This window comes from Salvia hispanica, chromosome 1 (assembly GCF_029641045.1).
Source record: "Salvia hispanica isolate PSC_SH4W2 chromosome 1, Shi_PSC_v1, whole genome shotgun sequence".
Taxonomy (NCBI): Eukaryota; Viridiplantae; Streptophyta; class Magnoliopsida; order Lamiales; family Lamiaceae; genus Salvia; species Salvia hispanica.
The window spans coordinates 28,923,783-29,040,481 of NC_142692.1; the positions used below are offsets into that span (position 1 = coordinate 28,923,783).

Consider the following 116,699-nt stretch of genomic DNA (forward strand, 5'->3'; position numbering starts at 1 on the left):
CAATGCATTTCCACCAAAAAACTTGTTTTAACCAATCCTTCAACGATAATGGGATGTAGGCGTTGAAAATGAATTCCAAATTTAAGATTTCTTACTTTATTCGAATAAGAGGATTTGCGTACAAGAAAAATCGTTTGCACGAATAAATAAGTAGAAAAAGGAGTAAATAAACAAATAAAATAGTTATTCCACTTTAGAGCATCCGCAATAGTGCTTAGGCCAGCCATAGGCCAGCCATTCTCTCCCCTGCCACGTCAGCAACACTAAAAAAACCACCTGCCACGTCAGATTTAGGCCAGTCATAGGCCAGCCGCAATAAAAACAATTCAAAATATACTACATTTACGGAATTAAAATTACGATTAAAATACGGAATTAAATTTACGACACATATACGGGAGAATTCATTAATTGCATTTAAAAAAGTTACATAGATAAAAAAAAATTACATGCATAATAAAGAAAAAAAACTATCGCCGTGCATTCCTCCGTGCCCACAACTCTTCAATTATATCCTTTTGGAGTTGAATATGAGCATCCACTTGGCGCATGTTGGCAAATTCCTTGAGGCGGCCGGCTTCATCGAGAGGTACCCCCTGTCGTACACTAGGGGTGGCCGTTCCGTGGCTTGGACCGGCTTCATCGTCACTGACCCAACTATTCAGTTGTACGCCTTCATCTTCGACGATCATGTTGTGCAGGATAATGCAGGCGTACATGATCTCGGAAACGCATCCGACATCCCACAAACGCGTTGGGCCCTTAATTGCCGCCCATCGAGACTGGAGCACACCAAATGCGCGCTCCACGTCCTTGCGCGCCGACTCCTGTCGTTGCGCAAAGTAGACCTTCTTTTCATCACTTGTTTGTCGGATCGTCTTCACAAAGACCGGCCACCGAGAGTATATCCCATCCGCCAAGTAGTAGCCCATATCATGCCGGTTGCCGTTGGCCACAAAAGAGACGGCTGGACCGACGCCCTGGCACTTCTCGTTGAAGAGGGGAGACGAGTTCAGGACGTTGAGGTCGTTGTTCGATCCGGCTACCCCAAAATACGCATGCCAGATCCACAGCCGGTAATCAGCTACGGCCTCGAGGATTATCGTGGGGTTCTTTGACTTGTAGCCAGTCGTGTAGGCCCCCTTCCAGGCAGTCGGACAGTTCTTCCACTCCCAATGCATACAGTCTATGTTGCCTAACATCCCGGGGAACCCATGCTTCTCCCCGTGCATCTGCATCAAATTCTGACAATCTTCGGGAGTAGGGCTTCGAAGGTACTGCTCACCGAAAATGCTGATCACGCCCCCACAGAACTCCTTCAGACATTTCAGGGCTGACGACTCACCGATGTGGAGGTACTCATCCCACATGTCTGCTGCGCCTTCGTAGGCCAACTGCCTGACTGCCGCCGTGCACTTTTGGATAGGGGTGTGGCGGGGTCTGCCAGCCGCATCGTGCCTGAAGCGGAAACACAGATATTGACGCTCCAATGCCCCAACGATGCGCATAAACAACTCCCTGCGCATTCTAAAACGCCGCCGGAACATGTTGGCGGGAAACCGTGGGTACTCTGCAAAGTAGTCCTCGTACAGTCGCTGATGTGCAGCTACGTGATTCCGGTCAATCACTGCTCGGTGGTGGACAACTCGTGGAGGGCGAGGTATCGCCTGCTGTTCCACCATACGCATGTACCGCTCCATCCCGCGGTTCATGTAGGCCTCCATAGCCTCGTTCATCCTCCGTTCGTACTCCTCAGGATCCACACCACTACCACTACCGCTACCACCCGCGTTACTCATCGCTCGATGATGCTCTTGTATAGAAAGTTAGAGAGAGAGAAAACTCGTTAAAATAAGTGGTGCAAATGAAAATGAAACGAAAATCGCGTTTATATATGATTTTTAAAAAAAATAAAAAATAAAAAATCGGCGCTGGCCGATCGGGCCGCCACAATGGCGGCTAGCCGATCGGCCAGCGACGAGCGATCGGCCAGCCCACGCCGATCCGCTCGCCGATTTCGTGTTTGCCGGTTGCAATGGTTCGGCTAGCGCGATGAATCGGCTAGCCGGTCGCTAGCCGACCATTGCGGATGCTCTTAAAAGCTACTTTTCCCTCTTTGAAAATTTGTCACTTATTTCCATTTTCGACCGTTCCTAAAAGTTTTCACTTTTCACTTTTCACTTTTATCATTTTTGGTAGTGACATCACATTCCATTAACTCATTCTTACTCACATTTTATTGTAAAACATATAAAAATAGGACCCATGTGTCATCAACTTTTTCAACACACTTTTTATTATATTTTTTTAAAACCCGTGTCAGGTCAAATGTTAACGAATTATTAGGGACGGATGGAGTACTTTCCAAATTCCAATGATCCTTCATCTTTTATTCTTGCTAGTGGATCCATATTTATTATTTTGACTAGGGTGTGAATAGAATTTTGGTCGCTCTGTTATAATAAGTCATCACAAATTAATAATCCCTATTTGTAATATTCCAAAAATAAACAACTTTGCTTAATGACAAAATAATTAAGAAAAAAATGTCTGTGCATCCGGCTTCACCTTTCATCCTAATTAAATTATAGTTTATTAATTAATCAATTAATTACGGTATTCAATATTCATAATATATGCTCTTTTTTCCAACAAAGGTCAATATTCATAATTTGACTGTTTAACCTCGTTCATCAATATACAAGATTCAACCATGAAATTTGAGGTTGCTCTCTCTGTCGCAATTAATTAGTGGGATTGCAACGTCTGTCACACCCATTTTCCCTAATCGACCTCTCGCTCTAATGCAAGATATTTTCAAAACCATTAACAAAACCATTTTATAGCCATCATAACATCAAACCATACCATATGAGTCCGTGATATCAAAATCATAATCCATTAAGTTATATACACAATTGCAAATTATTAGTATTTGGATCTATACATGTCACATTACTAATGACTTTATACGCTTATATGCCAAAAAAAGTAAAAAAGTGTGCTAGTGACTGGTAAAGTCATGTTTGGTTTGGGAGCAAAGCCAACCCAAGTTAACATAGTGATCATGTCATTGATTTTATTATCTATGGAAACGTTTTATTGCATTAATGATATTTGGTTTGCTCTTGTCGTATTAGTTCGCTTTGGGATGTTTGGTAACAACTAACAATCTGTATATGGATGAAATTATCCTTTCAATTATTTAAAGTTTTTCAAAAGTATTCTTTCATCCCTAATACAAGTAGTTATCTTTACGTCGATAAAAATTAGTCTCATTTGTAAACGATACGAGTTTTAATGAAAAATTAGTAAAGTAAGTAATGTAGTAAGAGAGAATGGGAAAAAGTAGGTAGGGATGTCAATCGGGCCGGCCCATCGGGTTTCGGGCCAACCCTACTCGGGTTGCGGGTCAATCGGGTGCGGGCTTGTCGGGTTGTGATTTCTTTCGGGTTGTAAAAGTTCGGCCCTAACCCTAAAAGCTCGGGTTTCGGGCTAGTCCGACGGGTTAATCGGGTTGCTACCGATAAGGTTAAGGCTCGAACAATCAAATAAATCATGATGAAAATTAGTTATATTTATAAAATATAAAATATTTAATTATGATAAATTTGATATATATGCTTAAACTCAATCATAAAATACTAATATTTGTGATATTTCGTGAAATTTTACCCCATGTTAAAAATTTAAATATTCTTTTAGTGAGATTAATTTATTTAACAATTATTATATTAATAAAAATTCAATATATAATTTATATATTTACCATAAAATTGAAATTTATCTTTTTTTAGTTATCTATGTCATAAAATTAGTCAATGAAGTGTCGAGTTAGGAATAAAAAATTGAAAAATATAAATTTTACCGGGTTATCGGGCCAGCCCATCGGGTTTTCGGGTCTGGCCCTATCAGATTGCGGGTTAATCGGGTGCGAGCTTATCGGGTTTTATTTTTATCGGGCTAGAAATTTCCGACCCTAACCCTATAAATTTAGCGGGTTATTCGGGCCAGCCCACAGGTTACGGGCTACATTGACATCCCTAAAAGTAGGTAAAATAGGAAAGAGAAGAAGAAAAAATGGAATATGCGAGAAAGATTTTCCATTTTTTTTTAATTGAGACTATTTTTCTTGGACATCACAAAATAGCAAAATAAGAATCTTTTTATGGACGGAGAGAATAACATAAAAATAGTGCATTCATTTTTGTTCCCGCTCATCACCACTTCTGCCTTTTACCACACCCACGAGAAGAGAAATCAGACCTCGACTAGGTATGTGTTCATAGGTGGCTAATAATATTATACTCCCTCCGTCCCCACAGAGTATGAACATTTGGTTCGACACGAGTTTTAATTCATAATTGGAAAAATAAGGGGGATAAAGTTTTTAGGTCATGTTTGGTTGCCAAGATTCTAGCTGAGAAAATAATTTGAATCTTTAATTTTTAAATTAATATGTTTATTTTGGTTTTTAATCAAATTGGGAAAGTAATCATAATCCCTAAATAAGGAAAATAATACAACTTTCTAGGATTCTAAATCCTAACTTTTTTTAGGATTTTGTTCCCAAGTTTTAGGATTTTTACGTATTTATTTAATAGAGTGGAGTATATTATTTTATTCAACTATCATTATTGTTGTATTATTATTAATAATTAATATTTTAAATTATGAATCAAACTCTTAATTTCAATATATTAAATAATTATATTCACAATTATAATTTTAATAGTTACAATTATAGTATTAGTGTATTGTTTACTATTAATAATAAATAACTACAATATAATTATTATATTTATATTTTTATTATTTTAGAAATTAATAATTAATTAATGAAGTGTTAATGAAATTTATTAAACTATAATATTAGTAAATATGATTATAATTTAATTATATAGTAATAATTATATTTATTATTTTATCATTTAAGATTCTATTGTTATGAACTTATAAATTAAGAAAATATAAATACAATTATTAAATTATCCATCACAATAATAATATAATTATTTTATTATTATTATTATTAGTTTATTAATGAAAAAATTAGTTATTGTATTCTTAGTTTAGTGTTTAAATAAAATAAAAAATTTAAATCTTGATATATTCCAAACACATGAAAGTAATGTTGTTAGGAATCATATTCCAATGATTCATTTTCCTTGCTAACTTTACTTTCTTGTTAACTAAACATGACAGTATTGTTGTGGGGAATGGATCTCACCTCATTAAAGAGAAATGAGTTTCCAAAATTAGAAAGTTCTCTCCCCTTTTGATAATAGATGACATAGTTGGAGAACGGCATGAGATTTTAGGAGATGTTGTTTTGTGCCTTTGGTGGAGAGAGAAAATAGTATATTTATATTAATGTGAGATAATTTTTTTCAAACAAGAAAATGTGACATTTTTTATGGGACAAACTGAAAAGGAAAGCGTGACATCTATTATGGTAGGAGGAAGTACTTTTCAAAAACAAAATAAAAAGAAAATAGTTGATACTTTTCAGGAATAAAGAGAATACTACTTCCAACATTGAGCATGATACTTCATCATGGATTCTAGCTAGTGGATCTAATTCATACTTCCTTCGTCCACAAAAAATAGGGCACATTTACCATTTTTATCGTCCACAAAAAATAGAGCACATTCATTTATGAAAAGTTTTTAACAAATAATAACCCTACATATCATTCCACTAACACTGCTTTTCGCTTACTTTTTTTCATCTCTCTTACTTTACCAATTTTATATTAAAATCCGTGTCACACACTAATTGTCCTATTTTTGTGGACGGAGGGAGTAGATTGATTGAGAGGAATTAAGAAAAACGTTTTGGACGAGTGGATTTGCGAAATTAATAAAAAAAGAAAAGTAGAAATAAAGATATTAATAAATTACTACGTACTGTACTACTTTAAGTTCCATATTCCAATGATGAGCATCTTATTTATAGTCCAATTTTCAATGATGAACATCTTATTTAAACTTCTAACATTGACCATGATACCTCGTCCTGAATTGTAGCCGGTGGATCTAATTCATAGTATCTTGATTGAGAGGATTTAAGAAAAATGTTTTGCGCGAGTGGAGATTTGCAAAATTAATAAAGACAAAATATTGAAGTTCCAAATTCCAAAGATGAGCATCTTATAATTCTAAGTTCTAACATTAAGCATGATACTTCATCCTGAATTCTAGCTGGTTGATCGAATTCTTTTTTATTCGGTGTGGGTCGATTTTCGGTCATTCTCCTTTTAGTAATAGTAACAAATTAAACGTCATCACAAATTTAAAAGTCCTCATATTATATTCCAACAACAAACATTTTTGCTTACCGACAAAATCACTGAGAAAAGATCTGTGTAGTGTACATCTTGATAAGCCTCCATCCCAATTATACAGTATTTAGTTAATTATATTGCGTCATCAATTTTCAGCTTTAATTTTTCCATACTTAATTTACTTAATTAGGTGGTTCAATAATATTATTACTACTATTCAACCAGAGCATGTGCTATGTGGATTTTCGTGCCTGATAATCTTTCATGTTACAATTAATGCAAAAAATAAATTTAGTTTCGGTGGTCAAATAGTATGAAATCTGAAACTGATCATAATTCTGAAATTGTTTATTGTCAACAAGCTGAGGAAGAAAAAATGATTAGATAAGTAGAAAAGTAGTAGGATAGTTATCAATTTTGACTTGCATGATTGAGGGTTTTACTTGCCATACCTCCTCCACTAGAGTCAAGATTAGTATAAAATTGTTCACACGGTATGTGATGCACACACCTCTCGAAATTTACATGTATATATAATCCCCTCTTAAACTCCACAAACTCAACTCATAATAGTATTTTATTTCTCCCTCTGCCAAACCCACGGCTTAGTTCGGTATTTTACCCTTCCTTAAGCATTAATTTTTGAAAGCTACTTTTCCCAGCTAAGCCAAGATATTTGCCTATTTAACATCGTGAGTAGCTTCGATCGTTTACAACAATTCAGTTTGTGGTTTCTATTTCTCTCAATTGGTGGTTTGTAACTTTCTATAACTCTCTCTGTCTCTCTCTCTAACTCAATCATTCTTCTTCACTAGGTAGCTAGCTTTTTGCATCTAAGTTTTTTAGAGTTAGTCTCATGCATATACTCGTGTTAATTGTAATTCATGCTAGCTTCCTAAACGAGTACTACTAGTAATATGGAGTATTTAAAAATTTGGATAGGTGTGAGAAAATGTGGAGGCTTCAGACAGCGGAAGGAGTGGATGGGCCGTACCTCTACAGCACAAACAACTACGTGGGCCGACAAACTTGGGAATTCGACCCGGATTATGGCACGCCGGAGCTCCGACAAGCCGTCGATAAAGCCCGCAGTGATTTCTGGGACAACCGTCGCCACGTCAAGCCCAGCAGCGATCTCCTCTGGCGTCTTCAGGTTCTTTTTTCACCCCTTTTTTTTAAATTACACCAACAAATTCCGTCCCAAGGAAGATGACCCCTTCCTTGGGCGGCACGAGATTTTATGCAGTTATATTTTGTGTGGTAAGAGGAGAGAGATGGAATAAAGTAGAGATAAAAGTGTTTCCATTTTAAGTAATGAGTCATCTTAATTGGAACAAACCAAAAAGGAAAGTGAGTCATCTTCAATGGGACTGAGGGAGTAATCCAAAAAACTCAACCTAAAAAATATTTATTCCTTCTAAGTGAAAGTTGATTTGTGAAAAGTGGTTATTCTTATTGTTGAAAGTGATTATTTTTGCATAGGAATAATTATTCTTATTAATATATTCCCTCTGTTGTCCCACTTCAATATAGTTGAGGAATATTTTTGGATTTCGCATTTAAAAAAATATTAAATATGTTACACATTTTATCAAAAAAAAAACTGGATAACTCAAGTACAATAATATTTACTGCTAAACTATGTGAACTACAAATAGAAACTTTGACCCGAGTTGTGAACTGATATAGTACTAATAATAATATGCTAAACAGCCGAATCAAAGTGTATGATTTAATTATTTAATTGACCTGAGTAGTTACGTACCTAACTCCAATAATATTTATTTAAGTACCAAAACGTGAGCAAATTAGTCCATATTAGTACGGTGTTGACCACTAATTCAACGACTTCAATATTTTATTAATATTAAAAAATGGTTACATTTGCAGTTCTTGCATGAGAAGAATTTCAAACAGACTATACCCCCAGTGAAGGTGGGTGAAGATGAAGAAATCACCTATGAAGCGGCCACCACCACACTCCGGCGAGCCGTCACCTTCTTCTCCGCCTTGCAAGCTAGCGACGGCCACTGGCCAGCCGAGAATGCCGGCCCCCTCTTCTTTCTTCCACCTTTGGTAAATACTACTAGTACTCCTACAAATGCTTATAAACATTTCATCTCAAAACTTACATGATTGTTTTGTAGGTGATGATCACGTATATCACCGGCCATCTCAACTCTGTTTTCCCGGCAGAGCATCGCCGGGAAATCCTCCGCTACATATACTGTCATCAGAATGAAGACGGCGGGTGGGGATTCCACATAGAAGGCCACAGCACCATGTTCTGCACTGCTCTCAACTACATCTGTATGCGTATATTAGGCGAAGGCCCCGAAGGAGGCCTCAACAATGCTTGCAGCAGAGCAAGGAAATGGATTCTTGACCATGGCACTGTCAAAGCTATCCCTTCTTGGGGAAAGACTTGGCTCTCTGTATGCATCCTTCATACTTTACCATTTTTCAAAAATAAATCTACCAAATTACCTAAATATATCTTGATTTTGATGTTTATAGATATTGGGAGTGTTTGAGTGGATAGGAAGCAACCCAATGCCCCCTGAGTTCTGGCTACTTCCATCTTTTCTTCCTATGCATCCAGGTAATCAATCATTCATTCATTCAATTCTAACCATACTAGTTTAAGAATACTTGTCTCTTAATGTATTTTTTCTTGACCAAAATGCAGCAAAGATGTGGTGCTACTGTCGCATGGTTTACATGCCGATGTCATATCTATACGGTAAAAGATTCGTTGGCCCGATAACTCCCTTAATCATGGAGCTAAGGGAAGAGCTCTATGATCAGCCTTATGAGCAAATCAATTGGAGGAGCATCAGGCATCTCTGTGCCAAGGAGGATCTATACTACCCTCATCCATTAGTCCAAGATTTGCTTTGGGATAGTTGCTACGTGTTGACCGAGCCTCTTCTGACTCGTTGGCCTCTGAATAAGCTGAGGGAGAAGGCGCTTGAGGTCACAATGAAGCACATCCACTACGAAGATGAGAACAGCAGGTACATCACAATCGGATGCGTGGAGAAGGTGTTGTGCATGCTGGCATGTTGGGTGGAGGATCCCAATGGAGACTACTTCAAGAAGCATCTTGCAAGAATCCCGGATTACCTGTGGCTCGCAGAGGACGGGATGAAGATGCAGAGCTTTGGCAGCCAGGAGTGGGACACGGGCTTCGCTTTACAAGCGCTTCTAGCTAGTGATATGGCTGATGAGATAGGCGAGACTCTCAAGCTTGGGCATGATTTCGTAAAGAAGTCTCAGGTAGTATAGATAAAATATACCAGAATCATTGATGCCTCAGTTTTTGAATTGATATTTGACATTATGTTTTTTTTTTCTGAAGGTCAAGGATGATCCTTCTGGTGACTTCAAAAGCATGTACCGCCATACTTCTAAAGGGTCGTGGACGTTTTCAGACCAAGATCACGGGTGGCAAGTGTCTGATTGCACTGCAGAAGGATTGAAGGTATGCAGCCATTTTATCATCAAAGGTTTACTGTGGCACGAATGGAGTATTAACGACAATCCGATCATCCCTTTTTTGTACTGTTTTTTCAGTGTTGTCTTATGTTCTCCGTGATGCCTCCTGAGATCGTGGGCGAGAAAATGGAACCTGAAGGATTATACAATGCTGTCAACATACTTATTTCCTTGCAGGTATATTAGTATATCTATATCCTAAATACAATAAAATTTTATCAATTGTGATTAATGTTTTAGATGATAAAACACACTTGAATTACTCACTGCAGAGCAAAAATGGTGGTTTGGCTGCTTGGGAGCCGGCAGGAGCCTCAGAGTGGCTAGAGGTGACTTATTTTCTTGTTTCTCTCAAGCTGTTCACATTTACGAAGACTACATCATTCTTATAGATATTTTGAAACTGTATTGCAGTTGCTGAATCCTACAGAGTTCTTTGCTGACATTGTGATTGAGCATGAGTAAGATCAATCAACTACAACTCTCTTGACTCCCCTTTTCAAACCATGCACTAGTAAAATAACGCTGACTGATTTAGGTATGTGGAGTGCACTTCATCGGCTATCCAAGCGCTTGTTTTGTTCAAGAAGTTGCACCCTCATCACCGCAAGAAGGAGATCGAGACCACTATCATCAAGGCTGCTGGCTACCTTGAAGATGTCCAGAGGCCTGATGGCTCATGGTACATTCAATGCTTGCTTCCTCTGCTTTTGCAATGGTACATGATCTGTGTTGTGCTAACTAACGATGAATGGTGGCGTTGTAGGTATGGGAACTGGGGCGTTTGCTTCACGTATGGTACTTGGTTCGCCCTCGGAGGACTGGCTGCAGCCGGCAAGACATACAATAACTGTGAAGCAGTAAGAAGAGGTGTTGGTTTCTTGCTGAAGTCACAAAGAGGTGATGGTGGATGGGGAGAAAGCTACCTTTCCTGCCCAAAGAAGGTGACATTTTCTTCATGTCTGAGTTAATTACATCTACTACTTAGTAGTATTTTCAAATGCTAATTCTGTTTTATTCGAAAATAGGAGTACGTCCCACTAGAACATGACCGGTCCAACTTGGTTCATACGTCGTGGGCTCTGATGGGCCTAATCCATTCAGGCCAGGTTAGCCTTTTCGTCTCGTATTTTATTTTATTTTATTTTATATCGTCTAGTATGTTTGTTGAAGATTATGAAACAAGAAATTGATAAGATGGCATTTGTAATATGTAACAGAGTGAGAGGGATCCTACTCCTCTCCACCGTGCAGCTAAGCTTCTGATCAACTCTCAAATGGAAGATGGTGATTTTCCCCAACAGGTAAAGACTATAAAACAAAAATTGATTAAAAATAAATTTCATAATGGTATATATTTATTTATTTGTGAAATGATTGTGCAGGAAATTACTGGGGTTTTCATGAAGAATTGCATGTTGCATTATGCGGCATACAGAAATATATATCCACTATGGGCTCTGGCAGAGTACCGCAAGCATGTATCATTGCCATCAACAATTTCCTAATCCTAAATGATACTACTATGGATAATCCACTTTATATATATTTGAATAATTTTTTTCAACTGTAGCTTTATACTCTTCAATTCAATGTGTAATAGTTGTTAATTTCTTTTCTTTATGCCATTAAAAATGTTGTATTACAGAAAATAAGTACCCCATATAAGAAATACAAATAAATGCTATTCAGTTCGAGTTTTTGTAACACTTTATGGTACTCCTATTAAAGAATCTATTAATACGATAACAAACACATAAAAGTTTAAAAAAACTGAATAAATTAGATGGCTTACCGAAAGATTAGTACGCTAGATAATACTCCCTCCGTCCCAAGTAATTTAATCCATTATTTCATTTTGAGTCGTCCCACATAATTTAACATACTTCACTGTTACCATTTTTGGTAGTTGACCCCATATTCCACTAACTCATTTCTACTCACATTTTATTCCTTTTGGCAAGCTCCTTCTAGAAGGAAATTCTAAAGCTCTATAATTATAGCTAAAACATGTGAAGTTATATTTCCAGGTAAATGTGATGAATCCAAGGGAAACTCAGTCTTTTGTTGCAAGTTATTAGTTAAAGTTGTGGGGAAATGGACATAGAAGACTGGCAATCAATGGAAAGGATCACAAGCGTAAAGCCGGAAAAAGTCGTACGCCGAAGCATGTCACACGGATTTGACTTTTAACATAAGAGACAAAGGAATATCTAGAACTGGTCTTATTTGTTAGCTAAAACCTCGATTTATTGAACAATACAAGATCCTTGAGGAAGTGTCCAGTGGCATGTTAATTAACACTACCACTAAGTTTTGCGAACGTACACAACGTATTCCACGTCTCCCAACTTTGAAGAAACATGTTCGTTCCAAATACGCGATTCGTCGCGAAGAAATCACACTGGCACCTGACCTAAGTTACGAAGAAAGGCCGGTGGCAATCCTAGATCGAAAGTTGCAACAAATTTAGAGTAAGTCAATTGCTACAGTAAAAGTGTTGTGGAAACACTACGGGCAGGAGGAAGCAACATGGGAATTAGAAGAGGAAATGAAGGAAAAATATACCGACCTTTTGCCTAGATACCTCCTAAATTTCGGGACGAAATTTCTTTTAAGAGGGGTAGAATGTAACAGCCCGAACTTTCGTACGTTAATATTATTACTATTATTATTATTAGCTTAAAGACAAATAATAAGTGATCGTTGTAGTATTCAAAACCTGCCCTTTTTGTTTATAATAATCGATCTTGGAATTATAAATACTCGTTGCTTCGTTCGCAAATGAACATTTCAAGTACAACTAAAAGAGTAACACCAAATAAAAGTAAGAGTCCATGCAGCCATTCAACGTTCGCGATCGCCCTTCAAGAAAGTCCGGTATATCACCGGGAATAGCCGTGGATGTTATTTTTTCCTACACCAAAGCCACGAAATTAACCCGGTCTTACCTACACCAAATAAATACAATAATAATGATATTAATAAATAAATAACTAATAGTTTAATAAATAAATTACTAGTAAAGATAATAATAATTGATGGAGATAATTACTATATGGACGGCTAAGTGCATTTTTACACCTCAAGTATGATGGAAGGACAACTTTGTCAGAGAGCATTTAATGAGTCTGCAAATAATCAACGTTTCATAATCCTTCTAAACTTCCTCTAACCTCTCCAGCCATAGGATTAAACCTTTTCACCTGACAAAGAGATAGGAATGATATTTAACAGGAATGTTGTCAGTAATAATAATCAAAAGTATATAAAAACCGTAACTTTATGATTCCATACCCATCCCTTTTAACAAAAACATACCAACTTATACACACAAGGCATAGAAAGGAGATACAGAGTGAGATAAAGAGTGAGACGGTAGCAACAAGAAGTGCAGACTCTTGCAACTAATTATGCACTGTTTTTTTTTAAAAAAGAAAGGTTATCTTTGCAAGTTAAAGTTGGAGCGAGAATTTCAAGTTAAGGAAATTAAACGAACGAGGTGAGCTTTCTTATACTAAAAATACAAATTATATTTTGTGAAAACTCGAACTCATGTTCGTGATTTTAATAATGTTGTCTTGCCATAAATGTTTTGTGTATGATTTCTATCTGTTGGCTAAGGCCAAGTGAATTATGAATGATGATATATAAGTCGAATTCGGGTCCCAGTGTGGGTGGTGTCCCCGCTCGGACTAGTGTACACGGGATACCTCTGACCGTGAACGGACGACAGAGAAGGTGATCGTGGAAGGTGGCCACCTTCCCGACACAAGGATACCTCTAACCTGTTGGGCAGAGAAGGTGATCGTATGAGAACACCATCTCAGGGCACAAGGATACCTCTGACCTGTTGGGCAGGGAAGGTGACCGTATGAGAATACCATCTCCGCGGCACAAGATGACCAGATATGGCTAAGTACAGAAAAAAAGGGGCTGCAACCCAATGTGAATATTTTTAGTAAGTTCAGGTCTTTTCAATAAAACCCCTGAGTGTTACTGTGATGATGGCTTGACAATATTTTGAAATGTATATGTGTATCTTTCGGCAATGTGTTCACTGAGTGTACCTATGTACTCAGCCCTCCATATATTTCTAAATATGCAGGTTAAGCGGTGGCAAAGAGGGGCGATGTTGAGCAGAAATGGCGAATGTGTTTTAGTTGATCAATGCTCGGATGCATCGTGTCTCCATACACGGTGTCACTCTCTCTTGACTCTTCCGCTGCAATGTAATTAACGAGCTTATATTCTTTTGTATTATGCACTCTGATATATTTTCCAAGCTATCTCAAGTTGATGTCATTCCAAATTTCAGTTTTGTCGAGATTCCCCTTTCTTCCCCGCTTCTTTAATCCTCCCCTAGTCGCGATAAACCGTGTTTGCTATCCTTAGCAAAGTGCGGTCGTGACAATATGTCTCCATGTGTCGCATAGCAAACATACCACAGTTAGAGGTGATGCCTTTTATCATCCACTTCACGGGAAGCAGCTCCGTTTTAGCTCGTCCAAGCATACGTCCGTAGGTTACACAATGACACTTCTCCAATACATGTATAAAACACAAAATCTGCCGACCAGAAACAAAACATTACCCTCTATACGAATTGAATTATTGCTTGCATCATAATATGATATTTCACTTTAAACCTATAGCAAATTGCGTCATAAACATACCAGCTTTTCCACCACGATGCCATATCTCGTTCTAATATCCCCTCCAGAAACTATGTTGTCTAAAATCTGCACAGATTTTTTCAAAAAATCAAAACATACAACGTAATAGAGGTAGCCTGCACGAATTGGGAAAAAAACCTGGCAGAAAAGTCAAGTATTTGTTACTGCATTACTTCGACTCATAAATTGCATTGTTAACATGTAACAAATTGCATTTTAAATATGTAAACATTGCATTTTATACAACTATTACCAGATTGTAGTTGTCCCATTTGAAGTTGTCTATGTATTTTACCTTGTCCAACACCCTCTCCTCAAATACACTCATTGCTTCATCCTCATTCCATTCTGAATGCTGAGCAAGAACGATATAACTCTGCCACTAAGAACAATATATAAAGGTCCAGAAATGCAAAAACCAAGTATGTATAAATAACCTATACTTACACTTAGGAATGTACTCAGGAACAACCGAGAAGGAGATTCGGGTGACTTGTACTTTTCATTGTAATTTAAGCACGCACTCCACCCATTCTCAACACCTTCATCAACTCTGGAGTATGGAAGCATCGATAGGAGTTGAGTGTGCGTTACTGACATACCGTTATAGTTGTAAACAACCAACAGACAAACATGCAATTTAATTATCATTAGTATGCAATATAGCAACCTCCTATACAAATGGCAACCAAATTTCAGAATATATAGTGCTAGAAAAGAAGTGCACTACATATCGAGAAAACATGCAGCTTCATTACACATAAGTTCCAAATATTATTTTGACATACTACATATGCAACATCAATCTGTCAGACATGCAATTTTATTATGCATACTATGCAATATAGCTCCTTCTCGTATAAATGATAAACAAATTACACAATATGAAGCAACAGCAAAGAAATGCAATACATATAGGAAAAACATGCACTTTCGTAATGCACATCTTGCAAATTTAAAAAGAGAAAACAGAAATCGTCTATTATGCAGATACCTTCTTCACCATTCCCCTCGGGTGTTTCTTCGCTATCAGATCCAGTACGATCTTTATTAACCTCCTCCAGATCTCTAGTTGTCTTCCTTTTGCTTCCAATTACAACTACACATCATTAAAGGAAAAACACTAGTCCACTCATTAGAGACAAATCAATAACTACATAAATTGCACAGGCAAGATTGAATCAAGCAAATCGTCATGCATTATTTCAATCACAAAATTTCATCTACTGCATTTCTATCTATTTATTACAGAGTAATTCAATCACAAAATTCAATTTACTGCACAAACTTGTGAACATTATATCTAGTTACAGATTATCATCAACCAATTTCAGATTTCAGACAACAATTATTATAGCACATAGATGAAACCCCTTACACATTAATAATGATACATTGCAGAAACCACATAGATTTCATATTTCGGAACCTCATACGCGACAATAATGATACACTACAGAAACTAATTCAAACACAAGCAATTAAGCGAAACGAAAAATGCAATATTTAGCACTATTAATAATTTAATAGTGTTGAGGAAGAATCAAAACTAGAAACTCATACCATATCTGATTCTAATTAAAACATTATACTACAAAAACCATTTACTTAACAAGCAATACTATCATTACTTAAAATGCAAGTAGAAGAATCATAAAATCACAAACCATATTGGAATCTACTAAAATATCATCAATTCCATGAATCTAATTCCATTTAGTGCAAAAATCATATGAGAATCTAATTAAAACATACACTACCTAACCTCATGAATCAAAAACAGACTCTAATAAATTAAAGTCGATCAGAAATTCCTTACCAAAACACGACTCAACAAGTACAACAAGTTGATTAAAATGAGCGTGAATGCTTCTCAAGACAAACTTCAACAATCGAGTAGAAAATTAGGCTAGAAACTCTCCAGAATAAGAAAAAAAATCAAACACAAAACAAGCAAGTATCTTCATTAAAAAATGCAATTATCTCTATGAGAAATTGAGAAATTTCTTCAAAACGACTACAAAACCGGGATGCCTAAAAAAACTACTCCAGTCGCAGAAAACTGACCTTCAACACGAGTCACCTATAGTCATGAAAGTGCCAAAATACTAGGATGAATTCACCGTATGTCTAGGGTTTTCCACTGATGCAATCGCCGCCTAGGGTTTCCATCGATGAAATCTGCTATGGATTCGGATGTGATTTGCGTTGGTGGGGAGAGTAATGGTGGGAGTGGGGAGAGAGAGAGTCACAAACCGTTTCCGCGTTTAATTAAAGGATATTCAAATCTTCTTTAAATTTAATTGACGAGCAGTGACAAAACTACCCCTGATAAGCAATATTTACAACACGAAAATGCAATTCGTGCTCTGTTTCTGAAAATCAGTTAGAGCCGTCTATAATATGATCCAAGGGTTGAAATAAGATGTATATTAGCAATCTAAATAAGGGGGCACCCTAGTGCTCCCCTATATATATATATATAGAGTCCCATTATCCACAAATCCACTCTTAAAGACCGAACCACCGAACATTATCAAATTAGGGCTTTTAGATCTAGTTTTTTATGGATAAGATACAGAAATTTATAAATTATTTTCGCCTTCATCACGAGTCTATTTTAATTCATCTGAAGGTAAATAAGTCATACTAACATGTTACAAAGATTTAACTTCGTTCCAGAATATATTACTTCATTCTAGTAGGTTTTTACTTCATTCCAGTAGGTTTTTACTTCATTCCAGTAAGTAAATGTGGTTTCGCCGTCGCGTGCCGTTCTTTCTCTCTACAATATCTATCACCAACGCCATGGCGCTAATATGGTTTAATAAACACATGAAATAATGTAATAAATTATTGGAATGAAGTATGTGTAGAAGCATTTGAAGTCATACGGGAATGAAGTAAAAATCTTATCCAATGAAGTAATAACGTTTCTGAATGAAGTAATAAACTCACTTGAATAAATTGCATTTTTAAATGTTAATCAAGCAAAAACCCACGTCAATGAATTTGAATGAACCATATGTTGAATCATTTCAAAACCTATTGGAAGCAAGTAAAAACATGTCGTAGTTTCAAGGTATTACGTACAGAATGAAGTAATAAACCTATATAATGAAGTAAAATGGGCTTGTAATGAAACCGAAAAAATTTTCACAGCAGCACATCTCATCAAAAAAACTAGATCTAATGGCCCAGATTTGGTCTCTAGTTCGGTCTTTAAAATTGGTTCGACATTGATCACAACTCTCTCTCTATATATATAGGGGAGCATTAGGGTCCTATTGACCCCTTAGTGTCTATTTCCTTCTTAATATCATCCATTAGATTAGAGATGTGGACGGTCAAGATCAAAATTGTGGAACTTATCCCGTGCTACATTATTGGTCCTATTTCGTGCATTACAAGGGTATAAGAGTAAAACAATGATGAATTAAAAATGGCAGCTCCTACAATTAAGCGTGATTTTCATTGAAACCGCTTCACATTCCACCCAATCACTCTTTCTCTCTTTCACCAAACGTCTCTCTTCCCTCAACCCACGATCAAAACCATTTCTCTCCAATTTCAAAACCCTAGCCGCTGCTAAATCGGAGCAACTACAAGTAGAAAACGATTTATGCTGGATTTTGCTCACTCGCTCGACGCAACAATGTTTTAGTCGGTGGAAGACTTGCAATCAACAACAAGGTAGGGTTCCTGATTTTGGATTTTTCAATTGTATTTTTCTTCATTACTGATTGATTGGTTTGCGTTTAATTTTCGCCGTCAAACCACCACATAGTCGACGATTCACAGTGTTCTACTAAACAACGTCACGATTTTCACAAACATTTGGTCGATCTTTATGTAAAACCTGAAATCGTGTTCATTTTGTTAGGATGCTGTCAATTATTGAAGTTTTTAGTTAATTACTGCTTTTCATTAGTTTTTGGGTTGATTTTGTATGTTTTGAACTTACTGTCTATGGTTGTGTTGATGTAATTGTTGGTTGGATTGTTTTTTTTTATTACATTATTTGCATGATTTTGTACATTATACATAGAATGATTGTAATTGAGTGGATGTTATATTCAACTTTGCATTATTTGATTGCTTCTGTACATTATTTATCAAGTAATATACACTACATTAGATTAATGCAATACATTATTGATACCATTGGTTATAACCCTGTATTGATATCTTATTTTGGACAACAGCGAAAAAGCCTAGGCTGGACTTTGAGGAAGCTGTAGATGACGTTATTCCTATTGCAGAAATTGACTTTATCATTTGTTTGGTTGTGTTATACAATTTCATGAGAAATTTAAGATTGTTAGTGTTTGATTGTATGGAGTAAGTTTAATTTACTCCCCAAGGGTTTAGCAATCCTGTGAGCTAGGGTGTACTATGGAGTTACTAAGTAACACAACCGTCGGCAAAGTCTACGAGTTCCAGTCATACCTCTAGGGTTTAGATATCATCCACGTTAGGAAGTAGTTTTAACTGATAGATAAACATAATGTACAAATATTTTCGTGTAATGGATTTTATTTACTCAGTAATGGACGATTTGTATCTTGTAATGTATATGTTTCTGAGACGTTTTTGTTCTGATTTTATGAGTAGTTTTAACTTATAAACATAATGTGAAAATATTTCAGTGTAATGGATTTTATTTACTCAGTAATGGACGATTTGTGTCATGTAATGTATATGTTTATGAGACGTTTTTGTTGTGATTTTATGAGTAGTTTTAACTGATGAACATAATGTACAAATATTTCAGTGTAATGGATTTTATTTACTCAATAATGGACGATTTGTGTCCTGTAGTAATAGATGATCTGTACATTATTCACGGATCACATGAACATTATTAGATACTATTGGTACATTATTTACTGTACCAGATGTTAAACGCAATAAAAAAATGAAATTTAATTCATGTTGTGGTGCTATAACCTAGCCTCATGGGTTGCTAAACCCAAGGGGAATCATTCAAACTCTCTGCCCTTTGTGATGGTTCCGTTTGTGAGTGGTTACTACAACCTAGCCCCATGGGTTGCTAAACCCAAGGGAAATGATTCAAACTCTCTGCCCTTTGTGATGGTTCCGTTTGTGAGTGGGTACTACAACCTAGCCCCATGGATTGCTAAACCCAAAGGGCATGAATTCAATTTCCTTTCAACATTATTCTATTCAATCTATACATTATTCACTGATCCGTGCACATTATTAGATACTATTGGTACATTATTTACTGTACCAAATCTTAAACGCATTAAAAATTGAAATTTAATTCATGTAGTGGTACTATAGCCTAGCCCATTAGTTCCTAAACCAAAGGGGAATGATTCAAACTCTATGCCCTTTGTGATGGTTCCGTTTGTGAGTGGGTACTACAACCTAGCCCCATGGATTGCTAAACCCAAAGGGCATGAATTCAATTTCCTTTCAACATTATTTTATCCAATATGTACATTATTCATTGAACCTTGCACATTATTAGATACTATCGGTACATCATTTACTGTACACAATCTTAAACACATTAAAAAATAAAATTTAATTCATGTGGTGGTGCTATAGCCTAGCCCCATGGGTTGCTAAACCCAAGGGGAATGATTCAAACTCTCTACCCTTGGTGACGTTTTCGTTATTCGGTCGGTACTATACCCTAGTCCCATGGATTGCTAAACCCAAAGGGGAATGAACATTATTCACTGATCCATGAACATTATTAGATACTATTGGTACATTATTTACTGTACCAGATGTTAACCGCAATAAAAAAATGAAATTTAATTCATGTTGTGGTGTTATAACCTAGCCTCATGGGTTGCTAAATCCAAGGGGAATCATTCAAACTCTCTGCCATTTGTGATGGTTCCGTTTGTGAGTGGTTACTACAACCTAGCCCAATGGGTTGCTAAACCCAAGGGGATGATTCAAACTCTCTGCCCTTGGTGACGTGTTCGTATTTCAGTCAGTACTATACCCTAGCCACATGGATTGCTAAATCCAAAGGGGAATGGATTTAACTTCTGTCACACATTAAACCCATTGTAATGTACATTATTCAAAGCCGGCATATACACTATACAACTATAATCGCACATTAATATAATCTACATTATACACTTAATATAGTGCATTACTTGTCGAAAATTTACAAGCTGTAACTGACGAAAAGAAAACAAAAAAAAATCTGTAATCCATGGATGATTTCATGAAAATAAAACGACAATTGATGCAAAATAAAACTAAATACAACAACGAACTAATCACAAACAAATAAAGAAAACCATAGAGGTCAATTACACACTTAATAAATACTCCCTCCGTCCCACTTAAGATGACACGTTTTCCTTTTTAGTTTGTCCCAACTAAGATGACACATTTCCTTTTTTGGAAACTTTCTCTCTCCAATTAATACACTCAACCACTTTTTCTCACTCTTATTAAAATATCCGTCTTTCTTCATCTCTCTACTTTGATACTTACACCTACCTTTTCTCTCTCCAATTAAACACTTTAACCAATAACTCCTAAAACCCCGTGCAAGCTAAGCAATGTGTCATCTTAGCCGGGATGGAGGGAGTAACTTTCTACCAAAATTTATCAATAATCAAAATAAAAATAGACGTCTACAATTGAAAAAAGACGACAACAATTTCTTGAGAAGGTCTTCAGTGGAGAAAAAACGATGAGGGAGAGCATTAGGCCCCTATTCCCCCCTTCTTCCATCGTTTAAAGAAAAACGAAATCAATCGTTATTTTTCATGAACAACTTTAAACCGTTGATTCTTCAATTTAGAAAACCAAACAACAATTTAGGAATGACAAATTCTTCAATGGAGAAGTCACGCTGAAAATTTCGATGGAGAAGAAGGAGAGAAGAACGCTGAAAATTTTGATAGAGAAGAAAGAGAGAAGAAAGATTGAAGCGTGAATCAACAAGCAAAATATATTAGATTATTTATTTACCAAATTTTAAAACGAGTGAATCAAGGAATGTAATTAACCGCCTAAAACTATCACTCCCAAAACTGCCCTTTTTCTTATTAAAATAATGATTTTATTAATAATAGGAGCATGAATCTAGGCTATTAGATCTTAAAAATGGATGGCTAAGATTGAAAAGGAAAAAGAACAAAAGATGGAAAAAGAATATGAATACATCCCTATATATATATATATAGGGATGTACTAGTATAACAACTAATTTTAAAGTTACAACGTACATCCAACCACGTGCTGCCATGTGGCACGAAAAATGCAATACTGTATACAGAAAAATGCAATACACATTTGTAGAAGCTATAAATGATTTTCGGCGGATTGCATTTTTGTTATATGCAGATTGCATTTTTTCTCATTGAGTTTTGCATTTTTGATATTGACTGTTTAATTTGCATTTTATATATAGACGAATTGCATTTTTATATGTGAAAATGCAAAACTTAACAATAAAAAATGCAATTTATGTGAAAATGCAAAACTCAACACTATAAAATGCAATTTACATACAACTAAAATGCAATCTGCGAAAATGCATATACAACTAGATTGCATTTTTGTGTTTAAAATATTGCATGTTTTGTGCCACATGGCAGCACCAGATTGGATGTACGTTGTGACTCTAAATAATGGGGCACCCTAGTGCTCCCCTATATATATATATGTGTGTGTGTGTGTGAGTGTTATATTGCTAACTCAATGCTTAATTGCTAACTACAATTCAATAATAGTCATTAGATATTCAAATTAAAGGCCTAGATCATCTACCACAAAATATCAATACGATCAACAAAAAACGTTAATAAGGCTATAGGATTAATTCCAATAAAAATCAATAGGGGTATTAATGTCAAGTTAGTTATAACTAACTTTTAAAAGAAATTCCAAAACTTTAAATTCATATAACATTATCAAATTAAAGATAATTTTATAAGGATTCCAACGATATACTACATGCATATGTTCCGACGTCAAAATTTGAAAAAAAAATCTAGAATTTTCGTATTTTTGGTACACAGGTTAATGTCAATGCAGCTAAGATAATATGTCAATATAAAGCATATACAATGTCAATCCTAAATTTGTGTTAACATTCTCAAAGCATTGTGTTGATATTTTCGAAACACTATATTGACATTTTCATCCAAAACCCTAATTTGGCGTTTTTTTTTATCTTTTTCGATTTAATTAATAAAAATGAAAATTACACGTGGTAAATTGTAGACCACACGTTTTTTAAAATCATGTGGCCTTAAATTAGTTGTAGTTAGCAATTAAATGATGAGTTAGCAATTGATCATTCCCCCATATATATATATATATATATATATATATATATATATATATATATATATAGGGTACCACCATAGTTAGGGTAACAACATAACACCAATATACACCGTTAGATCTGGAAATCCAACGCCTATGATTAAATTTCACTAACATAATACAAATTGCAGTCTAGTGTATTAGAAATTGCAGTCGTGGGCATTTTAGTCAATTCATAATATTTTCAAATCAAAATTGTGGATATCCCCGAAAATAGCGGTATTCTTCACATTCACTCTCTCTCTCCATTCTCTCCCCCCCTCTCTCTACCGTGATTCACTACGAGAAACCCTAAATTCACAAGTTCACGCCGCCTACGCCTCTACACCGTGAGTCGACGATTAACCCTCAATTCAACGGCGGACTGGAAGCAACTTCGGTTGCTGATTTGCACCAACTCCGCTATTGATTCCATCGAAAACGCAATCACATCAGCTTCTCAATAATTCTATGAATTTTATTTCGTTTGATTGGAGAAAATTTGCATACTTAATGAAATTACCGTTTCATTCTTATTCATGTTATTTATTATTCTGCTCAGGTGATGATCCATTCAATGAATTTTTGAATCTATGTGATTAATTGGAGAAGAAATCTGCATATTTCTTATAATCGGTTGTGTTTATTTATTTTTTAAAAATATTGGGGGAATGTTCTGTTCGTGTGATTTGTTTTTGTGTTTAGTATTCATAATGTTCTAATCTGATACAATTGATTTTGTTTATTTTCTTCATCGTAATCATATCAATTGAATCTGGAATCAAAACTCATATGTTGTTGTATTTGGTATTGTGATACATCTTGCAGTTTTGTATGTGTTATATTGTAGTGCATCGTATAACATATTATTGTATTGTTTTATAACAATATTGGAGGGTTTGTGTTTCTCAATTCTAATTTTGATTGGTTTATGATTATGTTTGCTTTCTCAAATCTGCTTCGTGACTCAATTGCTTGTTTTTCAAACTATTTTTGAATCTGAGTGATGTCATCCGTTTAGTATAACTAAACATTGATGAATCCGAATTATCTTGCTTGCTCTATGCTTTTTGTTTGCTATCTGATTTGTGCATTTTGTGCTTAATTCTTCTTCTTTTCTGTTCCAGTTTCCTGACTGATTTGTGGATTTTGTAGTGCATTGTACCCTATCTTGCATTCATGTGTATTGTGATGTGATTTTTTTTCTATTGGATTAAGTGTTGTTGTACTCGAAGTGAATTGTTGATTTGATGATTTGTTCAATTGCTGATTTGCTTGTATTAATGTATCTGACCAAAAACATCCAATGCTTCTAGTATATGGAATTTGGGCCAATTTTATGCTTATGTGGTTGCTAGTTTCTGATCGGTTGTATTAATGTGTGATTGGTTGCTAGTTTATGCATCGGTCTAATCGGCGACCGCTAGCTGATTATCAACGAATTCAGTTCGCCTCTACACCGCACATAGGGTTTTTGGTGACAAGGTATGTTGATCGGACTCCATCTGTTATTGATATGACCCTCTTCTCATCTGTAGTTTGGTGTTGATTGGAATTCGTTTCGAGAATGAAATTGTATTTTTTGTTAATCGAATTTTGTCAATTTTTGCTGGATTGTGCAACTACTATAGCCTTTAATGTTGTTCGTATTTAAGTATCATTCGTCCAATTTCGGTTCTGTTATGTTGATCATATTTTTGGTGATTTCTGCTATGAATTTGACGGTTGTCAAACATGATTTGCATTTGTGCCTGAGAGTGATATAAAACGTGAATGCATTTGATAGTATTGGAGATTGCAGATTACTGTATATTTGAATGCAGTGTAATGAATGCAATTGCATATTGCAGTGGATATGAGTCTATATATTTGTTAAATAGATTGCATATTGTAGTTTAATTTGTTGACATTGTTTTACCCATTGTAGTTCATCTGAGTATATTGCAGTATTTGGTTATATGGTTTGCATATTTGAAACATAGTAATTTGTTGGCAGTACATTGCCCATTGCAGTGCATCTGAGTCTATATTGCAGTATTTTATTTTATGGTTGCATATTTGATACATTTTATTTGCATATATTTGGATTGCAATACTTAGTTATTTGGCATTTTAGCATACATGTGTATGATGTTGTGCAACAGGATATTTCATTTTTGTAAACATTTATTCTTAAGTATTTACATTAGTTGGTTGCATATTAATGTAGATAAAAATGCAATGTTAAAATAGTCTAAGATTGAAATACTCTTTTATGTAACAGTGATGGTGAAAGTAAACAAGGGAGTGAAGGCCCTGCTCTTCCGGATGCCACCAACACTATTTACATTGTCATGAATATTGCGACAAAACACTTTGAGGAGGTGAAAGAGAAGAGACTGATAGATGTTGAGAAGATGGTTGCGGACTACAAGAAATCGTGACCGATGAATGATCTTTTTTTAGCTTAAAACATTAGGTTTGGTTTCAGTGTTGGTTTTTGGTGTAAATGAATTGACTAATATTATGATTTGGTGAATACTCATACTTAAAAATTTGATGACTTTATTGTGGTGTAGACATTTTTGGTCACATAATTTGAATGCTCATTGTTGCATAGTTGTTAGCTTTCCGATAATTGTAATATGTTTGTATGCCTAAGATGGAAGGTGGTATGCAATACATTAAGTTCTGTACTGCAATATGTGTAACATTGCAATGCAATCATTAGGGAGCAATATTCATTTACAGTGAATGCAAATCTCAACACAATAGTATAAAATTACAAACAATTTGTATTGTGGTGTGCAAGCCGATAAGTAAATCAAGGAAGATTGCACACCACAAAGCTATAATAATCAATATTGTGAGAAAGAATCTGCAATCGTTTGAATAAACTACATTAGGAAGAAGTACAATAAAGTAATGTAAACTGCAAAAACTACTTTGTGACCCTGCAATATTTGCAGAATAAAACTGCAATCTGTTAAGATCGAATAAAATGTTCAAGGACTTTGACACGAACTCGGTGTTCAATTATTTCCAAGTAACGACCACTTTTTTTCGATTTGGTTCCACGCTTACGTACATCAAAATATAAACTGCAACCGGATAAAATGAAAAGACATAACATTAGGCAGATCATATATAAACTGCAATTAAATGCAATTAATCATATGGTGGACTGCAATATATACCACATAATGCAGCAATCTGGTAAAAACATAGTAAAATATGAAGTAAATTGCTACAAATCGGAGAAGATTACATTCATAAGTTCAATTACAGATCAAAATTCATGGAGTTCAATTACATATCTCGATTTGCATATTGAAAATCACGAAATCCATGGTTTCAATTAACAATACACTCCAAAACTATGCACACAATTACATATGAAATTCGTGAAGTAAATTTTTCCCCCACGGATGGTGACCCAATTCTCCACATTGTTTACACTGATGTAATGATTCGCTGTTCAACTTTATAGCTTTCTCTCGCATGGACACGAAATGGCTTGCAGAATCACTTACTGAACTTTTGGTTGAATATCGTCGAGGCACGCTGGATTACACATGATAAAACAGAATTTGAATTAGTTCAAATACAATTCAATGCAAATAACAATTAAGTGATCTGCAATATTTACTACATAAACCCGCATCATAGATTGTGGTTGGGTTGGGTAGGTGGCACCAATTGGGATAGTCTAAATATATCTATAAGTTACAGATAGTGTACTAGCTAGTTATAGACTTGCAGTAGATTATGCTCTAATTTAGTGCTTGTTTTGATTTAATTTGGTTTTGCCCTTCTCCAAACACGGCAGCGCTGCCGCCGCCGCCGTCGTTTTGCGCCGCCCCTCCGCTCATGTAAATGGTTGAAGAAGTTGTTTAACTTGAGATATCTCCCACAAGATGTTGAGTGGGCTTTTGGAGTCCTCCAATCGCGATGGGCCATTTTACGATGTCAGGTTCGACAATGACACGAAAATGTTGTCGCAGACATCATGACTGTATCAGAATACATCATAAATTCGATGAAAACTCAATCTCTAAAAACTATCAGAGTCAACATGACTAAGTTTCAAAATCAAAACTACATCAGGAAAAAAAAATTAACATAATAGATTGAAGCAAATAGTATAAAATTAATAATTAATCTTGTTGTGGTGTGAAATTAGTAACGTAATAGATTGAAGCAAATAGTGTGGTCTGCAATTGTTTCATTAAACTACATCAAGAATAAAAATTATTAAAATAATATGTAAACTGCAATATCGTCATGGTAACACTGCAATATTCAATGAATAACACTGCAAAAAATTTGTGAACTAAAACTGAAACCAGCTGCGAAAGTAACAATGAAAATTTTGAAATCAGCAGCAAAAAAGGAAGAAGCAAGAAGAAATTCACATAAATCAAAAGGGGAAATACGAAGTAAACTGCTACAAATCGGAGAGTTCAATTACTTAGTAAATTCACGGAGTCAATTACAGATCACGACTTGCAGAATGAAATTCATGGATTTCAATTAACATTACACTCCAAAACTATGCAAAAAAATACAGATAAAATTGAGAATGGACTCGTCGGCCATATCAGATGAACGAGATTCTGTAAATCAAAAATTGAGTGAAATTGGAATGGATTGAGCATATTCGTAGGGAATGGATTAAGCTTCATATGGAATGGGTTGAGTGAAATTGGAGATGATATGCGCAATTGAATCGCGTAAAATTCACTAGAATTGGATGAAATCTGGAATCCAATTGGGTGAATCTGGAATGAGAAATAATGTGATTGTTGCTGCCGTGTAATTGAATTGGGAATGAGAGTTACAAATTTACCCCTGGGCAATTTTTCATGATTAAAATTAAATAAAATCTGCTGCCACATGGCAGTTTAATGATCGCCCGATTTCCAGATCTAAGGGCTGAGAATGGTGGTATGGTGTCATTATCATAAGTGTTGTCATCTTAACACATCCATATATATATATATATATATATATATATATATATATATATATAGGGTTTTGATCTATGAAAACCATATTTAAATACATAAACACAGAACCATATCATATATAGGGCATTTTTAGGTCATAGTTAGTTTATTTTTAGGTCATGTTAACAAAGCATGACCTAAAATGATCTTAACATGACATTAAACCCAAATCTTATAATATGACCTAAAACAACTTAATTATGACCGTCCGTGTTTTTGGTTAATTATTGACATTAGATCATCTAATCCTAGGGCCAAGATTTGGGCTGCATTTCTGGACTTAAACACATACTTATTTTGATCATCTCCCTATATATATATATATAGGGGCGCACTATGGTCCATAAGGTAAATTCTGTCAAAAATCAAAGCAAATCTCAGCCCTTGGATCCTCAGATTAGATGGTTGTGATTAGGGATGGGGAATTATACCGAAATACCGGAATACCGGACTTACCGTATCGAAAAAATACCGAAAATACCATTTTTTCGGTATACCGTAGTTTTTGGTACGGTAACAGTATTAGATTTCCCATACCGCGGTATGCCGAAGATTCGGTATGCCGGTATACCGATTGATATATATAATATATACATATATATTTATATATGTTATATTTAAACTAAATTTTAAAAAATAAGAATTTTTATTATACAAAAATAAAAGAATCAAAATTGGGAAACCTATTTTTTGAAGTAGTCTAAAACTAGATTTTTTTTTAATATTTTGGATATAATAGATTTTTTCACGGTATAATGGTATTACGGTATGTCGTACCACAAAACACGGTATAACGGTATATCGGAATGCCATATCGTAGTTCGGTATACCGCAAAAGTACGGTATACCGAAATGCGGTACGGTATACCGATAACACGGTATGGTAACGGTATGGAAAACTGCCATACCGAATTTCCGGTATACCGAACTCTGGTATACCGAAACTTACGGTACGGTATCGGTATGGTTTTTGTCATACCGTAACTTTCGATACGGTATACGGTATGACACTCTTGGTACGGTATACCGTACCGAACCACCCCTAGTTGTGATCATAATACCCGAGATACATTATTACACTAAAAGCGTTACATTATTAACTAGGCTACATTATTAGACTGCACAATCTACATTATTAGACTACAGCTGTTACATTATTAGCCAAGCTACATTATTAGACTACACAATCTACATTATTAGGTGACACGTGGCATTAATCTAACGGTTACATTACATGATCCAATGGCTGAGATTTGCTTTGATTTTTGAAAGAATTTCATTTATGGACCTGATCACATCCCTATATATATATATATATATATATATATATATATATATATATATATATAGGGGTGTATTCAGATGATGACCATAATGTATATTAAAACATCAAACCATGTAAATAATGTACATTATACACACTAATAATGTACATTTTATTCATTTACAATGTATTGTTCTAAATATTGTACACACTAATAATGTACATTTACATTATATGAATTCTGTACATTATGCTCACAGTACAATATACATGAATAAAATGTACATTATTAGGGTGTATAATGTACATTATTTTACATGGTTTGATGTTTTAATATACATTATGGTTTTCATCTGAATACACCCCTATATATATATATAGGGGTGCATTATAATGATAACCCCAATTTGTGTGATAACCCTATAACTAAATCTCCACCACACATTTTTAAAATATGTTGTCTAGATTTAATCTAATAAAACTATCATTTTATCAAATAAAACTATCATTTTCGGATATATTAAGGGCAAAATTGTCATTTCGTTTTAAAATTTGGTGGGAAAGAAGGAAACTTGACTCAAACGTTCCATTCGATTTCTCACACACTCAAACCCTGCATTCAATTTCTCTCACAATCAAACCCTCTGAATCGTGTTTCAAAGCCTTCGAATCGAAGGAAAAATCATCCGATTCTGGAAAATGTCGAAGGAAAACGCTCAAGCATCATCGAAGAAAGGTTGGATGAAGTTTATTACTTATTTCACTTTTGATTTTGCTCGATTTATCATTTTGCTGGAGATTTTCTCGATTTTGTTAGATTCTGTAGTTTTTTAGTGTAGATATTTCTTATATTTATACAATATCATTCATGCGTAACAATATTGAGAACAATCTATATATTTAGATTTACATTTTGCTGTGTGTGCTGCTGGTGTGTGTTTTTCTGTGTTTGTGTGTGTGTTTTGCTTTGTTTATGTGTGTTTTGTTGTGTGTGTGTGTTGCTATGTGTTTGGATGATCTGTTTAAATGTAGAAATTGTGCTTTTGCTTGATAAATGATACTTTGGGTGCATAAAATGATAGTTTCTGAAAATGATAAAATGATACTTTGTGAATAGTGTTTTGTTCTACTTAAGTGACAAGTTATGCCCTCTCTGCTTTTTTGAACTCATTGAAATTTAGAAAATGATAGTTTCAGAAGATAAAATGATAATTGCCCTTGATAAAATGATAGTTTCAGAAGATAAAATGATAATTTCATGCGATAAAATGATAGTTTCAGATTATAAAATGATAGTTGATAAAATGATAATTGCCCTTGATAAAATGATAGTTTCATGGGATAAAATGATAGTTTCATGGGATAAAATGATAGTTTCAGATTATAAAATGATAGTTGATAAAATGATAATTGCCCTTGATAAAATGATAGTTTCAGAAGATAAAATGATAGTTTCATGGGATAAAATGATAGTTTCAGATTATAAAATGATAGTTTCATGGGATAAAATGATACTTTATGTTTGTGTGTGTGTGTGTCTTGAGGCTACTGCTGCTGTGTTTGTGTGTGTTGTTGTGTGTGTTTCTGTGTTTTTGTGTGTGTGTGTGTTGCTATGTGTTTGGATGATCTGTTTAAATGTAGAAATTGTGCTTTTACTTGATAAAATGATACTTTGGGTGCATAAAATGATAGTTTCTGAAAATGATAAAATGATAATTTGTGAATAGTGTTTTGTTCTACTTAAGTGACAAGTTATGCCCTCTCTGCTTTTTTGAACTCATTGAAATTTAGAAAATGATAGTTTCAGAAGATAAAATGATAATTGCCCTTGATAAAATGATAGTTTCAGAAGATAAAATGATAGTTTCATGGGATAAAATGATAGTTTCATAGGATAAAATGATACTTTGACTTTATATAATTACATAAACTGTTTAACACACTGAAATCTTTTGTTTATTAGGTAAGAACATTCGTGATGTTGAATTCTTCTTTCTAGATTTTTCTGCTTCCTGAATATTTTGGTGCTTATTGCTTCCGCAGCCTTCGAAGAGTCCTGCGGCTCAAACGAGAAAGAAGTCCGCCACAAAGCGGAAGAAAACAGAAGCTGTTGTCGCTGACAGTGAACAGCCAGCGCCTGCTGTTAATGGCGCCCAGGAAGATGCCGCGCAACAGGCATGAAGTGCGTAGATGGTGAAGCCAAGCGCGAGCATGATAGGATCTATAACTGCGCTTGTTTTAATTACCATACTTCAGCATAGATTCTGTTGGTAGACATTTACTTATGTAGGCTTTAAACATTCTTTTGCCATTGTTTGTGGTTCAATTTGAACTAGATTAGACTTTTCATTTGTAGGTCTGTGCAATGTGAAGAGAACTCTTCTGTATTGTTCAATTGAAATTATTTTGGAAGCCCTCTTCAAAGATAGTTTGTCATAGAAGTTTCCTTGTAGATGTAAACCGTTGTAGAAACTCTGTTCCAAGGTTGCTCATTTTATCAGCCAAAAAGTATCATGTTATCAGCCAAAAGTATCATTTTATTAGTAAGAAGTATCATTTTATAAACTACTATGACTATCATTTTATCAGCTATGACTATCATTTTATCAGCCAAAAGTATCATTTTATCAGATATAACTATCATTTTATCAGCCAAAAGTATCATTTTATCAGCCAAAAGTATCATTTTATCACCTAGGACTATCATTTTATCAGCTATGACACGTCTGAAAAGTATCATTTTATCAGCTATGACTATCATTTTATCAGCCCAAAGTATCATTTTTTATCATAGTATCATTTTATCATAGTATCGTTTTATCCGACAAAACTATCATGTTATGTAGTAAACCTAATATTTATAAGCCAAAAGTATCATTTTAACACATAATCGACAATACATAATATAATCAAATAAGAATTTCAGTACATCAGAAACATAAACCAATCGACAACTAATATTAATCTAAAATCAAATTCAATACATGAATATGAACACAATCAACACCAAAACTAAGCACACCAATTTTAACTAACTAGAAACATAACAGCAAATGACAATGCCTTATGCTTTGGACATTCTGGAGACTACGGAATAATGAACAAATCGAAGAAAATCTGGAGATGTTGAAATAAAATAGGTGAGAAATATGGAAGATGAAGATGAGAGAATCGATCTGTTATTTGTGAAGATGAAGATGAAGATTAAGGTGAGAGAATTGAGTTCAAACAGAATGAAAGCGTGAATCTCGCGTTTAGAGTAAAATTCAGAAATTAAATGAGGAAATTACATTTTTACCCCTCTGCGCCTTTTTTATGACGTAAATCTAAGTTTGAATCTCCACCACAAGATTATCAAATATGTGTGGTCCAGATTTGGTTATAGAGTTATTATGTGATTTGGGGGTTATGATATGATCACATCTCTCTCTCTCTCTCTCTCTCTCTCTCCCTATATATATATATATATATATATATATATACCGACATAAATATATACTATCTCCATACCTTAAAATAGAAATTATTTTCATTTTGATCCGTTTTTTAAAAATATAATTTTTCTATTATCGAAAGTAGATCTCACGATCCACTGACACCACTTTCAACTTTCCCTACTATTTCTCCTTCTCTCTATTACTTTACCAATTTATCTCTCTATTACTTTACCATTTATTTATTCCTTACACACACATTTTATTATAAAATTAGTATCACACCTGTGCACAGATTAATACAGTATATTTTGAATACATTAATATTCAAATTTAAATTAATTAAACAAAATTAGAATTAATATTAACAAACAATATGAGTAACAATTTTAATTATATGAGAATAAAAAATCTATACAAATCAACATTGAAGCCTAATAAATTTGAAATAAATCACATACTATAATGTTTAAACATTAAATCATGGAGTAGAAGCCTATCACAATAAATAATTAAACACATTGGATAATTACTCATAATTTTTAAAACTTCTTATAAACTAAAACCTTCAATTCGTCACTCTTCAACAGAATCCATAGGTAAAATAACTTGTTTGTCATCTTTTAAGCCGTCCGCCTCACCTAAAACTACAATAAAATAAGGAACAAAATCAATTTGCAATTTATAAAATCAATAATCAATAGCAAAGCATAAGATGAGACCCATGAAAGTACACAATTGAACAATTCACACCACATGCATGCGATGAAAGGACAAAAAATATTTTTATTTGGAACTCTAATCAAACTTTTAAACCAAATTTAAATGACATAGTAAAACCTCTCACTCACTCCACTTAATCACACTTGACATAGTAAAACCTCCCACACATACGAAATGCATTGAAGAAAATAGTAGTATAATATAATCGGAACATCTCATTTACTTAACTAAAAGTCACCCAATGATAAAGAGAACTAAATGTATATACATTGGCATCTAAAATAACACTCGAAATGCATCAAAGAAAATAGTAGTTAATATAATCGGAACATCTGATTTACTTAATCAAAAGCCACCCAATGATAAAGAGAACTAAATGCATATACATTGGCATCTAAAATAACACTCTAAATGCATAAAAGAAAATAGTAGTGTAATATAATCGGATCATCTTATTTACTTAATCAAAAGCCACTCAATGATAAAAGAGAACTAAATGAATGTTCATCGGCATCTAAAATAAATATCAAACGTTTATCAAGATATATCAGTATAAACAAATAAAGTATAATATGAGAAGGTCCAAGAAAATGAAGAAAGCATTAAGCAGCAAATATATATTTAAGAGTTTCAACATAAGTTTGTACACATTTTCAGCAAACAGCTTCAGCCCTGCTCCTTGTAGATGAAATACTATAAGGAACTACAATGAGCATAACTGTATCAATATGAAACTGAAAAATTTACCTCTTGACTGCGATTTACAACACCTACGTAACCAAAAGCTGAAGAGGAACCACTTTCCCAAGCAAAAAGTTGCATGCATTAGTACTTCTATCCATGATATCCAACTGTAGCAACAAAATGAAGACAAACAAAAGCATGTCAGATAAAGTGCAAAAAAATCTGGAAGTACTCAAAACAATTGAATAGCCTAACATTTTCACCGACCAGAAGTAGTTTCATCTATATGACCTCCACCACTCCACTAATTCGGAACTGCTCCCATGATTCCATGAAGTACCAACATATTAGTAATAAAATATAGAGACAAGTCCCACGTTTTTTTAATTTTTTTCATTAATATTTACAAAACTTTTATAATGGTCATTTTGTGAATATTCCTAAAACTCCCCTTTTATATATTGTATAGATGGGGTGTGTTAGGTTGCTATTTCTACCATTAGTTGCTAACTACAATCAGATCTGATCCGTCAGATTTAGAGATGTGCGGCCAAGATCTGATCTCCATGCGATGTCAACAGCTTTGTAAATTATGTCAACTAAGATCAACTAGGGGTAAAATTGCCAGTTCCTATTAAACACAGAATCACGCCTACCTCATTTATCTTCCTCCCATTTTGAAAAAAACTTTCTCATTCTCTGCTCCATCTCTCCCGACAAAACGCCTTCGCAAATCCTTCGCCATTTCATCAAATTAATCAATATAGGAACGAGAAGATAGCTCCAGTTTCGTCAGATTGACTTCACAAACCCTACGCAAATTCTGTTTGCAGTTGAAAATTTTAATAAATGACGAGGAACGGAGCCAAAAACGCTGTCGAGTCTTCTAAAGGTTCGATTATTTCATTTTTCTTTGTGAGATTTGTCTATTTCACCGATTGTTTGTACGATTTGAATATTTCATTGTTTGTGAGATTTGAAAATTGAATATCTGATGAGTTTGATTTTTGCAATTTTAGGTTGTTTAGGAAGTTATGTGCGATTTCTACCGTTCCATTCAATCAAACACACATTGAAAATCAAACAAATTTGAGCACTGACGGCCAGGATTTCTGATGCAGAGAGAGAAAGAATCTTTTGTTTTTGGATGAATTTCTCTCTTCTTGTTTTAGCTCTTAAATTTCACCTATGTCCATATCAGATCCATTATAACTCATACGATATTCATTTAATGTAGCGTGGTTATTTCTTGTTTTTTATTTTTTGATTCTTTATCTGAATGGTGGTTTCAGTTTAATGGAGTAGTATTCTTTTTTTATTCTTTAGATTCTTTCCCAATACCATCACTACCACTAGATTTGTGTCCCGATCTTCAAGTGTCGAAATAAGCCTCTCGAGCATGTTATTCATAAAAAGGAAGTTGCATTCTCAAGTGAACTCAATTGGTTGTCCTAGGTATGGCCTCAACTCAGCCTTACATTGTGGAACAACCAATTCTACAACACAATTGGAAAATGTCAACATACTTAATACAGAATGTCAACAAACAATATTATCAATGTCAACAAATAGTATATGAGATCTCAACAAACAATATTACCTATGTCAAGAGGTAGTATACGAAATGTCAACAGACAATATTACCAATATCAACCGGCTTTACATTGAATGTCAACATGCAATATACATGATGTCAATAGAGTATATTACCAATGTCAGCATAGCAACAATGGATATTCCAAAATATCGATGTACCAATAAATTACTAAATTCATAAAACAGATGAAATTCGAAGAATAAACATTCTCTCGGGTATGTGCTACATGAAGAATCTGTTGGAACTGGCAGCGGAAGCGGGCGCGTAAATAACAATCACATAATAATCAGATCTATTTAGCAGATTATTTAGACAAAACATATTCGCGTAATTATCACATGTATCATGCTCATAACTTGAATTAATCATGCTTTAAGAATAATGAAACCTAAAACATGCTTTTCTACGGAGCAGAAAAATACCTAATTAATTCTACAAAGAATTGAAGATGGCTAGCTTCTTCTCCACGTGATGCTTTGAGTACTAGACCACAAATCTTCTCTCTGGTTCCCGAACTGTATCCCAATATCAGTGTGGGCTGATCTTACTAGAATACTAGGACTTAAATAAAGAAGACAGAAGAAATCCTTTTTGGAATAGGAGAGGAATTCGAAAATCTCCTCAGCTGGGAAGGGGAATATTCGAAAATTACAATAATAAAAATTGTGTTATTTCTGTCTCCTTTATTCTCCTATTTATATTAAGTTCCTTTTGGGCCCAGACATGGTTCTATGGAAGGTTTTTGATATGGGCTCATCCAATTTACTTTTTACTAATTAAATTGAACCCACAATTTAATATAAGTTATAATTGGAATATTACGAGCAGCCACTACAGAAGTAATATTGAACTCTCCCCATCCAAATCCGAAATTACAAGTAATCCGGGTTTCCGTTTAACTTTCATTTCCCGTGCTTAAGATTAAAATGTCCATTAATTAATTAATGTCTGCTATTGACTTAATTAATTAACTTCTTATTAATTCCAAGAGTGGACTTAGCATGAAACGCTTATTTAATATTCATAGAGTAATCACACTCCAACTAGCTAGGTTCCGAATAATAAAACCTTGTTTCGCGCTCCTCTTGAGGACATTATCAAACGAGACTCAGCTCGCGCACGATTCAATATAATAGCAATCCTATCACCGCTAGATATTGATCACCACTACCCAATATATCAGTATAATTGGGTTACGAAAAACCCGCACCATTTGATAAGTCAAAGCAGTGCATAATCAATACCGTATGCTCAATGCTAACCTACATTGATTAAGAAATAAATATTTATCAAGACCTCGCCTTTCAGTAGATAGCCTAAGGCAAGTCTTGCTGTTAGATCCGTTCAGTGCTATACCACACCAATATCATCTTATTTCAGTAAGGCTTAGAAATATGCGGACTGACATTGCAACCTTTCTCGTTGGATAGTCAAATTCCAACTAGGTTGTGAAATTCATCTTTTTCTTTGTTTAGAACTAACCGTATTACCTTAAAGTGGACGACGCCCACAACCGGTCTACTAAAACAAAGACTTAGACTTTGTTAGGTTAACTTATACATTTAAACATGCATTAACATCCATTAAAACATAACAACATTATGACAAAAATAATCTGTTTTATTTATTGGAAAATAAATAAGAGTTTTACAGTATTCAATCACTCGAAACGTGATTTCTAGTATACAAAATCTAACAGAAACCATAAGAAAACAGATTGGACGTCGATTATGAGATGAAATTCAATCTCAAACTAAAAAAACAAGTAAACTCAACCGATTAAAAACAAAATCTGATTGAGCATTGATTAAATCAACATAAAACATGAAAGTCGACAAATTCTACAACATAACTGAAAAATGTCAACAGACAGTATAAGAGATGTCAATGGACAATATTACTAATGTCAACAGACTTTACACAGAATGTCAACAACAGTATAAGAGATATCAACAGACTATATTAACAATGTCAATAGAGCAACATCGAATATTCCAAAATATCAATTCACCAATAAACTACTAAATTCATAAAAACAAATAAAATTCGAAAAATAAACCTTCTCTCGGTTCTGTGTTAGATGAAGAATTCATAAGAAAACAGATTGAGCGTCGGTTATGAGCTGAATTCAACCTCAAACTACAAATATGATTGAGCATCGATTAAATCAACCCCAAATTGGCCGATTCCATCAAAATAAGCAGAATCGGCAGAATTGATCATCCAATTTTGCGAGATTTTCATTGTTTAGCTTTGCTGGTCACATTCAAATTCAGAAAAATTAATCATGCAATTTATGAGAAATAGAATCACGAAATTACGCCAGATTTGATTGGGATCATAAAATTATGACAGATTTCATCTTGAATTAGGAAAAGATTTCGTCGAGGAATTGATTTGCAAAGAAGAAGATCACGTAAAAATTGAGAGCACAATCTGCATTCATGCGCTCAATATTAATATGACATATATGCCCTTTTGATAATAAAAATTTAATTTAATCAAGTCACATGAAAAATTGTAGACCACAAGATGATGAAGAATTAGTGGTTTAGAATTAGTTGTAGTTAGCAATTAGGAGATGAGTTAGTAATTGATCACTTTCCATGTACGGGTGGGGGTTGGGTTGATTCTGACCTTGATTTTGGTTCTGATTTTGATTTCCACTCCCCATCGGAAATTTTGGTGATCCCTCCATGGTGCGTCCCTCTGCTTCCCCAGCGTCAATAAAATAGTACTCCCTTTGTCTCAACTAAGTTCACTCACTTTTTTTGCACTCGTTTTAAAAAGGTGATACTAATAAATAGTTAAACTGGATATATAGTGAAGTAAAAGTGAGAATAATGTACTTAAGACTATTATCTACATTATTCCTAATTTTATTTTACTATATATTAATATCATAGTAGAATGTGAGTATAATGAATTAGTAAAATATATGAGGTCTATTTACTAAAAATTGAAAAAAAAAGTAAATGTTCCTTTAATGGTGAAAATCTCAAAATGACAAAACGTCTCAGATTTTGGCAGACGGAGGAAGTATTTCTTAAACTTGACACATCCAATAAGGAAAATACTTAAATAGATAAAAATGTGTCCATATTTTAATAACTTATTCTTATAACTATGCTAAATCAAAATTAAAATATAATGGCGGGCAGTATTATTTTCCAAGGAAAGGTCGTGTTTCGCAGCAATACTAAATACGGCCCAATATTTATTAGGCCCAATGGGCCAGCCTAACTAATCTAACTTCACCGAGGGTGCACATAGCACTGGATATCCTAGCCAATAGAAAACAGCCACGTAAGTTCTTCCCGTTTTCCGCATACCTAATCAGGTAGCACGGAGATTCTGTGCTACCCTGGCTCCAATATTTACGACCTTGGCGCGATCCTCCGCGAAATCTTGGAGCCAAAGCTTGATCTGAAAATTTCAATTGAAAATTTTTCTTTGTATCAAAAGTTGTATTCAAATTAACTCTTCGTCACATGCGCCTTAATTGATTCATTCAGACACACACATTATACTACAACTTTTATTTTCTTTGAGCCTCTTGCAGTTATCTGGAATTAAAGCCATTTAATCCCCCTCCCTCTTTTTTTGTTGATTTTTCTCGATTCACCATAATTTTTTTTTATCTTTATATTCCCTAATCCACTCAATTTGAATTCATAGATATCTTTTTATTGCAATTGGATACGGCATCGAATCAAAGGGTGATTTTTTTGAAAAAAATCCATAAAGGTTTTGGGTTTTTTTCTCGATTTGTTTGGTTTTGGTTTTGGTTGTGCAACGTTTGGATTGCTTACAGACTTTCCGACGAAAATTTTTGCTGAAACTCAGTGAGGAACCATCTGAGTGGTTAATTGAGGGGCATTGGATTAATTCTTTACAGTGGACGCGAAGAATTAGGGTTCTTTTTTGCGATTGGGTTTAGGTGAAGGAAAAATTCGATTGGTGATGAGGAGATGATCGGGAAGCAGCCTAGCAAAATTGGAATGCCGAAACTCAAGCGTTGTTCAGCGGAGAAGGAAGAAATCTCTGGTGGCAACGATGTCGGGAATTCACGCATAGCTGCGGTTGATTCGAAGAAGATATCCAATCAGATGTATACAGTTCCTATAGTTCAAATAGAAGGAAAAGACATTAATTTGTCGAGTTATTGCCGTAAGATTGACATGTCACTCGTCAACAGTAAAGTGGATTCAATTGTGGAAGAGGTTCCTGAGAATAAGCCCCCATTGTTGAAGTCATCGCTTGGTCGTAGGAAGGTGCTCCCGACGAAATTCAAGGACTCGATTTTGCATCCTTGGAAGAAAGAAAAATTGGAAAGCGGTGATGATTTGGAGGGCTGCCTAGCTGATAACGATGAATGTGCTCAGGATGTGCCGCGAAAGAAGAAATCCAAGCGAGAATCCCATGATGATGACATATATTTAGTCAAGAAGAAACCTAGAATTGAGAGGAAACTTGACTTCAGCTTGAAAAACATAATTTTGGAGCCTAATTATAGTTCGCCGAGTTCTGTGACTTCAGTTGACGCCGCTGTTTCTTCGGTTTCGGCCGGAGTGGAAAGTGGTGGGAAGATGAGTGCATATGCTGGGACAAGAAAAACTGTGAAGGAGAAAGTGACTGCGAAGAAGGCAGACTTTTATGAGCCTGCTGATTTTGTAATGGGGGATATAGTGTGGGCGAAATGTGGGAAGAATTTCCCAGCATGGCCTGCTGTTGTGATTGATCCTCTGCTTCAAGCTCCAGAAACCGTATTAAGAGCCTGTATTCCTGGCACTCTTTGCGTGATGTTCTATGGGTTCTCTAGGACTGGATTGAGGGTAAATTGTTCTGAATTTGTGCTGATGCATGCCTACATTCACAGCGGAAATTTTGATAAATGCTATGAATAACTGCAGCTTGTGATTAGGGCAACTGCTGGGTTTGAATTTCTTGGTCCTAAATGGGATGGGATGGGTACTTATGAAATTTTTTTATGCTATTGTAATGCTTGAGATTGCTGCTTTCTTTCCCCCTCCCCCCTTCTTTAATATGCTCAATGATTCACAAAAGGTTGTTATCTCAAAACGCTGCTATGGTATGCAGGATTATGCATGGATAAAAGCTGGGATGATTTTTCCATTCCATGAGTACATGGACAGGTAAATATGAAGGTTGCTTTTGTGAACTATGCTTGCTAAGGACAAAGCCCTAAATTTTTTTGATGTCCAGATTTCAGGGTCAGACTAAACTGCATGGTAGCAAGCCTAGTGACTTTCGTATGGCTGTAGAAGAGGCAGTTATGGCAGAAAATGGCTATGCAGATTCAGCTATGGAAGCTAGGCAGGAAATATTGCCTGCGGGAAACCACGGTGAGGCTGAAGAGGCAACTGGATCGAATCAGGAGTCAGGGTGTTCTATTCAGCAGGCAAGTAACTGTGGTTAGCTAGTTGTTTTGAGATAAGGAGTATGTTTGACCTTGCTTGGTTATGCTGTAATATCGAGTTGTCAGCTTCCCCTTATAATTTAGTTCGAGGTCAGAGTTGTTATGTATCACCGAGGGGGGTGGGGGTGGGGGTGGGGGTGGGGAGGTACTCTGTCTCATATCAATTTGATTTGGTTGTTTCATGTTTTATCTTTAATGCCTTTTGGATTCTGAAACATGTATTAAATGATTGGTTGTGTAGCAAACGCACATGAGACTGTCTAAATTCTGAAATCTCTTCCTGTCTTACTTCTAGTTATACCAATATCACAATTGGTATTTTTCAATGTGGTGTTGTATTCATTGTGCATGGCTGTATTGCAGGATATAGTTGAAAAGAAGAAAGATACCCGAGTCTGTGGCAGCTGTAGTTTGACGTTTCCGAGCAGAATGGTGAAGAAAATAAAGAGTGCAACAGCTAAACCTCATTTCTTGTGTGAACATTGTATTAAGGTTAACCAATAACTACATACTTTCTATTTGTTAATCTATAAACTTCTCAACGATAATATTTTGAATACTGTGAATGTTGTAGTTACGAAAATCAAAACAATACTGTGGTATTTGCAAGGAAATTTGGCATCACTCTGATGGAGGCAGTTGGGTGAGATGATCCTTATATTCGGCCTTCTTTCTCTTTTCTATTTACTGACTGTTCAATTTACTTATTATTCCCTTTTCCTGAACTGCATAATCTTTGGGTTAGGTATGTTGTGACAGCTGCAATGTTTGGGTCCATGCTGATTGTGCCAAAATTTCTGCTGAACTTATGAAGGTTTGCCAACAGAGCTAATATATTTAAGTTTAGTTCGTGCTGTTTCTATCTCTCCTGTTTGCGTCCAAAATATGATGCTTAGCATATGATGCCTGTATGTTCATAGGATATAAATGCTTTGGATTACTTCTGCCCTGAATGCGAAGGAAAGCCAGCATCTAAATTGTTCGAGTTAGAAATACAGAGCTGTCCAACCAGGTGCTTAGATCATTGCCATGTGTTTTACCATATTTTTTTTATTATTGCAAACAATATTCGTGTTTGGTAAATATTTATTTATTTGGGTCTGATTTGGGTCTGCCGTGCTGATGTGTACTAGCCCTGCTAAAAGCATTGGGAGCAAAACACCGCCTGAAAAGCTAATGGTTGTTTGCAATGGTGTGGATGGGACTTACTATCCAAGTCTCCATTTGTAAGTTATATGTTTTCTTAACTCAATCTCTTTAGCTATATGTGCGTTCCCATATTCTGGATTAGACAATCTAAAGGCGAATGCATTTGTAACCTTCTTGCAATTTTCAACAATTTATTCAGCTAGTCTGTTCTTCATCTCAGGGTGCAGTGCATTTGTGGTTCATGTGGTACCAAGAAGTATGGGCTCAGTGAGTGGGAACGACACACTGGATGTAGAGCAAAGAAATGGAAGCACAGTGTGAAAGTCAAGGGCACCAAGATACCCCTAGAAAAATGGGTTTGTTCCTAAATAACTTTTGTTAATACTTTATTAATTATGATAAATTACTTATTTGTGTCCCCTCGCCCTCCCCTAAAAAAAAGATGAAGAAGTAGAGTTGTCTATTATCTACTAACCTCAGTGTGCTACGACAGATGACAGAGAACAATGTCCTCGTCTGCAACCCTACACGGTTGGATAAGCAACAGCTGTGTGCTTTTCTGAAAGGTATCAAAATGGCCCTTTTTACAAAATTCTGTTTATAGTTGTCTTTATGATGCAATTAGTGTGTGTAATACATTTTAGCGGTGATTTCTTACCATTGTACTTGGCAGAAAACTATCAACCTGTTCATGCAAAGTGGACCACTGAACGCTGTGCTATTTGTAGATGGGTTGAAGATTGGGATTACAACAAAATTATTATATGCAACAGGTGTAGGCATCTGCAATTACAGTTGTTTTTTTTTTTGTTCAAATTATGTTTGTAAAAGCTCTTCCATGTTAATAGAAGAAATTTCTGTTGTCTAGATGTCAAATTGCAGTACATCAAGAATGCTATGGAACAGGCAACTCTCAGGATTTTGCTTCCTGGGTTTGCCGAGCTTGTGAAACCCCAGAAGTAGAGAGAGAATGTTGCCTCTGTCCTGTAAAAGGCACGTCATTGATATAGCTTGCTGTTTCCTTGATGAAAGTTATGTGTTCTTAAATATTTCTTCAATTCAATTAACTTTAAAATGCATGTTCAGGGGGTGCTTTAAAGCCTACTGATGTGCAAAATTTATGGGTCCATGTTACATGTGCATGGTTCCGGCCAGAAGTTGCTTTCTTAAATGCAGAGAAAATGGAGCCTGCGGTTGGGGTTTTTAGAATCCCGCCAAGTGCATTCACTAAGGTATGATTTCCAAATAATTGATGCAGGAGTGATTATTCTGGTACAATTGTCCTTGGCTCCTTGCTCTTCCGAAATCTTGGGAATGTTTTCCAGCAAACTAGATTAGACCATTATGTTTCTTTCTCTCCATGTTCGTACATAAATGAATCTTAGAATTAGAACCATTCAAGCTTTGTGCTACTAAATTTTCTTGAAATTTGCTAGTTTAGTGCATAGAGTGAAATGTTTTTATGTTCCTTCTTTCTCATGAGTCGGTGAGGGTAACATCTGAAATTTGGTCTTTAATCTTTTGGTGTTACCCAGGTTTGTGTTATTTGCAAGCAGATTCACGGTTCTTGCACGCAGTGTTGTAAGTGTGCAACCTATTTTCATGCTACTTGTGCTTCTCGAGCTGGATATTGCATGGAGGTAACTATATACATTTCTTTTATTTGTTTGTTTATTGATTTTTTCCTTCATCATTCTTGCCCATGGTAACTCTATCTACTCCCATCATGACATCCTTGTATAGTCCTTCTCAAGATGTTAATAAAGTTGCTATTGGTCTTGTTTAATTAGTGGATATTACCATCTTGATGAACATGTTTTCAGTAAATGAACTGGAGTCTGCAGGGAACTTATTAGCCGACAGCCGTGTTCTTGATTTGATCTTAAATTTAAGTTGATTCACTAGGATGCTGGTAGCCTGGGAGGGGTATCTTATGGATAGAACCATGCAATTTTACCCTGTATGTGACTATGTTCTTTATGAATTGGACAGAAACAGACTTCTGATAACATTCTTCTTCATTTTTTGCAAACAAAGTAGAAAGCAGAACTGGAATGGTCCATGTTAAGGATCACCATATGCTCCTTTCCTCTAATGTTTTAGCGCTCTTTGAAATAAATGAAAGACAAATTTATTAAGGCAGAACATGCTAGAGTGCATGGTTTTATTGATTTTCCTTTATCAAAAGCATATCAAACAAAATAAATCACAATTTATCTGCAGTTTTACTGGTGTATTACTTTTGTGATCTACGGGGAACCTTTATTCTTCTCAATATTGGAAATAAATGGCGCTGATTATGGTTTGATGTGTTGTAAAGTGAGTAACTTTATTAGATGAGCTCTTTGTATGAAGTTCGTTACTAGTTAACTTAGGTAGGATTCCCAATTTTATTGATTAGTTTATTAGATGAGCTCTTTGTAATGATTCCCAATTCCCCCAAAAAACCGAAAAAATGAAGAGAAGGAACGTGAAGAAAGTTAATGAGTATTGTGGTGGTGTCTTAGAGTTATTACTTTTCACCATGTGCCAGGAGTCTTCCTTTTCTCCTCCTTCCCCTTTCCTGTTTCCATTTTGAGTACGTTTGCTCTTTGCATGCAGTTGCATTGCTCTGAGAAGAATGGGGCGCAGATAACCAAATGGCTATCGTATTGTGCAGTTCACAGGTATGATTTTTAGCTATGTCCACAATGCTCATATCGCATGCATACTTGTGAAAGTGTATTTGTGTCTAGAACAAAATTGATGTGTGTACTTGAACTCAATACTTTTTTATTTATCTTATTGAAGCATCTAATTTTTTGTGCATTAAGCCCAAATTATTTTAGCTGCCAGAACACTTTGGGATTAGTATTGTTCTTAGGCCTATCCATTCGATAACAAAGATGAATCTAGTTTAATGTGATTTAACTGAAATATGACACACCTAATTTGATTTTTTGAAATCGGAACTCTATGGGTGAAAAGCTGAAGGCATGAAGCTTATAGCTACTGAAGCTGTAAGAGACTATATATGTGCCTCAGTGTTTTGATTTTTATGCACAGTATCCAGGACTGTGCGTTTAGCCCAAATTATTCCCGAAACTTACCTACATCGTGGCATTGGTGTTGTTTGTATGCTTAGATTAAATATTTAAAATCTTATGGTATAACAAAGAGGAATCTAAATTATTGTGATTTAACTGAAACCTGCACATCTAGGATCTTAGAGCCACTAAATTTCTAGCCGATTGGTCAAAAGAATCCATTAAGTTGCATTCCTGTTACTTCTCTGATCCTTTTTGACATTTTACTTTTCTTCATTTTGTGTCAGGGTGCCTAGTACAGAGAATGTTTTAGTGATTCAGACTCCGGATGGTATTTTCTCTAACAGAGGTGTTCTACAGAGCCAGTATCAAGAACAATGCTCGAGAGGTGTGAGACTCATTTCGTCTAGGACGTCTGAATGCTCTGGATCATCTCATGCTGATGCAGATGGATTTGATGCAATGTCTGCTGCACGCTGTCGCATTTATAAGCGCTCAAGCGTTAAGGTAATGTAATTATAGAACAGTTGACTATTTCTACTTCAAATTTAATCATACTTACTTATCCAACCTTTTCATCTTTTTTTAATAGAAGACAGGAATAGAGCCAACATCTCACCGCTTGATGGGGCCTAGTCGTCACTCTCTACTTGACATAGAGCGTTTGAATTCACTTCATGAAGTAATTTGTTTCCTTCATTTGTCTTATGGTAAAATTTTGTTCGGGAATAAAGTTTACTTGTATACAGTGATTTTAACCTGCTTGCTCCTTGTCTACCATTTTTAAGGATTCCGATGATGCGAAATCTTTTCCAACACTCAGGGAACGGTTAGATCATCTGAGGGTAATAATCTCTTACTGCTGCATATTTAGTCTACTTGTAACTCAATGTTCATTCTATTCATTATCCCCCCCCCCCCCCCCCAACCCACCCAGCCATGAAAATGAAATTCCGTTTTGCATTTCACCTAACCAAGTTCTTAATTATGCAGAAAACAGAAAAATATAGGGTTTGTTTTGGCAAATCAGGAATACATGGATGGGGCCTATTTGCTAGACGAAGCATGCAAGAAGGAGAAATGGTAACTACCGAATGCTCTCATATTTGGCTTTTCATTTTCACTTGTATTTGAAGTGTTACTATCTTCAACTGTGTCTTCTTTCCAGGTTGCTGAATATCGTGGTGAGCAGGTCAGGCGCAGTGTTGCTGACCTAAGAGAGGCACGGTATCGATTGGAGGGCAAAGATTGCTATGTGAGTGAACACCTGAAGGCCGTGTATACGGATTGATATATATGTGCTCTTTCAGTGTCTTATGCTATGCTACTCACCTTGCAGCTTTTTAAGATCAGTGAGGAAGTTGTGATTGATGCCACTAATATGGGGAATATAGCTCGCCTGATTAATCATTCGGTATGCTCTTGTTTTTTTTTTTCCATTGAATTTCGTTATATTTGAATACAATGTTCACTTCAATGTGTGCAAATTGATGCAGTGCATGCCCAACTGCTATGCGAGGATCATGAGTGTGGGTGAAGAAGAGAGCCGTATAGTACTTATCGCTAGATCCAATGTTTCAGCTGGTGCTGAACTAACGTATGTGTAATTTATTTTTGGTGTCATTTTTATTTATAACATTTGTTTTTGATAGGAGGATGTTAACTCGTATCGTGTGTGTGGGCAGGTATGATTATTTGTTCGACCCAGACGAGCGTGAGGAGGTTAAAGTTCCTTGCTTGTGTGCTGCTCCTAACTGCCGCAGATTCTTGAATTGAATTTGAAGACCCTTTTTTTGTATAGCATTGGCCCTTTAATGAGGAAAAGTTTTTGTCATAGCATTATTTGTAATTTCTAATCAAATAATGTTTACCCAATAGTTATTCAAATTCTCAGTTTTTTGTTGATAAACAAAATCAGTTGACATATCTCTACCATACTCTATTTTGATTATGTCAATACATAAACACCAAAAAGTTCAAGTTTGTAGAAGCCAATTAATTGTCTGAACACTTGGTTATCGATGTTTTCTTGTTTACAACCAGAAGTAATTAGGCAATAAGCAACTTGTTATACTTTCTGAGAGACGAAAGAGCCATGAAATATGAAACTCGTACGCAAACTGTCTATTGCTGGAAGGTAAAGGCCGTGGTTGCCAGTCGGTGATTAAATGTTACTATTATGGAAGATGGGAGATAAGGATGTGGTTAATCGCCTTAATTGTCTTGACAATCGTAATTCAAGAGGACAATATTAATTTCTATCACAATAACAAAATATGTTGAAGATAGATTCCATGTGGAAATGCAGCTACAAGAAAATATGATTTGCTTGGAGAATAGGATAAGAAGTCAAATATCACTACAAAAAAAGGGGTTGTTTGCTACCAAATAGTACTATTTGCTAGCACAAGGCCGTGCTCGCGAATTACGAAATATTTTCGAGCACATTAATCAGCATAAACCGAAACAACTATCACTTTTCGAAATATTGAGTGGTATAGCGAGCACTACTATGTGCTTCAAAATTGTGAGAAACTGAAGCTAGCAAATTTACACACTAGTCAAATTTCCTTCTGTTTGTGAGCACGTGTATGTGCTAGCAAATGTTTTTCATGTAAAATGGAAATTTAATCGTTTTCCACCGACAGTTTTGCGAGAGGAAGTAAATGTGCTAGCTTATTTGCGAGCACAAGTACAAGTGCTAGCAAATCTTTAGTTCTTATCCAGATCCGTTTCTTCACTCTCATTTTTCTCTATTTACAAATTTTCGCTCTACCATTTTCTTGCCTGCAATTTGGAGGTGTTTTCATTTTCTACCAATTTCATTGCCCATGGTTAGCCCAGCTTCACATTTTCCAATTAGTTAAAGGTATAACTTTATTTGTTAGCTATACTTCTAAATTCTCATTTTCCCACATTTCAAAATTTTTGATCTACCATTTTTTCTTGCCTAGGATTTCTGCGAATTGGAGGCGTTTTCGTTGCACATGGTCAGTCCAGCTTGACATTTTCCAATTATTTAAAGGTACGACTTTTATTTGTTAGCTATTCTTCAAAATTTGTGGCTAATTAATTCTAAATATTTTTATACTTGATTTGATTTATATTATTATATTTGTATGATAGATAGTGAAATGAATAAAATTCCGGGAAGAGAGTGGATGTATGAGAGAAAATTTCCTACAGGAGAATTGAATCTGGAATTTATTGATGGATTAGATAAGTTTATAAGTTTTGCTGTGCAACATCCCTCGAGAATGGATGGTTTGAAAATTCGATGTCCATGTGCACGCTGTGATAACAAAAAATTTCATCATACGGACATGGTGGAGGAGCATCTTGTGAAAAAAGGATTTACTCGAAATTATTATGATTGGAGATTTCATGGTGATGTTGAAGCGCCGTCTTGTGATGTTGAAGCGTCCTCCAGCTCAAGACAGATCATGTAGTGAAGCTGTGAAACTTATTCATTTCGCCCATTCTCAGTAGCTAATGTTCCACAAAAGTTGCAGATTACTGAAGAAACATGTACTATAATTGATACTATCACTTAATGATGTTTTTTGAAAAGTATATCTATCAAGCGAGGCAACATTTTTTCCTGTGTCTTCATATAATTTTTTGAGTGATTATAGGATGGATATGTTTTTGCCATTTGATGACTTATTGTTTGTTCTCTCTATTAATTGCTCTTAAATAGAGTAGAATTTGTTTAATCAGATCTTTTCCTTTTTGCTTCCCTATTAAATGTCTTGTGACAAAATTGTTGTGCACATATCCTTTAATCAATGAGGTGAGTTGTACCATATTCATTCACAGAAATGCCTGAGAATATGTTGAGAAAGCTGTACTAATTCTTCATGTTTTCCTTCAACAAGTTTGTGTGGATTTTATTTACAAGAGTAAAGAAAGAGGTGTTTACATTAAGAGTATCTCACCTCACGCTCCAGTTAGTACTTTATCGTCTATAATATGACAAGTGTGGCGCCAAGCATGTGGTGATCTTGAAGTCAACAATGGCCACATTTGGTTCCTCTCTTTTCTTGCTATCCTCACGAAGGCCCTCGAATTCTGCCTTATGACTTCGTGCACCGCCTTCAAGTAGTTGCTGGAGTCGTGGTCCCTTATGATCGTCCCTTGTGAGCCATAGGCCGTTGGGTCGCTCAGCGTCTCTAGGGGGTGGGGCGAGTTCAGAAACTCCCTAAAGGCACGCTTGGTTAAAGAGGCGTTGGCATCGTGCAGCTCGTAGAGGGCGGTCCCTGCTGGGAGCAACGGGTGGGGCGGAGACGTCTTGTCGTGTGGCTGCAGGATGAAGACCTTCCCAATCGGAGTGTACAGCACTTTCTGCATAAGCAACAAACATCAACATCTTTCTTTGATTTCTACTGCAAAAGTAGAGAGCGCTTACATTCTTGTTGAGGCAGGGATGGGAACGGAACGTGCCACTCAAACGCTTGAGCAGCTGCGCGACGTAGTTAGGGTAGTTGCAGGAGAAGGCTCTTGGCACGATGTCTCGATGCATCATCACGCAACGCACATGGCTGTCGTCCAGGCCTAGCTGCTCCAAGATCTTGTGGCCGCCACAGAAGACGAATGGCGATCCGAATGTCACGACGGGGAGAAGGTTCCCCACCTTCACTTCCTTGTTGGTGAGAAGCATCAAGTTCACCAGAAGGGCGAGGCTACCGCCTAACGAATGCCCTGTGAACTGGAACCTCGCCCGCTCCCCGAATCTCTTTATATGCTCCTTTATCTCCGGCTTGAACTGCTCATATATCCCCTTTGCTGCTTCATATATTCCTCTGTGAACAAACACATTTGTCCCCTGCATATCCATTCATCACACTCATCATCATCATCATTGTTACATAGCTGAATTCTTAACTACTATGACAAACCTCAAATTTCGTCGGCTCGAAGAAGAGATTCGCCTGCCATGATTCCAATGAGTCCGATCCCTGCAATTCATTCAACACAAAATGAATCATCATCATTAGTTTTAGGCTTTTGGGAGTAACCCAAAACAAAACAAATTCGTCAGACAATATCAAATGTAGAGGCATGAATTATTGATCAGACCTGAATGACGAAGGAGCGAGTGTAGATATCAGAATCATCGCACACAAACCATTCGCACGGTGCGGAATGGAGCGACTGAAGATCCCTTGCCGCCTTCTCTTTCTCCTCCTCCCCGGCCGCCACCACCGCAGTCATGGTCGAGGCAGCCACGCACGCCGCCCGCTCCGACTTGTTTTTCCTCGGCTCGATCTCGCTCTCCTCATCTTCACCCAGCTCCGGCTCCGCGCCCAACGCTATAAGCTGGCTCGCCTGCGACTGGACGTACGATGCGGCCGTGGCAGCAATCTCGTAAGCAGCTGAGGGCGAACACGAAGCCCCTGAAATCTCCGGCGACGATAAATCCGGTTCGATGATGGCCGCAGCAGCTGCCTTCTTCTCCAGAGAAGATGTCACGAACTCTAGCCCATAATGCCTCTTCAAATCCTCCCTCTGCACAATTTATTTAGTATTCAATTATTCATACTATTACGTAAACAAATATAATATTTGTCTTGGCCGTCACCTTCATGTCAGGGATCACATACGCCATGTTGCACAAGAAAGCGAGCTGTGCGAAAAGCTTCGTATCCGACCACGACACGTGTCTCAACAAGGAAGAAAACGTCTCTCCATCGACGCCGCCTTCGTCTTCCTCGTAATCAACGTCGCAGCCTCCTTCTCCGTCGCCATCCTCATTCACATGGAAGTTCTCGACGTCGTCGTTTCGGTTCCCCTTCCATTTGTTCCTGAGCTCCACGATCATCTCGATCCAATTCCCTCGCTTCTTCCCTTGATGGATCTCAATTTGATCCTGATCATCATCGCCAGTCTCTCCGATACTCACCTCCTCCTTTCTCGTCGTCTCCGGATCGAAGAGAAACGACTTCAGCGTCTCCGGAATCATGGCGGCTCCGGAGAGCTGAATGTTGAATAAACGGCTGTTCTTGAGGTTGGGTCCGGGCTGGACCTGCAGCGAGGCTCTGGCCTTGTGCGAGAGAAGGTGGTTGTCGGAATACGAGCGCCGCATCACGCCTCGCCTCTGCAGGTCCTTGGAGGAAAAGGACCTGCCGGGTGTCGGAATCTGAGACAGCGCGGCCATGGGACCGGTGATTTAATTTAATCTGTTGATGATGCTAAGATGATTAATTAGGTAATGCTGGTTGATGGAGAAGGTAAACAACATGAGGTATGTTTAGCCTGAAATCAAGCAGGAAATGGAAAGGCCTTCTTAAAAAGAAGCTCAAACCTACACCTCGTTAGCAACGAGGGATCTTGCAAGATGCTGTTTAATTTACGTGCTCAAGAAACTACGTGTGTTTGGTGGGGCAATATTGACCAAACAAATTTAAGTAAGCCATGTTATTGCATTTAATTGGACACAATGCAATAAACATTTAATTAAACCAAGTTTTTCGCATGGAATATTAACACAGGATTGGAATTGGGAGGGAATATAGGATCTTGGGGGGGTATGGAAAATAGTAGTGGTTGAATTGAAGCGAATGAAAAATTTAATTTAATTTTCTATGTCACGTAGTATTGGAATTGCGGTCCACGGGGGCTTTGTGGGCATCACAAGATTGTCTTCTTTGGCATAGTAATTCTCAGTTCTAGGTTGAAGCCAAGTGTAATTAAATCTCATATTATTTTCTAAAGGTGTATAGCTTACCTATAAACTTGGACGAATTGATCTCGAGAATGACCTAACAAACATAACTAACTCAATAAAAAAACTCAAACTTTCTAAATCTTGTTTGTTGAATTTCAAACAGCTGCCATTACAACCAGCAATAAGACCTATATATATATGTATGCAACAAAAAAAAATCCTATTACTAATTGGAAACGAAAAGATAAATCAAACCCTTAAGGGGTGGAATTATATTGAAACACAACTTCTAACTTTAATTGGAAACGTGTGCAAATAAATTCAATCCCTTAATGGGATAGAACTTGACACATACAAAATAATTAAAAATTAAATTCAAACTAGAAAACAACTAAAGATGAACTCCTATTGCAGTTCTTCATCTTTAACGTAAGAGGGCTCACAACATGTATCAATGCGATTTACCCAAAATTAAAAGGTTTTGGCAAATAAATTCCTAGTCATGAAATCTATGTGACTTAGTCTGTATTATATACGAAACATCGTTTGTATTGTACATGAAACAATGGCGTTTCGACTACCTAATTCTTGAATTCAACATTGAATAATAAGTGTCTAATAGGATAAAAAGTATGCCTCTTAGATCATCAGATTTGAAGAATGACTGACTTGTGGAAAAAATTGATATCAATCTTAAAATTTGTGGTTTGAAGATCACTTTCAAAATTGGAAATACCATACGTCCAAAGTTTATGTTTTTAAAACCAATATTGCTAAAACATTGGTGTTAATTTTTACCAATGCTAAACCCATTGGTACATACAGATAGGCCTTCCAAAACAAAATTATTTTTTAAATTCTGATAAACTATATAGTATTTAACAAAACTTTGTTTGTTTGATTCGTTTAATAATTAACCGAGTTCAAATCTGACGTGCTCTCAAATATATCGAAATTAGGTTTGGAACGAAGATAAATACTACTTTTGCTTTCTGAGGATTGAATAATTAGATAACTACACTTTTTGTTCGAATTTTTTTCAAAGAATTGAATTATGAGTTTCTCTTTTCAATCAAGTTACCTAAAACGTGTGGCTAATCAATAGCCTAAATTAAAGAAAGCAAAGAAATATATATATATATATGAAATATTGAATCTCTTTCTTGAATGTTCTACTCTAATTAAGTGACGTAGTATATGAAACTTCTTGAACGTTTTATTCTAAAGGTATTCTTGCTTGCTATTTCCGCCCTTATATCACAAACAATAATATTTGAGAAACATTCATCAAACATAAAAGAAATATCCAACTCACAAAATACTCGTAGAAATATCCTATTTTATGCGAATAGGTAAGGTTGGTAGCACTTTATAGTTATAAATTTCGAGGACTCCTAATATGACACTTTCTCCGTATATCCTGCTAAGGTTGGCAGCAATAAAATTATAAACGTTTTATTTGGTCATAACTAATTTCCTTTCTCTTACTAAAAAAAAAAACTCATTTCATTTCTCTCTCTCTCTCTCTCTCTCTCTCTCTCTCTCTTAATTCCAACTCCAAATTCCCCCTCCTCCCCTAAACTAATTACTAACTATAGTCATATAGCTATAAGATCTACGCGCTAGCCAATTGCGCTAGTAATTATTCATGATAGAAATTATCTTATCAAGGGTATGTATTCAATAAATGATTAAATGAATAAATTATTGTTGTGTCGGGAAGACTGAAGTACTATTGTTTAGGGCAACCAAAATAAAAGTTAAAAACCAAGTCTACCTTAGTACTTAGTAGGAATATTAGTACAACTTCAAATTGTTTGCTAATTCGATCCCATTGCATGATGGGATTTCTAGCCCAAGAATATTGGATTCAACGTTGATACTGACACAAATTCTTCGATATTTACGAAAAAGGTTTCGCCCCAAGAAATGTATCAATGCCATAAGAATTTTGACAAAATCAACTTTGCAAAGAACGGAAATTCCGATGAAATAACATTGAATTATAACATTAATTTCATTTAATCAAACTATGGGCTACTTTTTGGGAGGTGGGTGGGGTTGGGATGGCAACAAATTAAAAGTATGGGCCTATTTTTTGGGGGGTGGGGTGGGGGATGGCTACAAATTAAGTGTCACCATCTAAGTGAGTCAAAAAAAAAATTTGGTTTCACCTTCAAAGCTTGACCTGTAATTAACTAAACTCAAAATTCAATAAGATGATACTAGTTTCTAATCATTTTTAACAAATGATTATACATGTGCATGCCAAAGTGCTACAAAAAAAAAAAAACAATGCATTTCATCCCAAGTGTAACATCATGAGTAATAACATACTACTACTTAACTTAATAAATAAAACTTAATTCAAAACGAGACATGCTAATTCAAGAAAACAGAAGAATAATTATTCAAAACAACAGTCTTACCTTGAGATTTGAGATGAGAGCAGAAATTAATCAACCCTTTTAAACTCCTCCAGCTATTTGGAAGAATCAAATATGCATCAGAGCCCAAAAACTACATTTGGATTTGTGTGAGTTTTCATATACATATGTATATATTATATATATAAGGTGTATGTGAGAAGGCCAATATTTTGCTTTAGACAGCTTGGAGAAACAATGATACAAAAAGGAGAGAGAGAGAGATTCAGCTGTATTTGTAGAAGTAGTAATGATAATGATATATGGAGTTGGTGTTAGATCTGATAATGGCAGCATGGCTGTCTTTAAATACATGGTGCATGTATTGTTGGTTGGGGAATCTATTTGGAGAGAATCAACTCACATGCTTTGCCACCTTTGAATCTTTGTTTTTAATCCCACTTTTGCCCTTCCTTTTTTTTTAAATCTTTTATTCCCTATATGTGATATGTCCTTAATATATATGAAGAGTTAATTATATTGAAAAAAGGAAGTCCACAAATCTAGGTCTTACTGTGTACTCCCCTCCGTCCCACAAAGATTGTTCCATTTTTCTATTTCCGTCCGTCTCATAAAATTTGTCTAATTTCATTTTTTACTATTTTTGGTAGTGGACCTCATATTCCACTAACTTATTCTTTCTCACATTTTATTATAAAACTAATATATTAAAGTAGGACCCACATTCCACTAACTTTTTCAACCCACTTTTCTTTATATTTCTTAAAACTCGTGTCTTATTAAAGTGAGACGATCTTTGTGGGACGGAGGGAGTATGAAAGAAGAAAGGAAGTGGTTAGTTATCATCATATATAGCTACAATTGTTCACATCCATCTTATTAAACTGGCGTCTATAAGCAAAACATAATATGAATATTAAGAAAACATTATTTTATGTTATATACAAAACTTGCTGACGATGACTCTATTTTTATATCAAAAGATTAGACCTAACGTAATTTTGGAAGCATGAAGAATAATTAGTTAGTGAGTTTATTAGCACGTTTATTTTATTGTGTATAAAAAGAATCCTGATTAAAAAAGCACAGGTAAAGGGGATGACGATATATCTATGACTATGTTGTGCTCATATCAAATATTCACATTGGTTGTTGAATGTTAGTAATTTGAGTTGATAAATTAGCAATAATGGAAGAAGGGCAACTTAGTAAAAGGATAGAGTTTGGAGGCGAGTAGGGACAAAATGGTAAAAAGAGGGAATGAGAAGAGAAGCCAAATGTGCGGATGCATGTAATGCGGGCAACACCTCTCGCCACCCAAATGGGTGTGCAGAGTGGGCGATTCCGCTTTTACTACTTCTATTTAATTACTCTCTAGCTACTCACGTTTTCAAAACCACACCCTCTATAGTCTATCCCTCCAATCTCACTCTCGACTACTTTTAATTTTCAATCATAAAAATATGTAGTAAATCATATAAATTTGATGCAGCATCTAAAAATAGAGAATTTTGAATGATACAAATTTTAATAGGAAATTGATTAAATAAGAAAGAGAATAGGTAATCAAAGTAGTGAACTCCACATTATTACTAGTCTTTAGTTCTGAAAAAAAATAAAAAGAACAGATACAGACTAATTTTATAAGACGGGTCTAAATGGTAAAACGAAATTATTTTTGGAGGATGAAGTAAATTGTTAGAAGCAAGTATTATTTACAAATTCACGTGGTAAGGAACGTCACCTAGAAAATAAGGAAATAAAAGTAAAAATTAATACGACGTGATGATGGGTTGCACCACAATATATGTATGTGGTCAAATGTTTGATTGATCCGACGCACAAACAATTTTAATAGTTATAGAAAGTTAGAAGTTCTCTTATTAAATTTATATACTCTATTATTTTATCCAATACAAAGTTAGAAAGTTAGAAGTTCTCTTATTAAATCTAAGCATGTGTTTGAAATTCAATGAATTCATAACCATGGACCATGGTCATCACTTGTTTTGCTTGGTGCACGTGAGGACTGTTTCACAAAGCATTATAGCAATAAGGTAAAAAAAATTAGTTTGGTGCACTTCAAAATACTAGCGAATAGTGTATTGGGTGCCTTCACTCTATAGCCAAACAAAAGTGGACTTTGGTGTATGATAAATGTCAAGATGAGACAACCACTAATATGATCTAAGTGCTACAGCAATGTCTTTAATGATGTAAGAGACCTCTTATCAAAGCCTAACAATTTGAAGGACTGTTGAGTGCTTGATTGTAAGAGCCGCATAAGTATGTTAGTGCCATACAGAGCTAATTTGTGGGCGAACAAAAATGTGAGTGAGAATGATACAAGAGGTCTAGTACATCGTATAAAACCATGTAACGTAATCTAAGGGATTTATGAGAAGGCAAGACACTTGTGGGAAATGTGGAAACAAACATATAATGAAGTACTTGAAGAAAGTGCACATCCGGCAAGAGACATGTATGGAAACTATCGCGTTCTCATGTAGCGACAATAACAAGATATGGAGGATATGACATGGTAAGTGTACCGCAAAAGCGTGTGGAGTTCATCCAAAATTGTGGCGTGTTCAATTCACTCAATCACCCAGATTATTGAGAATTACTTGCATAGACATTAGAATGTTCACTTAAAACATGTAGTGTCATTAATCATCAAGACTATTTTTTAGGTATAGTTCAATAAAAAATGAGCCCTATGAAAAATGTTAAAAAGCCCAGCAAAAGCCCAATATCAACTTAGATTCTCAACCGGAACGAAGACCGATTCGCGGTTCATCGGCATAGATGGGCAGAAAGCGAGAACGCCGCACCGGAGATCGCGCCGACTCGTCTCAGACGCTCACTGAATCAGATCGCAAAGGCAACACCACCACCGCAACGGTATTATTGCTCTTTCTAGTTCCTATCGTTTCCGTTATAGTTTACCGTATATTGCACACCCCTTCTCCGGCTACCCCCGACCTACCGTATGTCTACCGCCGAGGACTCGTTGCTGACAAAATTGACTACCACCAAGTTCTCCATGTACGCTTCTCGATCTCCTTTCATCAATTTTTTTTGTCCATCTGTTTATATATGCTGTCGCTTTTGAAATTGACTGATGGTTTTGTTAATTTAAGAAATTCAGGAGAATACGATGACTTCGGAGAATTCATCTCGAAGAAATTTTGAAAATCCTGTGCTTGCTTACATTACTCCATGGTAATCACTGCTTCGATTCGACGGCTGATTTCCATTTGTATACTTGATAGATACTATGATTAATACGCTTATTAGTAAAATAATAAAGTATGTGGTAACTGGTAAGTTCCATTTATGTTTTGCATTCTGCATTCACGCGTGAAAGAAGCTATGTTCTCTTAATGCTACAACATAATATGTAATTTATCAAGAAATCCGTTACAAATTACTGTAAGAGATTGCATTTTGCAGCAAAGTTTCACTTTGAGATATCAGATTCAGGTATGGTTCATATATAATGAGCTCATAAGTACTTATTTCTGCAGGAATTCACAAGGGTATGAAATGGCAAAGAAGTTTAGCAATAAGTTGACTCATCTTTCCCCTGTTTGGTACGAACTAAAGAGGTACATGTGCACGTGATTTTGAAAAGCCCCTACCTTGAGATCGTTTGTTGAAAAATCCTAGTATGTTTACTCCTGCTTAGACATTTTGATGCTCCAAAGATGAATTAGTATTGTATGTTCCAAGTTCTTTTTAGTTCGTAATTGCATGTGAAATTGGTGTAGCAAGGGATTTGGGTGATTTGTACTGCAGTTTACTAATTTGCCCTAACCTAGCTGGTCCTGGCAGCCAGGAAACAAAATTGGTTTTGGAGGGAAGGCATAATGCTGATAAACGTTGGATCGCAGATATCAAGAGGACTGGAAATTCTCAGGTTCTTTTACTGCTCCCATTTCTTAGTCCCTGAACTGAACATATATATAGATATAGAGAGAGAGAACTGGTATAACTTGTTACTATCACAACTGCATTATGCAGCTTTTACCTTGCAGAAGAATTTTTTTTTGACTAAAATAACAGAACTTTTTTGCTCGAGATTAAGTTCACAGACTCATTGTTTTCTGCCACATGATAAATTAATTGTTGTCATGGCTTTGGCTGTGTGACTTTAATGTCTTCTTCTACTCAATGGATTTCTATATTATAGGACAATCCTTTTGAGGACTCTGTGATCGTCAAATGCTTATCTGCTTCGTCCTTGATCCTCCCCACTACAACTTGTCCATACTTATGAATAGTATCTCCTTTACATTCTTCTTAGGTGGCCTAAGTGGGTATTGTTAGGTCCATCATAATTCTACATAAATATCCAGTTAGAAATTGGTAAAATCTAGCTTGCACAAACACAACTGAGAAAATGATGATATGCTTGTGGGAGTAATCTCCTTAGCTTTCTCTGAGAACACTCGTCTAGTCGAGAGTTAAAAGAAGCCTTCTAATATTTGTGCTTGTAATATAAAGGAACCATTTTGACACATTGTTTCGGAAAATTGTTCTCTATATTATTAGATTTCTATCACTGAGTTTATTGTTCCTTTCCATGATCTGGTGACTAGATTTTACCTAGAGTTGTTTTGGAAGCAATTCCCCTGGATCTGCTGAAAAAGAAAAAACAGAGGGAGAGAGCAATCAATCTTATTGTTACAGAATGCAAGTAAGCCCATTGCCTTTTCTCTGATTCAGCCTTACATTATAAATGGTCGTGCATTTGAAAGGATCAAGGTGCACCTCTCCAATCTCCATTCACAATATCTTCTATTGACTTCTGCTTAAGGGAAATGGGATACGATGGTATCGTGTTGGAGTCCTGGTCAAGATGGGCAGCCTATGGAATTTTGCATGATCCAGGCATGCGAATTACAGTAAGTTGGGGATTTTTCCGCATTTACTATCTTCTAATTTTAGGCCACAAATGTAGCAATGCTTTGCTAGCAGGCCTCATCACCTATGGCTGAATCAGCTATTACTTTGCAAGCTCAGGCTCTGCAGTTTGTCATTCAGCTCGGACAAGCCATGCATTCCGTTAGCTTGGATCAGCATAAAAGGCAGAGTTTGCAATTAGTATATGTCATAGGTCCACCCCGCTCAAAGGAGTTGGAAGAATATGATTTTGGCCCAGAAGATCTTCGAAGATTAGGTGATGATGTGGATGGTTTCTCTCTTATGACTTACGATTTCTCAGGTCCACAGAATCCAGGTCCAAATGCACCTTTGAAGTGGATTCACTCTACCTTGGAACTTCTCCTTGATGCCAGCACTGGTGGAAATGAGAAACTGGCCAAAAAGATTTTCATCGGCATCAACTTCTATGGGAATGATTTTGTTGTTTCTGGGGGTAAGTTACCTGCCCCTAGTTAATGGGATTTAGAAGAGCTTTTTATATAACATTCTATCTTCATCGCAGTTTTACATGTTCTATTGTTGCTGCTTCCTTTTATCAATGTCGATTTCAGGCTTAGGTGGCGGGCCTATCGTGGGAAGAGAGTATGTATCTTTGCTGGAGCAACACAGACCCCAACTGCAGTGGGAGAAGAATAGTGAAGAGCATTTCTTCCTGTACATCGACAATCAGGACGTTAAGCACGTCGTGTTCTATCCAACCCTGAAGTCAATTGCAACGCGGCTGCAGGAGGCTGCTTCCTGGGGTGCCGGCATCTCAATCTGGGAAATTGGTCAGGGATTGGAATATTTCTTCGATCTTTTGTGATACTGATACCCCTTCTCTACCTTGACCCCTACTTTTACCAACTTTCTTTGTACTATATCTCTTTGTGTTTTGTGACGGGTTATAAAATTTTGATTGTGAATTACTCATTTTAATAATTTAGAATCTAGCAGCCAATCTTTGACGAGGACATTATCTGTGATAACAAATATCGTAATTAAATGAAATAATTAGGGAAGTACTTACCATTTTCCCAACAAGTTGCAACATTGCATGTACTGTCTAGGTGTTGAGTTGTACAATCTGCCTCAGCAGTAGTACTGCAACATGATGAAGAATTCAAGATCTCTCCAAAAACTTCTTCGAAGTTCCTCAGCCACACAACCAAAAAAAGGCAATAAACTCTTATCAAACATCTTAACACGTGGCGGCCTATAATTGGGTCTGATCTCCCAATCCTCAGCCATGTCAGCAGCATTCCCCACTCGAGACTCGAGCAGAGAAATTTCCATCGTTGAAGTAATTAAAATTCATCAAAAAAAGAAGAAAAAAACTATTCTATCTCAAGACAGGACAGCATATCAACCAGAGAATAGCTATAATACATCTTCTACATCTCATAGTTTTTATGTCTTGAACAAACTCAAGAAAAACAGTGGCAATGGAGGCCCTCAATGCAGCTGGCTTGTTGTCCCCACTCTCAGTTCTTGCAAAAACAACAAAGCCCAGAAAACATTTGTCAGCAGCCGCCATTCCTCAATTCAAGATTCAAAATCCCGCAGAGAATGTGTTGTCATCTGTTTCAAGAAAGCTGCAGTGCGGTCTGGTGGTCTTATCTTCAGTTATGAGTTCTGAACTAGCCAAAGCGCTGACATACGAAGAAGCCCTGCAGCAGACAACCACAGGATCAGACACTGGTGGAGTTCTTGACACTGTAATCAGTTTTGCCACGGACAATCCGCTGATTATTAGCGGCGGATTGGTGGGGCTGGCGGTGCCACTGGTGGTGTCTCAGCTCTTCAGCAAGCCAAAGCCATGGGGAGTGGAGACTGCCAAGAATGCTTATGCAAAACTGGGTGGTGATGATGCCAATGCTCAGTTGCTGGATATACGAGCCCCGTTAGACATCAAAGAAAGCGGAAGCCCGGATATTCGAGGCCTCAAGAAGAAGCCGGTGACAGTTGCCTACAAAGGTGAAGACAAGTCAGGATTCTTGAGCAAGCTGTCTTCGAAGTTTAAAGATCCAGAAAACACCACTCTGTTCATTCTGGACAAGTAAGATTTTTTCAGACCTGCTTTTGGTATATCCATTTGCACAATTCTTGTTATGGTAAAGTTGTTATGAAATCTAAACCTTATATTTAAGGTGTGTGGATCCTAGAAAATTTGTAGGAATATGGATATGCATTGCTCTAAAAACATCAAAATTGTTTAGCTGTTTTTAGGTTGTTGGGCTTAGAGGTGATGAAGTATGACAGAGGACTGTAAAACACAACTCAAAATCTTAGATGAATGTCAGAAAAGTGCACAAAATGTTGAGATATCCTTTGATTGTTTGCCTTTTGTATCTGATTGAGATGATGATTGAGTTCTTCGGGTTTTTGGGATACTGCAGAGATCATCCATTTTTAAGGTGTCCAATTTAATTCTTTTTCTGAATTGTGATGAAGCCAGATTTGATGGGAACTCTGAACTTGTCGCGGAGCTGGTAACGGTCAATGGCTTCAAAGCTGCTTATGGAATCAAAGATGGTGCTGAAGGACCGCGAGGATGGAAGGTTTACCCCCACACCCCATTTTCCTCTTCGGTTATTTGAGTTCAGCAGATGAAACTAACAGAAAGATGAAAACTTATGCAGAGCAGTGGCCTTCCTTGGATATCCCCAAAGAAATCCGTGGGCATCGACCTGAGTAGTCTGACAGATTCGTTTGGGGTAAGCATCTCAGATACTAATACTTCACTTCTAGTAGGCGTAGTAGTAAGGCAATGCACTATTATAACCAGAAGACATAGAAGATTTATTTGTCATCTGTGACGTTTGATTTGCAGGACGCTTCTGAAGCTTTGCCTCTGGTCCTCGGTGTTGCAGCTGCTGCTGGTCTTGGGCTATTGGCTTATACAGAGGTCCCAAGGCTTCAATATTGAACTCATTTTGAGTGTTGAGGCGTTTTGTATTGCCTAATGTTTTCTTACACGTATTTCAGGTAGAAACGATTCTCCAGGTCTTGGGATCAGTTGGTCTTGTCCAGTTTGTGAGCAAGAAATTCCTGTTCGCAAAGGTATGCATTTCTCTGCTTCTCGTAGCATTCATTTCAAACACTTCTGACATTAACACATTCCATCGTCTCCCCTCTCAGGATCGGAAGCAAACTGTTCAGCAGATTGATGAGGTCTTGAACGCGAAAGTTGGTGCAAAGGAGCTTGTTGGTGACATACAGGTGCTAATGTTGCTTCTCACAATACTATTTCTTTTTGTCTCTCCTTGTGCAGCAGATTAACAGCTTCCATTTCCTCAAACCTCCCCATTCAGGATATCGGAAAGGCTCTTCTGCCACCGATCATTTCCAGCAAATCTCTGCCTGCAGCAGCAGAGGTGACCACCAGCCCCAGCATTGTGCAGGAAGCCGAGTCTGTTCCTGAGGCAAACAGCACTCCTCCAGAAGTCGAGGCAGCTCCAGAGCCAACTCCGGAGGTCAATTCTGTCCCTAAAGCAGAAGTTGAAGAAGAATCTCTTCCTCTACCTCCAAGGCCTCTTTCACCCTATCCCAATGTATGAAATGTTTCAATAACGCGTATATCTTTGATTCTAACATATGAACAGAAGGGATAACATTCTTGTTCGTTGTTTTGCAGTACCCCGATTATAAGCCTCCGACTTCACCAATACCATCGCGGCCATGAGGTTGCAGCTGTGCTCGTGCAATAAATCAAGCGTTGGGGAGAATCTATGTAAAATCCACTCTTACAAGAGTTTTTTGAACATGCATAAATGTGTGAAAAAGACATACTACTATATCTCATTCTTTGTATTTTGTGTGATGTAAATGGTGTATCTGAATATGGTATGTTAAGAGTTTCTACTTGGCATGCCCAAAAACTTGGCCCTTCCCAAAAAAAACTTGGTCACCACAATAGTGGAAGCCCAAGTTCCAAATAATTTTTTTTTTATATTTTTCTTATATTTATTTAGAATAAAAATTATTGGACTATAACGATTTTAAAAAATCTAAATTAATTTTAAAAAATTTGACAATTACAAGTAAATATATTTATTGAAAATTCAAATTTTAATTATTTCTGTAATTACTAATTAGGGTGTAAATTGAAATCACAATCTTTAATTAAAAAGTTGACTAATTTAATAGGGATTTAGTTTTAGAGATGATTTGTGTCCTAAATTAATGTTAAATTAATGCTAAATTAATGCATATAATTTCTCTCTCTCTCTCCATAAAACCGGCGTCCTCCTTTGTTACGATTTAAACCGTAACGATAGCAGAGGCGAGAGATTCGCCGGAGAGAGGTCCGTTCGCAGAGATAAATCTCTGTCGAGCAACCGAGATTCCCACGCCAACAAGGGTTTGGCTGTGGTGAAGAAAACTTGGCAGAAAAGTAACGCACGAAAATTAGGAAATTTATGATGTATTGATTGATTTCTCCAACACACAGAATTCCTATTTATATATCTAAGGACCCTAGATTTGGTTCGACTCGATCATACCGGGAAAGAACCAACAAGAAAACCCGGTACGGAGCTTATAATTACGCTCGACTCAGAATATAAAATAAATAAGTCTGAAAATATAAATATTCCTCAAAATAATAATAATAACTAAATTACTAAAGCTAGCGAGAAACAAAGTCTCCAAACTTTACTGGTTGCTTGGATTGCCTCTTCGGTCTTCCATCTCTTCTCGACTCCACTTCTATCTGGCCTCGTCGACCCTTCTTTCCACGCGTTCCCTTTGCTCCCTTTGTTGCCACGCTGGTAGCTTGAATCGCCGGAGTGGCGATTGGCATTGTTGGGACAGCACTCGTATCAACTCCCCCCTGGATAAGAGGCTCCTTGTCCTCGAGGAGTTGCGGAAAAGGCCGACGCACCGTCGACACAGGCTCCCAGGTAGGCTGACTCTGCGACGCTCCCGCCCATTCCACCAACACTTGATCGATGGCCTGATCTCCATGTAGGGCTACACGGCGGTCCAGGACCTTAATTGGTCGGAGAATCGGTCTGCCACCCAGAATATCCACCGGCAGCTCACCCTCAAAGGCAGGGGAACTCCCCTCCACAAATGGTTTGAGCAAACTGACGTGAAATACGTCGTGAATACGCGCTCCCTCCGGCAGCTTCAAACGGTATGCCACCGGACCAATCCTTTCAATCACCTCAAAAGGCCCATAAAATCGTCGCCACCATATTGCTGGAGCTTAAGGAGAACTTTGTCCCCTACCTCGAAACTGACATCTCTGCGGTGTTTATTCGCTGAGGTTCGCATACGTTGCTGCGCGCGTTCCAGATTCTTTTGTAAATCGACCAACAGCTCGCCCCTCTGGCGAATCAACTCCATGGTAGGCGGGTCATGACGTTTGACCGCGGCTGAGCAGCCACCAAGGGAGGAGGTTCTCGGCCATAAAGGGCACGAAAAGGAGACGTGCTCAGGCCCTCGTGGTGGAACCAGTTGAGAGCTAATTCCGCCCACGGAAGGAAATTCGCCCACTTAGTGAAGGTCCTCAAATATTGCTCGAGCCCTCTATTTCGAACCTCGGTCTGCCCATCGGATTGAGGATGGTACGCCGTCGAGAAATGTAGTTTAGTACCACTGAGAGTGAGCATATTCTCCCATGCCACTCGTATCATCCTCTCTCTCCATATTTCTCTCTCTGCACTTCATCTTCTCCAAAATTCCTCTCCATAAAATTAGCACGAACCTGAAAAAAAAAATCGCAACTGGGCAGGCACCGCGGCTCTCGGCCCGCCGCAATAGGAGGCCGCGCCCCGGCTAGGCCGAGTACTCGGCTCTCCCTTGGGCACCCCCCTGCCGCGCCCGAGCCACCTCCGGGCCAGGAGCCGCTGCTCCCCTCATTTTGGACGCTCTAACAATTTGATTAGTGGGTTGGATGATCATACTTTTAATGCTATAAATCGTAGATACTAGAATTCAAAATATTAAGATCTTGGCATAGTGATCTTTTTCAGCAATTAACACTTATCAATTCAGAGAATTTTTTAAATTCAATAATTATTTAACAAAAGTACACTTTGAATGTTAAACAACTTGTATCCGTTACTACAACACAAATGAAGGCTACGGGCTAGCACTTTTTAGATACTTACATATCAGAAGAGTGAAAGTATATTCTAGCTACTTATTAATTTTTGCGATATTTATACAATATTATTAACAGTTACATTTACGTCTTTATATTAAGTCAAAATATTATTTTAGATATTTTTGTACTTTTTGGGAGAAAATATCATTTTTAGACATTGTAATTCCCACGTCTCTCCCTCGAACGAAATGACACTCCGTACTAGTTTAGTTTTATTACTCTTGACAATCAAATAAAAATAATGTGCAATTCGATTGTTCCTTATTCGGATTGATACACACTTGTTCAAAATAATTTTCTCACATATTTATACGCAACACAATTTGCAAACAGACTTTAACAAAGTATAAAATGCCAAAAAAAAAGAAGAAGTATAAAATGGCAAAATGTCGAATAAAATTAGTGTAATACGCATAAAGAATAGAAAGGTGTCTTAAATGATAAATTGGTCTTAAATATTTTAAAACTAATACTGAAAAAGAACGTGTGCTATAGGATGTGAAATCATGAAATATGCCCGTTGAGGCAGCATGTCCTATATAAAAAAAAATTATTTAATTGGATGTGAAATCATGAAATATGCCCGTTGAGGCAGCATGTCCTATATAAAAAAAAACTTATTTAATTGGATGTGAAATCATGAAATATGCCCGTTGAGGCAGCATGTCCTATATAAAAAAAAACTTATTTAATTGGATGTGAAATCATGAAATATGCCCGTTGAGGCAGCATGTCCTATATAAAAAAAACTTATTTAATTGGATGTGAAATCATGAAATATGCCCGTTGAGGCAGCATGTCCTATATAAAAAAAACTTATTTAATGTGATTTCTATATATATGATAGATTCGACTTTAATTTGAAAAACAAATGTCCCTGGTCCATTTTTGGATAATCAATAATGGTAATACTTGTTCAAATGAATAACAGTAACAAATTATGTGCTGATTAATGGTTAAATATTTATTTTTATTTTTTGAAATCAATAACTAGTTATTTTAAGCCTACCGTCGTTATTTATTTTATTTGTTGTAGGCGCGTTGATTATATTTTAAACTAAATATTAAAAGTTGAAGTAGCGAAGCGGGAAAACGATTTATGCAGAAAAAAAGGTATCAGTTCCAAACTGTTGATGAAAATCATCAATGGCGAGAATCAAACAGAGCGCCAAGAAATCATCCGGCCGGAAACCCTCTCGTGAGCACAGTTTTTACTGCAACCATTTTCCTGTAAATTTTTGTCGCTTCTTTCCAATTTTGAAACCCTAACTTTTGAATTTGTGTCCACAATTTGTTAAATCCGAGCTGCAGAAGCAACTCCGTCAACTTCAACTCCACAGGCATGGCATAATCTGTTTAATGTTTCTTCTAATTAATTTTTAATTTAGGCAGCATTTTGTTGCGCTGTTGAGTTTCCAAAATTTTATTGTAATGTTTGGCTTGAATTTTTACAGCAGTCTCCTGGGAGAAGAAGCCCTCGGAGTGCAACACCATGTGTGTTTTTCTTCACCGATTTTTTTCAGTTCTTCTAGTTTATGGCTTTTGAATGGCGGTTATGTCATATAGCATACTTCAATGAGGTGCAATTAACATGGTATTTTGTGTGATAAATTGCTTGTCTCAGCTAGGACTGGGGGAGGAGCTAAGAAAAAGCGTCGGAACCGGCCAGGGACGGTAGCGTTACGTGAGATTCGTAAATACCAAAAGTCTTATAAACTTTTGATCCCCGCTGCTCCATTCATTCGAACTGTAATGTCACACACTTGTACATACAGTACTCTTTAGTAGACTTTAATGATTCCATGGCTTTTAGGATATTACAATATTATCACATATATGCTGCATTTTGATTTGATGATTATTGGGATTGGAAATGAAAAATATTTTTCTTTATTTACTTGTCATTTGGGTGTGAACTTGGCATATTCGTCTAACTATTCTATCTTTGGCCAGCGAAAGTTTATTTTTAGTCCATTGGATGCTGTGCTCTCCCAAATTAGACTAAGCGATTACTTGGAAGTAGGAAAAATGTGGATGAACTATATTAAGTAACACTCCCCATTCTTGTTTTACGCCCATGTTTCTCTGGTTGCAGTATTGCATCTTGGGGTAAATAGAACTGGAAGATCATCAAGTTTACATTACGCAAATGCATTGAATGACTTCCATAAGAGGCCTTGACGCTCTCAAGGAATCAATTTTCTGTGTGTTCTAGATAATAAATAGTCACTTATCTTGAAGACTGCATTTGCATATCTTAGGTTCAACTACCTTTTCTGCTGAGATAGTTTGACGACACATTAGTTGTAATTTGTTTTTTGTTGAACAGTTGAACTCATTTTTTTCTGCATGTGGAAATAAAGTTATTGCTTGAATTATGTCCTAGATTTGTCCCTTTTTCCTCTTTCTATGAGATACTTCATTTTAACTACACCAGTTTCATGTCTAATGGGTCAATTGTGTTGGTTGCCTGCACATTTGAATCATATGCTAGTGAATCGTGATGATACCAAACCAGTGAATTATAGTTCACCAGCTTAGAACATGTCACTCTGTGCCCCTTAGGCCACTCTAGCTGTGTTTTTCAATGTTATATTATTTCTACATTTACAAAACATAGAGCAAGATGAATCATTTCTCCTTCTCCTTTAATTATTTCCAAACAACTCAATTGAAATCTCAAGACACCAACAATATCCTCTTGTTTTCCTTTTGCTGGTTCTTGTTTTCTTGGTCTCATCATAGTAGTATGTGAAATATAGAGTGGATGAACAGCCGCCTCTCTGCAGACTATCCAGATTTTCCTGCTTAGTAATTCTCATTCAGGACTACAATTGATTAGATCAACAGTTCCACCTCGGTTGTTGAATGTTGACAGATTATTGTCTATTGGGATTATGATATGGAAGTGTGTGCTCTGAGGCACATGCTTGTGAGTTTTCCTGAAGCACTTGATCAAAACTTTGTGCTCAGTATGATGATTAGAAATTTTGAGCATGTTTGGCAGAGTCTCTCGGTGTGTGCTGTTCGTAAAACCTATCAATATTATAATGTTGGGATCTCAAAATCTAGTTATAAACTACTTTCACATGATCAAATTATATTCAACATTAACAGTTATACGCCATTATAGTGAAAATATATTAAACATTAACAGTTATACATCATTCAAAGTGCATTGTTGGATTACTTTGAACACATTTAACAATTAAGCTGATTAATATTTTTTGATTCTGTTCAAACTAGTTCTGCTGAGAAACATGTGCAAAAGTAAAATGTTATACAGACAACAGGACACATGTTTGGTGCTTCTCATATGCAGTTTCTATAGTTGGTTAAATTAAATCACATGTATAATTTTTGCAGCAGTTGTATGGTTTCAGATGCTTCCACTGCATGATGCTGATTATTTTCATTTTGTTAATTGAACCACATGTTCTCTCATGTAACAGGTAAAAGAGATCAGTTTCAAGTTTGCTCCAAGCGTAGGACGTTGGCAGGCAGAAGCATTGGTGGCTCTTCAGGAGGTACTAAATTCTTATTAACTCTACTTTTCGAAAAATAAAATGTGAGGCCTAAGCTCCAATTCTGCACCTTGATGCAAGTTGTTATACATTTAAATCTGCATGAGAATTCTTTTGATGGTTTCTTCCAACATAGCACTTCCACTAAAAGGTCAATTAGTCTGATTGTTGGAGGCAGGGCTAAAACACCCTTAAAGAGATTATGTTAGTGAGTAAGCTGATAAAGTGATTTCTAACTGTAAATCCCAACTAGATAGAAATAATTGAAAGAGGCAAGGTATTAGCATCTTTCTGAATATCCTTTTGTTTTTATGGTTTACACTTCAATAAGCTAAACACAATTTCAGTGTGGATTATCTTTGCTACTTGGCTGATTTCCTCTTTTGATTTTCACATGACCACTGCTTTAAGTCCCAGTAATAACTTTGGATCAGTGTATTTGTAAGTATTGATTGGACTTGGTTCCTCTTCAAGTTTCCCTTCATATAGTTATGATGAAAATGTAGCAAGTTTTTTGGCAGACTGAAATTTTTAGACTTTTCACCACAGCCATATTATAGTTGAATGTCTGTTTATTGCCACTTTCATATCATAAATAAACTCTTCGACCAGCTTTGTTATTAGTTACTCCATCAATCTATTCTTATAAGGAGTATCTAATTAATACTAGTATTGTTTGCCAAAATTAGAAAGGTTCTATACATGAAATTATATCTAAGTGCAACTACTACTAGGTTTAGGTAGTTGATGTTTCTGATACTCACCGTACACTGTCTTTATCTTTGCTGTTGTAGGCTGCTGAGGATTGCATAGTTAGGTTGTTTGAAGAGGCAATGCTATGTGCCATTCATGCAAAGCGTGTAACTCTAAGTATGTTCTACTCCTTCCATCTATATTAGGTTCCTTATACCTACATTTATGTCTTGAACTTATGAGTACAACCTGTCACACAGTCTTTAAGAGCATTTCATTTGTTACGAGGCTCCTGCGTGCACACGCACACATATATGTGTAAATGATCAACATGTGTTCCTGGTTTTTGAAAGTTATTTTGTATCCTTGTCAGTGAAAAAGGATTTTGAGCTGGCTCGGCGAATTGGAGGTATAGGGAGGCCTTGGTGATATCAACTATGCAAGATGAGTTTTTCAGCCTATTTGGCTAAATCACACATTGGTAAATAGTAGGCATCAATTCAATGTGCAAGTGCTTATCATCGTCATTAAATTTCCCAAATAGTTAGGAGTTAGCTTTTTTTATGTTAAAGAGTAGTTGCAGCAAGATTTAGGCAAGAAATGTTGCTAACTCATTTATTTTTATTTTGGTAGAGCGCTTTATCATTTTAACTCTCAACTACCCTAATCTGTATGACTCCTGTATAAAATCATTGTTGTTTCGAAAATGGCTATAATTGCTTGAGGAGGTTACATAAATTATCAGAATTTTTGCTTTGTTATCCAAATGCCTTATTTTAGCAAAATCTTTACTAGATTTTCTTACAAGCATCATTTGAGTGTTTGATTTGACAAACTACATATTTAACATTTGCATTAAATTCATAGAGACATTATTAATTTTGATATAATTACTACTCCATTTGTCTGCGAATAGGAGTTCCGTTTTTCCATTTTAGTCCGTCCGCGAATAGGAGTCCCGGTTCAGTTTTACCATAAATAGTAATAGGATCTCACCTTCCATTAACACATTTCACTCAAATTTCATTTAAAACTAATATATAAAAGTGGGATCTCTATTTTACTAACTTTTTTTTACAAATTTTTCTTAACATGTCTTAACATTTCTTAAAATCCGTGCCGCCCATAAATGACACTCCTAATGGCGGACGAAGGGAGTAGTATGCAATAACATGTTAATTTTATGTTCTCTTTTGTCCCAATTAAGTTGAGATATTTCTTTTGAGTATGGAGATTAATAAATTGTACTCCCTTCGTCCCAGCCTAGGTGAAACATTTTCGTTTTTGATATGTCCCAACCTAAGTGAGACGTTTCATTTTTTTGGCAATAATTAACTCAATCCGTTTCTCTTACTTAATTTTCTTATCGTATTCATCTCTCCTACTTTATTTTCTTATCGTACTCATCTCTCCTACTTTATTTTCTTATCGTACTCATCTCTCCTACTTTATTTTCGTATCGCTCATACATTTTCTCTCTCCTACTTTATTATTTCTTACTTTATTCTCATTCTTAATGTTTTCTTTTTTTTCATCCATACTTTTTTTCTCTCTTACTTCATTATTAATAACTAAAGTAACTAAACAGTACTACCTAAATTCATGTGCCAAAATAAAAATGTCTCAATTAGGCCGGGTCGAAGGAAGTACTATTACGTTGACTAAATGAAGATAAAATAAAATTCGAGCAAAAATAAAGTAATAAAAGATAAGAAAGAATAAAGTAACAATAATTAGATGTTTTATTTTTTATTAAAAAATATATAGTTTAATTCCGTTGACATATACCAAAAATGAATATGAATAACTTAATTGAAATGGAGTAGTATTACAATATCGTGATTAATATTTAATAGTAATAATGAAGAATTTAATGAAACACGGAAGTGAGCTAAGCCCACAGACAACACCTGGTGTACTTAGTTCAAAATTAACTCACATATGGCCCATTTCCAGCTTTTATTTGCTCAATACAAACGTGATTGATTTGAATCTTGGATTCCTATTATTTCCGTACAGAGTAGTTCTGGAATTTAATCGAATTCCTATCTGTTGAATATATCTATTTTAGTGCATGTCTTAAGATTATATGCATATCAAAATAATTAGAAGCTGCCGACATGAACAAGTCCGCACTTTATTTTTCGCTTTAAATGCAAAATGATACGGACCCAACCAATTTGATTTGACCACACTCGCATCCCACCAGGCCACCACCATAGAGCCACCCCCACCGACATGTGGTGCCGTTGCTTTTTGACTTTAATAAATTAATACTCCATTTACCCATTAAAAATGAAACGCTTTTTCTTTTTGAATTGTCCCATTAAAACTGAAATGTTTTATAAATCATCATTAACTCACACAATAACACTATATAAAATCTCGTGCTGATTCCAAATATTGCATAATTAATGAGACGGAGGGAGCAGTGGCGGACGCAAGAATTTTTTTCGAGTAGGGGCTGAACTATATTGTAAAAATGCACGTTGTTTAAAAAAAGTTTATCTTATGTGTTCCACTTTTCTATTTTAAAATGTCTCATATTAAATGTATGTACTATGAGTTAATGAAGTTGTAGAAAAGTAATGTCTGAAACTAAAAGTCTCTGGGTCTCTAAATTTATGTTCACTTTTCTATTTTAAAATTTTTCGTATTAAATGTTTCATTTCATTTTACTATATTTTGCGTATGGACCATGCATTATATTAACTCATTTAACTAAGATTATATTATAAAATTAATAATACTATAACAGTAGGACTTTCGTTCCAAATTCTTTTCAATCAACTTTTCTTAACATTTTTAAAAAGACACATAATAAAGGACGGATGAAATTAATAGCATATAAAAGCTCACAATTGCAAAAACTATAAAAATGCATAAGGAACATTTTTGAAAAAAACAGATAAAGCAAATACCTAATCAAAAGATATTTACATATTCATTTTCTTATTCTCAAATTTTCATAAATATCATAAAGAATGATAGAAAAGAACATATTTTTTGCAAGACAGAAACGATTCATATTTACTCCTAATACTATAGAAAAGATTATTTTGCATATTTGAATTAAAAATGAAAAGAAAAGAAAAGAAAGAATTAAATTAACAATAAAAATTAGCGGCCAAAAAAGTTCTAATGATCAATAAAAAATAAAAAAAATTTAAAATTGCAACTACTCATTTGAAGCGCTAATAACAAGTGTAGGCACGCCTTTACATGTACGTTGACCTCAAAAAAGATAAATTTATTATAATATTATTTTTACTTTATCGTATTCTTTAAGAAGACACCGGAAACCAATAAATTGCTTATTTCTGCAACTTAAAATTTTTTATTTTAGCCCTTTTTATCCCCTAGTTTATATCGATTTAATCTTCCATGGCACTAATTTAGTGAGTGCTGAACTTAATTTCCTATCATTTTAAAAATTTTGTAAATAGCAAAAATCATTAAAAAAATTATTTGGATAGGGGCTTAAGCCCCTCCCCTCTCCTACTGCGTCTGCCAGTGGGAGGGAGTATTCTGTATTAAAAGTTCAACGCAAATATAAGCTCATATTTTACTTTTTTAATTATTTCTTTCCTGCATAAAATGGTTCGTACTAGTTTCACTCTTTTTTCTTCCATTCTATCTTCAAAAGCTCTAATCCTCCAAACCCTAGCCGCCTAGTCCCCTACTGCATTCAAGAGTTTAAGCCATTTTAGTGAATCCACTGGAGATGCTTACTTCTATATGAATTAAGTAAACAACAGCCCATTCATATTTACCAATTTATCAAAGTTATATTTTCTAGGAAATTATTAACTTTTGTGTGATGATACATACATAAATATAAATGTCTTTATAGATGGGGTTAAAAAATAATCAAATCATAATGCGTAACTATATAACCAAACATTTTAGATCGATTTAGTTCATAACATATAATGTCATTTTTAGATCGATTTAGTTTATGATATGTAATGTCATTTTCAGATAGTTAGTTCATACAAGTTCATACCCCTTATATGAACTAAACCGGTCTTAAATTGAACTAATTGGTACTAATATCTAACAATGATCACCGTGTTTTTAATCTCATCCTTCCATTTTTGATTTAACAATTGAAATTGGATGTCTGGTTATATATTAGTAGAATTTATTTATTTCTTTATCAATATTACAGAAGAAAGAAGAAATTCAAGTTGAAATTTAATAAAAAAATCTTAATATTTTCAGACTAGAGTTTAGGAAGTCTGTCAGACAGCTGCATGCCCATCTTGATTGGACAGAGTCGAGCCAAGAACGATCATCTGCTGCACCATGAGCCAAAAGCTCGACCCGAGGTGCGGTTAATCACGCTCTAGTCAAGCAACCACGGTTCATTCCACCAAACGTGGTTTTCTGTCTCCTTAGAGATCAAGGATACAATGATACGAGCCTATAAAACAAATCATGTTCTAGTAAGGTCGTGTATATTGTTTGGATGTTTACAGTTTATACATTGTCTGGATGTTCCACATTGATGTATAAAATGTCTTAAAAAAAGTATCTTCTTCTTAGTACTATAAAAAAAGTCCAACACATAAATTCATACTCTTCTTGTTCCACAAGAGTATGCATTTTTTTGGACACGAGTTTTAATGTATAGTTGGTAAAGTAAGAGAGAAATGAAAAGAAAAAATAATTAAAGTATTGTTAGTGGAGAATGAGTCACACCTCAATAGAGAGAAAACATATTTCAAAATTAGAAAGTGCGTACTCTTATGGGATGGATTAAAAGGAAAAGAGTGCATGCTCATGTGGGACGGAGGAAGTAATATAAAAGGACAAAAAACAGATGAAAAGCAAGTGCACAGACAAACACTATGTCACAACCCTCAACATCAAGGAATTCAAACATTTATTGGTATTTGTCTAAATCGGAATCTCTGAAACTATTTAGTGATCAAATTATCGTTTTCATTCTCATTACTGTATTTCTTATTACCCGAAAACATGATATCACGTGTCTACTTAGGTTTGTGTCGCTACCAAGTCAAAAATATAGACATGTGTGGTTTATGATAATTTAGTATTAATTCAAATCTTTTAAGAAAGGAAATCATGGAACAACCTCCACCACACCATCATACATGTGGTTCATGATTAAGAGTCTCTTCATTTTGGTGAAAAGCGATGAGATTAATTGCCTCGGTTAGCTTGTGATTTTCAACTCTTTTTATATTTATATCATCATAAATTCGAATGTGAGCGTTTGAAATCGTTGTAGGATATCTGATCGTAAGAAAGTTTACACCAATTTTGATTTTCAAACCACAATTTTGTTTTAACAAAATTAATGCACAAAAAATTTCATTTTTTTTTGGAATATGGCCTGAACTTAATTAAAGTTCGGTAAGAACAAAGTTTAATAACGTGGATGAAATATTTTTGAAAGAATCAAAATTTAATCTCAAAGTTTCAACTTTCAACTATATTCAATACTCAACTTATGACTGGGTTTTAGCCCATTTTCTACATAATAGCTAGATTGTTAACTCACGTACGAAACGACGTGTCATTAATTTTTAGTGACAATATAAGATTATATGTGGAAGAAACTTAATTTAGGTATAAATTCCGAATAACTATTAAAATGTATGTAATTTTTTTTTAAAAAATAGTTTTTGTTAAAAACGAAATTTAGTGTAAACTTTGTAACTTTACAAGCAATCAAGCGTTTAATAAGTTGTCAAATAAAAATAAACAAAAATATCCCCACATTTTACATTTGTTATATACTTATATGTAATTAAATCGTACTCCACTTATTATGTTCCATTAAGAATGTGTTTCCAACAATTTTGGTATTTATAATGTACTATGAGCCGCCGACTTGAGCCGTGGGTGTGATTCTTAGATCGCACCTCTCGCCCAATGCCAAGGCGAATGTTCGAAATGCGTTGGTCGTCCGAAATGGCAATAAACTTGTAATTTACTTTCAAAAATTATTTTTGAACAAATTTTTATAGCCAAACGGCTAATATTTTTTTACAAATGTTTTATTATAATAATAGCGTAGAGTTATTTTAATATTTAAATAATAGCCTAGAGTTATTACCACATGACTTTAATTTGAAGGATTTTTTTAATATAGTCAAATTTGGAATTTTATAATTTTCGGTACGTACGCCTCGTTATGAGTTTTAATTATAATTCAATAATCCATATATTACATATTTTAATTAATACTTAGTCAATTTATAATTATCAAATAACCAAGGTGCCAGCACTATCACAGTACACAGACGTCATAATTCATTTTTTTATTGTGACCATTGACCAATGAACTATAATTATAGATTATTAAACAATTGGATTAAGTAAATATTAATAATAGAAAGAAAAAAAAGGAAAGCGACTAGAAAGTCAAATTGCAATAGTGTTGCCAAAATCTGATTAGATATTAATTTTTTTTAGTCCAAGAAATAAGCTCTCGATAACATACTAGTCTACTAATATACTCGACCCACAACCACTACTTGAAAAATCCACTAATTTAAGGTATCTTTCGTGAGTAGGCTGAAATGATACGTAACACACTCACATAATAACAAAATAACTACCATATACTATTATATACAGTAAGCAATAAAATTGGGTTGGATAAATAGCCATCCACCTTTCAAACTGAATTAAGTTAGAGAGAGCCCATATTTGGCTCTTCCCACCTTATTTTTTCTTTGTATTTATCATATCCTCTTCACTTAATTACTATAAATATTATTATGTCCGAATCTTCGTGTGTCACAATATCACTATACAGTATGTATGAAAGAATAAAATAATCATAGCATTCAAGATAAGTATATATAGATTGATGTATTATTGATCCGTGCATATTTTGTCAGTTTATTCTCAACTCCCTTTCTCGCCTTACCAGACAATCACCACACCTCTTTAAAAGCCTGTGAATTTTCCATCCTTAACTATATTATATAATTATAATAATAATATTAATATACAACGCACACTTCAGATTAACATATTGTAATTAATATATACAACGCACACTTCAGATTAACATATTATAATTAATATAATCACCAGACAAGTTTTATGACCAATTCTTTATAATTATGTCTTCATCCAATCAATACAAAATAATAAAATTGATTGATAAAATGGATAAGGTTGATGTCTCTATCGACCTCCCCATACATATCTCATACACTATCCATTATTGCGATATATACAGCGAGAAAAAATAATCATTTACACCTCATTTACGTTTCTTTATTGTTGCTTATCTTACCTTTTCCACTAATCATGGAGCCAAAATATTTCGTTTGCAAATATCAAGAATATAATTTGACTCTAAGGTCTGGGTCTTGGGACACTTTCCGTATAACTAAAACTCAAATAAATATGGGAAATTAATTAACCTATTGACATAATGACCAATTTGATTCAATTCATATGGAAGATCACTACTCAAATCATACCCTAGCTATCTCTCGAGATATTTCTGAAAATTGATTACTTATAAATAGGACTCGATTGACTTATTAAACTAGCTGAGTCTTCAATCGAACAACTGTCTAGCCGTTTTATCAACGTGTTTTAAACTGGTTACTATATTAACAGTGTAATTTTTTGGAAAATAGAACGATAGGATAATCGTGAAAATTTCATTTTTGTAAGTTATTTGGAGTGCCTGTCTATGTATGGCCATAACTACCTCAAAATACTAATAATTGCACAAAATACTTAACAATGAAATAGATTATAAACAAGAAAAAAAACATGGCAAGAGGAATGTCTATCAGCAACAGCATATAAATTACTACCATATACTAATGAAATAAAATAAAATTAAAAAAACCATCACATACCAGCACAATCTTACATGAAACATATAAAAACAAGTAAAAACATGCAAGAGGAGTGTCTATCAGTAACAGCATGTATAAACTACCACACTTTGACATAACTCTGCTTTTGCACGCCAATTTACTGTATTACTATTAATTAAATCCGATTTCACTAATTTATTAATATTTCAATCCAATGTAATTATGTAATGCTGATATGATCATATCAAATTTGAGATGGTCAAATAGGCCGTCTCCAAAACTTATCCTCTTCAACTAAAATTTCACATTGTTATGAGTTATGATTTGAGTAAAACCAAAATTGGTCCATACTTAAAATTTGAGACACAAACAATATTGACGTTAATGATAAATATGTATTAATGAATTTTTAATTTTTTTTTTCATAGAATGAGATATTGGTAGATTGGTTGGTTCAGAGATTTTTATCAACCTTATGGCTGGAGAACCATTAGTCAAATTTGATTGGTAGGACCAGCGGTTCCCACTGATTCTCCATTCTTACACTACTATTCCTCCCACACTTATATATATCCTTAATAAATATATATATATATATGTATATACACACACACACGCACATCCAGTTTGAATCATAAATCCACATACAGCTCAACTCTCACGTTCAAGGATTAGTAGATCTATCTGCAGCTAGCTATGGATAAGTGTCGGCAGAAGAAGCAATCCAAGTTTAGGAACTACCCTCTTTGTGAAGGTGAATATACTTAATTAATCACTTCTTCCCCCACAAATATATATGTCTAGCTAGCTATTTGTTACTGACTCAATGTCCCACATCAGTCGTAAGAGAAATCGATGTCGAATTTATACACTAAATGAGTTCTCTCTTCTGACATCATGAGTTCTTTTGTTTGGTCTGTAGCAGTATTGATCATATGATTTTGTGTCTTAATTTGATGCAGAAGTGAGCAGTATTGAATGGGAGTTTGTGAACATGACTGAGCAAGAAGAAGATATCATCAATAGAATGCACAAGCTTGTTGGGGACAAGTAAGAGCCTCGAATGCGTTTCAGTCTCGTATTTTATTTCATTAGTAAAAGCATGATCAATTTGTAAAGTTTGGTTTATTTTTATGTGTTAGGTGGGGTCTGATAGCTGGGAGAGTTCCAGGGAGGAAAGCTGAGGAGATTGAAAGATTTTGGTTGATGAGAAATAGTGAGAATTTTACTGATAAAAGGAGGGAATATCATAGGAGACAAAAGGCTTAGATCTTTTTATATTCCCTTTTATCTACTCCATGTTGTTTTTTTAAGGTTATTTTAATTATTTATGTGTCCTTTGTTATATTAGTAGGGGTAGTGGGGGTGCAGTTGTTTTGGGTTCTTTTTCTATTCATCTCTTGTTGTTTTCTTAGTGACTGCCCCATTGTTTGTATGTTGCTGGTTTTTATGAAAGTTACATATGATTGAAATTGCAAGTTGTAAGCCTAAAAATATTTCAGCATATTTTAAATTGTGTACTAATGCATTTGATATTGATGGACTTTTGTGAAATTAATATTCAGTGTGTATGTGGATATGCATAGGCATGTGTAGCATGTAGTACACTATAAATTGGATTGTTTAAGCTTAAAGCAATCACATGTTGAATCCACACTGATTGTTTTGGAATAAAGTAGGGCAACTTTTCTTGAAACAAAATCATACTCTAACCTACTTGGCATTGACTGCGGTGTCAAAAATTATTTTTTGTTGAATGAAATCTGACATAAAATCATATGATGGCGATTCCTAAGTGCATCCACAGTGCATCTCCAAGCTGTCTCTATCTTGTCTCTCAAAGACGAGACGGATAAGAGACGATGCAAGCTCCATCTCGTCCCTATCTCGTCTCTATCTCATCCCTTATCTCTTCCGGAAGAGGAGGTTCGCGAGCTGTCTCTTGGCGACGTGGTGCTCTCCCATTCGTCCGTGACGCCCTCTCGCCGGCCCGCGAGTGGGCGTCGTTTATATCCGTTAAAATTGTTTTTTTTAAATTAAGAAAAAATTCAAAAATTAAAATAAAAATTTTAAAAAATCCCAAAAATTATACTAGCCGTTTATAGCCGTTTTTTTCAAATTTTAAAAAAATTTAAATTTTTTTTAAGCCTCCAATCACTTCTATAAATACCAAATCATTCCCACAAATTATCCACCATAAAAAAACTCTCTATTCTCAATCAAACACTCTATTTTTTATTATGTATTTTTTATTTGTATTTTTTCGGATTTTAATTTATGTGTATTTTTATTTTTTTTAGTATTTTAAATTGTAATTTTATTTTATTTAATGAAGTGTATTTTTATTAATTGATTTTGTTAGAAATAAAAATAAAAAATGAAATTGAATGAATAGTTAAGAGATGGTTAAGAGATGGAGGGATGCATGTACTATCTCTTGGGATGTTAATTGGGCTAACCCGTTCGGGTTCGGGCCAGCCCACTCGGGTCGTCGGGCTATTTGGGTGTGGGCCCCGGGTTATGAATTTTTTGGGTCATAAATTTTCAACCCTAACCCAAACCCGTCAGATTTTGGGCTAACCCATTGGGCTATTCGGGCCTAAAAGCTTTTGAAAATAATCTCTTGTATCAAAATTTTCTTCTATAAAATGATTTTAAATTTTAGATACTTTTTTCTTTTTAGTTTAGAATCATATAAAATCTTCAAATTTTCATAGTTTTCTTCAATAATACTTGAAAAGAAGCCTTTCATCTCGATCAACTACAATATAAATTAAAGTTTGTGTTCGTGTCATTATTATGACATTGTTCGTAACTAATTCTTTATGAAAATTAAAAATCATATCTTACATGAATCATTATTAAAATGATAAATATATTAAGATTTTGATGGGTTAGTTCTTAATTTTGTCTTGATTGGCTTTGGTGGTGGTAAGACACTAGTGGCAGATGATGGGACGGTGCAATAATGAGTTGAGATGGAACTTGAAAGCTAATATTGTGGGATCGAGTGAAAAAGTGTAGAATGAAGATTGAATAAGACTAATGATTGTGTAGAATGAAAATTGAGGATTCAAAAATATAAAAAATCCCTAAAACTTAATATTTTATAATTAAAACTCACAACCCATCGAGCCGACCCACAACCCGTTCGGGCCAACCCGTTTAGCCCGCCAACCCATTCGGACCAACCAGTTTAGCCCGTTTTGTATTCGGGCAATAAAATTACAGTCCTAACCCGCTCATATTACCGGGTTGTTCGGGCCGGCCCACGGATTTCGGGTTGAATTGACATCCCTAGCTATCTCTAATCTCTTAGTTAAGAGATGAGGTGAAAAGTACAGTGGGTCCTATGAATAATGAAGAGATGAGAGGGTTAAGAGATGGATAAGAGATAGTGTTGTCGATGACCTAACAATTCCACGTGTTTATTCGTTACAATTCCATGTGTTTAAACTTTGAACATTACACACACACCTTAAAGAAATTGGAATAACTTTTTTTCTTTTTTAATTGGATGACAATAGATAACAATACAATTGTACTTTTTAACCATTAACAATATCTTTACTGAATTATATAACCTAGTATAAATCGAACTTTTCTCAAGCTCAAGTTATAAAAATGAAAACCTGACTAATTGGTGATATATTTTGAGTCTCTGGTTCTGGCAAATGCTAAATCAGAGACATACTATAACCAACCTAAACAGTGGCGGACGCAGGATTTTTATATTGGGGGGTCCAAATTACTATTAACGGTAATTGTATATTTTTTATGTTGACGATTCTAGAAACAACCCGACACATTACGGAGTTACGAGAAAGATGAATGGAAGAGATAAATAGTTTGAGCTGCATTTTCTCTTCTTATGCTTTTACCACTTCTTTTGTTCTAGTCCAGATCTTTTGCTTTGTTTTAATATCATAGTGATAAAAAGAATGTAAAGACAAATGATATGTCATTATATATGTTATTATATTTTATAACAATAAAAACAAGATAAAAATCTAAAATGACAAAGAATATATATGAAGAATGCCTGCAATGGCAATCGACCCCACCACCAACTGGTTTCATGACCAAGTCGAAAACCAACTGTGCTAACTAAATACTTTTAAAATTACAAATAATTATAGATACTACACTAATTAGCCAAATGGGTGGGGGTTCCAAGGAACCCCCACAACTACACGTAGGTCCGCCACTGAACCTAAATAAAAACTTTACGGCATAATTAGCAAGACGCTTCTCTTCCAACTGATAGTTCGAGAGTTTAAAACGTTCTAATAATAAATGTAGAAATAAGAATAGATATAGAATCAAAACCGATCATCTTTAATAAAAAAAATCTAAATAGAACTTCCATTGAGCTCGCTAGATTGTTGCTTTCCTTTGAGTTTTAGAGCTCTGATTCACCAAATACTATTAAATCTTAACTCTAAATATCAAACTATATTAAATGTCAGCACAAAAAAAAAAAATCTATAATGACCTCTCTCAATATACAAAATATGAAATGTGAATATTAACATATACTATCTCCGTCACACAATAAGAATCCACATTTGATTTGGCACGAATTTTTAAAAATATAAAGAAAAATGAATTAAAAAAGTTAGTGGAGTAAGATTCTCACTTTTATTTATTAGTTTTATAATGAATGTGAATGAAATGAGTTAATAAAATGTACTATGACCTACTTACTATTTATAATAAAAGTAAAAATGAACTCTTATTGTGGAACGGACTAAAATGACAAAAATGGACTCTTATTGTGGGGTAGAAGCAGTATATGTAAATAAAGAGTATAAAAAGAACCGGAACATGCATATAAAAAGAAATGGAAAATATATATCTTCAAATCTATGCAGAAATTAACAGTAAGCATTAATTGCAATATCAAGTCGCCTCAGTTTCAGAAGCTGCAGGGAATCATTAAAAGTTATTTCACTGAATAAGGAAAACAGCTGAGTATTGTTCTGAAACAGGTTGCGCAGTTTTTATGAAAAACACACATTTTGTTAAAAAATTATTCTTTTCTACAAAAACCCCAGTAAATCGGTGATTGCTAATCAGAGGCGAATGGAAGCTCTGATGCAACCTTTCGTTGGTAATTCCCTTTTTTGTCATGCATTGTTTCCATTGCTCCAATTTGGCCATTTAGGATTTTGTTGTTGTTGTTGTTGTTTTGCAATCACACATATATAGTAATTGGGGGATTTTGCCGTTAATTTTGCATGTTTGTGTTTGCATGCAATGGTTTATATATATCTTATTAATAATCTGCTTAGAAAATGTGTTCAATTTATAGGGTTAACCCCCTTCCCCCTTTAGAAAATGATTAGCTCAATTTAAGGCTTATGTTTGGGGAGCTAGGCAAAATTCTATGTGTGTTTCTCTGTTTCTTTATGTGTTCTCTTTCTATTCGTTGATAGGAGGTATTACAATGGCATCCCATTCAGAATCAGCTGCAGAAAAGGGTGGGTTAAGATGGGCGGTGAGCCCTACAGAAGATATGGTGCAAGCGTTGTTGGAGACTTTAGTTGATCATCTTTTGCCTTTGAGAGTCTCTAGTGTACCTCCCTCAGAAGATGTTCAGATAACTGTTGCCAAACAGGTCACTGTTAATTTGCCTCTTTTAACTCTTTGCATGAGATTGTGTAGATAGATCATTAAGAGAGTGGGGGATCGGTCTTGAAGGAGCAATGACATTTTGAACTTGAACATAAACAGTGGCCTTTCTGTAGTCCTATCTTGAAAATGTCGAACTTGTATTTTGAAGGACTGTTATGCAATACAAATGTATTGAAAATTTATACCCAATATATCTGTTTTGCTTTCGTTCATGGGTTCTGATGGCATCTGCCCTTTTTCATTTTCATTGCACCAGATGCATGCAGTTGTTTTGCTGTACAATTACTACCACAGGAAGCAGAAACAGTAGCTAGTATTCCTTGAATTTGTGGATTTCTGCAAGTTGGCCATTGTCATCAGGCCTCCTCTGATTGCGTTCATGAAGATGATGAAGGAAAGTGAACCGCAGGTGATGTATGGTACTGAAGACCGGCTTTCAATCACTGAGAGAGCAATTCAGTGTGCATGTGATACTGCTCTAGGTTTAGACGCGTCTAGAGATTTTCCTAAGATGGAAGGATGGCCAATATATAAGTTGACAGTGCTGCTAATTGATTCGAAGAAGGAAAATTGTATTCTCCAATCTGATGCTGTCACTGAAGGTGCATTATCACTTATTCAAAAAGAGCTCAGTGTGTCTATCATTCCTCCAGAACTATCAGCAGGAAATAAAGTTGGTAACAAGAGGAGGCGAGATAATTTGTTAACTTTTAATACAGAGTTTCTACAGCTGGGGTATGATGTTGTGAAGGATGTCACTGATATGGCAATTATCATGTTCTTTTATGATTATTCTGTCAAACTAAAAAATTCTTAATGTGAACTACTGAACTGCTATTGTCACTTTGAGTGTTCTCCTGCTTAGTTTGCTATAGATCCTTCTAAAGTGATTTTCGTAGAAGTAGCATTCTTTAAAATGAATGAATATCATTTGGTAATTTATGGATAGAAAAATCAAAGATAACTCCTTAAGCCAAGCAGATATTACATTTATAGGAAAAATGGTTAAGTATAAACTCACAAATTACCTTTCTCTAGAAATTATCACATATGTTGTCTTTACCAATGCATTGTTAGCCTCTGAATGGGTAATGCAAAAGAGTGCATGATATACCTTCATTTTGGATAAACTTAAGCCTCACTTTTTTTTACATGGAACAGGAATCAGCAGTTCTGAACTTGAGGTCTTGGAGACCCATGTTACATATTCCTTAAGTAAAGAAAAGTCAGCTGCTTGGTTTTATATAATGCAATTCCGTGGATCATTCGATGAACACAAGCAAGTTCCTCTTAAGTTTCTTGTTGAGTGGTCAGTCCTGCTGTGCTTTCCAGTGGCGTGCTACTCATTGTGGTGTGATATTTAAACGACTTATTGATGGAAATTCATTGATTGCTACTGTTGCTTAGTCTCAAAGAGGATGGGCTTCCTTTATGCCTCTTCTTATGTCAAAAGAACTGTTATGCAGTAAGCTTTGTTTGACTTCAATCACCCATTTTCTCTGTAAAACTAAATGTTAGTTTAATTCTAGTTGTTAGCTCAAAGAGGATGGCCTTCCTTTATGCCTCTTTTTTATGAATGACACTAATGGACTGCTGAGAGGAGGTTAAGTGAGTCTGGAACATTTTATTGATATTGTGCTTAATTAGAAGGTTGGTGCTACCGTGTTAGTCGGCATTCTGATAACTAACAGATTTGCATATTTTCAGTGTGCAGGGCCCGTTAGCAGAAAAATGTGCTAATGGTTCGTGGAAAACTACCCCCCTTATCAAGTTATATCACATGCTTCCTTACATGGGGATAATCTGGTGCTGGCTATCGAGGTACGGATAATGATAATCGGTTCACACATTCTTCTTCTACTTCTGTTGATGTGTTTGTTATTAACATAAATGGACCTGCCGTTTATAGTATGGACATGAAAATTGTGTAATTGTGTGTGTGCATATTGAAAATGATTTTATTTGAATATAGCTTGTTTTATCAATTGAGCCCATGTAGATCTGTAAAACATTATGTAGATAGGTGATCAGGTCTAAAAATTATTTACCTAATGTTTATGTATGAGGGGAAGTTTCAGAGAGCAGTTTGGAAACTATTCATGTGTGGGTTTTTGTGCAACATAATAATCTTACAGTTCCTTTTTCAATGTTGTCATCATCTAGTGATTGTTGTGATGTACTATATGTGAAGATGGAATTGAAATATTCTCGGCTCTCATAATTTATTATTGACATTTATATTTGAACCAAGTACGCAAAATCATTAATGTATTGGTGGTAATAGCTTTGAACTCTCAGTTTCTATAATGGAGGAGAATGTTCATTGATTTCACTTTCAGTTTAAGAAATCCTATGCTCAAAGCATCATGAGCAGCTGTAAACAAAATCAGTATTTTTTTTGAGATACAATGGCATGACTTGAATCATATTGTCAATGACAGGCTGGAGATGGGAGTGACCTCTTCTGACCAAAAAGAAGGACAGAATCATTATAGCAATAACAAGTTTTTCGATTCATCTCCTGGACAAGTAGCTAGTCCCATTGATATCTTTCAGGGCACAGAAAGATATGTTAATCTCACAAGCAAGTTCATCAAAAGATTTGAAATTCTGGATTGTCAAAATGGAGATCTTGAGAACTTAGCTGATGGTAGTGAGCAACCCGACAAGGGTTTATCAGCTAGCCTTTCGAGAGGCGTGTATGAGATGCCGATGAAAGTTAATAATGCTATGGAGGAGATTGAGAAAGGGTGTGATATTGCAGATCCTACTACATAGGTGGCTAGCACAAACATCCTTGAAAAAGCAGATGCTGTGAGTGATGATCCTGTAACTGATCCTTCCATTCAACTGTTTGGAAACACGGTGGTAGAGGACAGTTTGAGAGAGAAGTTAAAAGAAAAACATGTTGGTGATTCTGGTAAAAACAACGAAAGGAGAACATGTCCTGAAAATTTAGATGAAGAACGAGTTGAATGTTGCAAGGTTATATTATCTAGTCCTCCAAGGTTGGTGAAGACTACAAATAGAAACGACTTGTCTGATACTTGCACAGATAGTGAAGATAACGAAATGCGAAATACAAAAATAAGAGTTTATTACCATAAAAGGATGAAATATACAGTACAACTTCAAGAAGCTGTACCAGATATAAAGGTAAGAAACCGACTTTACTATGTAATATATTCTTATGTGGTGATAGTGGTTTCCATTAAATGCAGAATTTTAACTGAAATTGTAAAAAGTTACATGCTCATCAAAATGGAAAGAAACTCATGTGTTTGCAGTAAATGCGCGGTGGAACCTGATGATTCACACATGATTTGATAGAAAATGTATAAAACAAAACATACACTCTATGTAGTTTGAAGTGTCACAATAGTCTTTAGTGATATTCTGTAGTATCTAGGTGCATGCTTAACCGTATCAATTTTTATGTGACTGATAGTTTAGTAACTATCATGAAAATTGGTCCAGATGGTTACATGCACTACCAATACTTGGACAATTCTCTGTGACTATATGCACTTGTCATCTGTCTACCTTCAGCAACACTTATGGATTTTTACTTCTTTTAGGAGAATATTGGACTTAGGCTCCCAAAATGGAAACCTTTTATTTTTTAATTCCAGATTTGGTAGTGGCGCGTTTCTGAAGCTCGGCTTTAAAACTGAGTAATGCGTCTTTAGTCTTGCCTATAACGAACACGACTTTAAAGCCAAGTTTCACAAACGCGACTTTAACTGAACTTATAATCGAGACATAGGGTTTTCTCATCATTCTGGCGGCGCGAGATGGAGGCAGATTGGAGGCGATTATAGGCGATTTTCAGGCGATTTCCTCCGGTAAAAGTTGTCTTCCTTGCTATTTATATGTATTGTGATTATTATATTGCTATTTGTCCACTTCGCCTTCCCGAATGAGGAGAAACCCTCTGCCTTGATTATAAGTTCAGTTGAAGCCGAGTTTGTGAAGCCCGGGGCTGAATTCAAACTCGGCTTTAAAGCCTGAGTTTCCGAAATGCGGGAGCCCCAAATCCAGAAATAAAAAAAAGGCTCCCATTTTGGGTGCCCAAATCCTATATTCTTCTAAAAGAAGAATAGATCCCACTCTTTTATGTTGGAATTAAGATTGAGCTTGAGTTTCAGTGTACTTATATATGCCTTTAATGAATTTACTAGGAGGATATGGCAGGTTCTTTACATTCAAATCTTACTAAAAAAAGAGATGAGAAGGTATGTGGAGTTGAGGGTTATTTCACTAAGACGTGCAACCAAACTGGTGGTACTTCATCAGGGGACCAACGAGCTCCGCTTGAGGCTAAAACTAAGCACAATGTAAAAGTACAAGGTCCTTTGGATTCTCTTAGGTCAAATCAGCCTCAAAGAAGATATGAGAAGGTATCCAGAGATGAGGGTTATCTTACTACCATGGATAACCAAACTGGTGCTGCTTCAAATAAGAACCAACGAGCTCAACTTCAGGCAGAAATGAAGGAAAACCAGCTAGTACTGTTTCCGGATAATTGTATGCTCGATTTAGGAGCACAGGCTACATCAGCTTTGGACGTGGTGCAGAGTGCATCAACACTTATTTATAGAAAAATACAAGAACTGGTAATCTTCTGATAATTTTTTTCCATGATCTCTCTTTCAATATGCATTAGCTATGCCATGCTATCTATCAGTATTTACTACTACTAAACTCTGAAAGATTGGCTTCTCTATCCATATTTAATACTCTCTATACATCCATTAAAACATTGTTTATTACTTTTTGGCATGAGTTTTAATAAATGTTAGGTAAGTTTGTAATAAGTGGAAAATGGTGCCCCCATTTATTATTGGGGTATCCTATTTAATTCTAAATATAGTAAGGAGAAAACATAAGGGTTAGTGGTGGGGTAGTTACCAAAAATGGAATTGGAAATGTTTTGAGGCCAGATAATAATAGCAAATTGGGCAATGTTTTAAGGGGTGGAGGGAGAGTATAATTTTATAGGGGCTGTTCGATTTGCAAGATTATATCTCCTGATTAAACAAGCATTATGTTTGGTTCATGAGATTGAATCTCACAACTTAATCCTAGATGGATAATCATGTGCTAATTAGTCATAGCCACCCCCCCCAACTAAAATAATCTCACAACTTAATCCTAGATGGATTATCATATGATAATTAGTCATTGCAACCGAATGGCTCCTAAAAGTTGGACAAATAGCTCGATAAGTGTATGACTTCTGATTCATATGCATACAAAGATACTCTGGTAACAATACTTACCTTGGCAGTACTCCCAACTCTGCAACACGGTGGATGAACTAGCATTATGTGAAGATAATTTTGACAGAATATTGGGTAAGTTACCTTTTATACCTTATTTATCAATGGCGGTTGTGTCTATGACTTTGAGATAATTCTCATTTTGCTTGTAAATTCATGTATTTGTTTTTAAAGTTATTCTCGTGACATAAAGAAAGATATGACATGTGCAACCAAATTGTTGTTTATATGCCCTATTTTATGCTGCTAACCGGTTAAAACTTTTTATGTAGTTTAACCACAGGGAAAATGAATAATTGAGTTTACCTAGTTATGCTTGAATTAATTTATGGCTTATTGCACGAACAAACAAATATCCATTTTGTAATAAAATTGTAATTTAGAAATCCTATGATATGAATTACAGTTATGGTTAATCCATGCTATAAGCATTGTCTACATAGAAAGTAAAATTTATGTCATTTTAAATTTAGGTGGAGACGCTGACTTGGCTCGTCAATGTATCAATTCTATCATTAGTGGTAAGTTTCACTCACTAGTGGAGAAAAAAACACAAGTCCACCATAATGGTAATCGGCCAGGTGAAAACAGAATTTCTCAGCATGGGAATCCCACCAGATTATCCGAAGTCTATCTTCCTGGAAAGTCATCATGTCAAGTGAGTCTCTTTCTTCGGGGATTTATGTAAACTTTTCTTTTTATCTGCAGAAAGGAAGTCATTACAATAGTCATAAGGTTCTTATGTTAATGATCACGAGAACAATTGTTGTAGTATCCTGCATTAGTAAGCTTATCATTATTCTATTTGGGTGATAGCTTTGATTTACAATACATAAGACAGAGTATTTCAAGGATTAGATGATGTGACAAACTCACAAGTGCTCAATCCATTTAAACTTTTGGTGTTTACTTGAAACTTCTGACACCAACTTAGCATTACATAATGTAATAATGTAGACAGTCTCCATAAAAGTTTTTTTTCTATTCGATGTGATTTGGTCCCTAAGTGGTCCTTAAATGTATTTCTCTATTCGATATAATTTGGACATCATTATAGTTGTGTATGCTAAGTGCTATAATTGTCCTGGAAATGGAATTGCTCCTGCATCTCCCATGATTGGCGTGAAGTGATTCAGTTGATGTATTAACATTGTTGCTCTCGGATATTTGGAATTTCTTTTCCTTTTGAACTACTAATTTGTTGAGGCAGGCTATAGTTGTTGCAACTGAAAATTAGTTGGTCTCTTCGTTGTGATAATTCCACCCATTCTATTCATCTGGTCTCATCTGAGACTTATCCTATACTTGCCACTTATAATCATTCCTAAGACCCATTATTTTGAAATTTAGCAAAAATTTCTTATGCATTTGAACTACCAGCTGCTTTGCCGTTTTTCGTGTCATTTCCTACATCGTTAATAATATTTCACTTGATAGGATTTGGAGTATACATGTCATAGGAATGACTTCAGAGAGCCCCAGTTTCAAGTTATACCTTCTGATGGTGAGACATGGTCATCTGATCCTTTCCTTCTCAACGAACTTCTTTTTACTGTTTCTTCGTTTTCACTGTTCGTGATGTCCCACCACTTCAATTGCTATTTATTCTTTTGGCAAATTGTGAAGTCTTGATTGTTTTTGTAGGTGGATTCCTGTCATCTGTGACGGTGACAGGAAAAGATTTCAAGCTTCATGCAAAGGGTGGTGTAGGGTCTCATCCTCATGTAGCGAGGGAGACCGCTGCTGCTAAGATGATTTCTGAAATGCGCAACACTTGGTATGAGTAAGGGTTTAGTGGTCTTAAATAATTCAACTAGGCTGAAACTTTTGTTTTCGGTTCACGGAACCCATAACTGGTACCTTCGGGCACACTTAGTTTGAGTAGAGTTTAGTCGGGGATGAAGGTTCGATGAGATAATTTGCTAACTACGATGCTATTAGGTTTTGATTGTGTTGTAAAAAAGCTTGAACACAAGAAGTTTAGCTGTTTATTAATCATGAAATTAGGTTTGAAAAAAATAAATTTCACAAGAAAATAAGCTAGTTTAGTACTCTCTCCGTTCCACTTAAGATGACACACGTTCTTCAATTTTTAGAAATTTTCTTTCTCCAATTAATACACACAACCACTTATTCTCTCCCCAATTAAATATCTAACTCTCTTTCTTTCTCTATTTAATATTTACACTCATATTTTCTATCTCTAATTAAACACATTAACCACTAATTCTTAAAATTTGGTGCTGACTAAGAAATATGTCATCTTAGCCGGAATAGAGGGAGTACTAAGTGATTTTTCTCAAAAATTTAATATGCTACAGTTTTTTTATAATGATAATAGTAGATTCTGTCTGTCTTTATTTAAGATACTTCAAATAGTTATTTGGAAATAGGGTTGTTGGCCTTTAGGATACAGAGTAGCCACTAATTGTGGTAAGAAATATAATTTCCCTAAATATGTCAACAAGTTAGACTTTTTCAACATAAACATATACTTGTATTGGTATATAATTAGTTGTAACGAGGTGTACCTTCACCTCCAACTCATTGCCAGCGCATTGAGGAATCGAAATCTATCTGTATGCTTGCTAGTTCACGAGTTAATATTTTATCTATTTAACAGCATAATATATTTATATTATGAGAACTAGGAGAGATGGGTGATGATAGAACTTTTTTAAGTTAGAACGTAGAACTATATTAGTTTTTAAATACATTGATATCAGTTGACATTATAGTTTTTGAATTAATATGATAGGACCTCAACACCAGCAGCGGTGGAACCCACCAAAAAACAAAAGCTCGGGACTAGAACTCCTGCGGTGAAAGAGACCGCAGCAGCCACGTCTAAAGGACCAAAGAAGACTCGGCCTAAACGGAAGAAGCCCACGATGTATAAGGATTTTACTTCATGATAAATAAATCTTTTTGCAAACTTTATCTATTTGTTTTATTATCTTTTGGATATTTTCGAGCTCAATTAGTTTAAATTTAATTATATCTTCTCGGGTTTTCTTATAGGGACGTCCCAACTAATGCGCAGCCAACATCAGTAGAAGACGGACTAGCCGACGCACAGTCAACTCCCAAGCCCGATGCAATCAAGGATGAAGCCCCGAAGAGTTATCGACCCAGGAGGAATAGCGGGCGGCCCGCTAAGTACAAGGACTTTAGTTTTCATTAAAATAATTCCTTGGAATTGTTTTTATCGTTTTTTGCATTATTTTCAGTATAATCATTGAACTATGTTGGGATTAGATTTATTCAAATATTCTTGGGTTTTCTTCTTGATTCTTTCCCAAGACGTAAGAGTCGAATCAAGCAGGGTCGGGTTCTATAAACAATAAAACCCATTAGAGGTCAATTATTGAGAAATAAAGATATTCTTTCTTCTCACTCACGGTTCTCTTTGTTTTGTTGTCTCAACTTGGGTTTGATGTCTCTTTTCTCCTTTCGATCGTTCAGTTTGTTTATCTCTCGCTAGGCAAAGTTAAAGCCTACTTTTCTTTTTGATTCTTTCCGGAGTTATAAAAGTCGAATCAAGCAGGATCGGAATTCTATAAATAATAGATCCAATTAGAGGTCAAAATATTGAAAAATAAATCTTTTATTCTCCCATTCACGTTTTTTCCCAACCTTAGCACCTCAACTAGGGTTAACTCTTCCGTCTTTCATATTTTTGCTCAATCGTAATGTTAGGTGCTTCTTGTGCAGTTCGCTGAATATCAGTTTATGAGTTTATATAAATTTCTGATTCAATCTCAATAACTGATATTAATACATTAGAGATATGATTTTTAGTTCTCGAAGTTCTCAATTTTTTAAAAAGTTGTCAGCAGAATAACTTCAATGAAATCTAATAGTATGTAACTATTTCAGTTTTAAATCTAACTAAGTAAACAAATTACACTTTAATTACACCATAGTAGAATATGTGTTTATATTTTCCTTCTGGCCGCCTAACCAGTAAGCATTGTGCAGATTGCGGGAAAAAAACAATTTAATTATTCACTAATAATATGACATTATTATTGTCATATTATCTATATTTGTTTGTCCCCCTGTGATTTAATACTAGTACAAAATACTACACACATTTCACTAAAAATAGACAACCGATTTTTTATTTTTTGAAAACTCTTTTATCAAGATTATCATTATATTTTAAATGTATAAAGACTCAATTCACTATTTATTTAGCCAACGCTAAAACCACCATCACATTTATAACATTTAATTACTCTTTAATTAATCGCTATACAATTTCATCCCAAAGAAACCATAGCACATGTAATGGACACAAGTTTTAGCAAATGCACTTGGAGTTTGAATGGATAATTGGTACTCCTTACTAGGAGTGACACTATATAGAAAAAGTATGATTTTTTGGTAAATAAAAAGTGCTTAGAATGTTCGAATATAAGTAGAATTTGATACTCTAGTATCTTCTAAAAATGTGCTTTATTTTTTGATACACCAAATAGCAAATATAGTAATTGTGCTGTAATTTTTAGTGACTGATGAATTAAAAAAGCACTACGTCAAAGCTAGCTAGCTAGCTAGATGAACTAAAAAAGCCAAGGCTATATAATTTCTTACTAAAATAGTCACACTTGCACCCTTATTAAGGTGGTGCATTAGAACTTTGAAACGGTTGACCATCACTTATAATTCTCTCCATGATTATTGTAAAGACATACTTCTATATTATGTATTCATGAAAAAACCAACTAGCCACTAAAAAATCCATATTTTTTTTTCTTTAAATCATCCCCGTCAAGAACTTCAACTACCTCCCATCCTCAGCCCCACATTCCAAATCTTGAGAAGCTCTCAAATTCCTTTTCTTTCTTCCCTTTTCTCTACATATACTAAATACCATCCTTGATTAACATGCAAGTACATCATTTTTCCTCTTTACCCCAAAATAATCACTACTATCAAAATTCAATGGAGATGGAAAGCGTTGAAAGTTGGAGAAAGGAGAGTATAAGCATCCAGCTAAATCAAGGCATAAAGCTTTCCAATAAGCTCAAAAAGGAGCTTCATCATCATCACTCAAACTCAAACTCAAGTGATTGTGAATTGTTGATTGATAAAATTATTTCTTGTTATAACAATGCATTAGAACTGCTCAGTTACACGGATTCTCTTCACAACGGAGATTCGACTACTTTGCTTGACTTTAGTCCAACAAGTGAAGTTTCTGACCAGGACGTTAAGGATCATGTTCCTAAGAAAAGGTACATTCTTACCACATTGATCGATCAATTATGTCTTTTTTTTCACTTCTTTTTTTTAGGGGGTGCCTTTTGTTTGATTCAAATTTTTGGTTTTGTAGAAAGAGTTTGGAGAGATGTAGTGAAGAAGTGCATGTTTGTTGTGGAACAAGGTCAGAAGATCAGCTTGAAGATGGATATAATTGGAGAAAATATGGACAAAAAGATATTTTGGGGGCTACTCATCCTAGGTGAGTGATGGACATTATATATCAATCTTAATTTGTCATTTTCTTGATTTTACTGTCCACTATAGTCCATAGCTAAAGTCTTAATTTGTCATCGATAAATTTCTTCATTACAAATAGTATATTTTCACGTAATTAACACAATATCCATATTTGATTTGTCCCTTCCACACTATAATTAAAGTTAGAAAAATGAAGAATAATTAAATATGAATATGGCAGATCGTATTACCGGTGCACTTATCGGCATACGAGAGGTTGTTCAGCGACGAAACAAGTACAGCGAGGGGAAGACGACTCTTCTATCTTGAGGATCCTCTACAGAGGAAAACACAGTTGTGGTCTAAACCAGAGCAAACAAAACGGTGTCGTTAGTGCAGAAACCAACGAAGAATCCAAACAACTGAAACCTGAGAATGTTGCATCACCGCCGTTGATCATGTCAGAGCCAACATCAATGTCCACGTGTCAGATCGATCAGAGCTTCCAAGATTCAGAGACGTTTCCGGTTGGAGATTTGGATTTCTTTATTGATTTTGGTGCTCCTTTTTTTGAGGTCTCGTCTGACTATATCTCATATGTTCAACAAAACAATATTTGATGCTAAAGCAGAAGGCTTTACATGTGTTTGAGTTGAGTTGGAGATTAATTCATTTGTCATGCAAAGAAAAGAAAATTATTTGTTGATAATTGATATGCATACAATATTGACTCTTTTTCTTAGTCAATGTTCCAATTATATACTGAATTTCATTTTTTTATTATGCTCGCGATATTTTACAAACGAATATATTTGTAAGTACATTTGTGTTCGGAAAATGTGCTCGCTAATGGTTTACTACTATTTTAAATTTTAGGGTTCATTTTGTAGCTCGCGAAATCCCGTTTTCTAGTGATCGTGAGAATGTGAAATAAGTGAAAATAATACATTCTCGATCTACATTCTAAAAATCGTTCTTAAGTTATGTAGATAGAAATTATTCAAATAAAAAAAATTCTTTATTGTAAAAGATTAAAGAAACATGACAAATTAACACAATATCACCTACAGTAGGAAGAATAGAGTAAAATTTGTTAGTATCATCTATGTTCACATTCGTGTACCAGTATTTTTTCACATGATGGTCACTCCCAAATTTTTGGAAATAAAATTTTAACCTGCTCCATTAAAGGAGAATCTATAGGTATGGCCCAATGGGCCGAAACGTTTCAGAATGTTCGGTTAATAAACTACTTATGTTATAATTATACTTAACTTGCTCCTGATGAGTTTCATTGATAAATAATGGCAACTATGCAAGTCATTCATCTTTATGATTTTATACTCCATATTTTTGCTATTACGAGACAAAGCTTTTTCAGTGTATACACCTAAATTAATAATTTCAATTAACGCTCACATAATACTATATAATTATTCTATTTTAATAACTTAAAATCTAAAAAAGTCTTGTGTGGATAATTATAATGTGGCTCTTTGTTTGTTAGGACAAGTGTAATGTAGAGACTATTTAGGATCACTTTTTTTGTTTGTACTTGTCTTATTTTCAGATAGAAAATGATCTCAAAATGGTTCGTTTTAACTGTGGATTCAAAATATTAAATAAAATAATATAGTAATAAAAACTAACTTAATAAACAATAATGGTAGCACTAACTGCAAATGAGTGTTGGTCGCGGACAGTTATTGCAAAATTTGACACAGACTTACCAATTTTTAGGACAGTGATTGATGTGCCTAAGCTAAGACAATGGAAACCACACACCTTACAAAAGCGGATCACAAAATACTATCCACGGTGGCCCACTATAGCCCAAGCCCATATTCCCAACGACTAAACAGTTATGCCCACAAATCTATAAATACCATTATTATACTCCTCCGTTCCTCAATACTACTGCTACTTTTTAATAAAAATCGGACATATTTTTTCTCACTTATTTTATTCCCTCTTCATTTCTCTGTTTTTTTTATTTTCTACTTTATTCTTCAATTATTTAACTCACTTAACACCATTTAAACCACGTGTCAAAAAAAAAGCATCCACCATTATGAAACGGAGAGTAAAATTAAAAATAAAAAATTAAAAAAATAAATTACTATAAAAACATATTTTCTTTTTGTCAGTCCAATACAAATAGTTCATATACATTTATGACAATAATTTTCTCCTTCTCTATTACTTTTACCAATTAAGCATTAAAATCCGTGTTAATACGAATGATCTATTTTGCATGAGACGGATGGAGTAAAATATAAAAATAAAATAAAAATAAAAGATTCCTTATCACGCCCTTTGTGCAATCCAAGGGCTATATTTGGCCATATCTCCTTCTCTCGAAATCATACTCTAAAACATTCCATTTTTTCTTTCAAACTTACTTTTTGTGGCCCTAATTAATTATGGAAAACAACTACAAATTCCGATCCTTTTTTCACCGTGGTTGTTGAAATTAGATATAGCTATAACTATTTATTGAATAAGTTCTGAAACTGTAGGTATGATAGAACAATTATGAAGATTATTACATACTATATATAATATGAAAACAATAATGGGAAAAGATACAATAATAAAGAATAGAGAAGTGCAGCTTAAAAACATGTCACTTTCCCATAAAACAACATTATTACTTTCCATTTCGGTAAGTAACAAACGGTAAAAATCAATTTCAAAGGTGAAAAACAGAAAACGTCGCTTCCGTGTATATATATCGTAAAAATAGGCGAATTGTAAGGTACAACCATGTAAGGCGAGGGTACAACCGCAGAGAATGAGAGCTCTTTACTAAATCGTTAAAATCAGGTGAAAGTGAAGCAGGGCTCTCTCATTTCACACAAGCGCCGTCACATAAACCACAACCACTCACAAAACACACACTCACTGCGCATCTCCTCCGCCGGCGCCACGCGACGTCTTGTGGATTGCTGATTCCACATCGATCGTTGACCTAGGGCTTTTCTAATTGTTTTTATTTTTGTTTCGGGGGTTTGATGGCGTCGGAGGATGTGAAGACGAGCGAATCGGCGGTGTCGAAGATTGTCAATCTGGCGGAGGAGGCCAAGCTGGCCAAGGAGGAAATCAAGCCTACTAAATATCAAGTTTACAGTATCTGCAAATCTCTCGTAGCTGGTGGTGTCGCCGGAGGAGTGTAAGTTCTCTGTTTTCTTTCGATTTTTTTTAATCTCTGTGGATGTGTATATACGTAGTCATTGAATTTTAATTTCATGTTTTTCCTTTAGGCTTATGGAGTAGATTTTGATTATATGTTTGACTGATTCAGTGAATGCCTTTTCAGAATTGTTTGTCTTTCGTCTAATTGCATGAAAATAGGTTTTTTTTTTTTTTGTTGTTAAACCCTTTTGTATTTAGATTGCTGATCCTCGGCAGAGATTTTAAAGAAACTCCGATTTGGAATTTCTGTTTGTTGCTCTTTATTTATGACAGGAAAGTTTGTATTTTGGAGACATAACACAGAATTAGCTCATTAACGGAACAGATTTCGTGCTTAAAGCATTTTGTTTTTGTTTTTAACCTTTTTCGGTAATACTGAAACTTTAATGATGCTCTCCTCTACTTTTGAGGAGCATAATTGAGGTGGAGCGGGAATAGAATCTGTGGAGTAGTTTTCATTATCTATATAGACTGATTTGGGAGTAGCTTTGTTGAAAAAAGTGATGCTTGTAATTCTAGCTTCTTTTCGTGCTGGTGCAAAACATCTGTGGCTATATCAGTACTTGACTAGAATCCTTGATGCATGTCTACTGCAGGTCGCGAACTGCTGTAGCTCCTTTGGAACGTCTAAAAATTCTGCTTCAGGTAAAGCGGTGCTAAATTCAAAATCTTTTTCATAACCTTGTTTTACTAATTGCTTAGGATTTTCTGGATGATGTAATTTTATTCTCTTTCTATGTCAGGTTCAAAGTTCTCAGAATATAAAGTACAATGGTACTATTCAAGGATTGAAGTATATATGGAGAACTGAGGGATTCAGGGGCTTATTCAAAGGCAATGGCACCAATTGTGCTCGGATTGTCCCAAACTCAGCAGTAAAATTCTTCAGCTATGAGCAAGCATCCAAGTATGCTCCTGTGATATCACATGATTTTCATAGTATAATTTCATATCTTCTGTCTATAGTGTGCCTGAGATGTTGTCAGTAAGCTATGATTCTCATTATATTTTTTATTTTTTGGCCACTGAAGTATTAGTCACTTTGTTTATGTAGTTTTTTAAATAGATATATAGGTTCTGTTTTATGTGTTCAGAAATGTTAAGCTTTTTATCAACATGTCCTTTTTGGTTCTAGCATGTCTTATCCCCTGGGAAAGAGTTCTGAACTTAAGTTTTCTAGTAGCTTTGTATTGGTTGTCTTGCTAATGAGATACAGTTGGGCGGCCTAATCTGAACATTGATAGCTATATTTCATAGAACGAGTGTCTGTCTTTCTTCTTGTCACCATTTGAGTTTGTATTTTTGGTTGCAGGGGTATATTATATGCATATCGGCAACAAACAGGAAATGGTAAGTTCATTATGCTTATGCTGGTTTTTGTAACTTGCTTTCTCATGTTATCCGATTATTGGCATTGTAATTCTGAATACCAAACACTGCCAACCTTTAGAACGTAGGCCCTAAACCAATATTTTAATATAGAATGGTCTATCCAGTATCTAATAAATTTCATTAAAAAATTGCCTTTCCTCTTCATTTAATTATTTTTTACAGTACTTTTTTCATTTTGGGGGTTGGGGGTAATACTAGCTATCTTAAAACTTACATATATTTTCTTGCTCCTTAATTGATGGCATAACATTCGTAGCGAGGTCTGTGTTCTCAAGTATCGTACGAGTAACATGAGATTTTTTATGGTTCGTTGAATAATATGTGGAATTGATCTTATAGAGGATGCTCAGCTGACTCCTCTTTTACGCCTGGGTGCTGGAGCTTGTGCTGGAATAATTGCCATGTCTGCCACATACCCAATGGACATGGTTCGAGGCAGAATTACTGTACAGGTATCATGGGGCCTCAGTTTCTTTAGATTAAAAATAGGTAGGCTATCCTGTTTGTAATTATTTATGACAACTTTTTATTTTTCTCTACTGCAGACAGAAGCGTCCCCTTATCAATATAGGGGAATGGTTCATGCATTATCCACCGTGCTTCGAGAGGAAGGCTTCCGTGCCCTATACAAGGGTTGGCTTCCTTCTGTTATTGGAGTTGTAAGTGCTGAAACCATTAATATTTTATGTTGTGGTAATTAACCTGATAGTTGGTGGTTTAAGTTTGGTTGTCAAGGAGACATACAGAGTTTGTCCATTTCCAAAGAAGAGAAAAAATTAGTCTTAGCAAATCGGCCACTAGAAACAAATTTACCATATCAGAATTCCAGTACTTAAGCACTATATGACCGAGTTAAACTTAGGCTCAAGAATTGAACTCGCTTCCTGCAATTGCTTTTTAATTAAATGGCCATCTCATGATATACTTGGTTACAGGTTCCGTATGTTGGTCTCAACTTTGCTGTGTATGAATCCCTTAAAGATTGGTTAATCAAATCTAAAGCCTTTGGGCTTGTTGAAGAAAATGAATTGGGTGTTGCAACAAGGCTTGCATGTGGGGCCGCTGCAGGCACAGTTGGACAAACTGTTGCCTACCCACTCGATGTCATCCGTAGGAGAATGCAGATGGTTGGATGGAATAACGCTTCTTCAATTGTCACTGGTGACGGGAGAAGCAAGGCGGCCCTTGAGTACACAGGCATGGTTGATGCTTTCAGGAAAACCGTGAGGCACGAAGGCTTCAGGGCATTGTACAAGGGTCTGGTCCCCAATTCGGTGAAGGTCAGTAGTCTTTACACTTAAAACACTGTAACCTCACTTACAAAACTAACATGATACTAAACTCGAATTGTTCTTCAGGTTGTCCCATCGATAGCTATTGCATTTGTGACATACGAACAAGTGAAAGAGTTGCTCGGGGTAGAGATTAGGATATCTGATTGATTCGTCTTGTCAGAGTGCTGAGACGTTCACTCTGTTATTTTTGTCTCGAGGAGAGGAGGAATTAGTGTTAGACCCTCTTTGCAGAGAGAGAGGGAAGCTGCGTAGCGTTCTAACTTGTGTTCATATATCTATCTCCTGTGACCAATAGTTCGCTCAGTTGAAATGCTGTCTCAATAAGATAAGTGCAGAAGAATGAATGATGCCAATAATAGCTTCTCTGTTTATGCTTTTGGTTTTATACTGTTTTGGGTGAATCCTTTCGTTTTCCTCAATGCCATATGTTGAGGGTTTTAGCTGACTGAAATATTTGGTTTTTTTTATATCAGTTTTGCATTTTTGCACGCAAGTATTTCATTATTGTTGGAAACAAACATGATGTATGATCATACATTGGGGAGTGATACATTTTCTGATAGCTACAAGCACAATAATTCTTCCCTGTTGACTCAAACATCGACTTAATGAATAGAGGAGAAACATCTTACCAGCTATGAGCCGAGCTGTGCTTTGTCGTTAATGCATTTGGACTGCGAACATAACATGTTGGTATCGATTGAGTCACCGATAAATAAACACGGTTGATACGAGGCAACACTATCTAATGCAAAATTAGATGGTAGGCGATGATGCATATATGATATATCGCTCTATCTACATGGGTGTCTATAATCTCCTTGACGCTTCACAATCTTCTGCTGTGCCTGAAAACATACAATCACTTTTTCATTAGTCGAGTTTGAAATTTACAACAGAGGTAAACATTTCTATTTTCGTTTCATCTAAAAAACTTTGCTGTTTCATTCTCGAACTAGTTTTAAAGCAACTATTGCTAATTTGAGAAAGGAAGTACCTGCAGTCTCTGATCTTGGCTTGAATCTTGGACGACTGGTGCCGTTCAAGAGCACGGCTGAATCCACCCACCTGGTTGCGGAAATCCGATCTCGATCCACTGGTTTTACCTCGGATTCCACTTTCTCTCTCCTCAATTTCATCCAAATTCAGACGCTGCTCATCGGGTTCAGACGATGAGAGAGCAGAGAGGATGAGAGCGATATTGAGCGCGGCGATAATACTTTCGCTGCTCGTCTCCAAATCTTCATCGATCTTCGCCCTCTCCTCGTTGAACTCTTCATCCACCACGTCTCTCTCCGCCATCTCTCCTTGTGATCTTCGCTTTTAGCTGCTTTGATCTAATCACAAAACAAACATCAGTTCTGGTGAATTTCTAGGGCTCGTTTCTCATGAATATTTTCTGGAAAATCAACAGGAAAGATGTGAAGATATTTTTTACCTGTGATCAAACTGTAGCTGTTGAAATGATGGGAAAATTGTTGATAAAATGTTGGTCTAAACTCCGTACCTTTTTTATAAGGTTTATTTAGAGATTTAGCCTTTGATTAACCTCTTTAATTATTAGTCTAATTGGATTTCAAATTCAAAATCTTAGTTACAGTCATTAATTTGTTTCTTTTGTAGGATATAGTATACATTTCACCGCATAATGATAGAATCTTAAAAGCTCAACTATATTTAAGGTACGTTATCATTTTCTTATTTTTGACTACAGGTGGGATATCCTTGTAGCACAAGTATTTCACGCTAGTAGTTGAAATAGCCATAATAATATAGATTTTTTTATTTTAATTTGTAGAGCCACAGCCACTCTTTTATGCATATTTTAATAGAAGTAAATACTATCCTACCTACATGGCATGGGCGTATTTGGGCACTCTCATTTACTCCAATTAATGGTATTAATTTATTATTTTATAGATCTATTCGAATTCTACTACGAAATAAATTTTTACTAGCATAATTAATTTTCAAATTGCAAAAAATAAATTCTACATCATAAATAAATAACAAAACAAATCATTTTTTATTTTATATATATAATTTTAAAAATTAATGACGTCAATAATAATTTAAAATAAAACTTCCATCGAAGAGAAGCAAATGAAAGGCTTTCATAAAAATTCTCGTAGAATCGAGAATGAAGTTTTCATTCCGTACATGCTCTAATGAATATCAACGAGAATCAGGAAAATGCAAGATTCAAAATAAATGATTCAAAAATGGAAAATAAACTAATAAAAAAATGGATACACAAGAAAAATAGAAGAAAAGATAAAAACAAATTTTTTTTTTGTTTTTATCTCGATGTTTTCTAACGTTTTCGATAAAACCTTCTCAAAAAAGTATTTTAACAACATTTTCGGTAAAGTATCAAAATTAAATTAAATGTATAAAACAATTTTTTTTTTAATATTGACGGAAAAGAGGATTATACTAGGAGTAGTCAGTAGTAATGCACATGTTAAGAGGTTAGTATAAAATTTCTCCTTTACCAAGAGACAAGTCGTATTACACTGCACCTAAGTTTTTTAGTAGTAATTGGTAGTGATCTGTGATTAGTGTTATATAATAAACACTTTGGCCCAAATTATTGTTGTTTCAACACTATATACAATAAACATTAACATTATTTGAATCGATTTAGTGATAATATAGATATTTCTAAGGTTAAATGCTAAGTTCACATTTTGATTTTAGTCTATTACACACAGTACCAAATATTAGTATTTCGTATGCATGCCAATTTTGCAATTTGAACAAAAATACTCATTCATGTTATTTGAGTTCCCTAAAAAATATTGTTAAGAGTATTTCACCCGCTCAACCCATTTTGATGATGTTTATGATTTATTGAGGTAATTACACCCAAATATATATAAAATGTTCACCAATATGTTAAATTGATACAAAAAAATTTCAAGTTTGCATAAATAATATACTACTACAAAAAATTTTATTAATATTTTAACCTAATACAAAAATGGTCAAATTAAGACTAAGAAATTGGGAAAGAATGTATTAACTGAAAATATCAATGAAACTTTTTTGAGGAAGAAAAACAAACAATAATTCATGTGAATGAATGAGCTTCGTGATACAATTCTACTAAGGTATAAAAAAAAACGTTTTAGGAGAAGAGTAAAAACTGCCAAACAAATAAATAATCAGTTATGAGCCAGTTCGCAAATTTTCAACATTACTTTAAAAAATCAAAAAATTATACTAGTACACTGTTTATATATTTATTTGCTATTGAAACTCAAATATTTTTTGTGGCTATCTTCTCCAGTGAAGTCAAATCTATGTAATACACAGGGCCAAATTTGTAAAATAAGGCTCATTTATTGGCGGTATGAGGTAAGGATTCGTTTCAACGAGACATGAAACAACTATTCTGTATATCTTTCGCATTATGGGCTTTTATTACTCTGTTCACTCTCTATGATGCAGCGCGTACTTGACAACTTCGTAAAAAGAAACCACGATGCCAACCGACGGCCCTGCTCGAACGACTCGGGGACCAGCGCCCGCAAACAACCCTCTAATGCCTCCATCCCTGTGCGACAAAAACCCAATAGTTATTTCAATAAGAGGTGGAAAAAACACTTGGAACGAGTTGTGATGCATACCTCCAAATTTCAGTCAATGTTTTTCGTATAGTCATGTTTAAGGCTCGAGTTGGATTCTTCTGAATTAAGAAAAGATGAGAAACTCATATGACGTTTGTGCCACTAAAGCAAAACAGCACTTTTCATCGGAATCTGTAATGTAAACCGTTAAGGGAAAAAAGATCACCTCGATTTGCTGGCGGGTCCTTGCAACATCTAGAGGAGATGTGGCAGCTGCAGCAAGGGTTCCAGCCACAAAACCAGCACCAAAATTGGCACCCAATACACTGGAAGCACTAGCTTCCTCGCCTATACTGCTCAAAAATTTTCTTCGGAGCTTCATAAAGCAGTACAAAAGTAAGAGACAATCAGCCTAAATAATTACAAGCAGAGATGCAGTGGAGTAAAAGATATTACTGGCTCTAGAGATGACCAACAGACAGCAGAAAATGGAACATCACGTGCAAGTTGCACTCCAAGGCCAGTCCATAATGTGCGGTAGCTTTGAACTGAAGAAAAATTGGGATTATTAGTATGATGCTACGATTGTGTGTGACCATTGATTCATTTTTGCACAAAAGATTGTACGACAAAGCGAGCACAAAAGAGAGAACAAAATAGAAGTGAAAAATATGAGCACGGAGGATCTATTAATTAGAGATAGAAAGCACCGTACAAGGTTGACAACTATTAGCAGTCCTGACTGGAGAGACAACACCTGTCAAAGTTTTCCAGAGTCCAGGAGGTTTCACGTCAACTTGCATATGTTTGAATGCCTGCAATTCAAATTTCAATTAAGCGGAACATAAACACCCAATTGTACCTCTGACAAGCATATCTAATACTAGTAAAGAGTGTAGAACCAATCGTCAATGATACTATGAACGTATAGAAAATAATCTGCTTCTACACAATTAAGAGCAACCAATGAAATTGACCTCAGAATATTGATGTGTACCTGCATGCGTGTTCTTGCAAGCTCAATAGGGTAACAAGTAATGCATGCTACTGAGCGTGCTAAGGATCCAGCGAGTAGGGGAACATATGGCGTCATGGTTGGAGCATTGTGAGATGTAAGCTCTTCCATATGGTTGCGTAGAATATCATATAGTGGCATATAGATTCCCACCTGAAACAGTGCGACGAGGATTTTGAAGAAAGGGACAAAAAAAGGATTCCAAAAAGATGTGTGGGTGCAAGGCACCGAACCAAACAATCACATGACATATAAAGAAAAACATACTGAGGGAATGGCCAGTGCTAGGCTAGCATTAGTTCCTCTCCACAATCTTGAGAATCCTTCCTGGAAAGTTCCACTTTGGTTAGTTATTTATCCTGAAAAAAAAATACTCATACATCTAAATACTATGAGGTGCAAAGAGAGTGCCCAAGACAGCATACAACTTTTTTTTCCGATGGACCAGCCAAAATGACAAGGACAAAAAGAAGCAAAACTATTATGCACTCACAAGTCACAACTAGCTTCACAGTGACAAGAGTTCAGCTTTTCTCACTACATATAAAAATCATCAATAAAAATACTCTGTTGCAGAAAATAGTGTAGACCTTGTGTAGACCTTGGTGTGGGGGTAAGTAGAGTATAAAAGAAAGATGTCCGTAAAAGAAAAGTTAAAAAGTGTGCACTATTTTCTGAGGAACCCAAAATGGATACGTGTGCACTACTTTCTGAGACGGATGGAATACTAAATGAATAAGAAAATTGCAATAAAGTATATCCACTACACAACTGGATTAGAATCTACACTCATTATGCTTCAGATGGAAAAAATGTACTCACTCAGAGCAACACAGTGGTTGCATAGTTCCAATGGTTTATGCATAACAATATTGAAGAATATCAAAGCGGAATAATTCTAAATCTACAATTTAAGGATCCAAACCGCCTTATAAAGGATATAGGACCAACCTGCCGAATCACTTTGTATAACACATCCAATGTTCCACTATAACGCGTGCAGTCCGGAGTGCACTTTGGTTGAGTGGCTGACGGCGTAAAGCTCCTATCTTGTAGCATCTATACATATTGAATGTAATTCAAAATATATACGTTCATGAAAAGATAGGAAATATTTTTTACTACATTAATAAGAGGAGAAACAATTATCTTATCTCTAATCCCATAAGATAATCAGCCCTTTGTGGCTCCAATGGTGTCATGAAATCAGAAAACAATAAAATGATACAATCTGGCAGATAACAGATTACCATGTTTCTAGAGCATTCTGCCTCGCATAATCCACCATACTGAACTCCAGCGGCTTGAGCTTGCAGCCTTGTCTAGATTAAAGGCCAAAATCAATCAAGCACCCTTCACGAGGAAAGACCAAAAAATCCAAGGAAAAAACGCACTGAACCTCACATTCATATGAAATGTTTATGCAGTCACAACATAGTAGCTTAACCTAGTTCTGCAATTCATAAGAAAATATGAGCATACTATCTCAATTACAGCAATATTCATTGAATTATTACTACTAGTCAAGCATACATCAATAACAAATGCATATCATAATTCCAACTTCCAAGTACCAATATACAGATAGCAATTAAAAACATAGTAGCATAATTGAGTTAGAAAAATGAATGAAAGACGTGGATTGATTGAAAGGAAAAAGGCAAGACCTTGGCAACATCGAGAGGGTTGGTGAAGGCGGCGGAAATGACCGCGGCGGCGGCGGCAGATAACGCCCTCTCCCCAAAACTCAAATCGACGTCAGAAACATTGGAATTCCGGGACGGTTGTCGCGCCTCATTGAGCATGTTTTTATCTAATTCAACTTTTTTGGTAGCTGTTGCCAATCCTATCCATGAAGGCAGGCCTTGTCTCGGCGAACCCACCATGTATTTGTGAACTTGTTTGACCCAAAACTTCCAATAATTTGGGAAAAAATGAAGAAATTGAGGAAATAATTGCGACGGTTTGAATAGAGAGATATTGGGAATGGGAAGAATAAAAAGGTGAGTAAATACAATACGTGTGTAATCGGTTTCTTTTCGATTTGGATGACTGTTTCTTTTGTTCACAATTAAATATCCCACTTTAATTTGAGCACAGATTTCTAAAATTGTAAAAACAGATGGGTGAAAAAAGTTAATGTGATTCATGATTTGTAAAAGAATACAATCAAATAAATTAGCGGAATATACTTTTTTTTATTAAAGTAGAATAAAATAAATTATATATTTAATGATAAATATACGTCAAAGTTTTGATGACTTTCTACTTTGATGTGCACTGGAAAAAATTCAAATGCATGTACTCCATCGGTTCCTCAGCTAAAAATACATTTTAATTTGCACGAGTTCTAAGAAAAAAAATTTAACTTTATAAAGGAAATGAATAAAGGGGCAGTAGAATATGAGTCTCATTTTATATATTTCTGTTGATTTTATAGTAAAATGTGATTATAATTAGTGAAGTATGAGGTTTATTTCCTAAAAATGAGAAATGCATCTTTAAATAGTCTCAAATGACAAAACACGCTTATCATGTTTGGTCGGACTGCGAGTAGTAGCCAGCTATATGCACAATCATAATCTTTGTTTGATTTGATTAAATTAAATTTTTTAATGCAAGGTCGATCCAGAATTTTTTGAATTGAGGTGAAATTGAAACTAGTCGAAAATGAAGGCACGACAGACATAAACAAAAAGAGTTAAGGGTGTGTTCACTCCGAAAGAATTGGGCCAATTCTTGTGTTCACCTTCCACTAATTAATTGTTGGAGATCTTACAATTAAGGTGGAGTCCGCACTATTCATGCCAATTGAGGAACGGTTTGTGTTAAATGACAACCCCTCTTAAAGTGACACCGTGACACCACTTATACAGCACTATTATAAACGATACACAGCAATATTATAAACGTTACACAACAATCTATAGATTGCAGTATAGCGTGTTGGATATTGTTGGCTAAGAAAAATTGTTGTATAGTATACAACATATTGTTGGCCGTCTTTTTCAGAATTTTTTTTTTTGCCACGTGATAGCTTATTATTCGTCCACGTGTACAAATGATTGACTAGGAATGGTGGTATGATGTTATATTAAAAGATGGTGACACCCTAACACTCCCCATTAAGGAAGAATTGAAATCTTGCAAAATAAGTAAATTTTGGTTGTGCATTAAAAAGTGCACCAAGAAATGGATTAGATTTACACATTTGCCCCATCTTTTCACCTTTCCACGTTTCCACTTGAAGGGATAAATTTGTCAATCCATAATTCTATTAAGTCAAAGTCTTTATTTTATATAATATTTGGATTAATTCTTGGGTCAAGTCTAGTATACTAAATAAGGGTGAACATAATTATATATGTGGTCAATTATGGCTCAGTTCTTGGAATAATTACTTCTTCCAAATCTTAGAAATGGAATTAGTTCAAAGTGAACACCCCTTAAAATGATCCAGAGTGTGACAAAATTAGTCCAAAAATTGAATGGGTTTAGAGCATCCGCAATGGTCGGCTAGCGACCGGCTAGCCGATTCGTCGCGCTGGCCGATCGGCTAGCCGAACCATTGCAGTCGGCCAGCGCAAAATCGGCGAGCGGATCGGCGTGGGCTCGCCGATCGCTCGTCGCTGGCCGAAACGCTAGCCGATCGGCTAGCCGCCATTGTGGAGGCCCGATCGGCCAGCGCCGATTTTTCAGGGTTTTTTTTTTTTTTTTTTAAATCATATATAAACGCGATTTTCGTTTCATTTTCATTTGCACCACTTGTTTTAACGAGTTTTCTCTCTCTTTAACTTTCTATTCAAGAGCATCATCGAGCGATGGATCACGCGGGTGGTAGCGGTAGCGGTAGTTGTGGGGATCCTGAGGAGTACGAACGGAGGATGAACGAGGCTATGGAGGCCTACATGAACCGCGGGATGGAGCGGTACATGCGTATGGTGGAACAGCAGGCGATACCTCGCCCTCCACGACTTGTCCACCACCGAGCAGTGATTGATCGGGATCACGTAGCTGCACATTAGCGGCTGTACGAGGACTACTTTGCAGAGTACCCGCAGTTTCCCGCCAACATGTTCCGGCGGCGTTTCAGAATGCGCATGGAGTTGTTTATGCGCATCGTTAGGGCATTGGAGCGTCAATATATGTGTTTCCGCTTCAGGCACGATGCGGCTGGCAGACCCGGCCACACCCCTATCCAAAAGTGCACGGCGGCAATCAGGCAGTTGGCCTACGGAGGCGCGGCAGACATGTGGGATGAGTACCTCCACATCGGTGAGTCGTCAGCCCTGAAATGTCTGAAGGAGTTCTGTGGGGGCGTGATCAGCATTTTCGGTGAGCAGTACCTTCGAAGCCCTACTCCCGAAGATTGTCAGAATTTGATGCAGATGCACGGGGAGAAGCATGGGTTCCCCGGGATGTTAGGCAGCATAGACTGTATGTATTGGGAGTGGAAGAACTGTCCGACTGCCTGGAAGGGGGCCTACACGACCGGCTACAAGTCAAAGAACCCCACGATAATCCTCGAGGCCGTAGCTGATTACCGGCTGTGGATCTGGCATGCGTATTTTGGGGTAGCCGGGTCGAACAACTACCTCAACGTCCTGAACTCGTCTCCCCTCTTCAACGAGAAGTGCCAGGGCGTCCGTCCAGCCGTCTCATTCGTGGCCAACGGCAACCGGCATGATATGGGCTACTACTTGGCGGATGGGATATACCCTCGGTGGCCGGTCTTTGTGAAGACGATCCGACAAACAAGTGATGAAAAGAAGGCCTACTTTGCGCAACGACAGGAGTCGGCGCGCAAGGACGTGGAGCGCGCATTTGGTGTGCTCCAGTCTCGATGGGCGGCAATCAAGGGCCCAACGCGTTTGTGGGATGTCGGATGCGTTTCCGAGATAATGTACGCCTGCATTATCCTGCACAACATGATCGTCGAAGACGAAGGCGTACAACTGACTAGTTGGGTCAGTGACGATGAAGCCGGTCCAAGCCACGGAACGGCCACCCCTAGTGTACGATAGGGGGTACCCCTCGATGAAGCCGGCCGACTCAAGGAATTTGCCAGCATGCGCCAAGTGGATGCTCATATTCAACTCCAAAAGGATATAATTGAAGAGTTGTGGGCACGGAGGACTGCACGACGATAGTTTTTTTTCTTTATTATGCATGTACTTTTTTTTTAATCTATGTAACTTTTTTAAATGCAATTAATGAATTTTCCCGTACACGTGTCTAAATTTAATTCCGTATTTTAATCGTAATTTTAATTACGTAAATGTAGTATATTTTGAATTGTTTTTATTGCGGCTGGCCTATGGCTGGCCTAAATCTGACGTGGCAAGTGGTTTTTTTAGTGTTGCTGACGTGGCAGAGGAGAGAATGGCTGGCCTATGCACCATTGCTGATGCTGCATTCTGATAATTTCTCGTTACTTTGTTTATTGTTAAACTTGATCAGTTTGTTGTACATGTTTATTAAACTAGTATGGGGGCGGGTGGTAGCTATGAAATGGTGTGAAACAGCAGGGTTCACTTTCTGTATCTCTTGTTTGGTAGCTGTGAAACTAATTTCTTGACCCGGTAAATACCAAGTGGGTTTCAGGCTTCCCTATACTACTTTCCATGTATCAATGTAACTCAATCACAGCTGAGGGCAGGTATTAGATATGCTCGTTTCTCCATTGTGCTGAAAATAATTTCTTTTCCCATATTCATCCTCGTCTCCCTCCGAAGAGAAGCAATCGTTGCTCTCGTCTCTCCCCCTCTTTTGGCAGTGCTATTTCTCCAATTAACGGTATCGTCCAATTTCAGGCCGTCGCACTTTTTGGAGTGGAAACTCGGCCGTCTCCGCCGATTTCTGAATGTTGACCGTGGTGTGTACCAAGAGACTTTGAGGGAAATGCAGCATATCCAGAGGAAGAGCTCGATGGGGGTGAAATTGGCGGAGGAAGGTGACAGAAGAAGCAACGGCGGTGGAGAGGACGAAGACGGAGAAGGATCGGTGGTGTTTGGCAATGAAGAGTGCGAATTGAGGTGTTCTGGTGGGAGTAAAGCACGTTCATTTCTTCCATCTCCATTTCTATTATTTTCAACTTTCGGATTAGAACTGCGGAGGCGGTGGAGAGCAATAATTCTAATTAGAACTGATGAGCTATGAGGATTTGTCGGTGATAATCATCAAAGGCGAGGGTGGTTTAGTCATTTGGTCCACATTTTCTAGGTTTGACGGACTCAACCAAACGCCAAATTGTGGGCTGCAATATTATTATTCATGGTACCAAACAGCATACCCAATTGTCCATGAAAATGGGAAAAACCCAATATCAACGTAGTCATGAAAATAACTTTACGGGCTACCAGTTGAGGTTGATATGAATCATATGATTTTCATGTTTGTATTCGATGCGACTATTAGTATTTTCACTGCAAAACAAAATACTCCGTATGTTTTAGTTAAAATTAAGATATTACGGTTATCAAATACATTTCCATGAATCCAACAAGCTAGCTAGAAAATTTATGAGGTTAAAATTGAACTCGAGAAAGTTAGCCCGAGCTTGATTAATTAGGATTCCGGATTCCCCCAAAATCCTAAATTTGAGTGTATTCAATAAAAAAAATGGATTACATATTAGTTTTCCAAAGCAAATCTTCCACCACAAATCCACAATAATATAGTAAAGGACAGTTAGTGCCGTAGGCCGTTGGTAGAATAAATTCACGAGTGGTCAAATGTTTGGAATAAGAATTTGTCACTGTCCAATAGTTAACGGACCAAATCCAATTTGTGACAAAAGTAAAAGTTATTGGAACAAAAAAATCTTACACTCGAAACAAACGTAATTCAGTATTATTATACGGAGTACAAGATTGTACAGCAAATTACAAATGAAATATATTGCAAAGTAAAAAGAAACAAAATTTGAAAAGTAAATGTATGAACACTTGAGAGTTAAACGTAAAATAACATATATACCTTGAATAATTGAATTGGTCACGGATCCGCTAATAGTTGATTGAAGTCCCATTCAAATTCAATGTCAAGATCACCAAAATTATCATCCACATTCAATACCTGCTCCTTTAACCTAAAATCATCACAAATTAATTGTGGACTAAAATCCAAATCATCATTCCACAAATATCCATCCAGCGATAATAAATCTCCCTCCTCCAAATTCCGATCATCAGAACATGATATTTTTATGTCGTCGCAATCTCCAACAGCCGGCGGCGGGGTAATTTGAATCGCCGCCCTGTCGTAGACCATGGCCGCCTCCTCGGCTGTGTCGTAAGTCCCGAGCCAAACCCTCGCCCGCCGCGCTGGATCGCGGACCTCCGCCGCCCATCGCCCCCACGGCCGCCGCCTAACTCCGCGGAGTTTCTTCTTCACAATATCAGCTTTGATCTCAAACCTTACCTCGTTTACGTGTTTTATGACTCGGCGGGAATTTGGATTTAGCCTTGTGTCTTCATGCTCGTCGTTGGATGAATCGGTGGCGTCGAGGTCGGTGACGGAGATCCTCACTAAACGCGGCGTTTCGTGGCGGCATGCTGGCGGCGGAGAGTAGAATTTGGTTGTCATACTGTATTTGATGGACTCTCTCATTTTCGACTTCATAATCATTTTCTTTTTTTTTTTCCAGTCACATTTCATATAGAAAAGAAGAATAGTAAGTTTGGTTGAGAATTTAGTGCAAAAATATTTGGTGAATTGATAGTGAGCGTTGCAGGGGAAAGAACCACAGAATGCAGGAGAAACTTGAAATCAAATTATATATTTATAAGTCGTAGTAGTATTTGAAGTCATTTTGTATGTGTCTAGTAGTATTAAATAATTGTTGATACAAATTGATTTTTGTAATTAAATTCGAGATTTCAATAAGTTAATTTTCCTTTAGTTCGACTTAACGGTGGGAGTGTGATTTTTGCATGGCATTTCACACAAAATAATTTGACTATAGTAATAAAAAAAAATTAAGAATAATATTAGCCCCGCCTCTACCTATAAACTTCATTAATTTAATGTGACATAATTGATATATTAGATTATGTCTATGCGTACGGTGGATTTGAATTATTATCGAAGCTATATACTATTGTTGTACTACTAGTACATTCTTTTCCAAATTTTCAAGAAATTTTGGGACTACATTCACTCGTGTGATTAAAAATGCATAATACTCATTATGAGCTACTCCATTAGCTAGTGCAAAATTTAAAAATTAATTTGATACTTGGGCGCGAAGTTTTATTAATTAGACACATAAACGTGAGGTGAATATAAGATTTAAGTAAAAGTTAGTTGCATTGTTGTCGATGTGTGCATTATTCAATTGGAATATTAAGTGCTTGCACCCCAAGGTGTAAGATGCGTTGAACATATCAACATGCATTGACAACCATCACATTTCTGAACGATGTCTTATTCTTGATCGTGTAAGCATAGTTTACTAGTCAAATTAGAAAAACAATTTTAATTTAATACTTCAACATCCAAGTTTCTTGATTGGTGAATAGAGGCCTAAATTAATTCACATTGTTTTATTTAATCGAATAATTTAATGATAACGATTTCCTTTACATGCTACTACTATATTTTGAGGTAGAACGATTCTTTAACAATAAGATCAAGAAAAAGTTCATAAATGATTTATATAGTACTCCTAATTTGGGTAAACCTCAAGGCCGACAATACAAATTGTCAAATACAATAAACATCATAAAAATTTGATCCGACCCACAACTTTGAAAATCAATCGTTTAAATTTGTTCTCGGTTATCTTATGATGGAATAGTATAGAATGGTAGCCGAAAAATCAACCGTGGATGTCACCATCAATAAATTAAACAATGTTATCAAGGGATTGTTATATTGCTAACTTATCCCTAAATTGATAATAATTGCAACTAAATGATAGACATTAGATCATGAATAAGGCATCATCAATAAGTAGCAATATAATGCACAGAAAATATCTGTAAATCAAAAGCGATGCAGCAACGAAAAAGAACAAGGATCACGACACAAGATTTTACGTGGTTCGACGTAAAAGTCTACATCCACGGGAAAGTACTTCTCGCTATATTTGATTCTCGGTGGTGAAGATACAAAAAGGGGAAAAACACAGCAGTGACAATCTACTAAGAAACAGGGGAAGCTAGCTCACAAAACACGGTGTGAATCGACCGACTAGTCTCTGATCTCTACAAGGATCGAGCACTTGATCTTCTTCTCTAACTCTCCTTTCTTCTCTGATTGAAACGGCAAAACCGACTCAAGTGAATTCAGCTCAAAACCATATACTTGGAATAGACGGCCCAGATTAAGAGATCTAATCCAAAGCATCTAAGTCGTTGATCTCCAACGCCCCAACAACCATTTAAACCTAGCCGTTGGTCTTTCTTTGTGACGAGCTGAAGATGATCAGTCCAATTCTCCCATTTTGCGAACACAAAATCTCAACAATCTCCACCTTGAGAGCCAAATGGTCAATTGCACTTTCCAGACCACCAACTCCACCTCAATGAGAGATCACACTCACCAGTTTCAGACAATGTCTGAACTTTGACACTGGCAGCGCTTTAGTTAGAACATCAGCAGCATTATCCTCGGTCCCTATCTTTTCCACCTTGACTTCCTCTCTCTCGATGATGTCTCTGATGCAATGTAGCCTGATATCGATGTGCTTCGTCCTCTCATGGTGTATTTGATGCTTAGCAAGGCAGATAGCACCATTACTATCGCACAAAATAGTTACTGACTTCTGATCCAAACCGAAATCACCTATGATTCCCTTTAACCACATGGCTTCCTTTACAGCTTCAGTTAGGGCAATATATTCCGCTCCCGTAGTTGATAAAGCAACTACTGACTGGAGTGAAGATTTCCAACTCACTGCACTGCCATATAGATTGAAGATATACCCCGTTTGAGACTTTCTTGTATCTATGCTCGAAGCATAGTCTGAATCACAGTAGCCAACAAGAGGCTCTTTCATTTCCTGACTTTTCTTATAGAGAATCCCTGTACCCTTGGATCCCTTCATATACTTCAACATCCATTTTAGAGCTAGCCAATGCTCCTTCCCATGTTCCTTCATAAATCTGCTGGTCACGCTAATGGCATGAGCTAGGTCAGGCCGGGTGCAAATCATACTATACATAATGCTACCCACATTGTTTAAGTAGGGTATAGCACTCATCTCTTCCTTTTCTTCAACCGAACTGGGGATTTGGTCCTTCGACAGCTTGAAATGTTGGGCAAGAGGGGTCGATTTTTCTCCAGAATCCTGCATCTTGAACCTGCTCACTACTATTTGAATGTAGTCACTTTGGTTCAACCACAACTCCCCTGCTCCTCTGTTTCTGAAGATGTCCATGCCTAATATTCTCTTAGCCTCTCCTAGGTCCTTCATTTCAAAACTCTGCATTATTTCCCCTTTTATCAGTTTCACATCATCCAGAGTTTCTGCGGCGACTAACATATCATCGACATACACGACTAAATATGCGGCTTTCTTCCCATCTTTGACTCTAATATATACACAATCATCATAAGAAGATCTGTGAAAACCAATGTCAGCTAGGTGAGAATCGAACTTTTTATACCATTGTCTACTACTTTGTTTTAGACCATATATGCTCTTCTTGAGCAAGCAAACTTTCTCTTCTTGCCCCTTTACCTCAAAACCCTCGGGTTGCTCCATAAAAATAGTTTCTTCCAAATCTCCATTTAGAAAAGTTGTCTTCACATCAAGTTGATGTAATTCTCAATCTAGTTGAGTTACAATAGAAAGTATGATCCTTATTGAGGAGTGTTTAACGACGGGAGAGAATACCTCATTGTAGTCAACTCCTTCTTGTTGTGTGTAGACCTTAGCTACGAGCCTTGCCTTGAAACTTATCTGATCCTTCTGTGTGGCCTCGATTTTCTTTTTGAATATCCATTTAGAACCCACAGCCTTCTGGAGTGCAGACCTATCAACTAGAATCTATTTACCATTTTTGAGCAAAGAATCAATTTCTTCCTTCATTGCCCTTATCCAGTGATCTCTTTCCACACTTCTCATGGCCTCTTGAAAGTTTTCAGGCTCATCATAGATGATACTCTCTGCCACACACAAAGCATAAAACAGCATGTCATAGTCATTGTATTTCTCTGGCAACTTTATACTTCTTCTAGGTCTGTCTCTGGCCAATCTGTAGGAGTTTCTAGCACTTCTAGGGTCACCAACTTGGCTAGATGGTGTGATCTGTGGAGAACCTTCAGCCGGATCTTGCTCAGTTCTGTTTGGATGCTCCACCTCGAGGTCAGATCCAACCACATCAGATCCTGACTTATCTCATTGTAGGGCATTTTTGTTTCATCAAAAATGACATCTCTACTCAATATCAACTTTTGTGATTCTTGGTTCCACAACCTGTAGCCCTTAACCCCATCTTGATATCCAAGGAAAATACACGTTGCAACTCTAGTTTCCAGCTTGCTTGTTTTCACATGTGCATATGCTCTACACCCAAAAGGCTTCAGCCTGCTGAAGTCAGGCTCTTCACCATACCACTTCTTGTCAGGAACTTCAAAATTTATGGCAGATGACGGACATTTATTTATGGCTTTGGATGCCGTGAGCACAGCTTCTCCCCAGAAAGTCTTAGGTACCCCTGAGCTCAGAAACATGCACCTCACCCTCTCCAATATGGTCCTGTTCATCCTTTCAGCCACTTCGTTTTGTTGTGGATTTCTTGGGACGGTCTTATGCCTCTTGATCCCCCTTTCTCTACAGAAATCATCAAATTCAGATGAGAGATACTCTAGGCCATTGTCAGTTCTTAAACATTTAAGAGTAGTTCCTTTCTGCCTCTCAACCAAAGTGTGCCAATCTTTGAAATTCTTAAAGGCATCTGATTTTTCTTTTAGCACATAGACCCAGAGCTTCCTTGAGAAGTCATCTATTATGGACATGAAGTATTTTCCTCCACCTAGTGTATGTGGATGCGTGGGACCCCATAAGTCACTATGGGCATAATCTAGTGGAGATCTTGAAGTGTGCTTCCACTTTGGAAAAGGTAATTTCTTTCCCTTTCCCATTATACATTCTTCACATTTCTGAAATTATTCCAAGTCTGAGCATTGAACCAAGGCCTTCTTGTTCAGTAGAGTCAGCCCCTTTAAACCAACATGACCCAACCTTTTATGCCATAAATCAGTTCCAACCTTCTGAGTTACATGGCTTTCCCCCACAACAGCAACTGCATCCAAGTAATACAAGGTTCTCTTCCTTATAGCTGTCATGAGAACTTGTGAGTCCTTGTAGATTTCCGAATTGCCTCCCTGAGACCTGAATCTATACCCTTTTGACTGAAGAACTCCAAGAGAAATCAGATTCCTTTTAATATCTGGAATTAGCCTAACTTCAGTGAGCACTCTTATTGAACCATTTTTGAGTTTGAGTCTGACCTTGCCAATCCCACGAACTATGCAACTTTGATTGTTGCCTAAAAGCACTGATCCATCTGCTGGCTGAATTTCCTCAAACCAGTCAGTATGTGAACAAATATGGAAGCTGCAACCTGAATCAACAATCCAACTGCTCCCTATATCTCCGTCTGCAACATTCATGACATGCACATCAGCCACT

At 35.8% G+C, this 116,699-nt stretch overlaps 13 protein-coding genes, 4 long non-coding RNA genes, 1 other non-coding gene and 1 pseudogene across 25 annotated transcripts; 11 read left to right on the forward strand and 8 right to left on the reverse strand.

The window, feature by feature from the left end:
• The first annotated feature begins 6,902 nt into the window (after positions 1-6,902).
• Positions 6,903-11,482, forward strand: LOC125222443 (beta-amyrin synthase 1-like). The gene is made up of 15 exons (XM_048125064.2): positions 6,903-7,040; positions 7,230-7,440; positions 8,178-8,363; positions 8,435-8,722; positions 8,805-8,889; positions 8,977-9,566; positions 9,649-9,771; positions 9,864-9,962; positions 10,058-10,114; positions 10,200-10,246; positions 10,324-10,467; positions 10,552-10,729; positions 10,814-10,894; positions 11,006-11,089; positions 11,171-11,482. The coding sequence occupies exons 2-15, from the start codon at positions 7,240-7,242 to the stop codon at positions 11,291-11,293; spliced, it is 2,286 nt and encodes a 761-aa protein (XP_047981021.1). The 5' UTR covers positions 6,903-7,040; positions 7,230-7,239; the 3' UTR covers positions 11,294-11,482.
• A 2,154-nt stretch (positions 11,483-13,636) lies between these two features.
• On the reverse strand, positions 13,637-14,837 carry LOC125185284 (uncharacterized). The gene is made up of 3 exons (XM_048081797.2): positions 14,757-14,837; positions 14,462-14,527; positions 13,637-14,354 (listed from the first exon to the last, which is right to left on the reverse strand). The coding sequence occupies exons 1-3, from the start codon at positions 14,787-14,789 to the stop codon at positions 14,148-14,150; spliced, it is 306 nt and encodes a 101-aa protein (XP_047937754.2). The 5' UTR covers positions 14,790-14,837; the 3' UTR covers positions 13,637-14,147.
• Positions 14,838-14,844: 7 nt separating this feature from the next.
• On the reverse strand, positions 14,845-16,686 carry LOC148933557 (uncharacterized). The gene is made up of 3 exons (XR_016134707.1): positions 16,529-16,686; positions 15,456-15,560; positions 14,845-15,054 (listed from the first exon to the last, which is right to left on the reverse strand). It is a non-coding gene; the product is annotated as an uncharacterized LOC148933557 (long non-coding RNA).
• Positions 16,687-38,843: 22,157 nt separating this feature from the next.
• Positions 38,844-47,065, forward strand: LOC125219122 (histone-lysine N-methyltransferase ATX3). 2 transcript variants are annotated; one of them, XM_048121000.2, is made up of 23 exons: positions 38,844-40,302; positions 40,568-40,623; positions 40,694-40,889; positions 41,271-41,399; positions 41,482-41,550; positions 41,653-41,721; positions 41,828-41,919; positions 42,041-42,133; positions 42,277-42,412; positions 42,550-42,622; positions 42,730-42,829; positions 42,925-43,049; positions 43,143-43,288; positions 43,592-43,696; positions 44,658-44,722; positions 45,370-45,589; positions 45,675-45,764; positions 45,871-45,927; positions 46,076-46,165; positions 46,251-46,337; positions 46,422-46,496; positions 46,579-46,679; positions 46,768-47,065. In XM_048121000.2, the coding sequence occupies exons 1-23, from the start codon at positions 39,439-39,441 to the stop codon at positions 46,856-46,858; spliced, it is 3,129 nt and encodes a 1,042-aa protein (XP_047976957.1). In that variant the 5' UTR covers positions 38,844-39,438; the 3' UTR covers positions 46,859-47,065. The 2 variants fall into 2 exon arrangements, with proteins under 2 accessions (XP_047976957.1, XP_047976958.1); XM_048121001.2 differs by having other exon boundaries at positions 45,678-45,764.
• Positions 47,066-47,819: 754 nt separating this feature from the next.
• On the forward strand, positions 47,820-48,684 carry LOC125219125 (uncharacterized). The gene is made up of 3 exons (XR_007176082.2): positions 47,820-47,951; positions 48,037-48,107; positions 48,209-48,684. It is a non-coding gene; the product is annotated as an uncharacterized LOC125219125 (long non-coding RNA).
• Positions 48,685-48,916: 232 nt separating this feature from the next.
• Positions 48,917-54,436, reverse strand: LOC125219124 (alpha/beta-Hydrolases superfamily protein). Of its 4 annotated transcripts, none has more exons than XM_048121005.2 (6): positions 54,179-54,436; positions 50,664-51,221; positions 50,162-50,590; positions 49,981-50,040; positions 49,491-49,907; positions 48,917-49,426 (listed from the first exon to the last, which is right to left on the reverse strand). In XM_048121005.2, exons 2-6 carry the CDS (start codon positions 51,165-51,167, stop codon positions 49,022-49,024), a joined length of 1,815 nt encoding a protein of 604 aa, XP_047976962.1. In that variant the 5' UTR covers positions 51,168-51,221; positions 54,179-54,436; the 3' UTR covers positions 48,917-49,021. The 4 variants fall into 4 exon arrangements, with proteins under 4 accessions (XP_047976962.1, XP_047976959.1, XP_047976961.1 ...); XM_048121002.2 differs by having other exon boundaries at positions 50,664-51,261; XM_048121004.2 differs by having other exon boundaries at positions 50,664-51,273.
• A 2,431-nt stretch (positions 54,437-56,867) lies between these two features.
• LOC148933558 (Glycosyl hydrolase superfamily protein) lies at positions 56,868-60,007 on the forward strand. 2 transcript variants are annotated; one of them, XM_089062628.1, is made up of 8 exons: positions 56,868-57,184; positions 57,288-57,361; positions 57,667-57,747; positions 57,974-58,058; positions 58,741-58,838; positions 58,959-59,046; positions 59,165-59,519; positions 59,638-60,007. In XM_089062628.1, exons 1-8 carry the CDS (start codon positions 56,945-56,947, stop codon positions 59,889-59,891), a joined length of 1,275 nt encoding a protein of 424 aa, XP_088918754.1. In that variant the 5' UTR covers positions 56,868-56,944; the 3' UTR covers positions 59,892-60,007. The 2 variants fall into 2 exon arrangements, with proteins under 2 accessions (XP_088918754.1, XP_088918755.1); XM_089062629.1 differs by having other exon boundaries at positions 57,046-57,184; positions 57,280-57,361.
• A 392-nt stretch (positions 60,008-60,399) lies between these two features.
• On the forward strand, positions 60,400-62,946 carry TROL (thylakoid rhodanese-like protein). The gene is made up of 8 exons (XM_048123062.2): positions 60,400-61,124; positions 61,524-61,626; positions 61,708-61,782; positions 61,899-61,973; positions 62,054-62,128; positions 62,207-62,287; positions 62,380-62,619; positions 62,703-62,946. Exons 1-8 carry the CDS (start codon positions 60,511-60,513, stop codon positions 62,748-62,750), a joined length of 1,311 nt encoding a protein of 436 aa, XP_047979019.2. The 5' UTR covers positions 60,400-60,510; the 3' UTR covers positions 62,751-62,946.
• Positions 62,947-66,227: 3,281 nt separating this feature from the next.
• Positions 66,228-70,158, forward strand: LOC125223542 (histone H3-like). Of its 2 annotated transcripts, none has more exons than XM_048126736.2 (7): positions 66,228-66,378; positions 66,492-66,520; positions 66,635-66,674; positions 66,805-66,929; positions 68,633-68,707; positions 69,499-69,574; positions 69,771-70,158. In XM_048126736.2, the coding sequence occupies exons 1-7, from the start codon at positions 66,327-66,329 to the stop codon at positions 69,824-69,826; spliced, it is 453 nt and encodes a 150-aa protein (XP_047982693.1). In that variant the 5' UTR covers positions 66,228-66,326; the 3' UTR covers positions 69,827-70,158. The 2 variants fall into 2 exon arrangements, with proteins under 2 accessions (XP_047982693.1, XP_047982694.1); XM_048126737.2 differs by having other exon boundaries at positions 66,638-66,674.
• A 3,477-nt stretch (positions 70,159-73,635) lies between these two features.
• Positions 73,636-73,855, reverse strand: LOC125185816 (small nucleolar RNA U3). Its single transcript, XR_007170311.1, has one exon. It is a non-coding gene; the product is annotated as a small nucleolar RNA U3 (small nucleolar RNA).
• Positions 73,856-77,814: 3,959 nt separating this feature from the next.
• Positions 77,815-78,698, forward strand: LOC125222815 (transcription factor TRY-like). Its single transcript, XM_048125642.2, has 3 exons — positions 77,815-77,974; positions 78,183-78,270; positions 78,363-78,698. Exons 1-3 carry the CDS (start codon positions 77,917-77,919, stop codon positions 78,487-78,489), a joined length of 273 nt encoding a protein of 90 aa, XP_047981599.1. The 5' UTR covers positions 77,815-77,916; the 3' UTR covers positions 78,490-78,698.
• A 3,364-nt stretch (positions 78,699-82,062) lies between these two features.
• On the forward strand, positions 82,063-89,926 carry LOC125220934 (uncharacterized; annotated as a pseudogene). The gene is made up of 11 exons (XR_016134630.1): positions 82,063-82,333; positions 82,659-82,840; positions 83,114-83,609; positions 84,010-84,166; positions 84,565-84,678; positions 85,299-86,013; positions 87,039-87,473; positions 88,148-88,214; positions 88,613-88,797; positions 89,577-89,643; positions 89,784-89,926. The product of XR_016134630.1 is annotated as an uncharacterized LOC125220934 (transcript).
• LOC148933559 (uncharacterized) lies at positions 88,717-94,154 on the reverse strand. Its single transcript, XR_016134631.1, has 3 exons — positions 94,035-94,154; positions 93,839-93,949; positions 88,717-88,841 (listed from the first exon to the last, which is right to left on the reverse strand). It is a non-coding gene; the product is annotated as an uncharacterized LOC148933559 (long non-coding RNA).
• On the forward strand, positions 92,941-94,329 carry LOC125185326 (putative WRKY transcription factor 53). Its single transcript, XM_048081849.2, has 3 exons — positions 92,941-93,382; positions 93,481-93,609; positions 93,829-94,329. Exons 1-3 carry the CDS (start codon positions 93,033-93,035, stop codon positions 94,205-94,207), a joined length of 858 nt encoding a protein of 285 aa, XP_047937806.1. The 5' UTR covers positions 92,941-93,032; the 3' UTR covers positions 94,208-94,329.
• Positions 94,330-96,356: 2,027 nt separating this feature from the next.
• Positions 96,357-99,957, forward strand: ADNT1 (adenine nucleotide transporter 1). Its single transcript, XM_048124200.2, has 8 exons — positions 96,357-96,759; positions 97,379-97,427; positions 97,526-97,689; positions 98,095-98,132; positions 98,514-98,626; positions 98,720-98,833; positions 99,110-99,454; positions 99,533-99,957. Exons 1-8 carry the CDS (start codon positions 96,602-96,604, stop codon positions 99,614-99,616), a joined length of 1,065 nt encoding a protein of 354 aa, XP_047980157.1. The 5' UTR covers positions 96,357-96,601; the 3' UTR covers positions 99,617-99,957.
• A 100-nt stretch (positions 99,958-100,057) lies between these two features.
• On the reverse strand, positions 100,058-101,062 carry LOC125221888 (uncharacterized). The gene is made up of 3 exons (XM_048124201.2): positions 100,908-101,062; positions 100,467-100,806; positions 100,058-100,317 (listed from the first exon to the last, which is right to left on the reverse strand). Exons 2-3 carry the CDS (start codon positions 100,769-100,771, stop codon positions 100,299-100,301), a joined length of 324 nt encoding a protein of 107 aa, XP_047980158.1. The 5' UTR covers positions 100,772-100,806; positions 100,908-101,062; the 3' UTR covers positions 100,058-100,298.
• LOC148933560 (uncharacterized) lies at positions 100,861-101,345 on the forward strand. Its single transcript, XR_016134520.1, has 2 exons — positions 100,861-100,988; positions 101,093-101,345. It is a non-coding gene; the product is annotated as an uncharacterized LOC148933560 (long non-coding RNA).
• Positions 101,346-102,640: 1,295 nt separating this feature from the next.
• On the reverse strand, positions 102,641-106,104 carry LOC125218628 (Mitochondrial substrate carrier family protein). Its single transcript, XM_048120339.2, has 10 exons — positions 105,724-106,104; positions 105,307-105,378; positions 105,008-105,115; positions 104,324-104,383; positions 104,039-104,209; positions 103,757-103,856; positions 103,498-103,589; positions 103,268-103,417; positions 103,102-103,160; positions 102,641-103,028 (listed from the first exon to the last, which is right to left on the reverse strand). Exons 1-10 carry the CDS (start codon positions 105,940-105,942, stop codon positions 102,905-102,907), a joined length of 1,155 nt encoding a protein of 384 aa, XP_047976296.1. The 5' UTR covers positions 105,943-106,104; the 3' UTR covers positions 102,641-102,904.
• A 4,782-nt stretch (positions 106,105-110,886) lies between these two features.
• Positions 110,887-111,817, reverse strand: LOC125224537 (ethylene-responsive transcription factor CRF5-like). Its single transcript, XM_048127952.2, has one exon. It carries the CDS (start codon positions 111,713-111,715, stop codon positions 111,053-111,055), a length of 663 nt encoding a protein of 220 aa, XP_047983909.1. The 5' UTR covers positions 111,716-111,817; the 3' UTR covers positions 110,887-111,052.
• Between the last annotated feature and the right edge of the window lie 4,882 nt (positions 111,818-116,699).

Bases quoted from the DNA above. Each gene is read 5' to 3' on its own strand.
- LOC125222443 (XM_048125064.2), top strand. From the start codon at position 7,240: ATGTGGAGGCTTCAGACAGCGGAAGGAGTGGATGGGCCGTACCTCTAC. The intron at 9,772-9,863 runs GTATGCAGCCAT...CTGTTTTTTCAG, and splicing joins GCACTGCAGAAGGATTGAAG to TGTTGTCTTATGTTCTCCGT. The intron at 10,247-10,323 runs GTAAGATCAATC...TGACTGATTTAG, and splicing joins GACATTGTGATTGAGCATGA to GTATGTGGAGTGCACTTCAT.
- LOC125185284 (XM_048081797.2), bottom strand. From the start codon at position 14,789: ATGAGTGTATTTGAGGAGAGGGTGTTGGACAAG. The intron at 14,528-14,756 runs GTAAAATACATA...AAATCTGTGCAG, and splicing joins AGGAGAGGGTGTTGGACAAG to ATTTTAGACAACATAGTTTC. The intron at 14,355-14,461 runs GTATGTTTATGA...TCTGGTCGGCAG, and splicing joins GCATCGTGGTGGAAAAGCTG to ATTTTGTGTTTTATACATGT.
- LOC125219122 (XM_048121000.2), top strand. From the start codon at position 39,439: ATGATCGGGAAGCAGCCTAGCAAAATTGGAATGCCGAAACTCAAGCGT. The intron at 42,623-42,729 runs GTATCAAAATGG...TGTACTTGGCAG, and splicing joins GCTGTGTGCTTTTCTGAAAG to AAAACTATCAACCTGTTCAT. The intron at 46,680-46,767 runs GTATGTGTAATT...GTGTGTGGGCAG, and splicing joins TCAGCTGGTGCTGAACTAAC to GTATGATTATTTGTTCGACC.
- LOC125219124 (XM_048121002.2), bottom strand. From the start codon at position 51,239: ATGGCCGCGCTGTCTCAGATTCCGACACCCGGCAGGTCCTTTTCCTCC. The intron at 50,041-50,161 runs GTCTGATCAATA...AATGAATTGCAG, and splicing joins CTCGCTCCTTCGTCATTCAG to GGATCGGACTCATTGGAATC. The intron at 49,908-49,980 runs GTTTGTCATAGT...ATGGATATGCAG, and splicing joins TCGAGCCGACGAAATTTGAG to GGGACAAATGTGTTTGTTCA.
- LOC148933558 (XM_089062628.1), top strand. From the start codon at position 56,945: ATGGGCAGAAAGCGAGAACGCCGCACCGGAGATCGCGCCGACTCGTCT. The intron at 57,185-57,287 runs GTACGCTTCTCG...TAAGAAATTCAG, and splicing joins ACTACCACCAAGTTCTCCAT to GAGAATACGATGACTTCGGA. The intron at 57,748-57,973 runs GTACATGTGCAC...TGGTCCTGGCAG, and splicing joins GTTTGGTACGAACTAAAGAG to CCAGGAAACAAAATTGGTTT.
- TROL (XM_048123062.2), top strand. From the start codon at position 60,511: ATGGAGGCCCTCAATGCAGCTGGCTTGTTGTCCCCACTCTCAGTTCTT. The intron at 61,125-61,523 runs GTAAGATTTTTT...TGATGAAGCCAG, and splicing joins ACTCTGTTCATTCTGGACAA to ATTTGATGGGAACTCTGAAC. The intron at 62,620-62,702 runs GTATGAAATGTT...GTTGTTTTGCAG, and splicing joins CTCTTTCACCCTATCCCAAT to TACCCCGATTATAAGCCTCC.
- LOC125223542 (XM_048126736.2), top strand. From the start codon at position 66,327: ATGGCGAGAATCAAACAGAGCGCCAAGAAATCATCCGGCCGGAAACCC. The intron at 66,379-66,491 runs GTGAGCACAGTT...TCCGAGCTGCAG, and splicing joins ATCCGGCCGGAAACCCTCTC to AAGCAACTCCGTCAACTTCA. The intron at 66,521-66,634 runs GCATGGCATAAT...GAATTTTTACAG, and splicing joins CGTCAACTTCAACTCCACAG to CAGTCTCCTGGGAGAAGAAG.
- LOC125222815 (XM_048125642.2), top strand. From the start codon at position 77,917: ATGGATAAGTGTCGGCAGAAGAAGCAATCCAAGTTTAGGAACTACCCT. The intron at 77,975-78,182 runs GTGAATATACTT...AATTTGATGCAG, and splicing joins GAACTACCCTCTTTGTGAAG to AAGTGAGCAGTATTGAATGG. The intron at 78,271-78,362 runs GTAAGAGCCTCG...TTTATGTGTTAG, and splicing joins CACAAGCTTGTTGGGGACAA to GTGGGGTCTGATAGCTGGGA.
- LOC125185326 (XM_048081849.2), top strand. From the start codon at position 93,033: ATGCAAGTACATCATTTTTCCTCTTTACCCCAAAATAATCACTACTAT. The intron at 93,383-93,480 runs GTACATTCTTAC...TTGGTTTTGTAG, and splicing joins GATCATGTTCCTAAGAAAAG to AAAGAGTTTGGAGAGATGTA. The intron at 93,610-93,828 runs GTGAGTGATGGA...TGAATATGGCAG, and splicing joins TTGGGGGCTACTCATCCTAG to ATCGTATTACCGGTGCACTT.
- ADNT1 (XM_048124200.2), top strand. From the start codon at position 96,602: ATGGCGTCGGAGGATGTGAAGACGAGCGAATCGGCGGTGTCGAAGATT. The intron at 97,428-97,525 runs GTAAAGCGGTGC...TTTCTATGTCAG, and splicing joins GTCTAAAAATTCTGCTTCAG to GTTCAAAGTTCTCAGAATAT. The intron at 98,627-98,719 runs GTATCATGGGGC...TCTCTACTGCAG, and splicing joins GAGGCAGAATTACTGTACAG to ACAGAAGCGTCCCCTTATCA.
- LOC125221888 (XM_048124201.2), bottom strand. From the start codon at position 100,771: ATGGCGGAGAGAGACGTGGTGGATGAAGAGTTCAACGAGGAGAGGGCG.
- LOC125218628 (XM_048120339.2), bottom strand. From the start codon at position 105,942: ATGGTGGGTTCGCCGAGACAAGGCCTGCCTTCATGGATAGGATTGGCA. The intron at 104,210-104,323 runs GTATGTTTTTCT...GCACTGTTTCAG, and splicing joins TAGCACTGGCCATTCCCTCA to GTGGGAATCTATATGCCACT. The intron at 103,590-103,756 runs GTACGGTGCTTT...ATTTTTCTTCAG, and splicing joins TGCTAATAGTTGTCAACCTT to TTCAAAGCTACCGCACATTA.
- LOC125224537 (XM_048127952.2), bottom strand. From the start codon at position 111,715: ATGAAATGTGACTGGAAAAAAAAAAAGAAAATGATTATGAAGTCGAAA.